Source organism: Triticum aestivum, chromosome 1A (genome assembly GCF_018294505.1).
Source record: "Triticum aestivum cultivar Chinese Spring chromosome 1A, IWGSC CS RefSeq v2.1, whole genome shotgun sequence".
NCBI classification, from domain to species: domain Eukaryota; kingdom Viridiplantae; phylum Streptophyta; class Magnoliopsida; order Poales; family Poaceae; genus Triticum; species Triticum aestivum.
Window position 1 is genome coordinate 427,871,078 of NC_057794.1, and position 144,179 is coordinate 428,015,256.

Genomic DNA, 144,179 nt, shown 5'->3' on the forward strand with positions numbered 1-144,179 from the left:
GTTGGGAGTTGGCAGACATAGCTTTCATCATTGTTGCAATTAATAGGAAGTAATAAGGAAACAGAGGTTTTCACATATAGATATATTATCATTGACATCTTTTATGATTGAGAGCACTCATTAAAATATGACATGCTAAAGAGTTGATGTTGGACAAGGAAGACAACGTGATGAGTTATGTTTTCTTATATCTGAGATAAAGTATGTTGTCATGGATCCTCTAACATGTTGAGCTTCCCTTTCCCCCTCATGCTAGCCAAATTCTCAGCACCAAGTAGAGATACTACTTGTGCTTCCAAATACCCTTAAACCAGTTTTGCCATGAGAGTCCACCATATCTACCTATGGATTGAGTAAGATCCTTCAAGTAAGTTGTCATCGGTGCAAAGCAATAAAAATTGCTCTAAATATGTATGATTGATTGGTGTGGGAGAAATAAGCTTTATACGATCTTGTGATGTGGAAGTAATAAAAGTGATGGACTGCATAATAAAGGTTCATATCACAAGGGGAAATATAAAGTGACGTTCTTTCGCATTGAGATTTTATGCATCCAACCATGAAAGCGCATGGAAACCTCTGCTTCCCTCTGCGAAGGGCCTATCTTTTATTATTATCTTCTACCTTATGCAAGTGTCAGGTGATCTTCACCTTTCCTTTTTCATTTTATCCTTTGGCAAGCCCAGCATGTTGGAAAGAACCTAATATATATATATATATATATATATATATATATATATATATAATTGGATGTAGGGGAGCATGAGTTATTATTGTTGACATTACCCTCGACGTAAAAGGTTGTGGGGCGAAACTATAAGCCCTTATCTTTCCCTGTGTCCGATTAGAACTTCGTAACCACAAGTATTTCATGAGTGTTACCAATTATGAAGGACTAGATGATAGTTGAGTATGTGGACTTGCTTTTTATCTCTGACATAGGCTCTTTCTGATGTTATGATAAATTGCAATTGCTTCAATGACTGAGGTTATAGTTTGTTGGTTCTAAATAAGGTTTCTGATTCATACTTGTGCATTGTGAATAGATCATCACTTGAACATAAGTAATCATATGACAATATCTAGATATGTTGCTGTTATGAGAATAATCATGATGCCCTCATGTCCGTATTTTATTTTTATCGACACCTCTAACTCTAAACATGGGGACATATTTATCGTTATCGGCTTTCGCTTGAGGACAAGCAAGGCCTAAGCTTGGGGGAGTTGATACGTCCATTTTGCATCATGCTTTTATATCGATATTTATTGCATTATGGGCTGTTATTTCACATTATGTTACAATACTTATGGCTATTCTCTCTTATTTTACAAGGTTTACATAAGGAGGGAGAATGCCGACAGCTGGAATTCTGGGCTGGAAAAGGAGCAAATATTAGAGACCAATTCTGCACAACTCCAAAAGTCCTGAAACTCCACGGAATATCTTATAATAAATAATAAAAAATCCTTGCCAAAGATGAAGACCAGGGGGCCCACACCCTGTCCACGAGGGTGGGGGGCGCCCCCCCTAGGGCGCGCCCCCCTACCTCGTGGGCCCCCTGGTGGCTCTCCGACGCCCATCTTCTACTATATGAAGTCTATCATCGAGAAAAAAAACCAGAAGCAACTTTTCGGGATGAAACTCCGCCGCCACGAGGCGGAACCTTGGCGGAACCAATCTAGGGCTCCGGCAGAGCTGTTCTGCCGGGGATACTTCCCTCCGGGAGGGGGAAATCATCGCCATCGTCATCAGCAATGCTCCTCTCATCGGGAGAGGGCAATCTCCATCAACATCTTCACCAGCACCATCTTATCTCAAAACCCTAGTTCATCTCTTGTATCCAATTCTTGTCTCCAAGTCCGGGATTGGTGCTAGTAGGTTGCTAGTAGTGTTGATTACTCCTTGTAGTTGATGCTAGTTGGTTTATTTGGTGGAAAATCATATGTTCAGATCCTTTATGCATATTATTACCCCTCTGATTATGAACATGAATATGCTTTGTGAGTAGTTACGTTTGTCCCTGAGGACATGGGAGAAGTCTTGCTATTAGTAGTCATGTGAATTTGGTATTCATTCGATATTTTGATGAGATGTATGTTGTATAGCCTCTAGTGGTGTTATGTGAACGTCGACTACATAACACTTCACCATTATTTGGGCCTAGAGGAAGGCATTGGGAAGTAATAAGTAGATGATGGGTTGCTAGAGTGACAGAAGCTTAAACCCTAGTTTATGCGTTGCTTCGAAAGGGGCTGATTTGGATCCATATGTTTCATGCTATGGTTAGGTTTACCTTAATACTTTTGTTGTAGTTGCGGATGCTTGCAATAGAGGTTAATCATAAGTGGGATGCTTGTTCAAGTAAGAACAGCACCCAAGCACCGGTCCACCCACATATCAAATTATCAAAGTACCGAACGTGAATCATATGAACGTGATGAAAACTAGCTTGACGATATTCCCATGTGTCCTCGGGAGCGCTTTTCCTTATATAAGAGTTTGTCCATGCTTGTCCTTTTATACAAAAAGGATTGGACCACCTTGCTGCACTTTATTTACTTTTGTTACTTGTTGCTCGTTACAAATTATCTTATCACAAAACTATCTGTTACCACTTATTTTAGTACTTGCAGAAAATACCTTGCTGAAAACCGCTTATCATTTCCTATTGCTCCTCGTTGGGTTCGACACTCTTACTTATCGAAAGGACTATGATAGATCCCTTATACTTGTGGGTCATCAGGTGCCACCGATCAAAGCTCACCAGCGCGCCATCGCAGAACAAACACCGGGAAGATTCAAACACATGACTGCAGTCAAAATTTGTCCGGAACCTGACAAAGAAATCAACCGGTGGCGGACAGACTTCAACGAGAAAGTCACTTATTTGGATGTCGTGCACAATGCCAAGAGCTTTGACAAGGTCGTCCGGCGAGACGGGAGGCCGGTTGTCGGTGTCAAAACCGGCAGATCTCGGGTAGGGGGTCATGAACTATGCATCTAGGATTGATGGTAACAGGAGTCGGGGGACACAATGTTTACCCAGGGTCGGGCCCTCTTAATGGAGGTAATACCCTACTTCCTGCTAGATTAATCTAGATGGATATGAAGGTTACAAGAGTCGATCTACCTCGAGATCGTAGTAGCTAAACCCTAGATGTCTAGATGGTATGATTATGATGATCCTCTTTGGACTAACCCCTCCGGTTTATATAGACACCGGAGGGACCTAGGGTTGTACAGATTCGGTTTACAGAGGAAGGAATCTACAGATCCGAACGCCAATCTTTCCATCCACGCAAAGGAGAGTTCCATCCGGACACGAGGGAGGGCCTTTTATCTTGTATCTTCACGGTCCATAAGTCCGGCCCACATTAGTTGATCCGGACACCCGAGGACCCCGTAATCCGGGACTCCCTCAGTAGCCCCTGAACCAGTCTTTCGAGGATGACGTGTTCGGCACGCGGATTGTCTTCGGCATCGCAAGGCGGGTTCCTCCTCCGAATACTCCAGTCTTCTAGATAAGAGAACTATATCCGACTCTGTATGACAGGTTAGCTCCTCAACCACAAAGGTATAATACTTAAAATAAGGTATGTCCTAGTGACAGCTTTTTTGGCAAAATGTCACGTTCGGACTCTTTATCATTTCGAACCGTTTTTGGAGCCTCCCGTCTCACGTTTTGAGACGCGGGCTTAATGACACATCTTGTCAAAGCAGAGATCGTGGCCCCCGATTGCGGGATCCTCATCAATACGGTTTTTGGTAATCTAACCATGCCGTTCGCACGACTCCTCGGGAAAAGGCGAGTTTTAAGGCTCGAGGGGGGAGACGCTTGATATTCGCGGTCCATATAAGTGGATAAGAATCCATATTTCCATCCCGCACCTCATTCTATCCTCTGCCCTCCCATCCTCGAGCTCCGGCACCCAACTTTGAATCTTTCCCCCCACCTCGAACTCTTCCAGCCTTGGCCGGATCTGGCTCTCAAGGCAAGTGGATGGTCTCCTCCGTCACGGAGGAGAACATTCAGGAGCTGAGGGAGGCGCGGTACCTGACCGCAAAAATCAGGCACAAGCTTCCCGACCTGGAGCATGTCATCCCCACCCCGGAGCCCGGCGATAGGGGTGGTGTTCATCCCTCACTTCCTCCGCGGACTTGGGTTCACCCTCCACCCCTTTGTTAGGGGTCTTATGTTTTACTACAGGCTAGATTTTCATGATCTGGCCCCGAATTCTTTCCTCCACATCTCGGCGTTCATCGTCGTGTGTGAAGCGTTCCTCCGCGTCCCCCCCCCCCCACACACACACTTCGGCCTATGGCTCAAGGTCTTCAATGTGAAGCCAAAGGTGGTAGACGGGCAGCACGCGGACTGCGGTGGCACCATGGTGAGCAAACTCCCCAACGTCACCTGTCCCAAGGGGGCATTTGTGGAGACTGTCAAGATTTGGTAGCAGGAGTGGTTCTACATCACTGAACCCCGCGGCTCCAATGTTAGGAAACGTAGTAATTTCAAAATTTTCCTGCGCACACGCAAGATCATGGTGATGCATAGCAACGAGAGGGGAGAGTGTTGTCCATGTACCCTCATAGACCGTAAGCGGAAGCGTTATGACAACACGATTGATGAAGTCGTATGTCTTCACGATCGACCGATCCTCAGTAACGAATGTACGACACCTCCGCGTTCAGCACACGTTCATCTCGGTGATGTTCCGCGAACTCACGATCCAGTAGAGCTTCCAGGAAGAGCTTCATCAGCACGACAGCGTGGTGACGGTGTTGATGAAGTTACCGATGCAGGGCTTCGCCTAAGCACCGCTATGATATGACCGAGGTGGATTATGGTGGAGGGGGGCACCGCACACGGCTAAGAGATCAATGATCAATTGATGTGTCTTGGGGCTCCCCTGCCCCCGTATATAAAGGAGCTAGGGGGGAGGCAGCCAGCCAAGGAGGAGGGCGCGCCAAGGGGGAGTCCTACTCCCATCGGGAGTAGGACTCCTTCTTTCCTAGTAGTAGTAGGAGAAGGAGGAAGGGAAGGAGAGAGGAGGAAGGAAAGGGGGGCATCGCCCCCCTCCTTGTCCAATTCGGACTAGAGGGGGAGGGGGGCGCGGCCTGCCCTGGCCGCCCCTCCTCTTCTCCACTAAGGCCCAAAATCCCTATTACACTCCCCGGGGGGTTCCGGTAACCCCCCGGTACTCCAGTATATGTCCGAAACCTCCCGAAACACTTCCGGTGTCCGAACATAGTCGTCCAATATATCGATCTTTACGTCTCGACCATTTCGAGACTCCTCGTCATGTCCGTGATCATATCCGGGACTCCGAACTACCTTTGGTACATCAAAACAGAAAAACTCATAATACCGATCGTCATAGAACTTTAAGCGTGCGGACCCTACGGGTTCGAGAACTATGTAGACATGACCGAGACATGTCTCCATTCAATAACCAATAGCAGAACCTAGATGCTCATATTGGTTCCTACATATTCTACGAAGATCTTTATCAGTCAATCCGCATAACAACATACGTTGTTCCCTTTGTCATCGGTATGTTACTTGCCCGAGATTCGATCGTCGGTATCTCAATACCTAGCTCAATCTCGTTATCAGAAAGTCTCTTTACTCGTTCCGTAATGGATCATCCCGCAACTAATTCATTAGTCACATTGCTTGCAAGGCTTATAGTGATGTGCACTACTGAGAGGGCCCAGAGATACCTCTCCGACAATCAGAGTGACAAATCCTAATCTCGATCTATGCCAACTCTACGAACACCATCAGAGACACCTGTAGAGCACCTTTATAATCACCCAGTTACGTTGTGATGTTTGGTAGCACACAAAGTGTTCCTCTGGTATTCGGGAGTTGCATAATCTCATAGTCATAGGAACATGTATAAGCCATGGAGAGAGCAATAGCAGTAAACTAAACGATCAAGTGCTAAGCTAACGAAATGGGTCAAGTCAATCACATCATCCTAATGATGTGACCTTGTTAATCAAATGACAACTCATGTCCATGGCTAGGAAACTTAACCATCTTTGATCAATGAGCTAGTCAAGTAGAGGCATACTAGTGACACTATGTTTACCTATGTATTCACACTTGTATTATGTTTCCGGTTAATACAATTCTAGCATGAATAATAAACATTTATCATGATATGAGGAAATAAATAATAACTTTATTATTGCCTCTAGGTCATATTTCCTTCAGTCTCCCACTTGCACTAGAGTCAATAATCTAGATTACATAGTAATTCTTCTAACACCCATGGAGTCTTGGTGTTGATCATGTTTTGCTTGTGGAAGAGGCTTAGTCAACGGGTCTGCAACATTCAGATCCGTATGTATCTTGCAAATCTCTATGTCTCCCACCTGGACTTGATCCCGGATGGAATTGAAGCATCTCTTGATGTGCTTGGTCCTCTTGTGAAATCTGTATTCCTTTGCCGAGGCAATTGCACCAGTATTGTCAGCAAAGATTTTCATTGGACCCGATGCACTAGGTATGACACCTAGATCGGCTATGTACTCCGCTTCACATGTAGATCCTGACACGACGATTTGTTTAGAACTGCACCAACTGATAGCTCCACCATTCAATAAAAACATGTATCCGGTTTGCGATTTAGAATCATCCGGATCAGAGTCAAAGCTTGCATCGACGTAACCATTTACGATGAGCTCTTTGTCACCTCCATAAACGAGAAACATATCCTTAGTCCTTTTTAGGTATTTCAGGATGTTCTTGACCACTGTCCAGTGATCCACTCCTGGATTACTTTGGTACCTCCCTGCTAAACTAATAGCAAGGCACACATCAGGTTTGGTACACAACATTGCATACATGATAGAACCTATGGCTGAAGCATAGGGAACACTTTTCATTTTCTCTCTATCTTCTGCAGTGGTCGGGCATTGAGTCTGAATCAACTTCACACCTTGTAACACAGGCAAGAACCCTTTCTTTGCTTGATCCATTTTGAACTTTTTCAAAACTTTATCAAGGTATGTGCCTTGTGAAAGTCCAATTAAGCGTCTTGATCTATCTCTATAGATCTTGATGCCTAATATATAAGCAGCTTCACCGAGGTCTTTCATTGAAAAACTTTTATCCAAGTATCCTGTTATGCTATCCAGAAATTCTATATCATTTCCAATCAACAATATGTCATCCATATATAATATTAGAAACGCTACAGAGCTCCACTCACTTTCTTGTAAATATAGGCTTCTCCAAAACTCTGTATAAAACCATATGCTTTGATCACACTATCAAAACGTTTATTCCAACTCTGAGAGGCTTGCACTAGTCCATAAATGGATCGCTGGAGCTTGCACACTTTGTTAGCACCCTTTGGATCGACAAAACCTTCTGGTTGCATCATATACAACTCTTCTTCCAGAAATCCATTCAGGAATGCAGTTTGGACATCCATTTGCCAAATTTCATAATCATAAAATGCGGCAATTGCTAACATGATTCAGACGGACTTAAGCATCGCTAGAGGTGAGAAGGTCTCATCGTAGTCAACCCCTTGAACTTGTCGAAAACCTTTCGTAACAACTCGAGCTTTATAGATAGTAACATTACTATCAGTGTCAATCTTCTTCTTGAAGATCCATTTATTCTCTATGGCTTGCCGATCATCGGGCAAGTCAACCAAAGTCCACACTTTGTTCTCATACATGGATCCCATCTCAGATTTCATGGCCTCAAGCCATTTTGTGGAATCTGGGCTCACCATCGCTTCTTCATAGTTCGTAGGTTCGCCATGGTCAAGTAACATGACATCCAGAACAGGATTACCGTACCACTCTGGTGCGGATCTTACTCTGGTTGACCTACGAGGTTCGGTAGTAACTTGATCTGAAGTTTCATGATCAATATCATTAGCTTCCTCACTAATTGGTGTAGGTGTCACAGGAACCGGTTTCTGTGATGAACTACTTTCCAATAAGGGAGTAGGTACAGTTACCTCATCAAGTTCTACTTTCCTCCCACTCACTTCTTTCGAGATAAACTCCTTCTCTAGAAAGGATCCATTCTTAGCAACTAATGTTTTGCCTTCAGATCTGTGATAGAAGGTGTACCCAACAGTTTCCTTTGGGTATCCTATGAAGACACATTTCTTCGATTTGGGTTCGAACTTATCAGGTTGAAGCTTTTTCACATAAGCATCGCAGCCCCAAACTTTATAAAATGACAACTTTGGTTTCTTTCCAAACCATAGTTCATAAGGCGTCGTCTCAACAGATTTTGATGGTTCCCTATTTAACGTGAATGCAGCCGTCTCTAAAGCATAACCCCAAAATGATAGGGGTAAATTAGTAAGAGACATCATAGATCACACCATATCTAGTAAAGTAAGATTACGATGTTCGGACACACCATTACACTTGGTGTTCCGGGTGGCGTGAGTTGCGAAAATATTCCGCATTGTTTCAGATGAAGACCAAACTCGTAACTCAATATTCTCCTCCACGAACAGATCCTAGAAACTTTATTTTCTTGTTATGATGATTTTCCACTTCACTCTGAAATTCTTTGAACTTTTCAAATGTTTCAAACTTATGTTTCATTAAGTAGATATACCCATATCTGCTCAAATCATCTATGAAGGTGAGAAAATAATGATACCCTCCACGAGCCTCAATATTCATCGGACCACATACATCAGTATGTATGATTTCCAACAAATCTGTTGCTCACTCCATTGTTCTGGAGAACGACGTTTTAGTCATCTTGCCCATGAGGCATGGTTCGCAAATACTAAGTGATTCATAATCAAGTGATTCCAAAAGTCCATCAGTATGGAGTTTCTTCATGCGCTTTACACCAATATGACCCAAACGGCAGTGCCACAAATAAGTTGCACTATCATTATCAACTCTGCATCTTTTGGCTTCAACATTATGAATATGTCTATCACTACTATCAAGATTCAACAAAAATAGACCACTCTTCAAGGGTGCATGACCATAAAAGATATTACTCATATAAATAGAACAACCATTTTTCTCAGATTTAAATGAATAACCGTCTCGCATCAAACAAGATCCAGATATAATGTTCATGCTCAATGTTGGCACCAAATAACAATTATTCAGGTCTAAAACTAATCCCGAAGGTAGATGTAGAGGTACCGTGCCGACGGCGATCACATCGATTTTGGAACCATTTCCCACGCGCATCGTCACCTCGTCCTTAGCCAATCTTCGCTCAATCTGTAGTCCCTGTTTTGCGTTGCAAATATTAGCAACAGAACCAGTATCAAATACCCAGGTGCTACTACGAGCTTTAGCAAGGTACACATCAATAACATGTATATCACATATACCTTTGTTCACCTTGCCATCCTTCTTATCCGCCAAATACTTGGGGCAGTTCCACTTCCAGTGACCAGTCTCTTTGCAGTGGAAGCACTCAGTCTCAGGCTTAGGTCCAGACTTAGGTTTCTTCTCCTGAGCAGCAACTTGTTTGTTGTTCTTCTTGAAGTTCCCCTTCTTCTTCCCTTTACCCTTTTTCTTGAAACTGGTGGTCTTGTTGACCATCAACACTTGATGCTCCTTCTTGATTTCTACCTCTGCAGCCTTTAGCATTGCGAAGAGCTCCGGAATTGTCTTATCCATCTCTTGCATATTATAGTTCATCACGAAGCTCTTGTAGCTTGGTGGCAGTGATTGAAGAATTCTGTCAATGACACTATCATCCGGAAGATTAACTCCCAATTGAATCAAGTGGTTATTATACCCAGACATTTTGAGTATATGTTCACTGACAGAACTATTCTCCTCCATCTTGCAGTTGTAGAACTTATTGGAGACTTCATATCTCTCAATTTGGCCATTTGTTTGAAATATTAACTTCAACTCCTGGAACATCTCATATGCTCCATGACGTTCAAAACGTCGTTGAAGTCCCGGTTGTAAGCCGTAAAGCATGGCACACTGAACTATCGAGTAGTCATCAGCTTTGCTCTGCCAGACGTTCTTAACGTCGTCAGTTGCATCTGCAGCAGGCCTGGCACCCAGCAGTGCTTCCAGGATGTAATTCTTCTGTGAAGCAATGAGGATAATCCTCAAGTTACGGACCCAGCCGTGTAATTGCTACCATCATCTTTCAACTTTGCTTTCTCAAGGAACGCATTAAAATTCAACGGAACAACAGCACGGGCTATCTATCTACAACAACATAGACAAGCAAAATACTATCAGGTACTAAGTTCATGAAAAATTTAAGTTCAATTCATCATATTACTTAAGAACTTCCACTTAGATAGACATCTCTCTTATCATCTAAGTGATCACGTGATCCAAATCAACTAAACCATAACCGATCATCACGTGAAATGGAGTAGTTTTCAATGGTGAACATCACTATGTTGATCATATCTACTATATGATTCACGTTCGACCTTTCGGTCTCAGTGTTCCGAGGCCATATCTGCATATGCTAGGCTCGTCAAGTTTAACCCGAGTATTTCTGCGTATGCAAAACTGGCTTGCACCCATTGTATGTGAACATAGAGCTTATCACACCTGATCATCACGTGGTGTCTCGGCATGACGAACTTTGGCAACGGTGCATACTCAAGGAGAACACTTGTACCTTGAAATTTAGTGAGAGATCATCTTATAATGCTACCGTCAATCAAAGCAGAATAAGATGCATAAAGGATAAACATCACATGCAATCAATATAAGTGATATGATATGGACATCATCATCTTGTGCCTTTGATCTCCATCTCCAAAGCACTGTCATGATCACCATCATCACTAGCGCGACACCTTGATCTCCATCGTAGCATCATTGCCGTCTCGCCAACTCTTGCTTCTATGACTATCGCTACCGCTTAGAGATAAAGTAAAGCAATTACAGGGTGATTGCATTGCATACAATAAAGCGACAACCATATGGCTCCTGCCAGTTGCCGATAACTCTATTACAAAACATGATCATCTCATACAATAAAATATAGCATCATGTCTTGACCATATTACATCACAACATGCTCTGCAAAAACAAGTTAGACGTCCTCTACTTTGTTGTTGCAAGTTTTACGTGGCTGCTACGGGCTGAGCAAGAACCGTTCTTACCTACGCATCAAAACCACAACGATAGTTTGTCAAGTTAGTGTTGTTTTAAGCTTCTCAAGAACCGGGCGTAGTCACACTCGGTTCAACTAAAGTTGGAGAAACTGACACCCGCCAGCCACCTATGTGCAAAGCACGTCGGTAGAACCAGTCTTGCGTAAGCGTACGCGTAATGCCGGTCCGGGCCGCTTCATCCAACAATACCGCCGAACCAAAGTATGGCATTTTGGTAAGCAGTATGACTTGTATCACCCACAACTCACTTGTGTTCTACTCGTGCATATAACATCTACGCATAAACCTGGCTCGGATGCCACTGTTGGGAAACGTAGTAATTTCAAAATTTTCCTACGCACATGCAAGATCATGGTGATGCATAGCAACAAGAGGGGAGAGTGGTGTCCATGTACCCCCATAGACCGTACGCGAAAGCGTTATGAAAACGCGGTTGATGTAGTCGTACGTCTTCACGATCGAACGATCTTTAGTACCAAACGTACTGCACCTCCGCGTTCAGCACACGTTCAACACGGTGACATCCCGCGAACTCACGATCCAGTAGAGCTTCCGGGAAGAGCTTCATCAGCACGATGGCGTGGTGATGGTGTTGATGAAGTTACCGACGCAGGGCTTCTCCTAAGCACCGCTACGATATAACCGAGGTGGATTATGGTGGAGGGGGCACCGCACATGGCTAAGAGATCAATGATCAATTGTTGTGTCTTAGGGTGCCCCCCTGCCCCGTATATAAAGGAGCTAGGGGGAGGCGGCCGGCCAAGGAGGAGGGCGCGTCAAGTGGGGAGTCCTACTCCCACCGGGAGTAGGACTCCTTCTTTCCTAGTAGACATGACCGAGACAAAACTCCAGTCAATAACCAATAGCGGAACCTGGATGCTCATATTGGTTCCTACATATTCTACGAAGATCTTTGTTAGTCAAACCGCATAAAAACATACATTGTTCCCTTTGTCATCGGTATGTTACTTGCCCGAGATTCGATCATCGGTATCTCAATACCTAGCTCAATCTCGTTACCGGCAAGTCTCTTTACTCGTTCCGTAATGCATCATCCCGCAACTAACTCATTAATCACATTGCTTGCAAGGCTTATAGTGATGCGCATTACCGAGAGGGCCCAGAGATACCTCTCCGACAATCGGAGTGACAAATCCTAATCTCGATCTATGCCAACTCTACGAACACCATCGGAGACACCTGTAGAGCACCTTTATAATCACCCAGTTACGTTGTGACGTTTGGTAGTACACAAAGTGTTCCTCCGGTATTCGGGAGTTGCATAATCTCATAGTCATAGGAACATGTATAAGCCATGGAGAAAGCAATAGCGGTAAACTAAACGATCAAGTGCTAAGCTAACGAAATGGGTCAAGTCAATCACATCATTCTCCTAATGATGTGACCTCGTTAATCAAATGACAACTCATGTCCATGGCTAGGAAACTTAACCATCTTTGATCAATGAGCAGTCAAGTAGAGGCATACTAGTGACAGTACGTTTGTATATGTATTCACACATGTATTATGTTTCCGGTTGATACAATTCTAGCATGAATAATAAACATTTATCATGACATGAGGAAATAAATAATAACTTTATTATTGCCTCTAGGGCATATTTCCCTCATCCAAGTGGGCGGCCGCTCCCGCTTTCAGATCCAGACCCCTGTTGAGGCTCTCATCTTAGACCAACAAGGGTCAAGATTGGGGATCGGTTGATAAGGTGTTTCTACTGCAAAAGCGCATCAAGAGCATGATAGCAAAGGAAATCACCCTAGCCGACGTGATCCAGGTGATGTTGATCCGCCGAGCTCTTCCCTGCCAGCGGTGGCCTCTCAATATGTGGGAGTTCAATTCGGAAGGGCCACGAACCCTGCAGCGGTTCTATGGCATGACACATAAAGGGATCTGGAATTTGCTCTTCAAGTCCCAGAAGTCGTGGCCAAGGACATCTGACGACACAGGTCTCGACTGCAACAACCCGGCCTCCCCAGTAAGTATCCTTGTTTCCGAACACCAATCAGTTCGTTCAATTTGAGGGGGCACTAAAAAATTATGTCCCTTTAACAGGGCTGGACCAAGAAGGTGGAGTGGATCCCGTGTCCGGCTCTGCTTCCCGAAGACCCAGCAGGCCCTCTATTAATGAGGATGTTGGTTCCGGTGCCGTACCAGGCGCTGGTAAAGAAAGACAAGAAGAAGAAGAGCAAGGAGGACGACAACGGCCTCCACCATGAAGGCACTTTGGACGCAGTGTACGGAGGAGCTGATGCCCCGTCCTCTCATGAGGAGTACGATGACGACGAGGAGGAAGAAGAAGAAGATCCTCCTCACAAGGGTAAGAAGAGGGCGGCCTCCGAAGACCTGGAGGTGGAGGCATCTAAGAGCGAGACCCAAGCGCCGCCTTCGGGCTAAGCCCTTGGCTGACTCATAAGTAATCATGGACGTTTTACACACATCCAATTTTTTATCAACTGTGGGAATAACGCCGAGTTCTGTGTTTCAGTCTGGCCCGCGATCTCCCCCAGCTGTCTTCATCATCGAGGGATTTAGCACCAGAGATGATCGGGCGGATGACATCGAGGTGTCATCCCATAGGGCCTCTCTGGGCCTTGGGGAAGCGCGGGAGGGTGACAAGATGGCGCCGAAGGGCAACACCTTGGCTGCCGAAGGATTGGGGGGAGCGGTCCCCCCGGAGGTTGGGAACGAGGGACCCGATCTATCTGGCCCCCAACCAAGTACTGCCCCGGAGACCCACACGGCTCCAGAGTTGAGTGAGCGGCCCCTTACACAGGAGGGGGAGCGTCTATTCCAATGGCGACCTCTACTAATCCGGACGCGCCGAACACCATGGTGGACACACTGCAAAGTGCATCCATCTTGGAAGAGCATCATACCCTAATGGGTATGGTGGCTCAGAGGATTCAGTCCGCCAAAAGCGGACTGAACGAAGCCTTCTCCAGCCTGCTAACAGGCTTCGAGGTACGCAATGTAATGTTTTTGGTCATTCTGTCACAAAGAATATGCCTGTGTATAGATAGTAGCCCCTGAGACTCTGTCCGGCTGATTGAAAAAGGTGAACAGAGGATCAATTACCACTTTCAGGTAGTAACATACTATTCTGTTTTGTATGAACATGCTTCTCTATTGGCGGCAACTGCCCAGGCCGCAGAGGTTTCCGAACTCTAGCAGAGACTAAAGCCGGCCGATGAGGACCTAGTCCTTGTGAACACGCAGCTCGACCAGGCGCAAGGTATAGAATACATCTCGCTTTATTCCTGTTTATGCGAATGTTGAGTTGAGACTCAAGAGTTGCTATGTGCCTGACTATACAGATAGTGCTGCTGAGGTCGAGACCCTCTGGGGTGAGCTTGCCCAAGACAAGGAATAGGCGAGGGTAAGCAAAGCGGCCGCTGATAAAGCGGTTGTGGATTTGGAGGCCGAACAGGCCGCTCGGCGCCGGTTCGAGGATCAGGTGACCGAAACGGAGCAAGAGCTCAAGGACGCCGCCAACAAGTGCGAGTCCTTAGAGGGGGAAAATAAGGCCAAGGTGGTCGAACTCGCCAAGGACCTCCAAAATGCTAAAGAAGCGCGATCCGAATCCCGAGCTGCCTGCGAGGAGGTCCGGCAGGCCGGACAAATAGCGGTCGGTAAGCCTTTTCTTCTACACGCTAGATTTGGAGGTCCACGGTATGCATTGCTTAATCTACTGTGGAGTTCTCCAGACGTCTTTGCGGATCTGTCGAAGAGCGCCACGGACGCCGCATAATTCTTCCGCGTCGAGGAGGGGCACACGACAGAGAAGCTATTCTGGTCACAGTTTGCGGGGCAGGAGCGCCCCGCACTATTAAACGACCAGATGGCGCAGTGGGTAGAGATGCAAAAGATGTCCGCATTGGCCATTAAGGATGTAATAGTCCGGTTGTGGCCAACTGAAGCCATTCCAAGCAGCTACTTTGGCATGGTGCAACGACTTGCCGATGCGCTACCCCAAATCAACGCAGTCAAGCGTTCGGCGTGCATAGAAGGTGCGCGGATGGCCTTCGCCCGTGTCAAGATGCACTGGGCGAAGTTGAAGGCCGCCGTGGTAGCAGTTGAGGGTCCGCACGCCGGAGCGCTATTTTGGGGACGTGCTGGAGGGTGCCCGCTTGATAGAAGGTCAGTGCTCAATGGATGTTATGTTCAAGTAAATGCATCCGAACTCCCCAGGCGTTTGTATTAAAAACTAAGGCTTTTGTAATATATGCATGTCCTTGTTTGGAAGCTTTTTCCTCCTGTGCGGCCGTTTTTTATTCCTGAGAGTTACCAATCATCGGCTTCGGCCCCCACGTAGATACTACCGGGGTGTTCGGGATTGCACATGACCACACTTAATCCAACGTATTGGTCCGTGAAGGAGGTGTCAGTGCGGCGAACCAGGCAATCAGACTATGCGGTTTTATCACTCTCACTTAGCCATAGGAGTTTGACGATGGGGCTATTAGCTAGCCCCTGGTGCGTATACGGTCATTAGGATGCCTTGAATGCTTGACTGGAGGAAAGCCAGTCCTTCGTATAATACGGAAGAAATCGCAATAGATTTGAAGAGTCGCCGAATTGCTGACCAGCTCACGCCTCATCATGACAGTCAGTTTTCAGCTTTCTCTACTGAGGTGCTTGACCGGACGAATCAGAAGCACAACTGCAGTAGTTCTCCCTTTACTACCTTAGCCAAAAAAAGAATGTAAGGTAGTAAGCACAGGAGCCGGGCAACCCAACTATTGACCCAACACATGATTCGAAGCTGATGCATATAATGCAGAGTTCGGGATGCCGAAGTGTGCTTACGAGAGTGTTTTGACATTTTGTTTGTGAAAAATATATGTAAATGGCTGAATAAAGCCCCTGGCGATTAAGCCGGGGTATCATTTCGATGGAAAGAAAAAAGGGAATAGAGATTATGAGGTAAATTCATGCCAAATGAAATTGGACAAACCTGTTTCCATAATGTCTTGGTTGATACGTCGAAACATGCTCTGACAGATAACGCCGTCGGTCTCAAGGCTATTTTACATGCCGAGAATTTATAGACAAAGGTAAGCTCGATACAGGTTCTAAAAATAAAAAGGTGGTGTCGTGGTTTTGTCACGGCAGATGTCCTCATGAAAGGACTTAGTCGTGGAGCCATCGCGACGGGTTAGCTTGAAGGGGTTAAAGCGGACACAGGAATGCAAGAGAGTTTATACTAGTTCGGCCCCTTCGATGAAGGTAAAAGCCTACGTCTAGTTGTGATGGAATTGATGGGGTTTCGATGACTAGGGAGCAAGCTTTGCCTAAGTCTCGAGTTGTTGTTTGTTGTCCTTGAACCGCCGCCGGGTCGTCCCCTTATATACAAAGGTGACGCCCATTGGTTTACAGAGTCCCAACACCGGCTCATAGACGTGTCTGGTTTGGTCTCTACTTATTCCTAACTTACAATACAAGTTACATACCACCGCCGGTTTACGGCTACAGGCCTTGAACCGACTATGGGCTTTGAGCCCCCCTCTGCCTTCATGGGCTTTAATATACTCAACTACTGATGAAGTTAACCTAGCCCGGATAGGCCGGTTTATGCCCAGTAGTAATATCCCCAACATTAGGCCCCAGATTGATTTGAACAGGTTCATGTCAATCCTTAGCAAAAATCTTCATCTTCAACATCTTCTTGTAGTTTGTTGAACCGCCGTGATGTCATCTTCTCTGGTCGTTGTAAACCAGCGTGACGTCACCTGTTATAAAGAAACTTTAACCATGATACCTTTTTTGTTTAATAGATCTGTGATAATCGAGGCGACAGCTCCGTTTCCAAACCCAGGGTCCCTTGATTTTCACGCCTGACACATGTCCCTTGCCTTATAAATAGGGCCGAAGGGTCATTTCTTTTCCCCCTTCATGCCCTTCTGCTTCGTCTTCCCCGCGTCGTCCAGCTTCGGAGCTCCGCCGTCGTCGACGACCTCTGCTCCAACCTTGGCCGCTGCATCACCCTGATTGTACCAGAGCATCGCGGCGACCTTCTGCTTCTTCCTTGGCTCCGGTGAGTCCTTCACTTTTTCCTCCATAGATCCGTTCTAGGGTTTCCAAGTTCTTTAGTGTTCATCGTCTGCTCCGTGCTCATATGATAGATCTTAGATGAACCTGTGAACCCTTGCTCTGTGTAGTGGTAGTTTTTAGCATCCACCTTCACTTACATGCCTCAAGACCATAGATCTACCTGTATCTCTGCCCATTGATTCGGTATTGTTCTTTTTTGAACCTTGAATATTTTTCTTCTTTCTGAACATGTTCTAGATCCAAAATTGTAGTGCAATCTTGTGAAATCTGTTTTTGCACACACAATGATCCACAATCTTGATTTTTCAATGTTTTTAGACCAGGCGGTTTAACCTTGTAGAAAAATTGATAAACCGGTATATACCATTAGTCCCCTTGTTGAACCGCCGGAATTCCTTAGCTAGGCACTACCGCTTTGCAGAACTCCGGTTTATAAATAACTGCCTCCGGTTTAGCAATGTATGCCCCAGTGTATATTTTTCCAACATATTCTTGAACCGGTACTATTGCCTTGTAGATTGCACCATGGCCAAACAAGTGTACGAGTGCAACTGGGTTCCTTCTCGCGTGACCGAGATCCAACTGAGTAATTTAGTCAAAACTGGCGCTTTAAGCAGTCAAGATGTTATTCACTGGAGGGTCCCCGATACAGAGTGCCCTCCCACGCCTCAAGAGGGAGAGGTTGTTGTTTTTGCTGATCATCTAGCCCAGGGCTTTAATCCTTCCGGTTCAAAATTCTACCGGGACGTCCTAGCCAATTTCCAACTCCGTCCACAAGACACTGGCCCAAACTCTGTAACCAATATCTGTCACTTTCAAGTGCTCTGTGAGGTGTTCTTTCAACAGGAGCCCACAGTTGAGTTATTCAGAGATTGCTTCCATCTAAACCGCCGCACTGAATTTACTGATGGTCCCAACATAGAATTAGGCGGTATGGCGATTCAAAAGAGGAAAGAGGTCACTTACCCTCACGCCAAACTGCACAGCCACCCCAAAGAGTGGAATCAAACATGGTTTTATTGCAAAGATACCTCTCCTGCTGACGAAAATCCTTTGCCGGGTTACCGCCCAGAGCGGCTAAGCAACACACATCCTTTCCTGCAAAGGCTGACTGCTAAGGAGAGAAGCAAATATGCTCCTCAATTATCCAAACTCAGGGCCTTCATGGCTAATGGGTTGAAAGGGGTCGGCCTTGCTCGTTGCTGGATATCATGGAGCATATTGCCCTTAAGCCAACGCTCCGGTTTGATGTGTGAGTACACAGGAAGTGAAAAAGACCCTCTTCGACACATTGATATCCAGCTCACAGACGACGAAGTTACAGAAGCTGTGAAAAAGATACTGAATGAACCAGAAGTTGTCTGTGCTCAAACCGGCCTAGCTCCCTTTTGTGCCATCAACAAACCGCCATCTGTAAGCCTCATACCTTATACTTTTTATTGAATCTGCATGTTTAAATTGTCAACTGTTAAAATCAACATCTTGCAAACAGGGTGATGATCCGTTTTGGAGCAAGAAACCTCCGCAAGATAAACCGGAGAAGCCGGAGCGACCAACCCGGCCAAAAACTAGAGTTGTGAAGAAATCCACGAACAGGAAGAAAACCACTGTGTCCTCTGATCCGGCAGCTGACAATGATGTGGGTAACCCGGACCTTGAGGTAGAGCTTGACTCACTTGGTTTATTTTTTACACGCCTTATTGATAATGACCATTGCCAGGATGACGCCGAAGTCAATCATGTTGATGCTGTAGAGGTAATCACTCTCTCCTCCGATTCAAACCCTTTGCCCTCATTAAAAGTCCGTCGGCAAACCGGAAAGTTAAATTTTCTCATCCTCTTGCTTATTTGGACCCGCACTTTCTTATGAAGACACAACAGCACGAAGCTCGCCGTACAACCCGACATAGCGGCCAGGTAGTTACCTCCGCCGGTTTACCTAACAGTCCGGTTCGGAAACGCCGTTCAGAGGTCTCTAACTCTCTTGTCAATGCTTGTCCTAAAGCGGGTTGTTTTCGTCAACCTCTTAATCCATCTGACTCCGATTATCAGGGCACTTCTCATTCGTCTTCTGGCGAGTCATCAGCTACTCAGCTTCCCCCACTCAAGACGGTGCTTGGGTGAGCTATATTTCTTATAATATTTCTAATGTATGAGTTTGTAACATATGTTGTACTGATCTTTCTTATTCCTTTTCAGGGCCAAGCCTAGGCCAAGCAAGAAGGCTCGCCTGGACAAAGCGGCAAAAGAAAATAGCGCTCCTGAACCGGACAGAATACCAGATCCTAAAGCGGCTATTCGTGAGGATGTGCCAAACGACCCACCACCGCAAGACGATAACTTTGTTGCTGAAGAGAAACATGTTGACACCTCAGGTCCTGTTGATCAGCCCGCAAGCCCCGTCCGGTTTGATAGATCCACTAGTCCATCAAAGCCTACTGGCAAGCCGACGGCCCCAGTGCAAACCGGTGAAGCAAAAGATGATGAAGTTGTTATTACTGGCATTGGTCGCACAGAGCCAAGCAATCCTGTCGCTTTATCCAGACATACTGCCAAAGAGGAATTTGCTGCCATTGGAAAAGGCAAATGGAATGCTGATCTGGCAACTTATGCCGCTCTGAACGCCCAAGATCTCCATTCCGGCTATCTGAACCGTCTATATACCAGCCGTGACTATGAAGCCGGTCTGGTTAACATGATGAAAGACAAATATGAGGTAACTTCCATATGCTTCTCTGTTTGTACGTTTCAATCTGTCAACTACCCTAGCCCCCAAGGGCCGGTTTAAGATCTCAACTTAAACCGGGACTTGTCAATGGAAACTTCAATGTATCTGAATTTGCTGATGTAGCCCCCAAGGGCCGGTTCAACTTAGTGTAGTTAAACCGGGACTTTAGGTAATAAAGATTGTAGCATCAGTACTGATTGAGCAAATATCCATTAGCCCCCAAGTGCCAAGTTGAATACTTGTATTGAGCTTGGGACTTTATGAACAATTGTAGGATGAAGAGCAAATATGCATTAGCCCCCAAGTACCAAGGGCATAACTTGTTATGCGGTTGGTACTTCAATTCTTGTACCGCTATCTGAATCATATTACTGTCTGTATGCAGGCTGAGCTGAACAAAAGAGAAAGCCAAATCGCCGATCTACAAGAAAATCTGAAGTCCCAACAAGCTGAAACCTCCAAGGCGAAAGAGGAATTAACCAGTGCTTTAAGCGTCATGGAATAGCTTAAGGAGGGCTTCAACAAAGAGCGGGCGGATTGGGCCACTGAGAAATCCGCTTTAACTCAGCGAGCAGAGAATGCCGAGGCTGCACTCAAACCGGTAGTGGATGAACTGACCAGCATAAAGCGGCAAGTGCATGCCATGACTGCTGCTGTCTTTAGTAAGCCTTCTTGATTTCTGGGGTAATGAGGCCTTCTCATGTAATTGCCGGTTTATTAATCATTTTAATGATACAGGGACACGAATTGGTCACTTGGGGTCAGATGTTCGGAAGAAATTGAAAGTTGCCTACACATTGATAGAGCAATTGTACACTGGCGCGCAGCAGATCATCTCTATTGCGTCCCATAACAACCGGGTGCCCACCTTGATCCAGGACACTATTGAGAGATTGTCGATGCTTCCTGCTCGGGTTGAAGAGCTGAAGAAATCTGCTGCTCGAACCGGTGCTATCAACGCCTTAATCCGGGCAAAAGCTTGGGTGCTGGATTTTGATCCTGTTGAAGCGGCTCAAGGCTATCCCAGCTTGAAGGAAGATGGGTCAGAGTTCAGTGAAGAGGATCTGCGAGCGATAAACCGGGAGGTGCGCCCTCTAGCTTGTCAATTGGTTGAAGAGGCAGATTTGTCTCACTATCAAGCCCAATATGATGACCAAAACAAATGAGTGGCTGCACCAATTCCTAAAGCGGAGAACCTTATCCCTCCAATCCATAAGCATACTTACGCTCCTGACATTGAACCGTCGTTGCTGATCAATGATGAAGCTGTCTTTCAAGCATTAACGGGAATCGACTAGACAACTATTGATTTCCAGCTACTGGGTAGAGAAGCAGAGGTTGAAGCGGCGCGAGATGACCCGCAACCATCAGGCCAGGCTGGTGACCAAGCTTGAACCGGAAGCCGGTTTAAAGTACTGCTCCTTTGTGTGACGCGGAAAAACAATGATCGTATCTGGGCACCGTGTTGCCTTGTAATAGACTAGCCGATACATTTGATTTTTGATATGCCTTCGTGCATAGTTATTGCAACTTGTGCTTCCTTTGGATGATCAATCTCCAAACTATTTTCTGCAATCAAAAAATCTTAAAGCGCCGCCGCGGTTGTACCGCCAGGCGGGTTATGATATGAAATATAATATCTTATATTTAAGAATATGATCAAACATTGTGATACATAATACCTGCCGTCATTGGGCATGAAGTTTGGCTTTGCCAATCTTGAAGCGGAGTTTTATAAACCCATACTGTTTGGAGGAGAAAAACAGCTCATGTGTATATAATGCCGGTTTACCAAGTAAACCGTTCCGGGTTATGATAAACACCGGTGTTACTCCATAATAGGATGTTAACAAAATTAGTCAAAGCGGGCAAATAATCTCCGGATTAAGAGCTAACTGTGTTTCGTCAATTGACAATCGAACCGGTTTAATAATTGTCGGTTTAAAAATGCAACAAAAGAAATCAAAAGAAAAACAAAATTTCAAGCAAAGGCAATGATAAAACAATTTGCAAAAAGAGGCTATTGAGCCGATCAAGTGGCATTACCATGGTCGGACACGACCAAGCCCCCAATAGGCGTAGCTATGGTTCAAGTCAGCCAGGTCCCCAAATGATGCAGTGGCATTATGCCGATCAAGAGGTGTAGCGATGGTTCGGGTTCGACCAAAGCCCCCAAGTGATTCGGTGGCCTTAGGCCGATCAAGAGGTGTGACTGGTTCAGACGTGAGCAAGTACCCAAGTGACCTTGTGGCTTTCGCCTATCAAAAGGTGTTGCATTGGTTCGAACAAGACCAAGCCCCCAAGTGATATAACATCAAGCTTTAAAAAGCTAACTCAAGGGGTAAACCGGAGGCCGCTTTAAGACAGAAAAAACTCCGTGTAACCACGCATGATGTAAAAAGAACAGAGACCCCGCTTTAGCTGAGGCTCCGGTTTATTGTATTGATCATAAGATATACATTGTCATAATATGTACATAAGTAGAGCCGATGGCTCAGGTATAGTAAGGCCGAAGATGAGCTATGTTCCACGGCATGTTGGTCTCCTCCTCTGATGTACGTGAGTCTTTATGCTCTCGAATATCGATCAGATAGTATGACCCGTTGTGCAGATTCTTGCTGACCACAAAAGGTCCCTCCCAAGGTGGGGATAACTTGTGCATATCAGTCTGGTCTTGGATGAGCCGAAGCACCAAATCTCCTTCTTTAAAGGTTCTGGTTCTGACTCGGCGATTGTGATAACGACGAAGATCATGTTGGTAAATCGCCGAGCGGGCAGCTGCTATGTCGCGCTCCTCGTCCAATAGGTCCAAAGCATCTTGCCGTGCTGCCTTGTTGTCTGCTTCAACATAAGCCGCTACATGAGGTGAATCATGACAGATATCACTGGGGAGAACCGCCTCCGCTCCGTAGACCATGAAGAACGGTGTGTATCCAGTCGATCTATTGGTTGTAGTATTGATGCTCCATAATACAGACGGTAACTCTTCCACCCAACAACCCGACGTTCTCTACAAAGGAACCATAAGCCGGGGTTTGATGCCTCGCAAGATCTCTTGATTAGCCCTCTCTGCTTGGCCATTGGACTGTGGGTGAGCCACTGATGAAACGTCAAGCCGGATGTGCTCACGTTCACAGAACTCCTTCATAGCACCTTTGGAAAAATTGGTAGCATTATCAGTGATGATGTTGTGTGGAAAGCCAAACTAGAAAATCACCTTTTTGATGAATTGAACCGCCATGGCTGCATCACACTTGCTAACGGGTTCTGCCTCCACCCACTTTGTAAACTTGTCAACCGCCACCAAAAGGTGGGTCTTCTTGTCCTTGGACCTTTTGAAAGGCCCAACCATATACAGCCCCCAAGTCGCAAACGGCCAAGTGATTGGAATCATCCTCAATTCTTGAGCCGGCACATGAGCACGTCTTGAGAACTTTTGGCAACCGTCACATCGTCTGACCAGATCTTCCGCATCAACATGAGCAGTCAACCAATAGAAGCCATGGCGAAACGCTTTAGCCACCAAAGACTTTGAACCGGCGTGGTGACCACAATCTCCTTCGTGGATCTCACGTAAGATTTCACAGCCTTCCTCAGGAGACACACAGCGTTGAAACGCCCCTGACACACTGCAATGATGCAACTCGCCATTGACAATAGTCATGGACTTGGATCGCCGGATTATCTGCCTGGCCAGAGTCTCATCCTCTTGTAACTCGCCCCGGTTCATGTATGCAAGATAAGGAATTGTCCAATCCAGAATGACATGAAGAGCTGCCATCAATTGAGCCTCCGGATCAGGAATAGCCAAATCCTCTTCACCAGGGAGCTTGACCGACGGGTTATGCAGCACATCCAAGAAAACATTAGGCGGGACCGGTTTGCGTTGAGAGCCCAGCCGGCTTAAAGCGTCCACCGCTTCATTCTTCCGGCGGTCCACGTGGTCCACCTGATAACCCTTGAAGTGACCTACAACAATATCCACCTCACGACGATATGCTGCCATGAGTGGGTCCTTGGAATCCCAAGTGCCAGACACCTGCTGAGCCACTAGGTCCGAGTCACCGAAGCACTTAACTCGGCTTAGATTCATCTCTTTAGCCGTCCAGAGACCATAGAGTAAGGCTTCATACTCAGCTGCATTGTTAGTACAAGGGAACATTAAGCGGAGAACATAACAAAACTTATCACCTAGTGGGGAAGTTAACACCACTCCAGCCCCCGAGCCCTCCAATTGCCTGGACCCATCAAAATGGATAGTCCAATATGTGTGATCCGGCTTCTCTTCAGGTGCTTGCAGTTCTGTGCAATCATTGATGAAATCCACAAGTGCTTGAGACTTGACTGCCGTCCGAGGCACGTACTTCAATCCGTGCGGCCCAAGCTCTATAGCCCACTTGGCAATCCGGCCGGTTGCCTCCCTGTTCTGGATTATGTCTCCCAAGGGAGCAGAACTGACCACTGTGATGGGGTGTCCCTGGAAGTACTGCTTAAGCTTCCGGCTTGCCATAAAAACTCCATATACCAGCTTCTGCCAATGCGAGTACCTTTGCTTGGACTCAATAAGCACCTCGCTGATATAGTAAACTGGATGCTGAACCGGATACTCCTTGCCTGCCTCCTTGCGCTCCACCACAATAGCCACGCTGACTGCACGAGCATTAGCTGCAACATATAGTAGCAACGGCTCCTTGTCAATTGGAGCGGCGAGAACAGGCAGATTGGCTAACTGCCGCTTTAAATCCTCAAACGCTTTATCAGCAGCAGAACTCCAGACGAATTGATTCGTCTTCTTCAACATCTGATACAAAGGGATCGCTTTCTCACCAAGGCGGCTGATAAACCGGCTCAACGCGGCAATCCGTCCTGCCAAACGCTGAATGTCATTGATACACTTCGGTTTAGCCAAGGAGGTGATAGATGTGATCTTCTCCAGATTAGCCTCAATTCCCCTGTTGGACACCAGAAAACCCAATAACTTGCCTGCCGGTACACCAAAGACACACTTGGCCGGGTTGAGCATCATCTTGTATGTCCATAGGTTATCAAAGGTTTCCTTCAAATCGTCAACCAGAGTCTCTTTCTCCCTTGACTTAACCACAATATCATCCACATAGGCATGTACATTACGGCCAATCTGTTTATGAAGGCAATTTTGTACACACCGTTGATAAGTTGCCTGGGCACTCTTGAGCCCAAAGGGCATCGACACATAGCAGAAGGCTCCAAAGGGAGTTATGAATGCCGTCTTCTCCTGGTCCTTAACTGCCATCTTGATCTGATGATAACCAGAATATGCATCCAGAAAACTCAAACGCTCGCAACCCTCCGTAGCATCAATAATTTGATCAATACGGGGGAGGGCAAAAGGATCTGCTGGACAAGCCTTGTTAAGATCTGTGTAATCCACACACATGTGCCAGGTGCCGTTTTTCTTGAGGACCAGCACCGGGTTAGCCAACCATTCAGGATGGAACACTTCAACGATAAAGCCAGCTGCTAAGAGCCTGGCTACCTCTTCTCCAATAGCTTTGTGTCTTTCTTCGTTAAACCGGCGGAGAAACTGTTTCACCGGTTTGTACTTGGGATCAACATTAAGAGTGTGCTCAGCGAGTTGCCTCGGTACTCCTGGCATGTCAGAAGGCTTCCATGCAAAGATGTCCCGATTCTCACGGATGAACTCGATGAGCGCGCTTTCCTATTTTGGATCCAAGTTTGCACTAATACTGAACTGCTTGGATGAATCACCAGGTACAAAGTCAACAAGCTTAGTCTCAGCTGCCGATTTGAACTTCAGGGCCGGATCATGCTCCGTAGTTGGGTTCTTCAACGAAGTCATGTATGCCGGATCAACATTGTCCTTATAATATTTCAGCTCCTCTGTGGCACAAACCGACTCTGCGTAGGCCGCATCACCTTCTTCACACTCCAAAGAGATCTTACGGATTCCATGAACCGTAATTGTTCCCTTGTGACCCGGCATCTTGAGCTGCAAATACACATAACAGGGTCGTGCCATAAATTTGGCGTAAGCCGGCCGCCCAAATAGGGCGTGATACGGACTCTGGATTTTCACCACCTCAAAGGTCAATGTCTCCGACCTGGAATCATGATCATCTCCAAAGGCCACTTCCAGAGCTATTTTTCCAACAGGATATGCTGACTTACCAGGTACCACACCATGGAATACCGTATTGGACGGTTTGAGATTTTTATCTGTTAGTCCCATACGGCGGAAAGTCTCATAGCACAGGATATTAATGCTGCTCCCTCCGTCCATGAGCACCTTGGTGAACTTATAACCTCCCACCTGAGGTGCCACCACTAACGCTAGCTGACCCGGATTGTCAACCCGGGGAGGATGATCCTCTCTGCTCCATACAATTGGCTGTTCTGACCAGCGTAAATAACGGGGCACGGCCGGTTCAACAGAGTTTACTGCCCGCTTATGAAGCTTCCGGTCTCGCTTGCCCAAGCTAGTGGTGAAGACATGGTATTGCCCACTATTCAACTGCTTCGGGTTGCTTTGATAACCCGACTGTTGCTGCTGCTGGTTGTAACCACCCTGGCTACCCTGATTATTTTGATTGTTATGTCCGCCCTGATTACCATTAAAGCCTGAACCAGAATTTCCTCCACCGTAACCCGGCCCGGATCTTGAGCCACCACCTGATCCGTGATCATACCGGAAAGCATTAGAATTCTTGAACTCCTGCATAATGTAGCAACCCTTCCAAAGGTGGTTGGCTGGCATCTCCTTCGTCCCCTGCTTTGGACAGGGCTGGTTTAACAGATAAGTCAGGTGGTCCGGGCTAGGATTAGGCGCTCCACTGCGATTCGGCAGTTTACCCCTGCGTGGTTGGCCCTTGTCATGCGTGTTGGTATTAGCCACAAAGTCCATGCTGCTATCCGCTTTACGCTTGCCTCCGTTTCCATGACCTGCCGGGTTATGCTGCTGCCCTTTGGAGTTGCTGTTCTTCTTTCCCTTCCCTGTCTTGTCATCATCAGACTCGGGATCCTTGGTACTATCAGAATCAGCATACTTCACTAACGCAGCCATGAGGGTCCCCATATCGTTGCAATGGCGCTTCATCCGTCCTAATTTCAACTTTTGAGGCCCAAACCGGTAGTTGCCTTCCAAGGTTATAACCATGGTATCGACGTTGATACGGTCTGATGAATGCAAAATTTGCGAGACCCGGTGCACCCAACGGGTCGTCGACTCTCCTTCCTCCTGGACACAGGCTGCTAAGTCCACTATCGACATAGGCTGTTTGCATGTATCCTTGAAATTCTGGATAAACCGGGCTCGCAATTGGGCCCATGAACTGATAGAGTTGGCCGGTAAACTTTTTAACCAAGTGCGGACCGTCCCTTCGAGCATCATGGTGAAGTACTTTGCACACGCCGCATCATCCACATCAAGCATCTCCATGGCCATCTCATAGCTTTCCACCCATGTCTCTGGAGGCTGATCAGCTGTGTAATTTGGCACTTTGCGTGGGCCCTTGAAATCCTTGGGCAGGCGCACATTGCGTAAAGCGGGGACAAGATAAGGCACCCCCAAAGAACTAGAAGTAACACCAGGCTCGACTGAGGTAGTTGGACGAACCGGCGTAAGCTGACGAGCCTCATACTGCGCTGCTAACTCGGCTTCCCTGCGCGCTCGGGCCCGGTCCACCACTTCCTAAGCATCACCAGCACCACCCGCCGGGTTGTTACCACGGGGTGCTTCACGGATTCATGCATTACTTGATACGGCCGGTTCATCCATACGCCTACTATAGCTCTGGCTTGGGCGAGGGGTGGAGTGGATGCGGTCACGGCTATACGAGTACGCTTCTTGTTGGATCAAAGCTGTCCGAAGAAGCTCCTTAACCCGGCGCGTTTCCACCGCCTGCGGCGAATCACCTTCAATTGGGATGGCCTTCAGTCGTGCAGCTGCAGCAACAAGGTTGTCCATCGGGTTGGAGTAATGACCTGGAGGTGTCGGGACAGCCTGAGGTACAATAGTGTTCTGACGAGGCGGATCCATCAAGCGAGGCTGAACCGGTGCGCCCGTCCCTGGTGCTTCCGCCCGGTTTACCATCGGTGGATTACTGGTTCCCGCTCCTGGGGTGTTAAAGAGATCTCTGGCTTCGAAAACCGGAGGCAAACAAGATCGATGCTTCCTCTTTAGGACTTCATGTGATGCGTTCTGATCCAGCATAAGCCTATAGGCCTGCGCATCCCAAGCGGCCCGCTCTGCAGTCATCCTGGCATCTTCAGCTGCTAGGTCGGCCTTGGCCTGAGTGATCTATTCCCTCACCTTTGCAATTTCTGCGTTGTGGGTGTCCTGATCCGCCGGGTTAGCCTCTGCCATAAGCGTAGCGAACATATCAAACATATCAAACAAAACTTGAGCCAGCGAGCGCACAGGGCCTCCTGCCCCGGCAGCTGTCACCGCTACTGACCCGGAGATCATGGCTGTTGCGGTCGAAGAGTGGATCATGGCCTGTGTACCGGCCATGAATATTCCAACCCGGTTGGGCAGATCAGAGGTGTCCGGAATACTGTCGCCATCGGAAAAGCCCCCAATCCGGCCGTCTTGTAACTGATACAACGATTCGGTTTCTCCGGTTGATGACTCGTCGCCGGAATAAACGATGGTCTCGCCACCAGATTCCGATCCATCCTCATAGTCTCCTCCATGGATGACTCCCACGAAGGCACGCTTCACGGCCGGTTTAACCTGGGCAGATCGCGCATGCTGAGCCATTTCGACGAGGTCGGTGCAGATGTCCAGCTCAGGGCCCGGTTCACCGATCTTGCCAATGAAGACGTGTATGCCACCAAAGCGGACCCGGTACCCGTACTCAATCGAGCCGGCCTCGGGGCCCCAGCCTGCATCGTCGATGTAGAGCTTGCCACGACGACTCTTGGTCATCCGGCCCACAGCGTAGCCCTTGAGTCCTTCGAAGTTGCCCTCCAAGAACTTGAAACCATCGTGTGATAGCCCCATGGTGGGCGCCAACTGTCATGGTTTTGTCACGACAGATGTCCTCATGAAAGGACTTGGTCATGGAGCCATCGCGACGGGTTAACTTGAAGGGTTTAAAGCGGACACAGGGACGCAAGAGAGTTTATACTAGTTCGGCCCCTTCGATGAAGGTAAAAGCCTACGTCTAGTTGTGATGGAATTGATGGGGTTTCGATGACTAGGGAGCAAACAAGCTTCACCTAAGTCTCGAGTTGTTGTTTGTTGTCCTTGAACCGCCGCCGGGTCGTCCCCTTATATACATGGGTGACGCCCGTTGGTTTACAGAGTCCCAACACCGGCTCATAGACGTGTCCGGTTTGGTCTCTACTTATTCCTAACTTACAATACAAGTTACATACCGACGCCGGTTTACGGCTACAGGCCTTGAACCGACTATGGGCTTTCAGCCCCCCTCTGCCTTCATGGGCTTTAATATACTCAACTTGTCAGGACCCCGACTCAATGTCACATCGATCTAGCCTGTAACACCTCATATCACTTTGCGGCCTCATGCACGGTATCCCCACGGGTGTCGCCTTACCTTTGCCCGGGACCGTTTGCGCCTTTTGGCTCACGTATATGATAGTGTCGCTAGCATCCATATGATAAGGAGCCCGGGCTGACATGACTAGTCGTAAACCCAAAGTGGCACAGACTTACAGGGACAGGCATCCATGACCCAGCATCGAACGTGTCGGTCATCAGCAAGTGGGTCCGGGCTGTAGCACTGGGCTAGCAGGACTCCGGTAAACCGGGCTGTAGCGGGCTAACAGGACTCCGGTACTCAACGCGTGACATTTCCCCGAAGGGACAGACACAGGAACGAAGAAGGACACATGCCGGCCAGCCTAAGTGTTCCAGAGCAGTAGCAAGCTACCATGGCTCAGTGGTAACACTAGGAGACATTTCCCGGTAAGAGAGGCTACTAAAGATAAACAACTAGATAGTCAGATCCCACACATACCAAGCATTTCAATCATACACACAATATGCTCGATATATGCAAATACAACAAGGCATCACAACATGACTCTACGACACAAGTACTTTATTTAAGGCTCAGAGAGCCATACATAACATACACATAGGTACGGGTCACACGACCCAACATTCAAGTCATGCAGTCATACAAACCAGCAGCGGAAGTAACTTGTCTGAGTACAGACAACTAGTAAAATAAAAGAGGCTTGGAAAGCCTAGCTATACTACGTGGTCCTTCACAAGCTCAGGATCACCACCTGGGCCTTAGCCTACTCATTGATATCAACGTCTACGAAGAACCCGTCAGAAGGGGTTGCAGCGTCTTCTGTAAAAATGTAAATTATAGCAACATGAGTACAAAGGTACTCAGCAAGACTTACATTAGATCCTACATACATGCACTTTATCAAGAAGGGTTGGTGGGGTTATTGCAGCAAGCCAGCTTTGACTCTTGGCTAGGCTATCCTACGAGACTCCAACTTGAAGTGGTTTTGCGCACACGAGTCCACTACTCACCACTTCAATACACTACCGAGGATCCACCTCCGTCTTCCCACGGAAGAGCCATCCTCGGCACTCACACTTATCTTGAGGCTTTTAGTAGTTTCCATTTACTTGTCTATGAACTGTATAGGCAACCAAGTAGTCCTTTACCGCGGACGCGGCTATTCGAATAGATCATGATAACCCTGCAGGGGTGTACTTCTTCATACACGCTCTCACCACTTACCGTCGTTTACACGACATGTACTCGGCAACCTTCAAGCGGAAGCCCAACGTGGGTGTCGGCCACGAACTACCTAATCACCTAAGTCTCTAATCCAGGTTTATCGCCTATCCAGGTTCCATCCGCAGGGAGTCCGGCCGAGGTTTCCCATACGGCCCCGAACGATGTGTACAGGGTTCCCAAGATACCTAATGGGTAATCGGTACACCGTGCCACGTACCTACCGCATCACAGCCCACCCCTACGGTCAGCGCTGTCCACGGCCTCCAGTAGGCTACAAACACCAGAAACTACTTGCAACTCCTGGACAGAGAACTAGGGTGAATAAGGAGCCGAGAGGGTCCATTGGTTTCGGGCCCAATGTATGGTAGTAGCTGATTCTTAAATCACACATACAGATCTCAGTGCTTAAGGTCGGCTTCAATGAAACAACCCACCATGTACTCCTACATGGCCTCTCATCGATACCTTTACCAAATCGTGTTCACCACATCACTCTCATTACCGACATGATCATTTCACTCTAGCCCATCACCCAGATGAACCAGACCTGACACGACTCTAAGCATAGCAGGCATAGCAAGGTAGGAACAACACATACATATGGCTCAATCAACTCCTACACATGCTAGTGGGTTTCATCTAGTTACTGTGGCAATGATAGGTCATGCAGAGGAAATGGGTTCAACTACCGCAGCACACGGTAGTTTGAAACGCGTTGTCTTAATGCAGTACAAGAGAGCAAGAGCGAGAACATGGGATTGTATCGATATGATCAAATGGTTGGTTGCTTGCCTGATGGTTCGATGCACTGATATGGTTCTTCGCTAGGGTAATCACGGTACTCCTCGGAGGCAGAACCTGCCGCAAAGAACACCGATACACAACCATCACCAAACAATGTGCGACAATATGATGCATGCATGAAACATGGCAATATGAGTGTGTTGGGCTAGTGCAACTAAGACCAGAAGGGTTTGAACCAATTTGAACCAAAGATTCAAATTTCAAACTCATACATGGCCCTTTAAAGTGTTTTATCTTGTTCTGCATTAAACAGCAAGTTAACTTGTTTAATCATGCATGAAAACAGTACAGATGGATAGATTGGATTTTTCTGATCATTTTTCATATATAACTTGTTTGATTTGGAGTTACAGATTAAAAGTTATGAATTTTTGAAGTTTAAACTATATTCTGGAATTTCCTATATTAGAATAAATCCAGAAATTAATTTATTGCGTCAGCCATGCGTCAGAAAGACGTCAGGGTCAACAGAGACGTCCAGGTCAAACCTGACTGTGAGTCCAGGGTGTCAGGGTAATTAGTTTAGTTAAAGTTTAATTAAAACTAAACCTATTTAGTTAACAGGGCTGGGCCCCACGTGTCATTGACTCATCGGAGTCAACCAGGGCCCACCCGCGGTCAAAGCCAGGTCGGCTGCACCGGCGTTTAGCCGCCGGCGAGCCCGACGCGGCGGCGGAAGTGGTTTTGGCCGTTCCGGCCACCAAATGGGTCGCGGAGGCCATCGGAGTGGAGCTGAGGACGAGCCGCAGCTCTTGGTGGAGTCCGTTGGGGTCGGGGTGGCCGGAGTTGGTGCCGGCGGCGACTTTGGCGGCCACCGGAGTTCGGCCGAAGGAGAACTTGAGGCTAGAGGGGTCGGTGAGGTGCGGGGAGTAGTTGGTTAGGTGCTACGTGACGTGGTGAGCACGATGGACACCAAGTGGTGGCCGGAGGGTGACCAGGAGCACGTCGGCGACGAGATCCGCGGCGGTGGGTGCGGTTGAGCTCCGGGAGGTCACTACATAGCTCGGGGGCAAGAAAAGAAGGGAGGGGAAGATGGTTAAGCTCATAGGGAGCTCGACGAAACACTTGGTGCGGCCGGGGACGTGCCGGAGCGACGACGGCGTTGAAGGGGATCTCCGGCGACGGCGGTTCGGTCGAGGTCGATGCGGTGGACTCGGGCCTTGCGAGCGCTCGGGGCTCGGCTTGCTCGAAGGAGAGGAGGGTGGCGGAGCTCCTGAACACGGTGGCGCGGCGTTAGGTTGACGGAGGGCGTGGCTACGGCGAGGGGGTGGCGGCGATGGCGTCGGCCATGGCGGGGGAACGCGAGAGAGAGGAGTTGGGGGAGAATGGAGGTGTCCTGGGGGTTCACGGCTCGACGTGGAGTTCATCCAACCAGCAACGAGGCGAGGAGGTGAAGCAGGGCGACGGCCAGCTGCGTGGCGCACGCTGCGGCCGCCGTCGGGCACCTGTCTGCCTGCCTGGCCGGCAAGCAGCTCGCTGGCGCGGCGCTGGGCTGGGCCGGCAGGTGGGCCAGGTGCTGGGCGCCAGGTAAGTCTTTTGTTATTTCCCCTTTTCTATTTTTCTGCAACTTTGTGGAGTTTTTAAAAATACTTAGATGGCTCCAAAAATCACCAAACTGCTCCTGGTCCATGGTTGGATTATTTCCAACATGAAACATTTCTGTTTGGGAATATTTGGGCATTTGCAATATTTTATATAATTTTAAATGCCCAAATTCAAATATTTATGATTTAATTCAAAGACCCTAAGATGACCTAGGAAAATGTGCACCACTTTTGGCAGAGGTTCTGAGCCAAGACAAAAATGATGGGCATTTTAGAAGGGCATTTCAGGTTCATTGAAAAAGTTTTTAGTAAACCCTAGTTGGTTTCAGAGGGGGCTGGGGGTTCTGTCATCCCCATTTCAGGTTTCTGTTGAAGAATAGACATGATGCAACACTCTAATGCATGAACTAGCTAGGGTGTGACAACTCACCCCCACTCAAAAGAATCTCGTCCCGAGATTTGGGTTCCTCCGGAAAGAAGGCGGGATACTCGAGTCGAAGACGATCCTCCCTTTCCCAAGTTGCTTCATCCTCAGAATGGTGTGACCATTGAACTTTGAGAAACTTGATATTGTGACGTCGAGTGGTACGCTCGGCCTGATCGAGGATACGAATGGGGTACTCTCGATACGTGAGATTATCTTGGAGATCAAGCGTTTCGTGGTCCACTCCACGGATAGGATCCGAGAAGCAACGCCTGAGTTGAGAAACGTGGAAGACATCGTGGACTCTGGAGAGATGCGGAGGTAGTTCCAATTGGTAGGCAACTTCTCCTCGTTTGGCGAGAATACGAAAAGGTCCAATGTAACGGGGAGCCAATTTGCCTTTGATACCGAAACGATGGGTTCCCTTCAGAGGAGTAACCCGAAGATAAGCTTTCTCGTCAACCTCAAAAGTCATAGCCTTATGTTTTCGGTCGTATTGACTCTTTTGACGAGATTGAGCTGTTTTCAACTTTTCACGAACAATGCGAACTTGCTCTTCTGCTTCCTGGATCATATCCGGGCCAAAGAATTGTCTTTCCCCGGTTTCTGACCAATTAAGGGGTGTTCGACACCGTCGTCCATAGAGAACTTCAAAAGGGGCTTTACCCAAGCTAGATTGATAGCTGTTGTTGTAAGCAAATTCGGCAAATGGAAGGCATTTCTCCCACTCCATTCCGAATGAGATAACAGAAGCTCGAAGCATGTCTTCTAGAATCTGGTTGACACGTTCTACTTGACCACTTGATTGAGGGTGAAAAGCGGTGCTAAAGGAAAGGCGGGTTCCCATAGCATTTTGGAAACTTTCCCAAAATCTAGAGGTGAAAAGACTTCCTCGATCTGAGTTAATTTCCAAAGGAACACCATGGAGAGACACTATTCGGGAGATGTACAAGTCTGCTAACTGACTAGCAGTTATACTCTCACGAACAGGTAAGAAATGGGCCACTTTGGAAAGACGATCGACAACAACGAAGATAGCATTATTCCCTCTCTTGGTCCTGGGAAAACCGGTAATGAAATCCATACCAACTTTATCCCATTTCCATTCAGGAATAGCTAGGGGTTGAAGGGTGCCAGCAGGCCATTGATGCTCTGCTTTTACACGACGGCAGACGTCGCAATTAGCAATATACTGAGCAATTTCTCTCTTCATCCTAGTCCACCAGAACCTCTGGCGTAGGTCCTGATACATCTTAGTGCTACCGGGATGAATAGTGAGAGGGGATTCATGAGCTTCCTTAAGGATCAATCGCCTCAGGTTTCGCACCTTGGGAACCACTAGCCGATTCCCGAAGTATACGACCCCTTGATCATCAATGGAGAAACAATTCGCAACTCCTTTCTTGATGTTTCTCCTGATGCGGGAAATTCCCGGATCTACCTTCTGTGCTTTGATGATCTGATCCATAAGGGTAGGTTTCGCCATCGTGGTGGAAAGGAATCCTTGAGGAACAATGTGGAGATTAAGTTTCCGAAATTCCTCATGGAGAAGTGGTTGACTTTGTTGTAACATCAGGTTGTTACAATAAGATTTACGACTTAGCGCATCAGCCATGACATTGGCTTTCCCTGGGGTATAAGTTATTCCTAAGTCGAAATCTGTAATCAACTCGACCCAACGTCTTTGCCTGAGATTCAAATCCGGTTGGGTGAAGATGTACTTCAGACTTTGGTGATCAGTGAATATTTCGCAACGATTACCGAGGAGGTAATGTCACCAGGTTTTAAGTGCATAGACTACAGCTGCAAGCTCTAGATCATGAGTAGGATAATTCTCCTCATGTGGGTGCAATTGCCGTGAAGCGTAAGCAATTACGTGTCGATCTTGCATGAGAATACAGCCTAGTCCTTGTCGCGAGGCGTCGCAGTAGATAACAAAGTCCTTAGAGAAATCTGGCGGTACCAGTATGGGAGCAGAAGTCAGGCGTCTTTTCAGTTCCTGAAAGTTGAGCTCACATTGTGGAGTCCATTCGAACTTTTTATCTTTCTTGAGGAGTTCGGTTAGAGGTTTAGCAACTTTGGAGAAGTTCTCGACAAAGCGACGACAATAGCTCGCTAGGCCAAGGAAACTCCGAACTTGCTTGACCGGTTCAGGTGGAGTCCAATTAAGGACGGCTTGAACTCGCTCAGGGTTAACAGCAATACCTTTACTAGATATTACATGACCCAGATAGGTCACTTCTGACAACCAAAATTCACATTTAGAAAATTTGGCATAAAGACGATGCTCTCGAAGTTTCTTCAACACTAGCCTTAGATGTTCGGCATGTTCTTCCTCGTTCTTGGAGTAGATGAGTATATCATCGAGGTAAACCACGACGAATTTATCCAAATACTCCATGAAGATTGAGTTCATTAACCGAGAAAAAGTGGCCGGAGCGTTGGTCAAACCGAAGGACATGACGGTGTACTCGTATTGGCCATAACGAGTAACAAAGGCCGTTTTAGGAATGTCCCCGTTCCTGATTTTGATTTGATGGTAGCCCAACCTCAAATCCATTTTGGAGAAGACTGAGGATCCAGTGAGCTGATCATACAGGTCGTTGATCCTGGGGAGCGGATATTTGTTCTTGATTGTGACCAAATTGACAGGTCGATAATCTACAACCATCCGGTCCGTACCATCCTTCTTCTTGACGAAGAGGATGGGGCAAGCCCACGGAGATGAACTAGGTCAGATGAAACCCTTTTTCAAGGACTCATCGAGTTGTTTCTTAAGCTCAGCTAGTTCTAGTGGTGCCATCTTATAGGGTCTTCTAGCAATCGGGACGGTTCCTGGAATGAGGTCTATTACGAACTCAACATCCCTGTCAGGTGGAACACCTGGCAATTCCTCTGGGAAGACATCCGGGAAGTCACGGACTACCGGAACGTCCTCAAGGTCTGGCAAAGGGCTAGCGTTAAGAGAATATAACTGTCGCTTGGCTATTCGGGTCAAGACATTGACTATCTTCCCCGAAGGATGGGTGAGTTGAACAGTCCTAGAGAAGCAATCAATTTTGGCATGATGGGCTGACATCCAGTCCATACCCAAGATGATATTAATATCCGAAGATTTGAGGGCTATCAAAGATGCGAGAAAAACAAGTCTGTCGACTTGAATTTCATTTCCATGGCTTACTCTAGAAGTTTGCCATTTGGATCCTGGAGTTTGAATTACCATAGAGGTGGGCATCTCACAGAATGTGGTGTTATGCAGACGAGCATAGCTCTCGGATATAAATGAATGAGATGCTCCTGTATCAAAAAGAACAGATGCCGGGTGGCAATTAACAAGGAGCGTACCGAGAACGACGTTGGGATCCTCTTGAGCTTCTTCGGCAGAGATACAGTTGACATGGCCACGTGCAGCGGTGGCCGGCTTGGCGTAGAACACTTTCCCTGTCGGCTTGCCACGGCCAACAGCTTTAGCAGATTGGTTGGGGTTGGTTTGGGGGCACTCGCACATATAGTGGCCCGATTCCCCACACTTGAAACAAGTCACGGAACTGGTGCGTGGAGGAGCATTGTTGGTTGGACCACCATAGGGCTTGGCTGGTGCAAACTGTTGAACGGGGCGAGGCGCCTGGAAGGATGGCCTCGGTGTGAACCTAGGTGGCAGGGCAGTGTTAGGCACCCACACGCGGCGCTTCTGAGGACCAGCACCGGATGAGGAACCCATGTCACGGCCATGCTTGCGTGTTGCGTCATAATCAGTCTGACCAGTCTCAGCACTGATGGCCTTGTTAACAAGCTTCTGAAAAGATGTGCACTCATGCAGACGGAGGTCGCGGCGAAGCTCAGGACTAAGTCCCTTACGGAACCTTGCTTGCTTCTTGGCATCAGTAGAAACTTCCTCAGTTGCATATCGTGCGAGGTTACCGAACTCCCTGCTGTAAGCATCCACAGAGAGTCGGCCTTGAGTGAAACTGCAAAATTCCTCACGTTTACGGTCCATGAGACCCTCCGGAATGTGATGTTCACGGAAAGCCTCGCTGAATTCAGCCCAAGTAGTGACATGGTCCGCTGGGCGCATAGCTCCATAATTCTCCCACCATAGACTGGCGGGGCCTTCAAGATGATATGCAGCAAAGGTGACCTTGTCAGCCTCATCTACTAGCGCAGAATGCAGTTTGTGAGAAATACTGCGAAGCCAGTCATCAGCGTCGAGAGGCTCGACGGAGTGGTGGAACGTGGGTGGATGTAACTTGATGAAATCACTGAGTGACACCAAGTTATTTCTCTGATGGTGTGTTGTGTTCTGTTCAATACGCTCCAACAAACGGTTGGTCTCCCGCTTGTTTCTCTCGGCTTCCAGCATAACTTCGGCTAGGAAAGGAGGGTGAGGCAGGTTTGCATTCCCGACTTCACTGCCTTCGGCCTGCTCTTGGGAAGCAGGGTTATTGCGCGTGTTGACCATCCTAGGTAAACAAGACAATGATTTAGTCAGAATGATAAGATTCCGACATAGAATACAGAATGTAAGGAATAACTCGGAATGAAAGATGATCATCCATATGACATGCTAGATACAGAAACTGCTTCTTTTATTCCATCGTCATACACACCATACAAGGTTTAGTACAAGACCAAACAAGGTACTATTACGGTGAAAAGAGGATTACATCTCATCAGAGGCATCCCAAGCTCCTATACATTATTTTTCTACACCTCCGGAAGGCGGTACAAACTAGGTCATATCCCACGAGTCACGCAGGACGATAGACGACACAGCTAGTACGAACTAGTGATACTACCACTAACTCAGACCGATCCATAGTAGTCCTCGTAGAAGTCACCTCCATAGCCTGGAAGCTCAACATGATCATCCGGGAACAGACGATCTCGCGGAGCTTGTGGACCATAGGGGCTAGGATGAGGTCTTGGACCAACAAACGGTGGCCTGCGGGGACCACGAGGTGGGGTGATGCCTCCTACATCACGCCAACCCATCACGTCTGGCAGAGCAGATCTCACAGGATAGAGATCGCGCATATCCGAATATCCAGCTTGCATAGCCGGTGCAAACCGAGTCAAAGTGGCCCAATGGTCAGCACGGGTATTGAAAAGCTCTAGCCTCAAGGCCCGATTTTCACGGTCCTTATCCTCGAGCAACTCAGCAGTGGTGCGAGTCCGTGAATCCTCCTGAGTGGGGTCAGCATAGATAGCCTGGAGATACCCTTGTGCTCCCGGAAGTGATGCTGGCATATACCGGAAATCAGAGTCCCAAAATAGGCCAGTCCTGACTCGCATGATGGTCATCATAGAGTAGGCGGCATCCTGCACAGCCATCTCAATAGTAACCCCGAGTCCATAGGAGCAGTGAAGGGGCTCGGTGGATCCAGGATAAGATGGAAATATCCTGACAGTGCAAAGATACTGGCTTTGATTAAAGTCTCGAAATTGCTCTTCGACCGTGTACTCAGGATACCAACGGTATCCAGCCTCAGTCATTACCCTGACCAACATGGCAGTATGGCCGGGTACATCTAGGCATCGAGTCAGGCGAACCACTTGATTGAGGTCGCGAGTGGCCATCTGAAAGCACAACCATAATGCAAAGGCATTAGAATTTCTAGCAAAATTTCGACAGCATAACGGCTGTAAATGCTCAAAAAGGATTTTGAGACATTTGACAAAGGATTTCATACACACTCAACAACATCATATCAAAGTTCTGGGTCCATCCTAGCAACATAATGTGGTAGTAGAACTGAATTAGGCTTGTATCCATCAAACCTATAAGGTACTACTGATTAGTAACACGTGAACCTGATAGAGAGAAAAGATCCTAATTCCTTAACCCCCGGTGGAAGAATAGACTGACTCAGATCAGAATGTCATAAGATAAAGGAGTAAAAAGAGCCTTACGTTCCAACCCACAAACAAATCCCCTACATATAACTAAAGAATTTCTAGACTCAACATCGACCAGTTTGGCTTGGAGAACCTACAGGCAGTCTGGCTCTGATGCCAACGCTGTCAGGACCCCGACTCAATGTCACATTGATCTAGCCTGTAACACCTCATATCACTTTGCGGCCTCATGCACGGTATCCCCACGGGTGTCGCCTTACCTTTGCCCGGGACCGTTTGCGCCTTTTGGCTCACGTATATGATAGTGTCGCTAGCATCCATATGATAAGGAGCCCGGGCTGACATGACTAGTCGTAAACCCAAAGTGGCACAGACTTACAGGGACAGGCATCCATGACCCAGCATCGAACGTGTCGGTCATCAGCAAGTGGGTCCGGGCTGTAGCACTGGGCTAGCAGGACTCCGATAAACCGGGCTGTAGCGGGCTAACAGGACTCCGGTACTCAATGCGTGACATTTCCCCGAAGGGACAGACACAGGAACGAAGAAGGACACATGCCGGCCAGCCTAAGTGTTCTAGAGTAGTAGCAAGCTACCATGGCTCAGTGGTAACACTAGGAGACATTTCCCGGTAAGAGAGGCTACTAAAGATAAACAACTAGATAGTCAGATCCCACACATACCAAGCATTTCAATCATACACACAATATGCTCGATATATGCAAATACAACAAGGCATCACAACATGACTCTACGACACAAGTACTTTATTTAAGGCTCAGAGAGCCATACATAACATACACATAGGTACGGGTCACACGACCCAGCATTCAAGTCATACAGTCATACAAACCAGCAGCGGAAGTAACTTGTCTGAGTACAGACAACTAGTAAAATAAAAGAGGCTTGGAAAGCCTAGCTATACTACGTGGTCCTTCACAAGCTCAGGATCACCACCTGGGCCTTAGCCTACTCATTGATATCAACGTCTACGAAGAACCCATCAGAAGGGGTTGCAGCGTCTTCTGTAAAAATGTAAATTATAGCAACATGAGTACAAAGGTACTCAGCAAGACTTACATTAGATCCTACATACATGCACTTTATCAAGAAGGGTTGGTGGGGTTATTGCAGCAAGCCAGCTTTGACTCTTGGCTAGGCTATCCTACGAGACTCCAACTTGAAATGGTTTTGCGCACACGAGTCCACTACTCACCACTTCAATACACTACCGAGGATCCACCTCCGTCTTCCCACGGAAGAGCCATCCTCGGCACTCACACTTATCTTGAGGCTTTTAGTAGTTTCCATTTACTTGTCTATGAACTGTATAGGCAACCAAGTAGTCCTTTACCGCGGACGCGGCTATTCGAATAGATCATGATAACCCTGCAGGGGTGTACTTCTTCATACACGCTCTCACCACTTACCGTCGTTTACACGACATGTACTCGGCAACCTTCAAGCGGAAGCCCAACGTGGGTGTCGGCCACGACCTACCTAATCACCTAAGTCTCTAATCCAGGTTTATCGCCTATCCAGGTTCCATCCGCAGGGAGTCCGGCCGAGGTTTCCCATACGGCCCCGAACGATGTGTACAGGGTTCCCGAGATACCTAACGGGTATTCGGTACACCGTGCCACGTACCTACCGCATCACAGCCCACCCCTACGGTCAGCGCTGTCCACGGCCTCCAGTAGGCTACAAACACCAGAAACTACTTGCAACTCCTGGACAGAGAACTAGGGTGAATAAGGAGCCGAGAGGGTCCATTAGTTTCGGGCCCAATGTATGGTAGTAGCTGATTCTTAAATCACACATACAGATCTTAGTGCTTAAGGTCGGCTTCAATGAAACAACCCACCATGTACTCCTACATGGCCTCTCATCGATACCTTTACCAAATCGTGTTCACCACATCACTCTCATTACCGACATGATCATTTCACTCTAGCCCATCACCCAGATGAACCAGACCTGACACGACTCTAAGCATAGCAGGCATAGCAAGGTAGGAACAACACATACATATGGCTCAATCAACTCCTACACATGCTAGTGGGTTTCATCTAGTTACTGTGGCAATGATAGGTCATGCAGAGGAAATGGGTTCAACTACCGCAGCACACAGCAGTTTGAAACGCGTTGTCTTAATGCAGTACAAGAGAGCAAGAGCGAGAACATGGGATTGTATCAATATGATCAAATGGTTGGTTGCTTGCCTGATGGTTCGATGCACTGATATGGTTCTTCGCTAGGGTAATCATGGTACTCCTCGGAGGCAGAACCTGCCGCAAAGAACACCGATACACAGCCATCACCAAAGAATGTGCGACAATATGATGCATGCATGAAACATGGCAATATGAGTGTGTTGGGCTAATGCAACTAAGACCAGAAGGGTTTGAACCAATTTGAACCAAAGATTCAAATTTCAAACTCATACATGGCCCTTTAAAGTGTTTTATCTTGTTCTGCATTAAACAGCAAGTTAACTTGTTTAATCATGCATGAAAACAGTACAGATGGATAGATTGGATTTTTCTGATCATTTTTCATATATAACTTGTTTGATTTGGAGTTACAGATTAAAAGTTATGAATTTTTGAAGTTTAAACTATATTCTGGAATTTCCTATATTAGAATAAATCCAGAAATTAATTTATTGCGTCAGCCATGCGTCAGAATGACGTCAGGGTCAACGGAGACGTCCAGGTCAAACCTGACTGTGGGTCCAGGGTGTCAGGGTAATTAGTTTAGTTAAAGTTTAATTAAAACTAAACCTATTTAGTTAACAGGGCTGGGCCCCACCTGTCATTGACTCATCGGAGTCAACCAGGGCCCACCCGCGGTCAAAGCCAGGTCGGCTGCACCGGCGTTTAGCCGCCGGTGAGCCCGACGCGGCAGCGGAAGTGGTTTTGGGCGTTCCGGCCACCAAATGGGTCGTGAAGGCCATCGGAGTGGAGCTGAGGACGAGCCGCAGCTCTTGGTGGAGTCCGTTGGGGTCGGGGTGGCCGGAGTTGGCGCCGGCGGCGACTTTGGCGGCCACCGGAGTTCGGCCGAAGGTGAACTTGAGGCTAGAGGGGTCGGTGAGGTGCGGGGAGTAGTTGGTTAGGTGCTACGTGACGTGGTGAGCACGATGGACACCAAGTGGTGGCCGGAGGGTGACCGGGAGCACGTCGACGACGAGCTCCGCGGCGGTGGGTGCGGTTGAGCTCCGGGAGGTCACTACATAGCTTAGGGGCAAGAAAAGAAGGGAGGGGAAGATGGTTAAGCTCACAGGGAGTTCGACGAAACACTTGGTGCGGCCGGGGACGGGCCGGAGCGACGACGGTGTTGAAGGGGATCTCCGGCGACGGCGGTTCGGTCGAGGTCGATGCGGTGGACTCGGGCCTTGCGAGCGCTCGGGGCTCGGCTTGCTCGAAGGAGAGGAGGGTGGCCGAGCTCCTGGACACGGTGGCGCGGCGTTGGGTTGACGGAGGGCGTGGCTACGGCGAGGGGGTGGCGGCGATGGCGTCGGCCATGGCGGGGGAACGCGAGAGAGAGGAGTTGGGGGAGAATGAAGGTGTCCTGGGGGTTCACGGCTCGACGTGGAGTTCATCCAACCAGCAACGAGGCGAGGAGGTGAAGCAGGGCGACGGCCAGCTGCGTGGCGCATGCTGCGGCCGCCGTCGGGCACCTGCCTGCCTGCCTGGCCGGCAAGCAGCTCGCTGGCGCGGCGCTGGGCTGGGCCGGCAGGTGGGCCGGGTGCTGGGCGCCAGGTAAGTCTTTTGTTATTTCCCCTTTTCTATTTTTCTGCAACTTTGTGGAGTTTTTAAAAATACTTAGATGGCTCCAAAAATCACCAAACTGCTCCTGGTCCATGGTTGGATTATTTCCAACATGAAACATTTCTGTTTGGGAATATTTGGGCATTTGCAATATTTTATATAATTTTAAATGCCCAAATTCAAATATTTATGATTTAATTCAAAGACCCTAAGATGACCTAGGAAAATGTGCACCACTTTTGGCAGAGGTTCTGAGCCAAGACAAAAATGATGGGCATTTTAGAAGGGCATTTCAGGTTCATTGAAAAAGTTTTTAGTAAACCCTAGTTGGTTTCAGAGGGGGCTGGGGGTTCTGTCATCCCCATTTCAGGTTTCTGTTGAAGAATAGACATGATGCAACACTTTAATGCATGAACTAGCTAGGGTGTGACACAACTACTGATGAAGTTAACCCGGCCCGGATAGGCCGGTTTACGCCCAGTAGTAATATCCCCAACAGGTGGTCTTTAAAGATTCGAATCCTTTGGACACCCTGTCGCACGTCTGTGTCGCTTTCACCTTTGTAAGAGAGGTTCCTTGAGGTGAACGGCCCTCGGTTGCCTATATGAGGCCCAGCTCCGAAGGAGTCCTTGTACCGCCGTGGAGTAGCCACGCCTGAACACACCTGTAGTAAGAGAAATGTAGAAGAAGATTAAGGTCGCGTAGGGTCGAGCGTACTGTGGACCTATTCGAATGGTTCCTCCGTCATAGCCCAAGGTATTTTGAGTGCGTAGTGATGTACACGCGGTACGTGAGCCGCGTATATGTGTGGCAATTGACGAAGGCAAAACTGCTAATCCAACTCTGGGCTGGTCGAGCTATTGCTATGCAGAACGGACCGAGGTCACTTATTATAGTCCTAAGGCTCAATAGCCCCTGGCGTGTGCGGCTTGACAGAGCCGCTTTGTACCTCGGCTGCTAGCTAGGCCGCGGTTGTTTCCTTGGTACGGAGTGAACGCTCCATGTTCCCATTAAATGTGATAACGCCACGGGGTCCGGGCATTTTGAGCTTTAAATAAGCATAATGCGGGACCGCATTGAAGCAGGTGAAAGCCGTCCGTCCGAGTAGGGCGTGATAGCCACTCCGGAAAGGGACTATATCAAAGATTAAGTCCTTGCTTCATAAATTGTTCGGCGAACCGAAGACCACTTCCAGTGTGATGGAGCCTGTGCAACGGGCCTCTACTCCAGGTATAACTCCTTTAAAGGTAGTATTGGTTGGCTTGATTCGTGATGGGTTGATGCCCATTTTGCGGATCGTGTCTTGATAAATCAAGTTGAGGCTGATGTCACCGTCCATAAGGACTCGGGTGAGATGGAACCCGTCGATGATTGGGTACAGGACCAGGGCTGCCGAACCTCCATGACAGACACTGGTTGGGTGATCCCTACGGTCGAAAGTGATCGGACAAGCCGACCAGGGGTTGAATTTTGGGGCGACTGGCTCTATGGCGTAGACGTCCCTTAGCACGCATTTGCGCTCCCTTTTCGGGATGTGAGTGACATATATCATATTCACTGTTTTCACGTCAGGGGGGAATTTCTTCTGACCTCCTGTGTTCGGTGGGCGAGGTTCTTCCTCGTCCTCACTTGGCGGCTCTTTTCCCTTGTGTTCGGTATTTATCTTACCGGCCTGCTTAAAGACCCAGCAACTCATGTGGGTGTGATTGGCAGGTTTGTCCGGGGTGCCATGAATCTGGCAGGGCCGATCCAGTATTTTGTCTAGGCTGGATGGACCATCCTTGTTTCCTTTGAACAGTCTCTTCTGTTGTCCGGCTCTAGGGCCACTGAATCCGGCGTTGACCGCCGTGTCTTCTGTATTTTCATTGTTGTTTCGACGCTTATGTTTATTGCGTCTTGGCTTACCGTTGCCATCTCTGGCTTCGGAGGTGCCAGGGTCGCTGTTGCTATTGCTTCTACGAGCTAGCCAGCTATCTTCTCCCACGCCAAAGCAGGCCATGAGTGCGGTAAGGGCTGCCATGGACTTCAGTTTTTCTTGGCCGAGGTGTCGGGTGAGCCACTCGTCACGGACACTGTGTTTGAAGGCCGCGAGGGCTTCGGCTCCGGACAGTCGACAATTTGGTTCTTTTTAATTAAGAACCTGGTTTAGAGCTTCCGGGCTAACTCTCCGGGTTGCTGGATTATGTGACTAAGGTCATCAGCGTCTGGAGGCCGGATGTAGGTACCTTGGAAGTTGTCTCTAAAGGCATCCTCCAAGTCTTCCCAGCTACCAATGGAGTTTTCTGGGAGGTTGTTTAACCAGTGCCGAGCTGGCCCCTTTAGCTTTAGTGGGAGGTATTTGATAGCGTGGAGATCATCCCCACGAGCCATGGGGATATGGAGAAGGAAGTCTTCAATCCATACTGCGGGATCAGTTGTTCCATCGTATGATTCGATATTCACGGTTTGAACCCCTCAGGGAACTGGTGCTCTATCATTTCATCGATGAAACATAGGGGGTGTGCGGCGCCTCTGTATCGGGCAATATCGCGCTGAAGTTCGGATGGCATCCGTATTCGGTTTTCCGCTTAGGTGAGGTTGCGATTGTCGCGCCGGGCTTGATGGCCCTTGTCTCGCGCTGGGGCACGCCCCCTTGACCCATAGATAGATCTGGTCTGGCCGGATCTATATTGTCCAGGTCCCGACGCAGGTCGTAGGTGTAGGCTGGTGCCGCTGTCTCCTTGCCTCTACGGTGAGGTGGTGCGGTCTTGTGTTCGGTGTGAGTAGTTGTTCTGTCCTGTCCATGTGGTGGTCGGCCGGGCTCATCAGCATAGTGTACTTTGGCGGTATTGGCTCAAGGGCCTCGTCGTCAAACTGCGGTAGTAGCCTACGCTTTGGGTAGCTCTTCGTTGGGCGTTCCAGTCTGTATTCTTCGGCTGCTAGAACTTGAATCCATCTGTCGTTGAGCGTATCCTGTTCGGCTTGAAGCCGTTGCTGCTTCTGTTTTAAGCTTCTTGTTGTTGCGATTAGCTGGCGCTTAAAGCGCTCCTGTTCAAAGGGCTCCTCTGGCACGATGAAGTCTTCGTCGTCGAGGCTCACCTCATCCTCGGAGATTGGCAAGTAGTTACTATCTTCTAAGTCTTCGATTTCGACCGCATCATCGCGGTTAACCTGCCCCTCCTCCTGATCATCCTGATCGGATGTAGGCTCGACGGGGGCTTCATGGTCTTCGGCGTTTTCCGGAGTGTTATTATCTTAAGTGTCGGTGTTGCTATCTTTGGGGTGACGCAATTTTGAGCGGCGGCGCGGGCGTCGACATTTTGGTGGTACATCGGCGGGTTGGTCCTCGGCCGAGTCCTTTTTGCCTTCACCATCATCGTCCTCTTTAGGTATGTCCACCATATACACATCATATGTGGAGGTGGCCGTCCAGTGTCTGGTAAGCGGTGGGTTTTGGCCCTGACTGTCTCCGGCATCGTCGCTCATACCATCGATGTGTTCGGAAGCGTAGTCCAGCATGTCAGTTAAATCCTCGACAGTGGCTATGAAGTGGGTGGTGGGTGGGATGTAAAATTCCCCGCTCTCAGCCCCTAGTCCGGGCTGGGCATAATTCGACAGTGGCTCCTCTGTAATATCGAGGGACCGCATTAATTCCAGGGCCTCGCTTAAGGGTGACGGGTGGATAGGGAGGCAAGGATCATCGGCGCCAGGAGGGGCGAGCGCCTCCTATTCGTGCTCACTTTCCATAGATTCACGGAGTTCGGCGTTAGTATCCGGAGTAGAATCAGGCTCTCCCGTAGTAGGGAGAACCCGGCTAGTGTCCGGGTCTGCCGATGACATCGTCGACTCCGGGCTCCCGATTATGAGTTTCCTGGGGGCGGAAAGTCCGGCGGGTTCTAGACTCCCGTCTTCGGCTTCAGAAGGTTGCTCTGGTTCTATGACCGGAGCGGGGATTGGAGCCGCGAACCCTTCGAAGGTCAAATCTCTGTGGATATCAACGACATAGTTTAAATTTCCGAACCATAGGAGAGAAGCCATCGATCTGCTCAAGGTGGTCCGCCGAGTTGGCACGTAGCATGAAGCCACCGAACGCGAAGAGTTGGCCGGGGAGGAAAGCTTCCTCAGAAGCGGCATTGTTGTTGATGATCGGATGAGTCATCGAACCTTCTGCGGACGACACAGTGAAACTCTCAACGAAAGCACCAATGTCGGTGTCAAAACCGGCAGATCTTGGGTAGGGGGTCCCGAACTGTGCGTCTAGGATCGATGGTAACAGGAGTCGAGGGACACAATGTTTATCCAGGTTTGGTCCCTCTTAATGGAGGTAATACCCTACTTCCTGCTTGATTGATCTAGATGGATATAAATGTTACAAGAGTCAATCTACCTCGAGATCGTAGTAGTTAAACCCTAGATGTCTAGCTGGTATGATTATGATGATCCCCTATGGACTAACCCCTCCGGTTTATATAAATACCGAAGAGACCTAGGGTTACAGAGGAAGGAATCTACAGATCCGAACGCCAATCTTGACATCCACGCAAAGGAAAGTCCCATCCGAACACGAGGGAGGACCTTTTATTTTGTATCTTCACGGCCCATCAATCCGGCCCACATTAGTTGATCTGGACACCCGAGGATCCCGTAATCCGGGACTCCCTCACCGGTCGCCGTTGATGGTTACCACCAGCACTTTGCCGGCAAACTGGTCGTCAAGCGCCGCCATGCCACTGTTAAGCGATAACATGCAACGTTCGAAGGCAGGACGGACCTCAGGATCTCCGGCTCGAAGATCCGCGTTGATCGGCGACGTGATAGTGCGCTTGTGTGTAACCGTACGTAGTGGTTTGGCCATGAGATGTTCGTTACGTCTGCATGCATGTTGCGTCCTCCGCGAACGCATGGCCGTCCGACGCGAGCGAGCGACGACCTCGACTTCCTCCGCTACCACCTGGACGCCGCCGTCTCTCACGACCAAACGACCAAGTGTCTTGCCGGCGCCACCGCTGTGCTCGAGTGGACCGTCGGCCTCCACGGCCGGGCACGCCGTCGTGCAGGTTGACGACCTCGTCGGCGAGCGCCCTGCAGGACGCCGGCCTCCACGGCCGGGTACGCCGTCGTGCAGGTGGATGACGCCGTCCGGTAGCGCGCAGGACTGGTACTGATATAGAAAAATTATGAAAAGTGGCACCAATCCGCGTCCAATACCTTAATTGTGGTACCTCTGTGCAATTAACTCTCTCTTCCCTGTCATGCTCATCCTCATCACCTCATGGATCGATCCTAGCCAGTTGTGGTAAAAGTAAAACAGCCAGTCTCTACAAGTCATCGAGCTTGTGCATGCATGGTAGCCTGCTTGTGCTTGTGGAGGACAGCATGCTCACTGAGAGCGGCGTTCCGGACAATTAACTAACTGCTCGCTTGGGAACGGCGGCGTCCACCCGCACTACACAGTGTTTCCGCGGAGGTGCGCCGGCCGTCCAGCAGGAGGACGTAGCGGCGTCGTCCATCTGCACGACGGCGTCCCCACGCAGCGGACGCCGCCGTTCCCAAGCGAGCAGTTAGTTAATTGTCCGGAACGCCGCTCTCAGTGAGCATGCTGTCCTCCACAAGCACAAGCAGGCTACCATGCATGCACAAGCTCGATGACTTGTAGAGACTGGCTGTTTTACTTTTACCACAACTGGCTAGGATCGATCCATGAGGTGATGAGGATGAGCATGACAGGGAAGAGAGAGTTAATTGCACAGAGGTACCACATTTAAGGTATTGGACGCGGATTGGTGCCACTTTTTATAATTTTTCTATATCAGTACCATATTTGAGGCAGTCTGTTATAAAATAGTCTAAACCGCGTATACCAGTGTATTGATGGTGTATCTGACAGCTGGGCCCGCCTGTCAGGTGCTGACGTGGCTTGTTCTTTTGCAAAAAAGACCTTCACTTTTTATTTAATCACACAACCATCCCTTGTTAGCCGAAAAATGGGCCTACCAAAAACAACACCGACGAAAATTTAACGTGCTCGCGCGCGGCAAGGATTCGAACCCGCGACGCTGCGTTCCAAGCGTGCGGGCACCGCCACTCCGCTACAGCAACGTTTGCTTCCTGTGGCACAGGTGCTTCCTTTTATACGTTGCTTCGTTTAGTTTTTTTTTCACATATACCTTTTTTTCGTATCTCTTTTAGCTTTTCTCATATTTTGGGTATTCTTCGGACCTTATAGCCTGGCGCTACTGCACCCTTTCCTTCATAATATGGCACACATATTGCCTTTTATACTTCGAATCATTTCGTTATTTTTTCACATATGTTTTTTTTCGCGTCTCTTTTAGTTTTTCTCATATTTTAGGTATTCTTCGGACCGTATAGTCAGGCGCTACTGCACCCTTTGCTTCATATGGCACACATATAGCCTTTTATACTTCGGATCATTTCGTTATTTTTTCATGTCTCTTTTAGCTTTTCTTAGATTTTGGGTATTTTTCGGGTTGTATAGCTCGGCGCTACTGCACCTTTTGCTTCATATGGCACATGTATAACCTTTTATACTTCGGATCTTTTTTTGTATATGTTTTCTTTCGTGTCTCTTTTAGCTTCTCGGATTTTGGGTATTCTTCGGGCCATAGGCAGTGTGCGTATCATATTTCTGGGGCGGCCCCTCCTGCTGCCGGGTGCGAGACGAGCTAGGTCATGCTACCGGGTGCGAGACGAGTGACGGACCGCAGTTGGGGGGAGGGCCAACCCTTCGAGGAAGATAGCGGCCGGACGACAAGGTGAGGGATCGAAGGTCGAAACGAGCTGACGCTGGAAAGCCAGTTGTCGCCGCAGCCCGCCCGCCGAGCTGCCGTGATGCCGACACGGCGAATGAAAGCCTCCACACCTAGAGAGCCGAGCCACCTCGCCACCGCCGCCGCCCATAGCCGGAGCAGTAGCCACACAGGGCCGTTGCGCCAACCCCCGCCGCTCGCTGGAAAATCTGAGAAAAGCTAAAAAAACACGAAAAATTAATGAAATGATCCGAAGTATAAAAGGACTATATGTGTGTCGTATGAAGCAAAGCGTGCAGTAGCACCGGGCTATACAGTCAGAAGAATACCCAAAATATGAGAAAAGCTAAAAGAGACACGAAAAAAACATATACAAAAAAATAACGAAATGATCCAAAGTATAAAAGGCTATATGTGTGCCGTATGAAGCAAAGCGTGCAATAGTGCTGGGCTATACGGTACGAAAAATACCCAAAATATGAGAAAAGCTAAAAGAGACACGAAGAAAAACATATACAAAAAAAGAACGAAATGATCCGAAGTATAAAAGGCCATATGTGTGCCATATGAAGCAAAGGCTGCAGTATCGCCGGGCTATACTGTTCGAAGAATACCCAAAATATGAGAAAAGCTAAAAGAGACACGAAAAAAAACATATACAAAAAAAAAACTAAGCACGGCAAGTTATAAAAGCAGGCACGTGTGCAATAGGAAGCAAATGGTGCGGCAGCGTGGTGGCAGCGCTCTCACGCTTGGAACTCCCCGCCGCTAGTTCGAATCATCGCCGCGCTCGCGTTCAGTAGTTTTGTCGTAATTTTTTTTCTGGCAGGCCCTTTTTCGGCTAATATGGGATGGATGCGTGGTTAAATAAAAAGTGAAAGTCTTTTTTGCAAAAGAACAAGCCACGTCAGCACCTGACAGGCGGGCCCCAACCGTCAGATACACCATCAATACACTGTTATACACGGTTTAGACTATTTTGCAACAGACTGTCCCAAACATGTAAAAATTACGAAAAATGACATCAATCCGCACCTAATGCCCCAATTATGGTATCTCTGTGCAATTAACTCGGGAAGAGAAGAGGCGAATGGCCGGAGATGTAGAAGGCGAAGAGACAGGAGGAGTGACTAAGTTATTTTACCGGTTCAGGGAGCTACCGGTTGAAAATCCACCGTTCGCAATGCTTCTAGATTCGTGCGGCTGGACCCCACAAAATTTCTTTTTCCCCACCGATTCCAGTATACGAGACCTATACAGATGCAATACAAAATGGAACCCACGTCTCGATCCCATATCCTCTCGATCCCGCACACTGGCTCGCCTCCTCTCACCCATGGCCGGCGCCGCCACGCTCGTCCTTTCCCTCACGGCCGCCGGCGCCGTTCCTCTTCGCGCCCAGCTTCTCACCTGGACGGCCCCCGACCCCGGGGCCGGCCCCGCCGTCTGGACGTCGCTGTCGGACGCCGTCATGGGCGACGACGCCGACCAGCCACCCCGCCGCTGGATCCTCCTTCCCCGGCCAATTATGGTATCTCTGTGCAATTAACTCGGGAAGAGAAGAGGCGGATGGCCGGAGATGTAGAAGGCGAAGAGACAGGAGGAGCGACTAAGTTATTTTACCGGTTCAGGGAGCTACCGGTTGAAAATCCACCGTTCGCAATGCTTCTAGATTCGTGCGGCTGGACCCCGCAAAATTTCTTTTTCCCCACCGATTCTAGTATACGAGACCTATACAGACGCAATACAAGATGGAACCCACGTCTCGATCCCATATCCTCTCGATCCCGCACACTGGCTCGCCTCCTCTCACCCATGGCCGGCGCCGCCACGCTCGTCCTCTCCCTCACGGCCGCCGGCGCCGCCACGCTCGTCCTCTCCCTCACGGCCGCCGGCGCCGTTCCTCTTCGCGCCCAGCTTCTCACCTGGACGGCCCCCGAGCCCGCGGCCGGCCCCGCCGTCTGGACGTCGCTGTCGGACGCCGTCATGGGCGACGGCGCCGACCAGCCACCCCGCCGCTGGATCCTCCTTCCCCGGCCGGCGCCGGCCATGGCGACCACCACGCGTACAAGTACAAAAGCCCTCATGCTCCAATGAGATCCAGCGAGACAGGTTCGTCCCCATCTAGCCCGGTCAGCGCTCGTACCCTGCATCGACCAGATCCACTCGACGTCGTCGTCCAGATCCGCACGATGTCGACGGCCAGTGTTGAGGAGCGCCTCTGCCACCACTCCTCTGGGATCTGGCAAGGAGGACGAAGATCAGTAAAATTTCGTAATTGCTATCCTCTTAGTCAGTTCTTGCTCGTAGTAGTTAGTATAAATAACTACTTGATGTCCTCACACAGATAAATCCCTACAGATTGTGCATATCTGTGCAAATGATATTTGCTGAAACTCATTTTGCTGATATCTATGTACCTGTGTGTGGTTGATCTGTGCAAGATCTATGAAATTTATGTTTCAATTTGTTGGTGCAAGTTGTGAAACTCATTTCTGTGTAATATATGAAATTATTCTCTGAAATATATGTAATTACTTCCCTGTAATATATTTGATTGTGGTGTTGCAAGTTGTGAAACAAATTTATGTGAAATGATTTGTGGAATATATGTGAAATTTACATTTCAATCTGGTGAAACTGGATTATTTCAGTTTGTGGAAGTATTATATATTTCTCAAAATGATTGGAATGATTTTCAGTGAGATATGAATTGAAATAGCTATGTTTAGTTGAGCTGTGCAAAATATATGAAACTGCTACTTCTCATATTTGTAACTTATTATTTCAATGAGATATGTATTGAAAAATATGAAATTACTTCCCTGAAATACATTTCAATGTGGTGTTGCAAGTTGTGAAACTAATTTCTATGAAAATATATGAAATTACTTGTCTGAAATATATGAAACTGCTATTTCTCATTTTTGTAACTTGTTATTTCAGTGAGATATGTATTGAAAAATATGAAATTACTTCCCTGAAATATATGTAATTACTTCGCTGAATTATATTTCAATGTGGTGTTGCAAATTGTTAAACTAATTTATGTGAAATGGTTTATGTGAAATTTATGTATCAATGTGGTGAAACTAGATTATTTTAGCCTGTGGAAGTGTTATATAATTCTCAAAAATGATTGCAATGTTTTTTAAAATTGCTTATGCCACTCTTTTGTAATACAAGTTTCACGCTTTAGTGAAATATGTTTTTGAAAGAATTGAAATATGTTTTTTAAGAAAACAAATCAGTTCCATGAAATTTGAAAAATAAATAGTTTTAAAATTCAAATATGTGTTTTGAAATATTTTAAATCAATTAAGTGAGAGAGGGTGATCTGTTGAAAAAATAAAGCTGACATTGCTATGTGAGTATAGCTGTCTGTGTGTGAAGTGAGACATGCCCCAGGAGTACAGTGAGGGTTGTGGTTGAAATCACGTGGGTGGGCCCAACTGATCAAATCATGTGGGTGGACTCAATCTGATGGAATACACTGACCTAAATGAAGGAAATAACGCAATACATATATACAACTTCTGACAACCTTTAAGATGGCATGCTTTCATTGGTTGGGGAACCACCGGTAGCTCCCGGCTCCGGTAAAAAGGACTTTGCGCAGGAGAAGGAGGCATCAGAAAGAGGGAGAGAAAGCACCACATGTATGCATGCTTGTCCTGGCCTGCCGCGAGTGCACTGATTAAACAGTGTAACTTCTCCCAAAGCCAAAGCATTGCAAGAAGCGTAGGCTGATTAAACCGTGTAGCCTGAAACAGTGTACTAGGACCGAAGCATTGTATTATTTAAAAAAAGAAAAAAGAAAAAAGGCCGAATCATTAGAGCATCTCTAGCGGATCCCGTAAAACGTCGACCCACAAAACTCGTTTATAGTTCGCGAAAAAACGATTTTGCGGGCCGACGCGGGCTGCGGCCGAGCAGACCCCGCATAGCCGTTGGCATAAGTAACAAAATTTGAGAGAAAATGAATTTTGTCAATAAGTGCCAAAACATTGATCTTTGGACTTTTGGGCAGGAAAGAACCCAGGTGAAGAAAGACATAGAAATATCTTCCTGGTCTGATGAGCGTCATCTTGTCCTAAGGCCAACTCTAACCAATCTGTAAAATATAGAGGAGTAAACGGCGGAATAAACTTGCATCACAAAATTTTACAGGTCACAGCCCGATATAGGGTCTATATCGGGCAGCTTTTTCATGTGAACCCGTATTTTTTCGGTTATTTTGCGGGCCAGGCATTATACGGGCCTGCTAGAAACTCACTTGTCTTTCTACGCAATCAAAGCTTTGTAAAATTTAATCAGTAAGCACCTCTTATCCATTTTCTAGCCCCATGCTCTAGAATTCTAACCTGAAATATTATAGACTACTTTATTAGGGGAATACCAAACACTATCTATAGTGCAAAACATTCACTTCTATAGTGCAAAACATGAGTGGAGTAGTTTTCAAAATTGACTTTGAAAAGGCCTATGACAAGGTCAACTGGTCTTTTCTTCAACAGGCCCTGAGAAAAGGATTCTCTGATAAGTGCCAGTGGATCCAAAATTTTGTTACTGGAGGTAGTATGGCTGTCAAAGTCAATGATGATGTATTTCAAACAAAAAAAAAGGTCTACGTCAGGGTGACTCAATGTCTCCAATGTTATTTAAAAATGTTGCTGACATGCTGGCTATCTTGATTGAACGCGCCAAGCAGGACGATCAGACTACAGGTGTAGTGCCACACCTTGTGGATGGTGGACTCTCTGTTCTGTAATAAGCTGATGATACAATTCTTTTTATGGAACATGACCTGGATAAGGCTCGAAACTTGGAACTTTTGCTTTCAGCATTTGAGCAAATGTCGGGCCTTAAAATTAACTTCCATAAAAGTGAAAATTTCTGCTTTAGGGAAGCCAGTGAGGCGGCGGCTGGTTATCTTGACCTGTTTGGTTGTGCGCAAGGCCAATTTCCAATAAAATATTTAGGAATTCCGATACATTACCTGCATCTCACCAATGCGGAGTGGAAACATATTGAGGAGCGCTTAGAGAAAAGGTTGAGCAGCTGGAAAGGCGAATCGCTCTGTGTTGGAGGACGGCTGGTCTTGAACAATTCTGTCCTCACAAATATGGTTCTTTATATATTTTCCTTTTTTCAACTCCCTAAAGGGGTCTTGCAAAGGCTGGATTATCTCAGATCCAAGTTCTTTTGTCAAGGAGAGAGTGAAAAGAAAAAGTACATGTTGGTCAAATGGAGTGTGATTTGTAGGCCAAAAGATCAAGGTGGCCTTGGTATTCATGACCTGCGAGTCAAGAATGATACCTTACTTAGTAAATGGTTATTCAAACTACTTACTGAGGATGTCGTTTGGCAAACCCTCCTGTGCAACAAGTATCTAGGTCAAAAGGCCGTGTCTCAAGCCTATTGAAAACCTGGTGACTTACACTTTTGGGCTGGTCTAATGGCGACAAAGAAACATCTTTTTTGTTTTGGATCATTCGCGATTAAAGACGGGTCAGAAATTCGTTTCTGGGAGGACATCTGGCTAGGCAATGCCAGCCTCCGAGAACAATATCCCGCATTGTACCGCATTGTTATGCTATGTTATGATAGCATATGTAATAATATTTTGATAAATTGTAGTAGCCTTTTATACTTGTGCCTTCAAGTATTGGGAACACCTCCTGTGCGGCCGTTTTAAGATATATATATATATACAAAATATGAAAGATGGCAGTAGTTGGCTTCAGCCCCCACGCACATAGTGCGGGGGTGCTCGTAGAAGACGCATTTTCACACTTAATCCAACGTCTTGGTCCTACAAAGGAGGTGATAGCGCAGCGGGCTAGGCAACCGGACTATAATGCTTTAACACTTTCACTTAGCCATAGGAGCTTGACAATGGGACTATTTAGGTAGCCCCTGGTGGCGACTGCGCTCACCCGAGTTCGGGGCGGGTATGTGCCTGGCCGGGAAACGACCCTTCGTTAAGGCGGAGGAATCCTATAGATTCCGGTAGGTCATCGAGTGGCTGACCAGTCTCACGCTACATCATGACAGTCAGTTTTCGGCTTTCTCTACTGAGGTGCTCGCCCGGCCTAACCGGGGCACAATCGCAGTAGTTCTCCTGGTGCTACCTTAGCCGATAGAGCGGAACGTAAGGTAGCCGAACACAGGAGCCGGGCAACCCAACATTTGACCAAAGACATGATTCGGAGCTGATGCATATAATGCCAAAACTCGCGACGCCGAACACTCCCTAAGGTGTTCGGTCTTTATGAGTGCAGGCGAAACAACACCCTTTATTAAAAAGCCCCTAGTGTCCAGGTACGCGCAAAAATTCTAACGTGGCCACATGCCAAGACACCAACCTCCTCCTTGGTTATATCAGAGAAAACCAGGGGATATATAGCAACAAGAGACAGTAAAAAAGGTTTACGCAGGGTCTTAATCTAAAAAGAATCCTTAGAACGGGTCCCTACTGCACATCTGCGCCTGTGTCTTCGTTGTGTCGTATCCTGGATGGGCGCAGCATGATGGTCATCTGTAAAAAGAGAGTAACTAAGTTGAAAAAAGGGTCGTGCTGAACAGAATTTATATTGAATAAACAAAGTGTAATGTAAAATATGTGAAACCGAGCTTGATTGTCTCTTAGTTTACAGGTGCGGAGCCCCTAGAACAGGGGTGTGTGGCCGTTAAGCCTGCATCAATGATAATTTTGTACCGAACTCGTCTATCCGCGTCCGTGGTCTTTAATGACCTGTTCAGATGTTTTTGGCCGGTGAAGCCATTTTATTGTGGGGCTGTCAAAGCGGCCGCACAGTCTTTCGCTTGGGGGAGGTGCACTTCAATGCTTTTCCCCTTCAAAGAGATGATGCTTCGTGGACTGGGTATCTTAAGTGTTAGAGATGCATAATGCGGTATTGTGTTAAAGCGGGCGAAAGCTTCGCGTCCCAGTAGTGCTTGATAGCGACTTGAGAATGGGACGATGTGGAAAGTTAGCTTTTCATGGCGGAAGTTATCGGGGTAGCCGAATATAACTTCAAGACGGAGAAAACCCATGCATCGGGTGTCCGGACCTGGCATTACCCCTTGAAAGGAGGCTTTGCTGTGACGAATTCGTGTTGGGTCTATCCCCATGTGGCGGATTGTGTCCTGATATATCAGGTTTAGACCGCTGCCGCTGTCCATTAGGACATTTGTAAATTGGAGTCCGCCGATTATTGGATCGAGTACCAGGGCAGTCCAGCCTGCGTTCCTGGTACTTCTGGAGTAATCCAGATGGTCGAAGATGATTGGTTTTGACAACCAGTGGCGAGACTCCTTTGGGATAGGCCGTGTGGCGCGTACCTTTATGGGCGCCGCGCGTTTTGTTATGTGAAGTAAGTTTACTGTTTTTACTTCTTGTGGGAAGTTCTTTTGTTTCCTTGTGTTCTGCTTTTGGGGTTCGTCATCGTCTTCGCTTGGTATGTCGAGCCCCTTGTGTTCGGCATTGAGTCTGCCGGATTGTTTGAAGACCCAACAATCTTTGTGGGTATGGTTGGCAGGCTTCCCGGGAGTACTGTGTATTTGACATATCCTGTCCAAGATTTTGTTTAAGTTGGATGGATCATCCCTGTTATCCTGAAGGGGCGGCTTTGTCTAATTCTATCATGAGCTTTTGAATCCGGCGTTGACTGCCGTGCTCTTCGGACTTTTTTCCTTAGTCCGGCGACGGTCCTTATTGCGTCGCGGTTTTCTGTTTCCATCCCTAGTTTTGGATGTACTTGGGTCGCTGGTGCTACATCTTGCCAACCAGCTGTCCTCTCCTGCACAAAAGCGGGTCATGAGGCTTGTTAGTGCGGCCATTGTTTTTGGCTTTTCTTGGCCGAGGTGTCTGGCGAGCCATTCGTCTCGGACATTATGCCTGAAAGCTGCTAAGGCTTCGGCGTCCGGACAGTCGACTATCTGATTCTTTTTAGTGAGAAATCTATTCCAGAATTGCCGAGCTGATTCTCCGGGCTATTGAGTTATGTGACTAAGATCGTCTGCATCCGGAGGGCGGACATAGGTCCCTTGAAAATTTGCTCGGAAAGCATCCTCGAGCTCCTCCCAACTTCCGATTGTGTTTTCAGGAAGGCTTTTAAGCCAATGCCGGGCATGCCCTTTAAGCTTGAGGGGTAAGTATTTTATGGCGTGGAGGTCATCTCCTCTAGCCATATGTATGTGGAGGATATAATCCTCGATCCAGACTCCAGGGTCTGTTGTTCCATCATATGCCTCTATGTTTACGGGTTTGAATCCCTCTAGAAATTCATAATCCAGGACCTCATCGGCGAAACATAGGGGGTGTGCGGCGCCCCTGTATTTGGGTGTGCCGGATTCTGATAATGGCTTTATTGCATTGCTTACTAGAGCTTGCTTTCTTGGCCCGTAAATGGACCTGGCTGGGCCATGATGCGAATCCTTAAGTGGGTCGCATGCCGGCTTAAGTGCGGCGCCACTTGCCGCTTTATGCTAGCCATGGGGTCGTCTATTCGACCGTGTGGCTTTCTTATTTTTTGAATGCGAGGGCTCTAAGGCCTCTTCGTCGAATTCAGGCAGCAGCTTTCTCTTCGGATAGCTTTTAGTGCGGCGACTGTCGCCGTATTTATCTACGGTATTGATAACTTTGCTCCATCTGATCTTGAGTGCATCTTCCGCCGTTTTTAGCTTCCGCTTCTGCTTTTTCAGGCTGTGTGCTGTTGCAACGAGCCTCTTGTGGAGGTTCTTCTGCTCCGTGGGTTTATCCGGCGTAAGGTCGTCCGGAGTGCCATTTTCGCCGGGGGAGGGATGTTCGGTTTCTCTATCCGTGTTGCCTTGTTCAGACGGTTGCTCTAAGGCCTGCTCGTCGTCTACCGGCTCATCCTGCTCTATGGCTGGGTCTTTATCGAGGCGGGGCTTGGGTCGGCGTTTATGCCGACACTTTGATTGTTTTTCGAGGGATCGGTCCCTCGTTCCTTCCCCTTTTTCCTCGTTGTCGCTTCCTTTAGGGGTATCCACCATGTACACATCGTGAGATGGGGTGGCTGTCCAATGCCCTATGGGCGTTGGTTCATCTGCGTCTCCTGCATCGTCGTCCATGCTGTCGATGTCTGCGGAGTCGAAGTTGAGCACGTTGTTTAAATTGTCGACGGTGGCTACCAAGTGGGTGGTGGGTGGGCTTTGAATTTCTTCATCGTCCGTATCCCATCCTTGCTGACCGCAGTCCGGCCAGGGCTCTCCTGATAAAGAGAGAGACTTTAAAGAATTCAGGATGTCGCCGAAGGGCGAGTGCTGAAAGATGTCCGCGGTGGTGAACTCCATTATCGGCGCCCAATCGGATTCGATCGGTAGGGGCGCGGGGTGCTCGGAGTTCGGAGAGGAATCCGGCTCCTCGGAGTCATGGGCCATGCGGAGCACGGGGCTGGCGTTCGGCTCGATCGCCTTTGAGATCGCAGCCCCTGAGGTGGCGTCCAACCACTCATCCTTGATTGGCGCAGTAGGCTCCGAATTAAGGGTCGAAACCGGTGCGTGTGCGGCCTCCAGGGCACTGTTTGGTGGCAGAGCTAGATCATGCCCCTCGAGACAGTGCGGCGCGCTCGGTTGTGGCTCTAATCTGTCGAAGATCAAATCCCCGTGGATGTCCGCCGTGTAGTTTAAGCTTCCAAACCTGACCTGATGGCCAAGGGCGTAGCTTTCAATCTGCTCAAGGTGGCCAAGCGAATTGGCCCGCACTGCGAAGCCACCGAAGACGAAGATCTGTCCGGGGAGAAAAGTCTCACCCTGGACTGCATCGTTGTTGATGATCGAAGGAGTCATCGGGCCCAAAAGTGACGACACAGAGGAACTCTTAATGAAAGCACCAATGTCGGTGTCAAAACCGGCGGATCTCGGGTAGGGGGTCCCGAACTGTGCGTCTAGGCCGGATGGTAACAGGAGACAAGGGACACGAAGTTTTACCTAGGTTCGGGCCCTCTTGATGGAGCTAAAACCCTACGTCCTGCTTGATTAATATTGATGATATGGGTAGTACAAGAGTAGATCTACCACGAGATCAAGGAGGCTAAACCCTAGAAGCTAGCCCATGGTATGATTGTTGTATGATAAAGTTGTCCTACAGACTAAAACCCTCCAGTTTATATAGACACCGGAGAGGGTTAGGGTTACACAAAGTCGGTTACAATGGTAGGAGATCTTGAATATCCGCATCGCCAAGCTTGCCTTCCACGCCAAGGAAAGTCCCATCCGGACACGGGACGAAGTCTTCAATCTTGTATCTTCATAGTCCTGGAGTCCGGCTGATGGTATAGTTCGGCCGTCCGGACACCCCCTAATCCAGGACTCCCTCATATGTTATGTTGTGTACCAGACCTATTGTGTACCTTGCCATGAGTTTGGCAAGGGGGTAAGAAAGTGATCTAGGAGTAGATCACTGGACAACGGTCAAAATTATCCTTAGGTACCTAAAGAGGTCTAAGCAAATATTTCTCGGTTATGGAGGTGACAAAGAGTTACGTCGATGTAAGCTTTTACACCGACCCAGATGACTCTGCGTCTCAATCTGGATACATATTGGAAGTGGGAGCAATTAGCTAGAGTAGCTCCATGCAGAGCATTGTAGACATACAAATTTGCAAAATACTTACTGATCTGAAGGAGGCAGACCCGTAGACTAAAACTTCTCTCACAAAGCAAAACATGATCGCACCTTATTACTCTTGGGTGTTTATCACATTAGCGATGTGAACTAGATTATTGACTCTAGTAAACCCTTTCAGTGTTTGTCGGCGTTCTTGGAACGGGGGTCCCCAGACTTGCCTGCCTGCGGCCCACGGCGTGGCTAAGCCAGCAGGCCATACGGCCCATCTTCATTAAGAAGGCATCCAAGACCCTCGCGAGGGTCCAAGCCTCGCGAGGCAGACGACGCAAGACCTCCTCTAGAGTGGCCTAGCCAGGCAGGCTCACAAGGAGAGGAGATATCATGGCGGGGCAAACCTCACGAGGCTCTCGTGACGTGAGCCATGACGAACGACACCAGGCGGGCGCCAGGCGGGCGCCAGCGCGCGCGGCGTCCTTATTTCCTCTTTGGTGCGAAGGAGTCCAGCGCAGGCGAAGAGTACCGAGGCATCAGGCAAAGGTTGCTATATTGGTGCAACGAGACCAAGACTAGGAGGGCGGCAAGGCGGAGGTCATCATGGAGCCCAAGACGACGTCACCACCAGAGCTTTCCGCAGGCGAAGACCACTTTTGTCAGGATAGCTTGTACTAGCCGCCCCCTTCAAATTTGCCCATCGTTGTTGGCTCCCTTCCCGCTCGATATTTGGGAAGAGGACCAGGGCCTATATAAGTAGAGCTAGCCACCATAGTAGAGGCATCTCATCTTAGCTTGATCCAACCCGATCGAGAGCCTACCCTAGCCACAAGAACACCTCAACCTCAGGAGGCTGTTCTTCCCTTGTACCGTTCATCATCAGCCCTAGAGGCAATCCACCATCACCACACTGGAGTAGGGTATTAGACCACAACAGTGTCCCGAACCAGTATAAACCCCGTGTCTCTCTGTGTTGCGAGTTCATCGAGTTCGTCCACGAGATCTTAGTGAGCTAGGGCGTAGATCGGTAGGAGGGAAAGACTTCGCGCGCACCCCAGTGTTTGAACCTTAAGGGTTTGCCAGAACCCCACTGTCACACCCTGCATATTGTAACACTTCATTTTGCATTAATAAAGCATGAAAATTTGGACCAGCAAAAAAGAACTTTTGCATTATTTAGCTTTTGTTTTGAAGTTGGTTTTCTCTGTGTGGTTTTTCAAGTGCTCTTTAAAGTCAACTACTCCACCTTCTGTAGTTCATCTCCTTGCCCCAAACTTCTGCCCAAATGATCATGCCATGTGTATAGAGCAATATAGTATTTTCTTACAAAAACAATTTGGCCAAAAAGTATTTTCAAAAATTAGTTTTCCAAAACCCCTGAATTGAGGTTTGCACTGCAAGAACTTAATTAAGGACAGTAAAAATCTTTCCAAAAAATATTTGACTCCTATTAGATATAGGACACCCAGAAACCACAAAAATATAATTTTAAAAGTTATTTTCCTATTTTATTTAAAAGATTTTTCTTAAGGCCAGAAATGGTCTTTAATAGAGAAAAATTATTTTATAGTTTCAAAAATATTTGACAAAAATCAGGGAAACTCAGTGGGCATATATTTCCCATATATAAGAGTTTCAACACATGGTCATGTTCAAAATATTGGTCAAATCCCTCAAAAACCCTTTCTGGATATTTCAAGCTTTTGAAATATTTACAAAGGAAATATTCTCCAACAATTCCAAGAAAATTCTAGCATGTCACATATGACATGTTTGATGATCTTGCCAAGTCCCATGTCATGGAGAATAGTATAACCCCATGAAATCCCCCCAAAACCCTCTCTGACCAGAATCAAATTTGATCAAGTTTGTACTACCAACTTTCTCTCCTTAACCCCAACTTTTGTGAGCATGTTCACATGACCCAATGAGGCCACTACACCAAGTAGTGCATCAAGGAGAAGTGTTATGCTCAACTAGATCTACACAAGTCTATTTCTGCTAATTTCTAGGGTTTACCAAAGTTGCATTGGCAACTTTGCCCAAATAAGCTCCAACTTGGTGGAAGGCCCTAATTATATGTGTCATTTCACCCTGTGGAGTCTTATGGCAATTGGAAATCATTTGCTTGCCAAAACCTTTAACAAACACCTTTTGCCACTTTTCAAAAATCACCATTTTGACCACTAAAACTATTCTCCTTTAGCTCCACTTTTTACCACATCTCCTCCTAGTCCCCCTCTACCTCCAGCAACTCTTCCCTAGCCTCAGCTCAATGATTGAGGGGTGAAACACCCCCATTTACCCTTCTGGACAGCAGCATTCTTCTCCTTTCTCACCTCCCTCCTCATTCCAGTGGCCATCCATGGCATCCAATGCTTCCTACCCTTTCTTTACTACTCCCTAGCACTACTGGACACAAGTGGCCACGCCCACTTCCCCTTTTTTATGCCATGGCATGCCATTTGGGCGCTCTGGAGCGCGCTACAGTGCGCTCCCGCACTGTAGCTGCCCCCTGCCAAGCACCTCCGGCTACCTCGGGCCTCCCTAGCGCGCCCGACGAGACGCCCCGGTGTCCGGGACACGGCAGCTGGTTGGCCCCCTCCTCCCTCTCTCTCTCCTGCCCCTGCTCGCACGCGCACCAACCGCCTGAGAGCTCCAGTGAGCGAGCTCACACGCGCGGTGCCTCTGGCCCCCTGCTCCCTCTCTCTCTTCTTTCCCTCGCTCTGGACCGAACCCATGAGCACCCCAGACATGTCCACGCGCGTCCCCGTGACCCACAACAACGGCAACAATCTCGCCGGCGCACGGGTCTACGGTGAGCCGTGGCTCGCCTACTTAAAGGCCTCCCCGAGCCTCTTACTCACCACCACTCGCTCCTACCTACTCCAAAAAGGCCCCCTGTGCCCTCCACTCTCCTCCAGGAGCACCCGAGCTCGAGATCGAGCTCGAGCTCCGCCGCCTCGGGTCATCGTCGATCTCGGGGTACGGGCTCCCTCCGCCCCTCCTCTCTCTCGATCTGGACCCTCCACACCTCCCTGATCATTTCCCCTCTATTTCTCCTCTCTCTTGCAGTTGGAAACGGCCAGAGCCATCAACACCCGACGCTCCTCCGCCACGAACCTCGTCGCCGGCGAACCACTGCTCCCCTCCGGCCAACTCCGGCACCACCCGAACGGCGACTCGACGAGGAGTCCAGCGGTGCCATCAGCTCACCCCGCCGTGCCCGGAAACATCGCCGGTGAGCTTGCCTCCCTCTTTGGGCCGAGGTTGAAGACGACGGCCGTGGGGCCCGTCGGTCAGCCTCACACTCTGACGGGTGGGCCCCACCCGTCAGGTTTAAACACACACACGCGCGCACCGGTTCGCTGCGTCGGCTGGAGACATATTTCCCAAATACGCCTTCGACGTGGCAGCCTTGCGCGGGCTGGATCCCTCTAGGCCTGCTGCACTGTGGCCCTTCTGGCCCAGTTGCACAGTGCTGCTTCTCCTTTTTCTTTTTTTTGGAAACTTGCAAAAATTCCACAGGATTAAATATTAATCCAAATGCAATAATTCCAACTCCCATATTTTTCTAAAAATCCCACCTATTTAATGGTGTAACTTTCATTCGTGTCCAACCAAATTTTATGTACTGTTCAAATTTAAATTCAAATTTGAGCAGTTTAATCTCTGTTTGGAAATCCATTTCCCCTCTTATATAACTCTAAATCCAAAACTAGAAATTTTCCCCTTCTTAGTTTTCAACCTAGTATTTAACAAAAATGAGTTGACATTTTTCTGAGCACTTTGGTTTTTCTGCTTTATTATTGCCTTATTTTCTCGTTATTATTTTGCGACGATAGATTGCGTTGCTGACGAAGGAGTTGGACCAGAAGACTTTGAAGACCCAGAAGACTTTGCTGAGCCAGGCAAGCAGCCCTTTGACCATGTCTATGAAACCTTTTTTATGCATGTCATATAACACTTTTATTGCTTGCATCGAAGTCATGATAAAATGGTGACCACTTGAGGTAGTTTGCCTCTGTTGCTTTTCTCATTGACACTTGCATGATGCATGACCCAACCCTTCTATGAGGGTTATGCCGGTGGGAGTAGATAGGATGCTAAAGTAGTGCTACGCAAAAAGGGACGGGAATATGCATAGTGATGGAGACCAAGTATTTTCAAAGGACTTTTCAAAAACCCCGTTGGGTGCCACTTATGCTCGAGGGAGATGATGATTTGGGTAGCCACTTGATGACGAAGTGATGTACCGAGGCAAGTGTGTGTGTTGTTTTCAAAAACGGATTGGTTTAAGTTGCGACCGTTATGCCAACCTTACATGCGCAACCACTCTACCGTTATATGGGAAAGGGCATTATTGATTACTTAGGCCGATACTAGCTTGGAGCCCGCATTACTAGTGACGGGGGAGAGTTGGTGCTCTCTCTCGGGACGGGGTCGTGCCAGGTAGGGCGACCATGACTGTCTTTACAGGGCACCGGATACACCGTTGCGTCCCCTCTTAGATGTTACGATCTCGAGTGAATCTCGTACGATGTACATCGTGAGGATACGGAACAACAAGTGGACTCCTTGTTAGTGTCATCTAGGGAAAGATAGTGATCGGGTGCTTACCCCGGGTACTTGTGTTACCACGGGGCGTGGATGACACGAAAGTTCCCCGGATCTTGTGGGTAAAGTGTGCAACCTCTGCAGAGTGTAAAACTATTTGAATAGCCGTGTCCACGGTCAAGGACAGTTGGGTAACCGCTCTTGGGCTACGTCCACATGTTTACAAACCAGTGTGTGTTTGGATAAGTGGGAAGAACTACTTGGGTCAAGTCAAAGTACTTGACATGATTAAGTTGGGTTGATACCCACTCTATTTATGTTGATATCTGTAACCTGTCCTCATGGTTAAATAAATTCTCCTGATGCATGTCTTACAAGTTGTTGAACATGTCATTGCACTCAAAACTTGCTTTCCGCAAAAATTTACCTATATCATGCATTGTTGTACCTTGAACCAAAACATGGGTTGCTTGCGAGTACATTCAAAGTACTCATTGGCTTGCCACTGGTTATTTAATTGGCCAGGCATGGAAGAACCGGAGTTCGAAGAAGAATTCTTTGGAGACGAACATGCGAACTTCCCAGTCAGAATGCCGGTAGGGTTAAGGCAGATGACATGGGTTCTACTTATCGACGAAGATTTCCGCTGCTTGTGTTTCATTTGATGTTCAGCCCTTAAGGCTTTATCAATGTAAGACTTGACCATAATGGTCATAATTTGTGTAAGACGGTATGTATAGATGTAAGACTCTTGTTATTCACCTTCTGTGTGTTCAGTGGGCATTGATCTCTGGGATCACTGTACACGTGCATTCGGTGATCTCGACTTATGAGTTGGGGTCCCCACAGAGCTGGTATCAGAGCCATCCTGACTGTAGGAAGCCTTAGTTAGCATGGACGTTAGTTAGCTTGAGACCATCTAAACTTCTCTTCTTTTCTAAAGCTTACCCAACCCAAGATATATTTCCCTTATTGACTTCTCCCATTCAACCTTTGTAGATGGCTGCCGTACCCGAAGACTTCCTGACCACCGGGTTTCCCGTGCTTCTCGAGGATAGCCTCAAGAAGTGCCAGTTCCACCGAGTCCCCATTTTCACCTACCATGAGCATTGGATCAATGACACCGAGACGGAGTATCATGTGGAAGTGATCGTGAAGGCCAATGACTCTCCAACAAGCTGGTTCTTTGAGGGACCCCAGATGGCAACACTAGTTCTTGCCGTCGAGACGGCAACCCTCAAGGCACTCACCCGCCTCTGAGACCTTCTTCCAGAGATGGCAGACGAGTTGGCAACCCGCTTCTTGCCTTATCGGAAGGAAGGTGAGGATGAGAGCAGTGTACCAGCTCCACCATTAGAAGAAGGACTTCCACTCCGATTCCAGACCTACTTCAGCCTTTGTGCCGATAGTTTGGCACAACACTTGGCCTCGGAATCAATGGAACTCCGAAAGGAACTTCATGAGACCAAGGCACTTCTTCGCCAAGCACAAGAGATGACGGATAGGATCAAGAAGGAAGGTGCTCCCCCTGGTCAGCCCGTAATCGCATACCGAGGCGGAAGACTCCCAAAGGATGAAGGACCCCCATAGCAACACCACATGAGCGCAAAGGAATACCGCAAGCTCTTCGCACCACTGGCAAAGCAACGCCATGTTGAGCTCCTCCACTCCCCCACCCCTTCAAGTGAAGAGGAAAGTCAGGCCACCGATGACGAGGAGGAAGACCCGGAAGAGCCAGACTACGCGACCGAGCATTCCACCACTTAGGCATCATTCGCAACCCGGATATGCCCGTTAGTAACCCCTACGGTAGGATAGGTCGTGTACCCCTATGCGAAGTCGAGTCCTTGTAATGGTTCATATGAAACCATGTAGTGTTGTGTTTGCTTTTGATGTGTTTGATGGACGTCGTACTTTCCTACGGGAACTTGTAAGCGACTACATCACCCATTTGGATTTTAATGAATGTGTTTGGCCTTTTGGCCCTTGCATGAAAACAATTAGTGTCATACCAACCCCCTTACTAGACATCACATCTAAATTGCTTTCCCCATCTTTCGCAATCATGAGACTTTGATCGCTCCAACGGGATGCCTATTGTAACTCGTACTGGTACCTCTACCCAGCAGCAAGAAGTCGGAGAAGGAGCCAGTCAGGACCAAACCCAAGGACAAGCTCCACCACCACCACCACCTCCAAACATGGACATGGTTCAGATTCTCCAAGCCTTCCGAGAGGAACGCCAAGCCAACACTGCAGCCCTCCAGATGATTGCTCAAGCTGTCAGCCGCCAGCCGGCGGGAAACGGCAATGGACGTTCCACGTTGGTGGAGTTCAAGAAGCATGCACCACCCACCTTCATCGAGACTGCTGAACCCCTGGATGCAGACGGCTGGGTCCGCACCATTGAGGATCTGCTGGAACTAGTCGGATGCACTGAAGACCGTGAGAAGGTGGCATATGCTACTCACTGTCTCGGGGGAACTGCTAGAGCTTGGTGGGATGGATTCAAGGCCATGCATGCTGAGTAGAACATCACTTGGAATGACTTCAAGGCAGAATTCCGCAAGGCCCACATTCCTTCTGGAATCATGGCCATCAAGAAGCGTGAGTTCCGAGTCCTGAAGCAAGGTAGTAGCACTGTCAAGGAGTACATGCAGAAGTTCAGTGTTCTCTCAAGGTATGCCCCTGAAGATGTCAGCACTGATGTTGCCAAAAGGGAGCGCTTCATGGAAGGCCTTAACCAGACTCTGCAGTACTCGCTTGTTGTGTGTGAATGCCCGACCTTTCCTGATCTAGTGAACAAGGCACTCATGCTTGAGGACAAGCGACATGCTTTGGATGATACCCGTAAGCGCAAGATGATCAGCAAATGTAGCTCCAGCAACCAGAAGCCTCGCCCGTGGCAGCCCGCCCCGGTCAAGCCAACCTATCAGCAGCCAAGAGCTCCTGCACCCCGCACCAACTATCAGCCTCAATAGTATGCCAACCCCAGGCCAGCTTTCAACAACCCCAATAACAATGCCGGCAAGAGCAGCAACCCCAACCAAGTCACTTGCTTTGGATGTGGTCAGCCAGGACACTACTCCAAGAATTGCCCCAATAAGAAGCCCGACGCCCCGCGCCCTAATGCACAGAACCTAGAGCAAGGCCGTGGAATGCCACCAAGGAACCAAGCTCCTCGCAACCCGCCCAACAACGGCAAGGGTCGTGTGAATCACGTCACTGCTGAAGAAGCCCAGGAAGACCCGGATGTCGTGTTGGGTACGTTCCTTGTCAACTCAACACCTGCAATTATCTTGTTTGATTCTGGAGCCACGCATTCATTTGTCACCCAAAGGTTTGCATTAAAAAGTGGCATGACCCCTACACCCCTGAATAACCCTATGGTGGTACAAACCCCCGGAGCAGAGATGAGAGCCAAGGTAGGATGTAAAGGAGTCGGGATTGTCATTAATGGGGTAGACTTCCTAGCAGACCTTATCATCTTAAGATCACAAGGCTTGGATGTGATCTTAGGAATGAATTGGCTCATCAAGCACCAAGGCTTGTTAGATTGTGCCAACCGGACCATCACTGTGACCAATGACCAAGGAGTCGAAGTTAAATTTGCCTCCAACCCCTCCTCTGCTCAAGCCAACCAAGTCAACTCTCTGTCAGAAGTTGGATTGGAGCAAGTGCCGGTAGTATGCGTATACCCCGATGTCTTTCCTGATGAGCTACCGGGAATTCCTCCAGACCGAGACATTGAGTTCATCATCGAGCTCATGCCCGGAGTAGGACCCATCTATAAGAAGCCTTATAGAATGGGATCGGAAGAGTTAGCAGAGTTGAAGAAGCAACTGGAAGAGCAGTTGAGGAAGGGATTTATCCGCCCTAGTGCCTCCCCTTAGGGATCACCTGTTCTATTTGTGGCAAAGAAGGACGGTACCATCCGCTTATGCATTGACTACCGCTCCCTCAATGAAGTTACAATCAAGAACAAGTATCCACTTCCCAAGATTGTAGATCTATTTGATCAACTCAATGGGGCCAAGGTGTTCTCCAAGATTGACCTCAGATCTGGGTACTGCCAGCTGAAAATCAGACCCCAAGATATTCCAAAGACAGCATTTATAACCAGATATGGCCTGTATGAGTGCACGGTCATGTCCTTTGGATTGACCAATGCCCCAGCTTACTTCATGTATCTCATGAATAAGGTCTTCATGGAATATTTGGACAAGTTTGTCGTTGTCTTCACTGATGACATTCTTGTCTTCTCGAAGACGGAAGAAGAGCACGAGAAACACTTGAGGATGGTCCTAGACAAGCTTCGAGAGCACCAACTGTATGCCAAGTTCAGCAAGTGCGAATTTTGGCTGCGTGAAGTTGGATTCTTGGGTCATGTTTTGATCGAAGAAGGATTGTCGGTCGATCCCACCAAGATTGAAGCCGTGACTGAATGGCAATCCGCAAGCAATGTGAAGGAAGTCAGAAGCTTCCTCGGACTTGCTGGATATTACCGCAAGTTCGTTGAAGGATTCTCAAGCATTGCATGGCCCATGACTCAGCTCTTGAAGAAGGACAAGAAGTTTGAATGGACGCCGAAGTGCGAAGAAAGCTTCCAGGAGCTGAAGAAGAGATTGACCACCGCCCCAGTTCTGGCCACACCAGATATACACAAGGAGTTTGTGATATATTGTGATGCGTCAAGAACCGGACTGGGTGGTGTTCTGATGCAAGAAGGCAGAGTCGTAGCTTACCTTTCAAGGCAACTACGGCCTCATGAAGAGAACTATGCTACTCATGACCTCGAGTTGGCGGCTGTAGTTCATGCCCTGAAAACATGGCGACATTACCTCCTAGGGAAGCGGTGTGAGATATACACGAATCACAAAAGTCTGAAGTATATTTTCACTCAGAAGGAATTGAACATGAGGCAGAGAAGGTGGCTAGAGTTGATCAAGGATTATGACCTCAGTGTTCAATACCACCCTGGGAAGGCTAATGTGGTAGCAGATGCATTAAGCAAGAAGGCTTGTTCCTTGAATGCTATGCTTAAGGAAAGGCTACCCGCCTTGTATGAAGAACTTGAAAGCTTCGGGTTGGAACTGGTTGCACCAGGTTTCTTAGGCAACCTTGAAGTCAAGCCTACTGTCGGTGTCAAAACCGGCGGATCTCGGGTAGGGGGTCCCGAACTATGCGTCTAGGCGGAAGGTAACAGGAGACAAGGGACACAATGTTTTACCCAGGTTCGGGCCCTCTTGATGGAGGTAAAACCCTACGCCCTGCTTGATTAATATTGATGATATGGGTAGTACAAGAGTAGATCTACCACGAGATCAAGGAGGCTAAACCCTAGAAGCTAGCCTATCGTATGATTGTTGTATGTTGGGGTTGTCCTACGGACTAAAACCCTCCGGTTTATATAGACACCGGAGAGGGTTAGGGTTACACAAAGTCGGTTACAATGGTAGGAGATCTGAATATCCGTATCGCCAAGCTTGCCTTCCACGCCAAGGAAAGTCCCATCCGGACACGGGACGAAGTCTTCAATCTTGTATCTTCATAGTCCAGGAGTCCGGCTGAAGGTATAGTCCAGCTACCCGGACACCCCCTAATCCAGGACTCCCTCAGTAGCCCCTGAACCAGGCTTCAATGACGACGAGTCCGGCGCGCAGATTTTCTTCGGCATTGCAAGGCGGGTTCCTCCTCCAAGTTCTTCATAAAAGATTGTAAACACTAAGGATAGTGTCCGGCTCTGCAAAATAAGTTTCCACATATTGCCATAGAGAGAATAATACTAACACAAATCTAATCTGCTGACATATTCCGTAGCATGACATCACATTGCGGCCAAGCCTTTATTCGAATCATTTTTACTCCCCACCTCAGCATGTTTTGCGAGGCGGTTTCCTTGGCACGTCTTGTCAAAGCAGAGATCGTGCCCCCTTTATTTACGGGATTCTCATCAATACGAACGTGGGTAACCCAATCGTGCCCGTTAGCATGTTTTCTAGATTAAAGGCGAGTCCCAAACGGTTACGGGAAGGGCTCTTGGTATTCAACCTCTTAGAAAGAGACCAAGGCCTTACTCCTTTCTTTCAATCTCAAACGAGTTCGCCCGTCGCCTCGAGTTCCAACACCCTAGGCTCTAGATTCCAGGCGCTTCGGACCTTCGACAATGTCCGGTTCTGACCTTCAAGGCCGATGGATGCCCTCCTCCGTCACGGAGGAGGACGTGCTAAAGTTGAGAGAGGCCAAGTCCTTGACCAGCGAAATTTCGCACAGGTTGCCTGCTCAAGGGCAGGCCGTTCCCAGTCCCCAGCCTGGTGAGAGCGTGGTGTTCGTATCTCACTTCCTTCGGGGTTTAGGCTTCCCAATGGATCCCTTCGTGAGGGGGCTGATGTTCTACTATGGGCTGGAATTCCACGACTTAGCTCCATAGTCCATCTTCCATATCTCCTTATTCATCATTGTGTGTGAGGCATTCCTCCGTGTTACTCCTCACTTCAGATTATCGCTCAAGACCTTTAAAGTAGAGCCGAAGATGATTGAGGGACGGCACGCAGAGTGCGGAGGCGCCGTTATAAGCAAGAACGCTGATGCTCCATGGCTTGAGGGCCTTTTTCAAGAGGAGCTCGGCTTGTGGCAATGAGAATGGTTCTATATCACCGTTCCCAGGGGCACCAAGTGGGTGGTGCCACCTGTCTTTCGGTCGGGTCCCCCACAGCAGCTAGGGTCGTGGGTCAATAAAGGCCTAGACTGGGGGCCATCCAAGGACATGCCCTTGTTGCAGGGCCGCATCAGGGATCTCGTAGAAAGAGACCTCATCTTGGTCAAAGTGACGCAAGTCATGCTGATCCGCCGAACCCTACCCGGCAAACGTCGCTCCCTTCGTTTGTGGGAGTTTAATCTGGAGGGACCGCGAGCTCTCCAGCATTTTATGGGCGCTACGCCCGCGGAGATGTATAAATTGTTCTTCGGATCACAAGCAATGTGTCCGGATTTGACGGAGGACGCAGGTCTGAACTGCAATCGCCCGGATACTCAAGTAAGTAGGCTTGTGCCCGGACTTGTTATCCGTATACTTGCCCCTAAAAGAGCTGTCCTTTTGAATAGGAGTGGATAGCGAAAGCAAAGTTGATCAGGTGTCCAGCTCCCCTCCCCGAGACTAGGCCGGATCCCGTGCTAGTCAGGATGTTGAAGATTGTGCCTTTGGAAGAAGGTGAGGGAGGGGACAAGGAAACTACGGCCTCCTCGAAGGAGGTTGTTCGGAAGGAAGGAACCGAAAATTCCTCTCCTCGGGGGAAGAAGAGGACCGCCTCTGAAAACCCGGAGACCATGGCCTCAAAGTGGGGGAAAAAATCCTCGTCAGAAGGTCCTACGCCGGGGGGCACCTCGGCCGAACTATGCTCTCAAGGGGGTCATCCCTCCAGCGAGCCGTAAGTAAATAAAGATTTTATTTTTGAGAGATGAGAGAGATCCTTGCTTTATATCTGAGAATATTAACCGAAATTTTACCTTGTAGTTCGGACCTCAGCCCTTCTCAGCAGGGCTCGTCTTCGGGGGACCTTCTTCCAGAGATGATGGAGAGCGGAACGCCTCCTCCTGCCGCACCACTTGGTGAGGTGGGCGACCCTGAGGTGTCGTCGCGGAGGGTTTCTGCGAATCTGGCAGGGGCGGAAGATGGCTATGTGGCCCCCCAAGGTTCTCCGTGTCCGTCCTTCGAAAGAGGCCAGGGGACAAGTCCGGCACCGTCTGGTGCTCGGCCGGAGGAGCTGAAGAATTTGCTGGGGCGAGCTTCTATCTTAGAGGAGCACCATGCATTCATGAGCATGGTGATTGAAAGGATTTCGTCCGCGGAAAGTGGATTGCATGAGGCCGTCAGAAGTTTACTGACGGGTTTTGAGGTACGTTAGATAATGTGCACTTTTGTCAGTTGCGCATAAATAAAATGTGCCCTGTATAGATAGTAGCCCTTGAGACTCTATGCGTTGTCAGAAGTGATGGCGCGCAGAGGATCATAATCCCAGGTCTAAAATACCGCCTTTGAATGTAGGTGGTGAAGTGTCCGGAATCCAACCGAACTAATGATTTTGCCGCGCTAAAGCGGCAACTTGACATGGCCGATGCCGACATCATGCTTGTTAACAAGCGGCTTGACGAGGCATATGTAATCCCTCCCGCGGCACTTTGTAGGAGGAGCTTATGTCAGTATCTTACAACATGTGCCTTTGATGCAGATGGTGTGGCCGCGGTGGAGAGTCTTCGGGCGAAACTTGCCCGAGCCAAGGAACAAGCCAGAAAGAGTGATGCGGCTGCCGAAAGGGCCCTTAAAGAGCTGAGAGCCGAACAGGCTGCTCACTGCCGAAGCAAGAAAGAGATGGCCGAGATGGCCGTGAAGCAAAAAAGCGTTGCTGACCGTTACAAGCTTCTTGAAAAATAAGACCGGGCGGAGCAGATGGACTTGAAGAAGGCCGTTGCCGATGCCATGGATGCTCGCTCTGCGAAGAGAGCTGCTCAGGAGGAGCTGCGTCAGGCCGGAGAAATCGCGGCTAGAAAGCCCTATATGCTGTGGAGGAAGTTTTGTGATCCTAAGCATGCTCCGTTGGACCGACTGTGGAGTACGGCGGACACCTATCTGGATTTGGCGGCGAGTGCTGCTGATGCGGCCGAACACTTTCGAGATCAAAAAGATTGCGAAGTGGAGAAACTCTTCTGGTCGCAGTTCCATAATCCAGAGCATCCACTATCAGTGGCCGATCGCCTGGCCGAGTGGGCCGAGCTGAATAGGTTGTCCGGACTCGCCATGAAGTGCGTCATGAGTCATTTGTGGCCGGGGAGATCGGAGCCGAAGAGTTATTTCAGCTTGGTGCAGCAGTTCCTTGGTGTGGTGCCGCAAATTAATGCAATTAAGAGGTCAGCATGCATAGAGGGTGCGCGGATGGCTCTTGCCCATGTCAAGACATACTGGGCGGAAATGGAGACCACAGCTGTTACATCCCAAGATTCGGACAGAAGCCGAGTACCTGCCGAGCACTATTTTCAGGAAGTTCTACAAGGTGCTCGTGTAATAGAGTCGCAGTGCTCGAAGGATGCTATCTTCGAATAGCGTACGTGATTGTAAAACAATATTTTGATAAATTATAGGAACTTTTTATACTTGTGTCCTGCAAGTATTTTAACACCTCCTGTGCGGCCGTTTATATAAAATCTGAAAGATGGCAGTCGTCGGCTTCAGCCCCCATGCACATAATGCCGGGGTGTTCGCAGAAGGCGCTTTTTCACACTTAATCCAACGTCTTGGTCCTACAAAGGAGGTGATAGCGCAGCGAACTAGGCAATCAGACTATAATGCTTTATCACTTTCACTTAGCCATAGGAGCTTGATAGTGAGGCTACTTAGATAGCCCCTGGTGGCGACTGTGCTCGCCCGAATTCGGGGCGCGTATGTGCCTGGCCGGGAAACGGCCCTTTGTTAAAGCGGAGGAATCCTATAGATTCCGGTAGGTCATCGAGTGGTTGACCAGTCTCACGCTATATCATGACAGTCAGTTTTCGGCATTCTCTACTGAGGTGCTCGCCCGGCCAAACCGGGGCACAATCGCAGTAGTTCTCCTAGTGCCGCCTTAGCCGATAGAGCGGAACGTAAGGCAGCCGAACACAGGAGCCGGGTAACCCAACATTTGACCAAAGACATGATTTGGAGCTAATGCATATAAGGCCAAACTCGCGACGCCGAACACTCCCTAAGGTATTCGGTCTTTATGAGGGCGGGCAAAACAACGCCCTTGGTTAAAAGCCCCTAGTGTCCAGGTACGCGCAAAAATTCTAACGTGGCCACATGCCAAGACGCTAGCCTCCTCCTTGGTTATACCAGAGAAAACCAGGGGATGTATATCAACAAGAGACAGTAAAAAAGGTTTACGCAGGGTCTTAATCTGAAAAGAATCCTTGGAACGGGTCCCTACTGCATGTCTGCGCCTGTGTCTTCGTTGTGCCGTATCTTGGACGGGCGCAGCACGATATTCATCTGTAAAAGAGAGGAACTAAGTTGAAAAAAGGGTCGTGCCGAACAAAAGTTATATTAAATAAACAAAGTATAAAGTAAAATATGTAAAATTGAGCTTTATTGTCTCTTATTTTATATGTGTGGAGCCCCTAGGGCAGGGGTATATGGCCACGAAGCCTTTATCAATGATACTTTTGTGCCGGACTCGTCTATTCGTGTCCGTGGTCTTAATGACCTGTTCGGATGTTCTGGCTGGTGAAGCCATTTTATTGTGGGGCTGTTAAAGCGGCCGCACAGTCCTCCGCTCGAGGGAGGTGCACTTAGTGCTTCCCCTTCAAAGAGATGATGCCTCGTGGACCGGGCATCTTAAGCGTAAGAGACACATAATGCGGTATTGCGTTAAAGCGGGCGAAAGCTTCGCGTCCCAGCAGTGCTTGATAGCGACTCGAGAATGGGACGATGTGGAAAGTCAGCTTTTCGCGGTGGAAGTTATCAGTAGAGCCGAATATAACCTCGAGCCGGAGAAAACCCATGCAATGGGTGTCTGGACTTGGCGTTACCCCTTGAAAGGAGGTTTTGCTGTGGCGAATTCTTGTTGGGTCTATCCCCATGTGGCGGATTGTGTCCTGATATATCAGGTTTAGTCCACTGCCGCCGTCCATCAAGACATTTGTAAACTGGAGTCCGTCAATTATTGGATCGAGTACCAAGCTCTGTTTTCGAGTCGTTCGACTAGTCGCGACTAGTCGACGACTAGTCGATGAGTCGCTGCTCCAGGTTCGACTCAAACTCTCGACTCGACTCCTGGCATGAGTCGAGCGACTCGAGCGACTAGTCTCGACTAGTCACGACTAGTCGCTCTTTCTGGGTCGAGCGACTCACTTAAATTGAGCCCAACTGTTATATGGGCCGGCCCATCTCCCCTGGAAACCTAGATCGATCATCCCCCACCCCCTCCCCCGATCGAACCCTCTCCAGCCGCCACCCCTGGTTGCCCCTGCTGCTGTTCTGCTCCTCCCCTCCTATGGTGTGCTCCTCCCCTCCTCCCCTGCTACTGTGCTCCTCCCCTCCCCTGGTTGTTGTTCCTGCTGTTGTGCTCCTCCCCTCCTCCCCTGGTTGATGTGGCTGCTGGTGTGCCCCTCCCCTTGTTGCTGTTGCTGCTGTTGAGCACTTGTGCTCCTCCCCTGGCTGCTGCTTAACTCAGGTCGACTCGTCGCCATGTCGACTCATCGACCATGAGTCTAGACTACTCTATACTAGTCTAGAGTCGCCCCCCCTGAGCGACTCGTCGACTCATCGACTCGAAAACATTGGTACCAAGGCAGTCCAGCCTGCGTGCCTGATACTTCTAGAATAATCCAGATGATCGAAGATGATTGGTTTTGACAACCAGTGGCGAGACTCCTTTGGGATAGGCCATGTGGCGTGTAGCTTTATGGGTGCCGCATATTTTGTTATGTGAAGTAAGTTTACTATTTTTACTTCTTGTGGGAAATTCTTTTGCTTCCTGGTGCTCTGCTTTTGGGGTTCGTCATCGTCTTCGCTTGGTGTGTCGAGCCCCTTGTGTTCGGCGTTGAGTCTGCCGGATTGTTTGAAAACCCAACAATCTCTGTGGGTATGGTTAGCAGGCTTCCCTGGAGTACTGTGTATTTGACATATCCTGTCCAAGATTTTGTTTAGGTTGGATAAATCATCTCTGTTATCTTGGAGGGGCGGCTTTTTCTGATTCTGCCGTGAGCTTTTGAATCCGGCGTTGACTGTCGTGCTCTTCGGACTGTTTTCCTTAGTCCGGCAATGATCCTTGTTGCGTCGCGGTTTTCCGTTTCCATCTCTAATTTCAGATGTACTTGGGTCACTGGTGCTACATCTTGCCAACCAGCTGTCCTCTCCTACGCAAAAGCGGGTCATGAGGCTTGTTAATATGGCCATTGTTCTTGGCTTTTCTTGGCCGAGGTGTCTGGCGAGCCATTCGTCTCGGACGTTGTGCTGGAAAGCTGCTAGGGCTTCAGCGTCCGGACAGTCGACTATCTGATTCTTCCTAGTGAGAAATCTATTCCAGAACTGCCGAGCTGACTCTCCGGGCTATTGGGTTATGTGACTGAGATCGTTTGCATCCGGAGGGCGGACATAGGTCCCTTGAAAATTTGCTTGGAAAGCGTCCTCGAGCTCTTCCCAACTTCCAATTGTGTTTTCAGGAAGGCTTTTAAGCCAATGCCGGGCTGGCCCTTTAAGCTTGAGGGGTAGATATTTTATGGCGTGGAGATCATCTCCTCTGGCCATATGTATGCGGAGGATATAATCCTCGATCCAGACTCCAGGGTCTGTTGTTTCGTCGTACGCCTCTATGTTTACAGGTTTGAATCCCGCTGGAAATTCATAATCCAGGACCTCATCGGTGAAACATAGGGGGTGTGCAGCTCCCCTGTATTTGGGTGTGCCGTGATGTTCGGATACTGGTGTTGTTGCATTGCTTACGAGAGCTTGCTTTCTTGGCCCATAAATAGATCTAGCTGGGCCATCTTTCTGATGCGAATCCTTGAGTGGGTCGTGTGACGGCTTGAGTGCGGCGCTGCTTGCTGCTTTATGCTGGCCATGGGGTCGCCTATCCGACTGGGTGGCTTTCTTACTTTTTGACTGCGGGGCTCTAGGGCCTCTTCGTCGAATTCAGGCAGCAGTTTTCGCTTCGGATAGCTTTTGGTGCGGCGACTGCCACTGTATTTGTCTGCGGTGTTTAGTACTTTGCTCCATCTGATTCTGAGTGCGTCTTCCGCAGTTTTTAACTTCCGCTTCTGCTGTTTCAGGCTGCGCGCGGTTGCAACGAGCCTTTTGTGGAGGTCCTTATGCTCCGTGGGCTTATCCGGTGTAAGGTCGTCCGGAATGCCGTTTTCGCCGAGGACGGGTTGTTTGGTTTCTTTATCCAAGTTGCCCTGTTCGGACGGTTGCTCTAAGGCATGCTCGTCGTCTGCCGGCTCATCCTACTCTATGGCTGGGTCTGTATCGAGGCGGGGCTTGGAGTGGCGTTTACGCTGCCGCTTTTGCTTTTCGAGAGATCGATCCCTCGTTGCATCCCTGTGTTCCTCGTTGTCGCTTCCTTTAGGGGTATCCACCATGTACACATCATGAGATGAGGTGGCTGTCCAATGCCCTACAGGCGTTGGTTCATATGCGTCTCCTGCATCATCGTCCATGCCGTCGATGTCTTCGGAGTCGAAGTTGAGCACATCGTTTAAATTATCGACAGTGGCTACCAAATGGGTGGTGGGTGGGCTTTGAATTTCTTCATCGTCCTTATCCCAACCTAGCTGACCGTAGTCCGGCCAGGGCTCTCCTGATAAAGAGAGAGACTTCAGTGACTTCAGAATATCGCCAAAGGGCGAGTGCTGAAAGATGTATGCAGCGGTGAACTCCATGATTGGCGCCCAATCGGATTCGATCGGCAGGGGCGCAGAGGGCTCGGAGTCTAGAGAGGAGTCCGGCCACTCGGAGTCTTGGGCCTTGCAGAGTGCGGGGCTGGTGTTTGGCTCGATCGCCTCTGAGATCGCAGCCCCTGAGGCAGCGTCCAACCACTCATCCTCGATCGGCGCAGTAGGCTCTAAATTAATGGTCGGAACCGATGCGTGTGCGGCCTCCAGGACACTGTCCGACGGCAGAGCTAGATCATGCCCATCGAGACAGTGCGGCGCGCTTGGCTGTGGCTCGAATCCGTCGAAGATCAAGTCCCCGCGGATGTCAGCCGTGTAATTTAAACTTCCAAATCTGACCTGATGGCCAGGGGCGTAGCTTTCGATCTGCTCAAGGTGGCCAAGCGAATTGGCCCGCACTGCGAAGCCGCCGAAGACGAGATCTGTCCGGGGAGAAAAGTCTCACCCTGGACTGCATTGTTGTTGATGATCGAAGGAGCCATCGGGCCTAAAAGCGACGACACAAAGGAACTCTCAATGAAAGCACCAATGTCGGTGTCAAAACCGGCGGATCTCGGGTAGGGGGTCCCGAACTGTGCGTCTAGGCGGATGGTAACAGGAGACAAGGGACACAATGTTTTACCCAGGTTCGGGCCCTCTTGATGGAGGTAAAACCCTACGTCCTGCTTGATTAATATTGATGATATGGGTAGTACAAGAGTAGATCTACCACGAGATCAAGGAGGCTAAACCCTAGAAGCTAGCCTATGGTATGATTGTTGTATGTTGGGGTTGTCCTACGGACTAAAACCCTCCGGTTTACATAGACACCGGAGAGTGTTAGAGTTACACAAAGTCGGTTACAATGGTAGGAGATCTGAATATCCGTATCGCCAAGCTTGCCTTCCACGCCAAGGAAAGTCCCATCCGGACACGGGACAAAGTCTTCAATCTTGTATCTTCATAGTCCAGGAGTCCGGCTGAAGGTATAGTCCGGCTACCCGGACACCCCCTAATCCAGGACTCCCTCACCTACCCTGATGGATGACATTAAGGAAGCTCAGAAGGGACACGAAAGTATTAAAGGCATCAAGAGAAAGATCAAGGCAGGCAAGGGCCCAGGATTCTCAGAGGATGAGCAAGGAATCGTGTGGTTTGGGAATCGCATTTGCGTACCCAACAAGATTGAGCTCAAGAATTTGATCTTGCAAGAAGCTCATGGCACCCCATATTCCATCCACCCCGTAGGAACCAAGATGTATCAAGACCTAAAGGAAAGATTTTGGTGGCATGGCATGAAGAGAGAGATAGCCACTTTCGTCACTAAGCGGGACATATGCCAAAGGGTCAAGGCTGAACATCAGCGACCCGCTGGATTGTTACAGCCTCTCAAGGTGCCTGAATGGAAATGGGATAAAGTCGGAATGGACTTCATCACTGGATTACCCAGGTCAAATAAGGGACATGACTCCATCTGGGTCATAGTCGACCATTTGACCAAAGTAGCCCATTTCATTCCTGTCAAAACAACTTACAAGGGAAACCAGCTAGCCAGCCTCTACATCAACAGAATCGTAAGCCTTCATGGTGTTCCCAAGGAGATTGTGTCAGATCCAGGAACCCAGTTTACCTCAAGGTTTTGGAAGAAGTTCCAAGAGGCCATGGGGACCAAGTTGTCCTTCAGCACTGCTTTCCACCCACAGACCGGAGGTCAGACAGAACGAGTGAATCAGATACTCGAAGACATGCACCGAGCCTGTGTCTTAGCATATGGAGCTAGGTGGGAAGATTGCCTCCCTTTTGCCGAGTTCTCCTACAACAACAGTTATCAGTCAAGCCTCCAGATAGCACCATTTGAGGTGTTGTATGGATGCAAGTGTCGCACACCCCTCAATTGGTCAGAGACCGGAGAAGGACTAGTCCTTGGGCCCGATATCCTCTGTGAAGCAGAAGAGCAAGTCCAGCTTGTCAGAGAGCGTTTGAAAACTGCCAAGTCAAGGCAGAAGAGCTACGTTGACTCACGTCGGAGAGACATGACCTTCCGAGTTGGAGACCATGTCTATCTCCGGGTCACACCTCTCAAGGGAACCCAGCGCTTCCATGTCAAAGGAAAGCTCGCCCCAAGATACATCGGCCCCTTCAAGATCACTGACCAACGAGGAGAGGTGGCTTACCAGTTGGAACTGCCACCTGAACTATCCGATGTGCACAACGTATTCCACATGTCACAACTACGGAAGTGTATCCAAGTCCCAGACAAGCCTGATCTTTACAAGGACGTCGATCACCAAGCCATTGACCTTCAGCCTGTTTTGACTTACCGTGAGAGGCCCATCTGCATTTTGGATGAGGCTGAGCGACGCACCTGAAGCCGCACGATCAAGTACTTCAAGGTCCAGTGGAGCAACCACACTAAAGCAGAAGCAACCTGGGAACGTGAAGACTACCTTAGATCCGAGTTTCCGTATCTCTTTAAAGCCTAGTTTAGGAATCTCGGGGACGAGATTCTTGTAAGGGGGGTAGGTCTGTCACACCCTGCATATTTTAACACTTAATTTTGCATTAATAAAGCATGAAAATTTGGACCAGCAAAAAAAACTTTTGCATTATTTGGCTTTTATTTTGAAGTTGGTTTTCTCTGTGTGGTTTTTCAAGTGCTCTTTAAAGTCAACTACTCCACCTTCTGTACTTCATCTCCTTGCCCCAAACTTCAGCCCAAATGATCATGCCATGTGTATAGAGCAATATAGTATTTTCTTACAAAAACAATTTGGCCAAAAAGTATTTTCAAAAATTAGTTTTCCAAAAACCCCTGAATTGAGGTTTGCACTGCAAGAACTTAATTAAGGGCAGTAAAAATCTTTCCAAAAATATATTTGACTCCTATTAGATATAGGACACCCAGAAACCACAAAAATATAATTTTAAAAGTTATTTTCCTATTATTTTATTGTTTCAAAAATATTTGACAAAAATCAGGAAAACTCAGTGGGCATATATTTCCCATATATAAGAGTTTCAACACATGGTCATGTTCAAAATATTGGTCAAATCCCTCAAAAACCCTTTCTAGATATTTCAAGCTTTTGAAATATTTACAAAGGAAATATTCTCCAATAGTTCCAAGAAAATTCTAGCATGTCACATATGACATGTTTGATGATCTTGCCAAGTCCCATGTCATGGAGAATAGTATAACCCCATGAAATCTGCCCAAAACCCTCTCTGACCAGAATCAAATTTGATCAAGTTTGTACTACCAACTTTCTCTCCTTGACCCCAACTTTTGTGAGCATGTTCACATGACCCAATGAGGCCACTACACCAAGTAGTGCACCAAGGAGAAGTGTTATGCTCAACTAGATCTACACAAGTCTATTTCTGCTAATTTCTAGGGTTTACCAAAGTTGCATTGGCAACTTTTCCCAAATAAGCTCCAACTTGGTGGAAGGACCTAATTATATGTGTCATTTCACCCTGTGGAGTCTTATGGCAATTGGAAATCATTTGCTTGCCAAAACCTTTAACAAACACCTTCTGCCACTTTTCAAAAATCACCATTTTGACCACTAAAACTATTCTCCTTGAGCTCCACTTTTTCCCACATCTCCTCCTAGTCCCCCTCTACCTCCAGTAACTCTTTCCTGGCCTCAGCTCAATGATTGAGGGGTCAAACACCCCCATTTACCCTTCTGGACAGCAGCATTCTTCTCCTTTCTCACCTCCTCCTCATTCCAGTGGCCCTCCATGGCATCCAATGCTTCCTCCCCTTTCTTTACTATTCCCTAGCACTACTGGACACAAGTGGCCACACCCACTTCCCCTTTTTTATGCCATGGCATGCCATTTGGGCACTCTGGAGCGTGCTACAGTGCGCTCCCGCACTTTAGCCCCCCTGCCAAGCACCTCCGGCTACCTCGGGCCTCCCTAGCGCGCCCGACGAGACGCCTCGGCATCCGGGACATGGCAGCTGGTCGGCCCCCTCCTCCCTCTCTCTCTCTCCTGCCCCTGCTCGCACGCGCACCAACCGCCCGAGAGCTCCAGTGAGCGAGCTCACACGCGCGGTGCCTCTAGCCCCTGCTCCCTCTCTCTCTTCTTTCCCTCGCTCTGAACTGAACCCATGAGCACCACAGACATGTCCATGTGCGCCCCCGTGACCCACAGCAACCGCAACAACCTCTCCGGCGCACGGGTCTACGGTGAGCCGTGGCTCGCCTACTTAAAGGCCTCCCCGAGCCTCTCACTCACCACCACTCGCTCCTACCTACTCCAAAAGGCCCCCTGTGCCCTCCACTCTCCTCCAGGAGCACCCGAGCTCGATATCGAGCTCGAGCTCCGCCGCCTCGGGTCGTCGTCGATCTCGGGGTACGGGCTCCCTCCGCCCCTCCTCTCTCTCGATCTGGACCCTCCACACCTCCATGATCATTTCCCCTCTGTTTCCCCTCTCTCTTGCAGTCGGAAACGGCTAGAGCCATGAACGCCCGACGCTCCTCCGCCGTGAACCTCGTCGCCGGCGAACCACTGCTCCCCTCCGGCCAACTCGGCACCACCTGAGCGGTGACTCAATGAGGAGTCCAGCGGTGCCATCAGCTCACCCCGCCGTGCCCGGAAACATCGCCGGTGAGCTCGCCTCCCTCTCTGGGCCGAGGTTGAAGACGACGGCCGTGGGGCCCGTTGGTCAGCCTCACACTCTGACGGGTGGGCCCCACCCGTCAGGTTTAAACACGCACGCGCGCGCACCGGTTCACTGCGTCGGCTGGAGACGTATTTCCCAAATACGCCTTCGACGTGGCAGCCTTGCGCGGGCTGGATCCCTCTGGGCCTGCTGCACTGTGGCCCTTCTGGCCCAGTTGCACAGTGCTGCTTCTCCTTTTTCTTTTTCTGGAAACTTGCAAAAATTCCACAGGATTAAATATTAGTCCAAATGTAATAATTCCAACTCCCATATTTTTCCAAAAATCCCACCTATTTAATGGTGTAACTTTCATTCGTGTCCAACCAACTTTTATGTACTGTTCAAATTTAAATTCAAATTTGAGCAGTTTAATCTCTGTTTGGAAATCCATTTCCCCTCTTATATAAGTCTAAATCCAAAACTAGGAATTTTCCCCTTCTTAGTTTTCAACCTAGTATTTAACAAAAATGAGTTCACATTTTTCTGAGCACTTTGGTTTTTCTGTTTTATTATTGCCTTATTTTCCTGTTATTATTTTGCGATGATAGATTGCGTTGCTGACGAAGGAGTTGGACCAGAAGACTTTGAAGACCCAGAAGACTTTGCTGAGCCAGGCAAGCAGCCCTTTGACCATGTGTATGAAACCTTTTTTTATGCATGTCATATAAAACTTTTATTGCTTGCATCGAAGTCATGATAAAATGGTGACCCCTTGAGGTGGTTTGCCTCCGTTGCTTTTCTCGTTGACACTTGCATGATGCATGACCCAGGTAGGGCGACCATGACTGTCTTTACAGGGCACCAGATACACCGTTGCGTCCCCTCTCGGATGCTACGATCTCGAGTGAATCTCGTACGATGTACATCGTGAGGATACGGAACAACAAGTGGACTCCTTGTTATTGTCGTCTAGGGAAATATAGTGATCGGGTGCTTACCCCGGGTACTTGTGGTACCACGGGGCGTGGATGACACGAAAGTTCCCCGGATCTTGTGGGTAAAGTGTGCAACCTCTGCAGAGTGTAAAACTATTTGAATAGCCGTGTCCACGGTCAAGGACAGTTGGGTAACCGCTCTTGGGCTACGTCCACATGTTTACAAACCAGTGTGTGTGTTTGGATAAGTGGGAAGAACTACTTGGGTCAAGTCAAAGTACTTGACATGATTAAGTTGGGTTGATACCCACTCTATTTATGTTGATATCTATAACCTGTCCTCATGGTTAAATAAATTCTCCTGATGCATGTCTTACAAGTTGTTGAACATGTCATTGCACTCAAAACTTGCTTTCTGCAAAAATTTACCTATATCATGCATTACTGTACCTTGAACCAAAACATGGGTTGCTTGCGAGTACATTCAAAGTACTCATTGGCTTGCCACTGGTTATTTAATTGGCCAGGCATGGAAGAACCGGAGTTCGAAGAAGAATTCTTTGGAGACGAACATGCGAACTAGGACGCTTCCCAGTCAGAATGCCAGTAGGGTTAAGGCAGATGGCATGGGTTCTACTTATCGACGAAGATTTCCGCTGCTTGTGTTTCATTTGATGTTCAGCCCTTAAGGCTTTATCAATGTAAGACTTGACCATAATGGTCATAATTTGTGTAAGATGGTATGTATGGATGTAAGACTCTTGTTATTCAGCTTCTGTGTGTTCAGTGAGCATTGATCTCTGGGATCACTGTACACGTGCATTCGGTGATCTCGACTTATGAGTCGGGGTCCCCACACCCACATCCGACATTTGGCGCGCCAGGTAGGGGTGCGCCGTAGCTTCCCTTCCATCAGTTCATCGCTCCGTCGCTCCGTCGTCTCCATGGCGGACGCCCGCCGTGCTCGGGCTGAGCGTTGGGCTGCCCACACCGCTCGCGTCGCTCAGACGGCTCCCGTCGGTGGGCCAACTTGTGGTTCTCCATCTCCCGCCGCCAACGCTGCAACCCGCCCGATGGGGAACGAGCAGCAGGCGTCCTCGCTGCATCCTTCGGTGCGGCAGGATGGCCGCACCACCACTGAATCGCTGACCCCTGCCGGTTCTTCGTCTCACGCGCGCCGTGCTACCATGGAGGCGCGGGCCGCGCTCCTCGCGGTGAACAAACTCCTGCGCCACCGCCCCGTCGACGACCTCTATGAGGAGTGGCACGACCGCGTCGCCGAGCTCGTCAGCAGCGCAGGGGGCTCTCCGACGCCGTCCCTCTCTCTGCCTCTTTCTCAACCAGCCATGGGCGACGAGGCTCATGGCGTGCCTCCACCACCTCTGCCCCAAGACGACGCCTTGGCACCAAGGCGCGTGGCTCTGTGGCGTGATCCGCCGCGCCCGGTGCCCGCGCGCAAAGAGAGAAGCTGCCAAGAAATCCCTCGGCCGCGAGAAGCCACACCTGCGCTTCCCGCGCCGCCTCATCAAGACTGCGCACCGCCCGCAGCGGCGCAGCGCAGGCCTCGTCAAGACCAAGCTCCACCTCTGAAGCGGGCCCCGGCAACCATAGCCGGCTGCCCGGGCAACCTCCGTAGCGTCGCTTGGCCAGGCAAGTTCAAGCCAGATCTGCATCCTCGCTACGACGGCACCGCCGAACCCACGGAGTTCCTGTAGCTTTACGATCTGAGCATCGAAGCAGCCAACGGCGATGAAAAAGTCATGGCGAACTGGTTTCCCATGGCTCTCAAGGATGGAGCTCGCTCCTGGCTCCTGAACCTGCAGCATGGCTCAATCTCCTCCTGGGACGAGATGCGCGACCGCTTCATTGCCAACTTCCAGGGCACTCACGACCGCCCGCCAGCCGCGGGTGACCTGCGCCGCATCAAGCAACAACCGGGAGAGACCCTCCAGAAGTATATCCAGTGCTTCAACAACACCCAACTCAAGATCCCCAAGGTCACGGACGAAGCCATCATCTCCGCGTTCTCAGACGGCATCCGCGACGTCAAGATGAAGGAAGGGCTCGCCATCCACGAGGAGCTCTGCACCTCTCAGGAGTTGTTCAACCTAGCGACCAAGTGTGCAAGAGCTGAGGAGGGGCGCCTCTCTCTCCCTGAGCTGCCAGCCATGGGCGCAGAGGAGAAGAAAACCAAGGCCAAGGACGTGAAGCGCAAGGAGGCAGTTGTGCTCGCAGCAGAGCCTGACACCAAGCGGGGCAGAGATCAGCCCGAGTCTTCCAAGAACAGCCGACCGTTCTGCACCTTCCACAACCTGAACACCCACAAAAGCGACTGTCAAGAGCTCAGAGCCATACGAGAAGGACGCTTCGGTCGACGCCTCGAGCGCAGCGACTGGGGATACGGCCGCGGTGGAGGACGAGGAGGCGGACGGTGGGACGACTGTGGCCCGCGCCAGGAATGGCGCGACAGGCCTCTCGAGGACCGCTGGCAGGACCAACCTCGCGAGGGCGCCTGGAGGGATCAGCCTCGTGAGGATCGTCCCCAAGGCAACGCCAGTCTTCCCCCGCTGCCGCCACTAAGAAGGAACAACGACCACCATCAGGACGAGGGGGCTGGGGGCTTTGATAATCCCCAAGTGCAGCGAATCATCGTAGCAATTTCCAAAGGTGTAAGTGATAAGTATGGAGTGTTGAACCCACAAGGAGCTAAAGGTAAGATCAATATTCTCTCAAGCCCTATCTGCCACTGATACGACTCTACGTACACCGAATGTTTGCTTCCAACTAGAAACGAGAAATAAAACTATGTTGTGGGTATGAAGAGGATAACTTTGTATGATATTGGAGAGCTAAAATATGAAAGTAGGTGTTGTTATCATAAAGTTAGAATATATTACTAAATATTATAAATAGCGAGTGTGGAATAATGGTGGATCGGTGTGTGGAATTGTCCTAGGCAACCGTTGACAAGACCGGTGATCACTATTGCAGTTTCATATGAGGGAGAGGCATAAGCTAACATACTTTCTCTACTTGGATCATATGCACTTATGATTGGAACTCTAGCAAGCATCCGCAACTACTAAAGATCATTAAGGTAAAACCCAACCATAGCATTAAAGCATCAAGTCTTCTTTATTCCCATACGCAACAATCCCTCTTACTCGGGTTTGTGTTTCATTCACTCACCAACCCACTATAAGCGAATCATGAACGTATTGCAACACCCTACAGCGGGAGTCCCTCAAGCTTGCGCGACATGGAGGGCACCATAGGACATCATCAAAGTAAAACATACAACTCATACCAATCTAGATCACCAATCAACCCAAAGACAAAAGATATCTACTCAAAACATCAAAGGATGGCAACACATCATTGGATCATAATATGTGGCATAAAGCACCATGTTGAAGTAGGGATTACAGCAGGGTGCGGGAGAGTGGACCGCATAAAAGAGATGAGGATGGTGATGTTGATGAAGACGATCACCGTGGCGATGATTCCCCTCCCGATGGCACTCCGGCGCCACCGAAAGAGAGGAGGAGAGGTTCTCCCCCTTGTGCTTCCTCCTCCATGGCCTCCACCCTCTGGACCTTGGCCTTCATGATGATGATGATGGCCCCTCCGGGATACTCCTCCATGGCCACCAGTGATGATGGCCCCCTCCGGCAGGGTGCCGGAGAGGGCCTAGATTGACTTCTTGTGGCTACAGAGGCTTGCGGCTGCGGAACTTCCGATCTAGGTTTCTTTCTGGAAGTTTGGGTATATATAGAAGAGTTTTGCGTTGATTTCACGTCAGGGGGGTCTCCGGGCTGTCCACTAGGTAGGGGGCGCGCCCCCCACCCTCGTGGGCAGCCCGGGACTCTTCTGGCCTGCTTCTGGTACTCTGTGGGCTTCTTCTGGTTCAAAAATGATCTCCGTCAAGTGGCACGTCAATTGGACTCCGTTTAGTTTTCCTTTTCTTTGATACTCTAAAACAAGAAGAAAACAGAAACTGGCACTGGGCTCTAGGTTAATAGGTTAGTCCAAAAAATCATATAAAATATAATATAAATGCATATAAAACATCCTAGAAGGATAGTATAATAGCATGAATACTTCATAAATTATAGATACGTTGGAGACGTATCGGCATCCCCAAGCTTAATTCCTGCTCGTCCTCGAGTAGGTAAATGATAAAAGAAATAATTTATGAAGTGTGAATGCTAGCAAGTGCTTAAGTTTGATCAATGATAATTCCAATCACTTTTTCTAGCATTATTACATGTCATAATAGTAGCTCATCTCATAAAACTTCTCATGATAAAGTAACAAGCTAATCACATGTTAAAGTATAGATCATAAACTTTCCTGAAAACTAACAAACAATATTCTCAGTCATCAAACAATTGCAATTCATCTTATTTTCAGGAAGAGTCTATGTCAGAGCTTTGATTTAGCAAACTCCACATACTCAACTATCATTTAGTCTTTCACAATTGCTAACACTCACGCAATACTTGTGGTTATGGAGTTTTAATCGGACACAGAGAAAGATAGGGGCTTATAGTTTCGCCTCCCAACCTTTTACCTCAAGGGTAATGTCAACAATAATAGCTCATGCTAACTTACATCCAATTAGATATATATATATATATATATATATATATATATATATATATATATATCAGGATCTTTCCAACACCCTGTGCTTGCCAAAGGATAAAATGTAAAAAGGTAAGGTGAAGATCACCATGACTCTTGCATAAGGTAGAAGATAATAATAAAAGATAGGCCCTTCGCAGAGGGAAGCAGAGGTTGCCATGCGCTTTTAGGGTTCGATGTACAAAATCTTAATGTAAAAGAACGTCACTTTATATTGCCCCTTGTGATATGAACCTTTATTATGCAGTCCGTCGCTTTTATTTCTTCGACATCACAAGATCGTATAAAGCTTATTTCCTCCACACCAATCAATCATACATATTTAGAGAGCAATTTTTATTGCTTGCACCGATGACAACTTACTTGAAGGATCTTACTCAATCCATAGGTAGGTATGGTGGACTCTCATGGCAAAACTTGGTTTAAGGATATTTGGAAGCACAAGTAGTATCTCTACTTGGTGCAAAGAATTTGGCTAGCATGAGGGGGAAAGGCAAGCTCAACATGTTGGATGATCCATGACAATATACTTTATTTCAGATATAACAAAACATAACCCATTACGTTGTCTTCCTTGTCCAACATCAACTTTTTAGCATGTCATATTTTAATGAGTGCTCCCAATCATAAAAGATGTCCAAGATAGTATATTTATATGTGAAACCTCTCTTCCTTCAATATTCTTTCATGAATTGTTCAAGTGACCAATTCTATGTTTGCTAACTTTCAATAAGTTTACTACCTATACTTACTATGTGTGAAGTCATTACTCCCCATGTTATAAGCATATGAAACATATATAAATTTAGGTTTATGACATTCAATTTATTCAACCATTTACTCATAGGATATACGTGAAGCACATGAGTAAATGACAAACTACTCCAAAAGATATGAGTGAAGAACACTAAGTAGTCAAATAATTAACTAGCCATGGGAGGATTCTTTTTCATTCAATATTTCAGATCCAATGATTTTATTCAAACACCAAGTAAAATTGAAAATACTCTCCAAGCAAAACACATATCATGTGATGAATAAAAATATAGCTCCGAGTAAGGTATACCGATAGTTTTGAAGATGAAAGAGGGGATGCCTTCCGGGGCATCCCCAAGCTTAGGCGCTTGAGTCTTCCTTGAATATTGCCTTGGGGTGCCTTGGGCATCCCCAAGCTTAGGGTCTTTCCACTCCTTATTCTCCTCATATCGATATCTCACCCAAAACTTGAAAACTTCAATCACACAAAACTTAACCAAACTTCGTGAGATAGGTTAGTATGATAAAGAGCAAACCATTCACTTTGGTAATGTCAAATACAAGGTTCATAATTGTTCTCACACAATTCCTACTGTACCATATCATTTCTACAATTTATATTGAGGAATATAAGTCATAGAAATTAGAAAACAAGCAAACTATGCAATGAAAACAGAATCTGTCAGAAACAGAACAGTCTGTAATTATCTGAACAATAACCATACTTATGCTACTCCAAAAATTATGAAATAAATTGATGGACGTGAGGAATTTGTCTATTAATCTTCTTCAAAAAGAATCAACTCAAAAGCATTCTTCTGTAAAAAATTACGTCTATTCTCGTGAGCGCAAAGTTTCTGTTTTTTACAGCAAGATCACATTAGCTTTCACCCAAGTCTTCCCAAAGGTCTTACTTGGCACTTTATTGAAACAAAAGCTATAAAACATGATTACTACAGTAGCTTAATCATGTAAACACGCAAAAACAGTAAGGGTAAATATTGGGTTGTCTCCCAACAAGCGCTTTTCTTTAATGCCTTTTAGCTAGGCATGATGATTTCAATGATGCTCTCATAAAAGATAGGAATTGAAGCACAAGAAGAGCATATTGAAGAATATGACTAGCACATTTAAATCTAACCCACTTCCTATGCCTAGGGATTTTGTGAGCACACAACTTATGGGAACAAGAATCAACTAGCATAGGAAGGCAAAACAAGTATAACTTCAAAATTTTAAGCACATAGAGAGGGAACTTGATATTATTGCAACTCCTACAAGAATGTATTCCTCCCTCGTAATAATTTTCAGTAGCATCATGGATAGTAACTTTGTTCTCATACTTAATTGGGACCTCTTCCGAAATAGTGGAATCATTACTAGCTAAAGTTGACACTCTTCCAAATCCACTTTCATAAATATCACACTAAGATTCAACACTTCCAAAATAGTGGGATCACTAATTCCTAAAGTTGACACTCTTCCAAACCCACTTTAAATGATAGTATTATTCATACTCCAAAAGATATAAGTGAAGTTCATGGAGCATTCTACAACTAACCAATATCCAAGATCAAAAATGTATAAGTTAAGCACATCAAGCATTCTATAAAACCATACTCAAAAGATTTAAGTGAAGCACAAAGAGCAATTCTATAAGATCATACTTAAAAGATTTAAGTGAAGCACAAAGAGCAATTCTGTAAGATCATACTTAAAAGATTTAATTGAAGCACATGAAGTATTCTATAAATTTATGAAGGTACATCTCATACTAGCATGGTTCTTAAAGGGAAAACAAAAACACAAAGGACACAAATCATGTGAACAAAAAAAAACCAAGGTATACCGATAATTGTTGAAGAAGAAAGATGGGATGCCAACTGGGGTATCCCCAAGCTTAGATGCTTGAGTATCCTTTGAAATATTTACTTGGGGTGCCTTGGTCATCCCCAAGCTTTAACTCTTGCTTCTTTTTATTCTTCTCACATCGGTAACTCCTCATTCTTTGAACACTTCGTCCACAAAAACTTAACAAAAACTTTGTGAGATCCGTTAGTATAACAAAGCAAATCACTACTATAAGTACTGTTGCAAACCAATTCACATTTTGTTTTTGCATTATAGCTACTGTAATATGACTTTTCCATGGCTTAATCCACTGATAGAGACCGTTAGTTTTGTCAAAACAAGCAAGCAATGCATCAAAAACAGAATCTGTCTTAAACAGGACAGTCTGTAGTAATCTGGAAGTTTAGCAAACTTATGTAACTCCTAAAATTATGAAATAAATATGAAAATTTGAAAAATTTGTACAGAATTAATGTGAAAAAAGTTTCAGACCCATTTGACTTTCCAGTAAAAAATGTAAATTCACGCACTACAGACAAAGTTTCTGTTTTTGTTCTGCACATAGTAAACAAGCAATCTAATCATCCTAAAACCAAAGTTTGGCTCATTATTTTTATAATACAATGAATATATACAAGAGGATAATTATTTACAGAGAAACTTCCATGAAAAATTCTACATTGTTTCCATGAGCATGAACACAAGTGCTCAAGGACGACCCTCACTTCTTCAATGCATAACTTTCCAATCACTTCTCTTTTTGAAAAACTTTTTAGGCATGAAAGGCAAGTAAATTTTTTGTATTTTAATTTTTAATTTTTTTTGTATGTTTCACCCACAACTAAACAGAAACAAAAAGGAAAAAAAATCTACTTAGTGAAGAAAGCAAACAAGCACACATGAGAATATCAACCCCACGCTATTTCTCCCCGGCAACGGCGCCAGAAAAGAGCTTGATAATCCCCAAGTGCAGTGAATCATCGTAGCAATTTCCAAAGGTGGAAGTGACAAGTATGGAGTGTCGAACCCACAAGGAGCTAAAGGTAAGATCAATATTCTCTCAAGCCCTATCTGCCACTAATACGACTCTACGTACACCGAATGTTTGCTTCCAACTAGAAATGACAAATAAAACTACGTTGTGGGTATCAAGAGGATAACTTTGTATGATATCGGAGAGCTAAAATATGAAAGTAGGTGTTGTTATCATAAATTTAGAATATATTACTAAATATTATAAATAGCGAGTGTGGAATAATGGTGGATTGGTGTGTGGAATTGTCCTAGGCAACCATTGACAAGACCGGTGATCACTATTGCAGTTTCATATGAGGGAGAGGCATAAGCTAACATACTTTCTCTACTTGGATCATATGCACTTATGATAGGAACTCTAGCAAGCATCCGAAACTACTAAAGATCATTAAGGTAAAACCCAACCATAGCATTAAAGCATCAAGTCCTCTTTATTCCCATACGCAACAATCCCTCTTACTCGGGTTTGTGTTTCAGTCACTCACCAACCCACTATAAGCGAATCATGAACGTATTGCAATACCCTACAGCAGGAGTCCCTCAAGTTTGCGCGACACGGAGGGCACCATAGGACAACATCAAAGTAAAACATAAAACTCATACCAATCTAGATCATCAATCAACCCAAAGACAAAAGATATCTACTCAAAACATCAAAGGATGGCAACACATCATTGGATCATAATATGTGGCATAAAGCACCATGTTCAAGTAGGGATTACAACGGGGTGCGAGAGAGTGGACCGCATAAAAGAGATGAGGATGGTGATGTTGATGAAGACGATCACCATGGCGATGATTCCCCTCCCGATGGCACTCTGGCGCCACCAGAAGAGAGGAGGAGAGGTTCTCCCCCTTGTGCTTGCTCCTCCATGGCCTCCACCCTCTGGTCCTTGGCCTTGACGATGATGATGGCCCCTCCGGGATACTCCTCCATGGCCACTGGTGATGATGGCCCCCTCCGGCAGGGTGCTGGAGAGGGCCTAGATTGACTTCTTGTGGCTACAGAGGCTTGCGGCGGCGGAACTTCCGATCTAGGTTTCTTTCTGGAAGTTTGGGTATATATAGAAGAGTTTTGCGTTGATTTCACATCAGGGAGGTCTCCGGGCTGTCCACGAGGTAGGGGGGCGTGCCCCCCACCCTCGTGGGCAGCTCGGGACTCTTCTGGCCTGCTTCTACTACTCTGTGGGCTTCTTCTGGTCCAAAAATGATCTCCGTCAAGTGGCACGTCAATTGGACTCCGTTTAGTTTTCCTTTTCTGTGATACTCTAAAACAAGAAGAAAACAGAAACTGGCACTGGGCTCTAGGTTAATAGGTTAGTCCCAAAAATCATATAAAATATCATATAAATGCATATAAAACATCCTAGAAGGATAGTATAATAGCATGAATACTCCATAAATTATAGATACGTTGGAGACGTATCAGGCTTCCAGGAGCCGCGCGCAATCGCCTGCATCTTGGGTGGTGCCCTGGCCCCAGCCTCTCAGTGCATCTTCAAACAGTTCGCTCGCGAGGTGAACACGATGCTCCCCAAGCTCGAGGCCACGCGCCCGCTTAAATTGCCCCAATGCGCCATCACATTCAACTCGGCAGATCAGCTCAAGTGCGCAGCCACCACTGGCGCCCTCCCTATGTTGTGTTCCCCAGTCATCAGCAATGTGCAGGTCACCAAGACCCTCATCAACGGTGGCGCAGGGCTCAACGTCCTGTCCGTCGACACGTTCGACAACCTCCAAGTGCCATACGAATAGCTCCAGCCCACCAAGCCTTTCTCAGGAGTGACCGACGGTTCCACCACACCGATAGGGCAGGTCCGCCTGCCTGTCACCTTCGGGGAGCGTAAGAACTACCGCACCGAGATTATCGACTTCGACATCGCGCACATCCTCCTGCCCTACAATGCCATCCTCGGGTATCCAGCCCTGTCCAAGTTCATGGCGGTCACCCATCACGGCTACAACGTCCTCAAGATGCCAGGAAGCGGAGGAATCATCACGGTCCCATGTGAATAGAGGGATGCGGTGTGCTCCCTCAAGTGTGCCTTCCAAGCTGCAGCAATCGATGACCCCGATAGCAGAAGTGAAGGCCCTCCAGCGTCCATCCCAGGGGAGCCTCCCTCCATCGCATAGGAAGGCGCGCCCGACGCCCTCCTCAGGCAGGGATCGGGGGCTCTCTTCTAGAGGGCCTCTGACCTTGCCAACCTCACAAGGCAGGTGCATGGGCACCACCTGGAAGCGTGCTTTGCGACACATGTTCCTCGGGAGAGCACAGGGCAGGGAGTGCCCACCACTCAGGAGTTCATCACCAAGACCACCCAGGAACTGCAAGACGCAAGAGCCATGCGCGGCGACCGCCGTTCACGAGGCACAGTTCCCCATCCCGGCGAGGATGATGGGCTGCGTGTCTGCATCAACATCCCAGGGCTCAACAGGGCCGCATCTCAAGAGTGCTTCTGGCCTTCACGTGTGGGCCGCTGCGAGGGCCCACCACACAGCTACGTTCGCATGCCCTTCGGCTTGCAGAGCGTGGCGTCAGCCTATCAGCGCGACATACGGCGTGTCCTGGCGGCTCAGGAGGCCGGGTACCACGTCGTCCTAGAGGAGATGGAGACGGTCTTCAGGGAATCTCTCGAGCCCCCAGAGCCTCCCGAGGCTCAGGGCCCCGGTGGCTCATGAGGGGTCATTTCTTCGACGCACGCCTTCAGCTGCACCAACTCTACTTCGTCTACAGAACCAGGTGACATCTCCCAAGCTCGTTTAGCTGGGAGCGCCCCTCGGGCTGCATTATTCCCAGGCCACATGGGTCCGTCCCTATGGCATGTATCCCTTTTGCTTATGTCTTCAGCTTACCTTCCTAGGGTCGCCCCTCGGGCTACATCATCCCCAAGCAGCTCGGGCCGGACCCGATGGCATGTATCTTCCTGCATTTACCAAAGCTGATCTGCTCTCCATGCTTAACCTGCCAACTGCTACCACCTGCTCGATCATCGCCTTTCCCAGGGCCTCCACACAGGCACGGCGCTGGTGCATGGGTCCGTCCCTGTCACGTCAAAAAACCTGAGCGGTCGAGCTCTGGCTCGCGGGATGCCCCACGCACGTCACCTCACCAGGCCCTCAGTGCCTTCACCTCTTCCAGAGCAACCAGCGGCAGGCTGACAGCTGTAACGGCAAACCATGTTTCTTCTTGCGACGGTTCACAGGGATCCCGTGGGAAGGATAGCAGGTGGCACCGCGAGTCTCCTTTTCTCTCATACAATTCGCTTGTGCGTTAAAAGGGGGCTCCTGTGCATCGCGACTCAGGAGCTCTTACTGGCTCTCCAGCCCTCACCCCCTGGCCTTGACCACTGCATTGCGACCTGTCATACCAGCGGCGGCTGAGCTCGCTCGAGGGCCGAGACCTGAGGATGTAGAGCACTAAGGAGAGCATGAGGGGAGGGAAACTCGTATGGGCTGGCCCAGCTATGCCACACAAGTAGGCGCGCAGCCCTAGCGCAACGTCAGGAGCCGCCATGAAGTCAACAAGATAAGTCCCGCCCTCGGATCAGCTAAATGTTTGGGCTTAATGGTCCCTGATGCCTCACCGCAACCCCGTTGCGGCCACGTTATATCCCTTTCTCGCCTTACCATGGCTGCTTGAGCGCTAAGGGGGACCTCCCGAGCATCGCGCCTCAGGGGCTCTTACTGAACCTCGGGTCGCACACCTCCTGGCCTTGACCACGGCACATGACCTGGCATACCAGCGACGGCTGTAGCCTGCCTGGGGACGGGGACCTGTCAGTGTAGAGCAACAAGCCATCGCGAGGAAAGAGAGGGGGGACCAAGCCTTAACGGGACATGCACTCGCCAAGTTTTCATAACAAGGAAAATAAGCACCAAAGACATTACAGACCCTTACATGCCCCCACGGGGTGATTCATGATCCTTCGCAGGAAACAAAAGCTGCTACTAAGGGGAATCCTATCTACACCCTTCCGCGGCGAACGCCATCATCAACAGTGGGCCATGTGGGGCCGGCACCAACACCATCCAGATCAGCGGCGACGGCAACGGGGTGACGCAGCTCTGCTTCGAGCGCGGCGAGAGCTCGGGGGCACGTAGCTGTCATCACTCGTCTCTGGAGTCTCGTAAAGCTCAGGAGAGCTGCTGGACTCCCAAGGGCTGCTGCTGCTGGAGTAGCCGCGAGCGGAGCGCGCGTTAGTTTGGCGCTCATCTCCGGAGCAGCACTCCAGGCGGCGGCCCTCGGCGTCGAAGACCTTGAAGAAGAGAGTGGAAGCGTCGTCATACTCGAAGTGGATCGCGAGGGCGCCCCTCGCACGGCAGACCCATGAGATCACCCCCCAGCCGCGGGTCATGAAGATCTTGCCGGCGGGAACTGCTTCGATCTCCGCTCCAGGCGCCGGAGCGCTGCAGTCGACATGCTGCAACCAGAGCTTGAGAGGCCCCCTCGGTGACATCACGTCGGAGAAGAACCGCGGGAAGAGGATCTAGGAGCTCGGAGGCATCGGCGCCCACAACACCAACTCGCACAAGGAGTCCGCGGCATGGATCCCTGGGGCGACGGCACGCGTCGCCATGGTGCGGCGACCCCGGACACGGCGTGGGCGGCGCTGCTCGTCACTCCGTCCTCCCGAGCCCTTGGCTCGGGCGTACAAGGGTAGCGGGTACCCCAGAGGAGGCCGCTTGCACCAAGGCCTTGACACCACCTGCATCGCCGCTTCATCACGGCGATGGATCGACCTCTTCTTCGGCGAAAGTGGCCCCGGATCATCACGGGGAGCCTTTCCTTTCTCTTCGGCAGAAAACCTTCTGATAGGTGCCATTGTTGTCAGCAGTGGAGCGGGGAGGAAGAAGCAAACAAGCAAGGAAGAGGTGGGCGATGGAGGCTCCGCCCCCTCCCCATTTATAGCAAGAGAAGGCCAACCGGCGCCTCCCACGATCGCAGGTAATGATGGTTTTCCTTGCATGTCGCAGGGACTTGTCAAGTCGTGCAGTTGCCGAGGCAACGTAGGGAAGCAGAGATGCCCACGTCCAATAAACCGCCACGCATCAACCAAGGCCGCAGGCTTTTGGGGCCTGCGGTGCTCCGAACTTGACCCTTGGCTTCGCCGCGAAGCCAAGCCCAAGCACACCTTGGGCCCGGGGGCTACTGTCAGCGTTCTGGGAACGAGGGTCCCCAGACTTGCCTGCCTGTGGCCCACGGCGTGGCTAAGCCAGCAGGCCGTATGGCCCATCTTCATCAACAAGGCATCCAAGACCCTCGCGAGGGTTCAAGCCTCATGAGGCGGACGATGCAAGACCTCCTCTGGAGTGACCTAGCCAGGTAGGCTCATGAGGAGCGGAGATATCAAGGCGGGGCAAACCACACAAGGCTCTCATGACGTGAGCCATGATGAACGACACCAGGCGGGCGCCAGGCGGGCGCCAGCGCGCGCAACGTCCTTATTTCCTCTTTGGTGCTAAGGAGTCCAGCGCAAGTGAAGAATACTGAGGCATCAGGCAAAGGTTTCTATATTGGTGCAACGATACCAAGACCAGGAGGACGGCAAGGCGGAGGCCATCATGGAGCCCAACACGGCATCACCACCAGAGCTTTCCGCAGGCGAAGACCACTTTTGTCAGGATAGCTTGTACTAGATGTCCCCCTTCAAATTTGCCCGCCGTTGTTGGCTCCCTTCTCGCTCGATATTTGGGAAGAGGACCAGGGCCTATATAAGTAGAGCTAGCCACCATAGTAGAGGCATCTCATCTTAGCTTGATCCAACCTAATCAAGAGCCTACCCTAGCCACAAGAACACTTCAACCTCAGGAGGCTGTTCTTCCCTTTTACTATTCATCATCAGCCCTAGAGGCAATCCACCACCACCACAGTGGAGTAGGGTATTACACCACAACGGTGGCCCGAACTAGTATAAACCCCGTGTCTCTCTGTGTTGCGAGTTCGTCGAGTTCGTCCGCGAGATATTAGCGAGCTAGGGCATAGATCGGTAGGAGGGAAAGACTTCACGTGCACCCCAGTTTTCGAACCTTAAGGGTTTCCGGAACCCCACATTCGACAGTGGTGGTCACATGGCGATCTGAACTATGGGTGTTAATCACATGAAGATGTGAACTATTTGTGTTAAAACACATGACGATGTGAACTAGATTATTGACTCTAGTGCAAGTGGAAGACTGAAGGAAATATGCCCTAGAGGCAATAATAAAGTTATTATTTATTTCCTTATTTCATGATAAATGTTTATTATTCATGCTAGAATTGTATTAACCGGAAACTTAGTATATGTGTGAATACATAGACAAAGGAAAGAGTCCCTAGTATGCCTCTACTTGACTAGCTCGTTTATCAAAGATGGTTATGTTTCCTAACCATAGACATGTGTTGTCATCTGATGAACGGGATCACATCATTAGGAGAATGATGTTATGGACAAGACCCATTCGTTAGCTTAGCATTATGATCGTTACAGTTTCATTCGTTGGCTTAGTATTACTTTCTTCATGACTTATACATGTTCCTCTCACTATGAGATTATGCAACTCCCGAGTACCGGAGGAACACCTTGTGTGCTATCAAATGTCACAACATAACTGGGTGATTATAAAGATGCTCTACAGGTGTCTCCGAAGGTGTTTGTTGGGTTGGCATAGATCAAGATTAGGATTTGTCACTCTGGGTTTCAGAGAGGTATCTCTGGGCCCTCTCGGTAATGCTCATCACTATAAGCCTTGCAAGCAATGTGACTAATGAGTTAGTTGCAGGATAATGCATTACGGAATGAGTAAAGAGACTTGCCGGTAACGAGATTGAACTAGGTATGAGGATACCGACGATCGAATCTCGAGCAAGTAACATACCGATGACAAAGGGAACAACGTTTGTTGTTATGCGGTTTGACCGATAAAGATCTTTGAAGAATATGTAGGAGCCAATATGAGCATTCAGGTTCCGCTATTGGTTATTGACCGGAGAGGTGTCTCGGTCATGTCTACATAGTTCTCGAACCCGTATGGTCCGCACGCTTAATGTTCGATGACGATTTGTATTATGAGTTATGTGATTTTATGTTCGAAGATTGTTCGGAGTCCTGGATGAGATCACGTACATGACGAGGAGTCTCGAAATGGTCGAGACGTAAAGATCGATATATTGTAAGGCTATATTCGGACATCAGAGAGCTTCTGAGTGGTTCGGGTATTTCTCGGAGTACCGAAGAGTTACAGGAATTCGCTAGTTGGCCTTAATGGGCCATACAGGAAAGGAGAGAAGGGCCTCAAGGGTTGCCCCCCCCATGGCACGTCCGAATTGGACTAGGGAGGGGGCGGCGCCCCCCTCTCTTTCCTTCTCCCTCTCCTACTCCTTCCATCTCTCCCCTCTTGGAAAAGGAAGGGGACTCCAACTAGTATTGGGAATCCTAGTTGGACTCCCCCTATAGGCGCGCCCCTCCTAGGCCGGCCTCCTCCTCCCTCCTTTATATACGTGGCCAAGGGGGCACCCCAAAACACACCAAGCCTTTTCTTATCCGTGTGCGGAGCCCCCTCCACAGTTACAAAATTCGGTCATATCGTCGTAGTGCTTAGGCAAAGCCCTGCGCAGGTAACTTCATCATCACTGTTGCCACGCCGTCGTGCTGACGAAACTCACCCTTGACCTCAATTGGATCAAGAGCACAAGGGACGTCATCGAGCTGAACGTGTGCTGAATGCGGAGGTGTCGTACGTTCAGTACTTGATCTGTTGGATCCCGAAGAAGTTCGACTACATCAACCGCGTTACTAAACGCTTCCGCTTTCAGTCTACGAGGGTACGTGGACACACTCTTCCCTCTCGTTGCTGTGCATCTCCTAGTTAGATCTTGCGTGACTGTAGGATTTTTTTGAAAATACTACGTTCCCCAACAGTGGCATCCGAGCCAGGTCTATGTGTAGATGTTATATGCACGAGTAGAACACAAAGAGTTGTGGGCGATAATAGTCATACTGCTTACTAGCAACATCTTACTTTGATTCGACGGTATTGTTGGATGAAGCTGCCCGGACTGACATTACATGACCGCGTTTGAGGGAGTCCTAGATTAGGGGGTGTCCGGATAGCCGGACTATACCTTTGGCCGAACTCCTGGACTATGAAGATACAAGATTGAAGACTTCGTCCCGTGTCTGGAAGGGACTTTACTTGGCGTGGAAGGCAAGCTTGGCGATACGGATATGTAGATCTCCTACCATTGTAACCGACTCTGTGTAACCCTAACCCTCTCCGGTGTCTATATAAACTGGAGGGTTTTAGTCCATAGGACAAACAACAATCATACCATAGGCTAGCTTCTAGGGTTTAGCCTCCTTGATCTCGTGGTAGATCTACTCTTGTACTACCCATATTATCAATATTAATCAAGTAGGAGTAGGGTTTTACCTCCATCGAGAGGGCCCGAACCTGGGTAAAAACATCATGTCCCTTGTCTCCTGTTACCATCCGCCTAGACGCACAGTTCGGGACCCCTACCCGAGATCCGCCGGTTTTGACACCGACATTGGTGCTTCCATTGAGAGTTCCTCTGTGTCGTCGATTTTAGGCCCGATGGCTCCTCCGATCATCAACAACGACGCTGTCCAGGGTGAGACTTTTCTCCCCGGACAGATCTTCGTATTCGGCGGCTTCGCACTGCGGGCCAATTCTCTTGGCCATCTGGAGCAGATCGAAAGCTACGCCCCTGGTCATCAGGTCAGATTTGGAAGTCTAAACTACACGCCCGACATCCACGGAGACTTGATCTTCGACGGACTCGAGCCACAGCCGAGCGCGCCCCACTGTCACGATGGGCATGATCTAGCTCTGCCGCCAAACAGTGCCCTGGAGGCCGCACCTGTATCTGCTCCGACCCTTAGCTCGGAGCCGACCACACCAATCGAGGACGGGTGGTTAGACACCACCTCGGGGGCTGCAATCTCTACGGCGATCAAGCCGAACACCAGCCTTTTCCTCTGCGAAGCCCGTGACTCCAAGGTGCCGGACTCCTCTCCGGACTCCGAGCCCTCCGTGCCCCTACCAATCGAATCCGATTGGGCACCGATCATGGAATTCGCCGCCACAGACATCTTTCAGCACCCGCCCTTCGGCGATATTCTGAATTCACTCAGGTCTCTCTCTTTGTCAGGAGATTCCTGGCCGGACTATGACCGGCAGGATTGGGATGCGGACGACAAAGAAATTCGATGCCCACCCACCACCCACTTCATAGCCACTGTCGATAATCTAAATGACGTGCTCGACTTCGACTCCAAAGACATCGACGGTATGGACGACGATGTAGGAGACGAACATGAACCAACGCCTATAGGGCACTGGACAACCACCTCATCTCATGGTGGACACACCTAAAAGAAGCGACGGCGAGGAACACAGGGACGCAACGAGGGATCGTTCACTCGAAAAGCAATCAAAGCGGCGACGTAAGCGCCGCTCCAAGCCCCGCCTCGACAGAGACAACAGCCATACAGATCCAGCCATAGAGCAGGACGAGCCGGTGGACGACGAACATGCCTTCGAGCAAACGTCCGAACAGGGCAACTTGGATAAACAAACCGAACAACCCGTCCCCGGCGAAAACAGCATTACGGACGACCTTACGCCGGACAAGCTCATGGAGCAGAAGAACCTCCACAAAAGGCTCGTTGCCAATGCGCGTAGCCTGAAAAAGCAGAAGCGGAAGCTCAAATCTGCGGAATATGCACTCAGAATCAGATGGAGCAAAGTACTCAAAACCGTAGACAAATACGGCGGCAGTCGCCACACCAAAAGCTATCCAGAGCGAAAGCTACAGCCTGAATTTGACGAAGAGGCCTTAGAGCCCCCGCAATCAAAAAATAAGAAAGCCACCCGGTCGGATAGACGACCCCATGGCCAGCATAGAGCGGCAAGCGGCACCGCACACAAGAGGATTCGCATCAAAAAGATGGCCCAGCCAGATCTATCTATGGGCCAAGAAAGAAAGATCTCTTAAGCAATGCAACACAACCAATATCCAAACATCATGGCACACCTAAATACAGGGGTGCCGCACACCCCCTATGTTTCACCGATGAGGTTCTGGACCATGAATTTCTAGCGGGATTCAAGCCCATAAACATAGAGGCGTACGACGGAACAACAGACCCTGCAGTCTAGATTGAGGATTATATCCTCCACATACACATGGCCAGAGGAGATGACCTCCACGCCATAAAATACTTACCCCTCAAGCTTAAAGGGCCAGCTCGGCAGTGGCTCAAAAGCCTTCCCAAAAACACTATTGGAAGTTGGGAAGAGCTCGAGGATGCTTTCCGGGCAAATTTTCAAGGGACCTATGTTCGCCCTCCGGATGCAGATGATCTAAGTCATATAAATCAACAGCCCGGAGAGTCAGCCCGGAAATTCTGGAACAGATTCCTTACTAAAAAGAATCAGATAGTCGACTGACCGGATGCCGAAGCCCTAGCAGCTTTTAAGCATAACATTCGAGATGAATGGCTCGCCAGACACCTCGGCCAATAAAAGCCAAGAACAGTGGATGCATTAACAAGCCTCATGACCCGCTTTTGCGCAGTAGAGGACAGCTGGTTGGCAAGATGTAGCACCAGCGACCCAAGTACATCTGAAGTTAGAGATGGAAACAGAAAACTTCGACGCGGCAAGGACCAGCGCTGGAATAAGGGAAGTAGCCCAAAGAGCACGGCAGTCAATGCCGGATTCAAAAGCTCACGGCAGAGTTAGAGAAAGCCACCCCTCAAGGACAACAAGGATGAGCTGTCCAACCTAAACAAAATCCTGGACAGGATATGTCAAATACACAGTACTCCCGGGAAGCCTGCGAATCATACCCACATAGATTGTTGGGTCTTCAAGCAAGCCGGCAAACTCAACGCCAAACACAAGGGGCTCGACACACCAAGTGAGGACGATGACGAACCCCACAAGCAGAGCACCAGGAAACAAAAGAATTTCCCACAAGAAGTCAAAACACTAAACTTACTTCACGTGACTAGATGAGCGGCACCCATAGAGATACGCGTCATACGACCTATCCCAAAGGAGTCCCGCCGATGGTTGTTAAAACCAATCACCTTCGACCATCAGGATTACTCCAGAAGTATCCGGAACGCAGGCTGGACTGCCTTGGTATTAGATCCACTAATCGTCGGACTCCACTTTACAAATGTCCTGATGGATGGCGGCAGTGATCTAAACCTGTTATACCAGGACACAATCCGCAACATGGGGATAGACCCAACAAAAATTCGCCATAGCAAAACCTCCTTTCAAGGGGTAACGCCAGGCCCGGATGCCCATTGCATGGGTTCTCTCCGGCTAGAGGTTATGTTCGGCTCCCCCGATAACTTCCGTCACGGAAAGCTAACTTTTCACAACGTCCCATTCTCAAGTAGCTATAAAGCACTGCTAGGACGCGAAGCTTTCGCCCGCTTTAACGCAATACCGCATTATGCATCTCTTACACTTAAGATGCCCAGTCCACGAGGCATCATCTCATTAAAGGGGAAACATTGAGCGCGCCCCCTGCGCGGAAGACTGTGCGGCTGCCTTAACAGCCCCACAATAAAATGGCTTCACCAGCCAAAACACCTAAACAGGTCGTTAAGACCACGGACACGGCTAGACGAGTCCGGCATTTGATAAAGGCTTAATAGCCGTATACCCCTATACTAGGGGCTCCGCGCATATAAAACAAGAGACAATAAAGCTCAATTTTAACCATTTCAATTTATACTTTGTTTATTTAGTATAACATACGTTTTCGCACGACCTTTTTCAACTAAGTTCCTCTCTTTTACAGATGAACACCGTGCTACGCCCGTCCAGGATATGGCACAACGGAGACACAGGCGCAGACGTGCAGTAGGGACCCGTTCCAAGGATTCTTTTCAGGTTAAGACCCTGCGTAAACCTTTTTTACTGTCTCTTGTTGATACACATCCCCTGGTTTCTTGGTATAACCAAGGAGGAGGCTGGCATTTTGGCATGTGGCCACGTCACAATTTTGTGCGTACCTGGACACTAGGGGCTTATTACTAAGGGCGTTGTCCCGCCCGCCCTCATAAAGACCGAATACCTTAGGGAGTGTTCGGCGTCGTGAGTTTTGCCTTATATGCATCAGCTCCGAATCACGTCTTTGGTCAAATGTTGGGTTGCCCGGCTCTTGTGTTTTGCTGCCCTATGTTCCGCTCTATCGGCTAAGGCGGCACCAGGAGAACTACTGCGATTGTACCCCAGTTCGGCCAGGCGAGCACCTCAGTAGAGAAAGCCGAAAACTGACTGTCATGATATAGCGTGAGACTGGTCAACCACTCGATGACTTATCGGAATCTTTAGGATTCCTCTGCATTAACGAAGGGCCGTTTCCTGGCCAGGCACATACGCGCCCCAAGTTCGGGCGAGCGCTGGCGCCACCAGGGGCTATATAAGTAGCCTCATTGCAAACTCATATGGCTAAGTGAAAGTGATAAAGCATTATAGTCCAATTGCCTAGTTCGCTGCGCTATCACCTCCTTTGTAGGACCAAGACGTTGGATCAAGTGTGAAAATGCGCCTTCTGCGAACACCCCCGCATTATTTTGCATGGGGGCTGAAGCCGACGACTGCCATCTTTCAGGGTACACACACACACACACACACACACACATATATATATATATATATATATATATATTAAACGGCCGCACAGGAGGTATTATAATACTTGCAGGAACAAGTATAAAAAGCTTCTACAATTTATCAAAATATTGTTTTACAATGACATATGCTATTCGAACATAGTATCCTTCGAGCACTGAGTCTCTATTACACGAGCGCCTTGCAGAACTTCCTGAAAATAGTGCTCGGCAGGTACTCGGCTTTCGTTCGAATCTCGGGATGCAACATCGGTGGTCTCCATCTCCGCCCAGTATGTCTTGACACGGGCAAGAGCCATCCGCGCACCCTCTATGCATGCTGGCCTCTTCATCGCATTAATATGCGGCACCGCACCAAGGAACTGCTGCACCAAGTTGAAATAACTTTTCGGCTTTGGCCTCTCCGGCCACAGATGACTCATGACACACTCCATGGCGAGTCCGGACAACCTATTCAGCTCGGCCCATTCGGCCAAACGATCGGCTAATGACAGTGGCCGCTCTGGATTATGGAACTGCGACCAGAAGAGCTTTTCCACTTCGCGATCTTCTTGATCTCGGAAGTGTTCGGCCGCATCTACGGCACTCGCCGCCAAATCCAGATAGGTGTCCGCCGTACTCCACATCCGGTCTAACGGAGCATGTTTAGGATCACAGAACTTCCTCTGTAGCATAAAGTGCTTCCCAGCCGTGATCTCTCCGGCCTGACATAGCTCCTCCTTCATAGCTCTCATTGCAGAGCGAGCATCCTTGGCATCTGCAACGGCCTTCTCTAGGTCCGTCCATTCCGCCCGGTCTTCTTTCTCAAGAAGCTTGCAACGGTCAGCGGCGCTCTTCAGCTTCACGACCATCTCGGCCATCTCCTTCTTGCTTCGGCAGTGAGCAGCCTGTTCGGCTTTCTACTCTTTAATTGCCTTTCCGGCAGCTGCATCACTTTTTCTGGCTTGCTCCTTGGCTCGGGCAAATTCCACCCGAAGATTCTCCATGGCAGCGACACCATCTGCATCAAGCGCACACATTGTAAGATACTAGCATAAAGCTCCTCTTACCAGGTGCCGCCGGAAGAATTAAATACCTTGTGCCTCGTCAAGCTGCTTGTTGACAAGCGCGATGTCGGCATCTGCCACGTCAAGTTGCCGCTTTAGCTCGGCAAATTCATCAGTCCGGCTGGCCGCCGGACACTTCGCCACCTACATATGAAGGCGGCATATTAGACCTGGGATTATGATCCTCTGCGCGCCGTCAACTTTGACAACGCACAGAGTCTCAGGGGCTACTATCTACACATGGCGCATCTTATTTATGCGCAACTGTCACAAAAGTGTACATTATTTCACGTACCTCAAAACCTGTCAGTAAACTCCTGACGGCCTCGTGCAATCCGCTCTCCGTGGATGAAATCCTTTCAATCACCGTGCCCATCAATGCATGGTGCTCCTCTGAGATAGATGCTCGCCCTAGCAGATCCTTCAGTTCCCCCGACCGTGCACCGGACGGTGAAGGACTCGTCCTATGGCCCTTTTCGAAGGCCGAATGCGGAGGGCTTTGGGGGGCATATAACTAACTTCCTGTTGGGGAACGTAGCAGAAATTCAAAATTTTCCTACGCGTCACCAAGATCTATCTATGGAGAAACCAGCTACGAGTAGAAGGAGAGTGCATCTACATACCCTTGTAGATCGCTAAGCGGAAGCGTTCAAGTGAACGGGGTTGATGGAGTCGTACTCGTCGTGATCCAAATCATCGATGATCAAGTGCCGAACGCACGGCACCTCCGCGTTCAACACACGTACAGCCCGGTGACGTCTCCCACGCCTGGATCTAGCAAGGAGAGAGGGAGAGGTTGAGGAAGACTCCATCCAACAGCAGCACAACGGTGTGGTGGTGATGGAGGAGCATGGCAATCCAGCAGGGCTTCGCCAAGCACCACGGGAGAGGAGGAGCACTTGGGAGAGGGAGGGCTGCGCCAGGGGCAAGCGTGAAGCTCCCATGCGCCTCCCCACTATATATAGGGGTGGAGGGGGCTGGTTTCTGGCCCTCCAAGTCCATTGGGGCGTTGGCAAAGGTGGGAGGAAAGAAATCCCATTATTTCCTTCCCCACCGATTGTTATCCCCCCTTTTTAGGGATCTTGATCTTATCCCTTCGGGATATGATCTTATTCCTTCTAAGGGGGGATCTTGGTGCGCCTTGACCAGGGGTGTGGGGCCTTGCCCCCACTACCCACGTCCATGTGGGTCCCCCCATGCAGGTGGGCCCCACTCCGGAACCTTCTAGAACCTTCCCGGTACAATACCGAAAAATCCCGAACATTTTCCGGTGGCCAAAATAGGACTTCCCATATATAAATCTTTACCTCCGGACCATTCCGGAACTCCTCGTGACGTCCGGGATCTCATCCGGGACTCCGAACAACATTCGGTAACCACATACAAACTTCCTTTATAACCCTAGCGTCATCGAACCTTAAGTGTGTAGACCCTACGGGTTTGGGAGACATGTAGACATGACCGAGACATTCTCCGGTCAATAACCAACAGCGGGATCTGGATACCCATGATGGCTCCCACATGTTCCACGATGATCTCATCGGATGAACCACGATGTCAAGGACTTAATCAATCCCGTATTCAATTCCCTTTGTCTATCGGTATGTTACTTGCCCGAGATTCGATCGTCGGTATCCAATACCTTGTTCAATCTCGTTACCGGCAAGTCACTTTACTCGTTCCGTAACACATCATCCCGTGATCAACTCCTTGGTCACATTGCGCATATGATGATGTCCTACCGAGTGGGCCCAGAGATACCTCTCCGTTTACACGGAGTGACAAATCCCAGTCTCGATCCGCATAAAACAATAGATACTTTCGGAGATACCTGTAGTGCACCTTTATAGTCACCCAGTTACGTTGTGACGTTTGATACCCCCAAAGCACTCCTACGGTATCCAGGAGTTACACGCTCTCATGGTCGAAGGAAGAGATACTTGACATTGGCAAAGCTCTAGCAAATGAACTACACGATCTTTTGTGCTAGTCTTAGGATTGGGTCTTGTCCATCACATCATTCTCCTAATGATGTGATCCCGTTATCAACGACATCCAATGTCCATAGCCAGGAAACCATGACTATCTGTTGATCACAATGAGCTAGTCAACTAGAGGCTCACTAGGGACATATTGTGGTCTATGTATTCACACGTGTATTACGATTTCCGGATAATACAGTTATAGCATGAATAAAAGACAATTATCATGAACAAGGAAATATAATAATAATACTTTTATTATTGCCTCTAGGGCATATTTCCAACAAACACTTCTTGAAATTTTGTAAGGGATCATCTTATTTACTACCGTCGTCCTAAGTAAACAAGATGCATAATCATAATAAACATCACATGCAATCAAATAGTGACATGATATGGCCAATATCATTTTGCTCCTTTTGATCTTCATCTTCGGGGCTCCATGATCATCATCGTCACCGGCATGACACCATGATCTCCATCATCATGATCTCCATCATCGTGTCTTCATGAAGTTGTCACGCCAACGACTACTTCTACTTCTATGGCTAACGCGTTTAGCAATAAAGTAAAGTAAGTTACATGGCGTTCTTCAATGACACGCAGGTCATACAATAAATTAAGACAACTCCTATGGCTCCTGCCGGTTGTCATACTCATCGACATGCAAGTCGTGAATCCTATTACAAGAACATGATCAATCTCATACATCACATATATCATTCATCACATCCTTTTGGCCATATCACATCACATAGCATACCCTGCAAAAACAAGTTAGACGTCCTCTAATTGTTGTTTGCATGTTTTATGTGGCTGCTATGGGTTTCTAGCAAGAACGTTTCTTACCTACGCAAAACCACAACGTGATATGCCAATTGCTATTTACCCTTCATAAGGACCCTTTTCATCGAATCCGTTCCGACTAAAGTGGGAGAGACTGGCACCCGCTAGCCACCTTATGCACCAAGTGCATGTCAATCGGTGGAACCTGTCTCACGTAAGAGTACGTGTAAGGTCGGTCCAGGCCGCTTCATCCCACAATACCGTCGAAACAAGATTGGACTAGTAACGGTAAGCATATTGAACAAAATCAACGCCCACAACTACTTTGTGTTCTACTCGTGCAAAGAATCTACGCAATAGACCTAGCTCATGATGCCACTGTTGGGGAACGTAGCAGAAATTCAAAATTTTCCTACGTGTCACCAAGATCTATCTATGGAGAAACCAGCAACGAGGGGAAGGAGAGTGCATCTACATACCCTTGTAGATCACTAAGCGGAAGCGTTCAAGAGAACGGGGTTGAAGGAGTCGTACTCGTCGTGATCCAAATCACCGGAGATCCTAGTGCCGAACGGACGGCACCTCCGCGTTCAACACACGTACAGCCCGGTGACGTCTCCCATGCCTTGATCCAGCAAGGAGAGAGGGAGAGGTTGAGGAAGACTCCGTCCAGCAGCAGCACAACAGCGTGGTGGTGGTGGAGGAGCGTGGCAATCCTGCAGGGCTTCGCCAAGCACCGCGAGAGAGGAGGAGCACTTGGGAGAGGGAGGGCTGCGCCAGGGGCAAGGGTGAAGCTCCCATGCGCCTCCCCACTATATATAGGGGTGGAGGGGGCTGGTTTCTTGCCCTCCAAGTCCATTGGGGCGTTGGCAAAGGTGGGAGGAAAGAAATCTCATTATTTCCTTCCCCACCGATTGTTATCCCCCCTTTTTAGGGATCTTGATCTTATCCCTTCGGGATATGATCTTATTCCTTCTAAGGGGGGATCTTGGTGCGCCTTGACCAGGGGTGTGGGGCCTTGCCCCCACTACCCACGTCCATGTGGGTCCCCCCATGCAGGTGGGCCCCACTCCGTAACCTTCTAGAACCTTCCCGGTACAATACCGAAAAATCCCGAACATTTTCCGGTGGCCAAAATAGGACTTCCCATATATAAATCTTTACCTCCGGACCATTCCGGAACTCCTCGTGACGTCCGGGATCTCATCCGGGACTCCGAACAACATTCGGTAACCACATACAAACTTCCTTTATAACCCTAGCGTCATCGAACCTTAAGTGTGTAGACCCTACGGGTTCGGGAGACATGTAGACATGACCGAGACGTTCTCCGGTCAATAACCAACAGCGGGATCTGGATACCCATGATGGCTCCCACATGTTCCACGATGATCTCATCGGATGAACCACGATGTCAAGGACTTAATCAATCCCGTATTCAATTCCCTTTGTCTATCGGTATGTTACTTGCCCGAGATTCGATCGTCGGTATCCAATACCTTGTTCAATCTCGTTACCGGCAAGTCACTTTACTCGTTCCGTAACACATCATCCCGTGATCAACTCCTTGGTCACATTGCGCATATGATGATGTCCTACCGAGTGGGCCCAGAGATAGCTCTCCGTTTACACGGAGTGACAAATCCCAGTCTCGATCCGCATAAAACAATAGATACTTTCGAAGATACCTGTAGTGCACCTTTATAGTCACCCAGTTACGTTGTGACGTTTGATACACCCAAAGCACTCCTACGGTATCCAGGAGTTACACGCTCTCATGGTCGAAGGAAGAGATACTTGACATTGGCAAAGCTCTAGCAAATGAACTACACGATCTTTTGTGCTAGTCTTAGGATTGGGTCTTGTCCATCACATCATTCTCCTAATGATGTGATCCCGTTATCAACGACATCCAATGTCCATAGCCAGGAAACCATGACTATCTGTTGATCACAACGAGCTAGTCAACTAGAGGCTCACTAGGGACATATTGTGGTCTATGTATTCACACGTGTATTACAATTTCCGGATAATACAGTTATAGCATGAATAAAAGACAATTATCATGAACAAGGAAATATAATAATAATACTTTTATTATTGCCTCTAGGGCATATTTCCAACAGTCTCCCACTTGCACTAGAGTCAATAATCTAGTTCACATCGCCATGTGATTAACACTCATAGGTCACATCGCCATGTGACTAATACCCAAGAGTTTACTAGAGTCAGTAGTCTAGTTCACATCACTATGTGATTAACACTCAATGAGTTTTATGTTTGATCATGTTGCTTGTGAGAGAGGTTTTAGTCAATGGGTCTGAACCTTTCAGATCCGTGTGTGCTTTACAAATCTCTATGTCATCTCCTAGATGCAGCTACCACGCTCTATTTGGAGCTATTCCAAACAACTGTTCTACTTGGAGCTATTCTAAATTATTGCTCCATTATATGTATCCGGTCTCTCTACTCAGAGCTATCCGGATAGGTGTCAAGCTTGCATCGTCGTAACCTTTACGACAAACTCTTTTACCACCTCCATAATCGAGAAAATTCCTTAGTCCACTAGTTACTAAGGATAACTTTGACCGCTGTCCTGTGAGCCATTCTTGGATCAGTCTTGTACCCCTTGACTGACTCATGGCAAGGCACACTTCAGGTGCGGTACACAGCATAGCATACTGAAGAGCCTACGTCTTAAGCATAGGGGACGACCTTCGTCCTTTCTCTCTATTCTGCCGTGGTCGAGCTTTAAGTCTTAACTTCGTACCTTACAACTCAGGCAAGAACTCCTTCTTTGACTGGTCCATCTTGAACACCTTCAAGATCATGTCAAGGTATGTGCTCATTTGAAAGTATTATTAAGCATTTTGATCTATCCTTATAGATCTTGATGCTCAATGTTCAAGTAGCTTAATCCAGGCTTTCCATTGAAAAACACTTCCAAAATAACCCTATATGCTTTCCAGAAATTCTACGTCATTTCTGATCAACAATATGTCAACAACATATACTCATCAGAAATTCTATAGTGCTCCCACTCACTTCTTTGGAAATACAAGTTTCTCATAAACTTTGTACAAACCCAAAATTTTTGATCATCATCAAAGCATACATTCCAACTCCGAGATGCTCACTCCAGTCCTTAGAAGGATTGCTGGAGCTTTGCATACTTATTAGCATCTTTCGGGATTCACAAAACCTTCCGGTTGTATCACATACAACCTTTCCTCATTAAAATCGTCGAGGAAACAATGTTTTGACATCCTATCTGCAAGATTTCATAAATAATGCAGTAATCGCTAATATAATTCCAACAGACTCTTAGCATCGCTACGAGTGAGAAAATCTCATCGTAGTCAACTCCTTGAACTTGTCGGAAAACATCTTAACGACAAGTCGAGCTTTCTTAATGGTGACATTTACCATCATTGTCCGTCTTCCTTTTGAAATCCATCTGTACTCATTAGCCTTACGACCATCGAGCCGTTCTGCCAAAGTCTACACTTTGTTTTCATACATGGATCCTCTCTCGGATTTTATGGCCTCAAGCCATTTATCGGAACCCGGGCCCACCATCGCTTCTCCATAGCTCGTAGGTTCATTGTTGTCTAGCAACATGACCTTCAAGATAGGATTACGTACCACTCTGAAGTAGTACGCATCCTTGTCATCCTACGAGGTTTGGGAGTGACTTGATCCGAAGTTTCATGATCAATATCATAAGCTTCCACTTCAATTGGTGTAGGTGCCACATGAACAACTCCCTGTGCCCTGTCACACACTAGTTGAAGAGACGGTTCAATAACCTCATCAAGTCTCCACCATCCTCCCACTCAATTCTTTCGAGAGAAACTTTTCCTCGAGAAAGGACCCGATTCTAGAAACAATCCATATTGCTTTCGGATCTGAATTAGGAGGTATACCCAACTGTTTTGGGTTTCCTATGAAGATGCATTTTATCCGCTTTGGGTTCGAGCTTATCAACCTGAAACTTTTTCATATAAGCGTCGCAGCCCCAAACTTTTAAGAAACGACAACTTAGGTTTCTCTAAACCATAATTCATACAGTGTCATCTCATCGGAATTACGTGGTGCCCTATTTAAAGTGAATGTGGTTGTCTCTAATGCCTAACCCATGAACGATAGTGGTAATTCGATAAGAGACATCATGGTACGCACCATATCCAATAGGGTGCAACTATGATGTTCGGACACACCATCACATTATGGTGTTCCAGGCGGTATTAATTGCGAAACAATTTCCACAATGTCTTAATTGTGCGCCAAAACTCGTAACTCAGATATTCATCTCTATGATCATATCATAGACATTTTATCCTCTTGTCACAATGATCTGCTACTTCACTCTGAAATTACTTGAACCATTCAATAATTCAGACTTGTGTTTCATCAAGTAAATATACTCAACATTTACTCGAATCATCTGTGAAGTAAGAACATAATGATATTCACTGCATGCCTCAGCACTCATTCGACTGCACACATCAAAATGTGTTACTTCCAACAAGTTGCTATCTTGTTCCATCTTACTAAAAATGAGGCTTTTCAGTCATCTTGCCCATGTGGTATGATTTGCATATCTCAAGTGATTCAAAATCAAGTGAGTCCGAACGATCCATTTGCATGGAGTTTCTTCATGCATATACACCAATAGACATGGTTCGCATGTCTCAAACTTTTCAAAAACGAGTGAGTTCAAAGATCCATCAACATGGAGCTTCTTCATGCGTTTTATACCATTGTGACTTACATGGCAGTGCCACAAGTAAGTGGTACTATCATTACTATCTTATATCTTTTGGCATGAAAATGTGTATCACTACGACCGAGATTCAATAAACCATTCCTTTAGGTGCAAGACCATTGAAGGTATTATTCAAAAATAGAGTAACCATTATTCTCCTTAAATGAATAACCGTATTGTGATAGACATAATCCAATCATGTCTATGCTCAACGCAAACACCAATCTCGGTGGTAGAGGGAGCGTGCGATGCTTGATCATATCAACCTTGGAAACACTTCCAACATATATCGTCAGCTCACCTTTAGCTAGTCTCCGTTTATTCCGTAGCTTTTATTTCGAGTTACTAACACTTAGCAACCGAACCGGTATCCAATACCCTGGTGCTACTAGGAGTACTAGTAAAGTACACATTAACATAATGTATATCCAATATACTTCTATCGACCTTGCCAGCCTTCTCATCTACCAACTATCTAGGGTAATGCTGCTCCAGTGGTTGTTCCCCTTATTACAGAAGCACTTAGTCTCGGGTTTGGGTTCAACCTTGGGTTTCTTCACTAGAGCAGCAGCTGAATTGCCGTTTCATGAAGTATCCCTTTGTTCCCTTGCCCTTCTTGAAACTAGTGGTTTCACCAACCATCAACAATTGATGCTCCTTCTTGATTTCTACTTTCGCGGTGTCAAACATCATGAATATTTCAAGGATCATCATATCTATCCCTGATATGTTACAGTTAATCACGAAGCTCTAGCAGCTTGGTGGCAATGACTTTGGGGAAACATCACTATCTCATCTGGAGGATCAACTCCCACTCGATTCAAGTGATTGTTGTGCTCAGACAATCTGAGCACAAGCTCAACGATTGAGCTTTTATCCCTTAGTTTGCAGGCTAAGAAAATCGTCGGAGGTCTTATACCTCTTGACGTGGGCACGAGCCTGAAATCCCAATTTCAGCCCTCGAAACATCTCATATGTTCCACGACGTTTCGAAAACGTCTTTGGTGCCTCTACTTAAACCATTTAATTGAACTATCACGTAGTTATCAAAACGTGTATGTCCGATGTTCGCAACATCAACAAACGACATTGGGGTTCAGCACACTGAGCGGTGCATTAAGGACATAAGCTTTCTACTGATCGCATAATCGCTACTATCAACTTTCAACTATATTTTCTCTAGGAACATATCTAAACAGTGGAACTAAAGCGCGAGCTTACGACATAATTTGCAAAAGGTCTTTTGAATATGTTCAGGATAATTAAGTTCATCTTATGAACTCCCACTTAGATAGACATCCCTCTGGTCATCTAAGTGATCACATGATCCGAGTCAACTAGGCCGTGTTCGATCATCACGTGAGACGGACTAGTCATCATCGGTGAACATCTTCATGTTGATCGTATCTACCATACTACTCATGCTCGACCTTTCGGTCTCCGTGTTCCGAGGCCATGTCTGCACATGCTAGGCTCGTCAAGTTAACCCTAAGTGTTTTCGCTGTGTAAAACTGTCTTACACCCGTTGTATGTGAACGTAAGAATCCATCACACCCGATCATCACGTGGTGCTTAGAAGCGACGAACTGTAGCAACGGTGCACAGTTAGGGGAGAACACTTCTTGAAATTTTGTAAGGGATCATCTTATTTACTACCGTCGTCCTAAGCAAACAAGATGCATAAACATGATAAACATCACATGCAATCAAATAGTGACATGATATGGCCAATATCATTTTGCTCCTTTTGATCTTCATCTTCGGGGCTCCATGATCATCATCGTCACCGGCACGACACCATGATCTCCATCATCATGATCTCCATCATCGTGTCTTCATGAAGTTGTCACGCCAACGACTACTTCTACTTCTATGACTAACGCGTTTAGCAATAAAGTAAAGTAGTTTACATGGCGTTCTTCAATGACACGCAGGTCATACAATAAATAAAGACAACTCCTATGGCTCCTGCCGGTTGTCATACTCATCGACATGCAAGTCGTGAATCCTATTACAAGAACATGATCAATCTCATACATCACATATCATTCATCGCATTCTTCTTGGCCATATCACATCACATAGCATACCCTGCAAAAACAAGTTAGACGTCCTCTAATTGTTGTTGCATGTTTTACGTGGCTGCTATGGGTTTCTAGCAAGAATGTTTCTTACCTACGCAAGACCACAACGTGATATGCCAATTGCTATTTACCCTTCATAAGGACCCTTTTCATCGAATCCGTTCTGACTAAAGTGGGAGAGACTGGCACCCGCTAGCCACCTTATGCACCAAGTGCATGTCAATCGGTGGAACCTGTCTCACGTAAGAGTATGTGTAAGGTCGGTCCGGGCCGCTTCATCCCACAATACCGTCGAAACAAGATTGGACTAGTAACGGTAAGCATATTGAACAACATCAACGCCCACAACTACTTTGTGTTCTACTCGTGCAAAGAATCTACGCAATAGACCTAGCTCATGATGCCACTGTTGGGGAACGTAGCAGAAATTCAAAATTTTCCTACGCGTCACCAAGATCTATCTATGGAGAAACCAGCTACGAGTAGAAGGAGAGTGCATCTACATACCCTTGTAGATCGCTAAGCGGAAGCGTTCAAGTGAACGGGGTTGATGGAGTCATACTCGTCATGATCCAAATCATCGATGATCAAGTGCCGAACGCACGGCACCTCCGCGTTCAACACATGTACAGCCCGGTGACGTCTCCCACGCCTTGATCCAGCAAGGAGAGAGGGAGAGGTTGAGGAAGACTCCATCCAACAGCAGCACAACGGCGTGGTGGTGATGGAGGAGCGTGGCAATCCAGCAGGGCTTCGCCAAGCACCACGGGAGAGGAGGAGCACTTGGGAGAGGGAGGGTTGCGCCAGGGGCAAGCGTGAAGCTCCCATGCGCCTCCCCACTATATATAGGGGTGGAGGGGGCTGGTTTCTTGCCCTCCAAGTCCATTGGGGCATTGGCAAAGGTGGGAGGAAAGAAATCCCATTATTTCCTTCCCCACCGATTGTTATCCCCCCTTTTTAGGGATCTTGATCTTATCCCTTCGGGATATGATCTTATTCCTTCTAAGGGGGGATCTTGGTGCGCCTTGACCAGGGGTGTGGGGCCTTGCCCCCACTACCCACGTCCATGTGGGTCCCCCCATGCAGGTGGCCCCACTCCGGAACCTTCTAGAACCTTCCCGGTACAATACCGAAAAATCCCGAACATTTTCCGGTGGCCAAAATAGGACTTCCCATATATAAATCTTTACCTCCGGACCATTCCGGAACTCCTCGTGACGTCCGGGATCTCATCCAGGACTCCGAACAACATTCGGTAACCACATACAAACTTCCTTTATAACCCTAGCGTCATCGAACCTTAAGTGTGTAGACCCTACGGGTTCGGGAGACATGTAGACATGACCGAGACGTTCTCCGGTCAATAACCAACAGCGGGATCTGGATACCCATGATGGCTCCCACATGTTCCACGATGATCTCATCGGATGAACCACGATGTCAAGGACTTAATCAATCCCGTATTCAATTCCCTTTGTCTATCGGTATGTTACTTGCCCGAGATTCGATCGTCGGTATCCAATACCTTGTTCAATCTCGTTACCGGCAAGTCACTTTACTCGTTCCGTAACACATCATCCTGTGATCAACTCCTTGGTCACATTGCGCATATGATGATGTCCTACCGAGTGGGCCCAGAGATACCTCTCCGTTTACACGGAGTGACAAATCCCAGTCTCGATCCGCATAAAACAATAGATACTTTCGAAGATACCTGTAGTGCACCTTTATAGTCACCCAGTTACGTTGTGACGTTTGATACACCCAAAGCACTCCTACGGTATCCAGGAGTTACACGCTCTCATGGTCGAAGGAAGAGATACTTGACATTGGCAAAGCTCTAGCAAATGAACTACACGATCTTTTGTGCTAGTCTTAGGATTGGGTCTTGTCCATCACATCATTCTCCTAATGATGTGATCCCGTTATCAACGACATCCAATGTCCATAGCCAGGAAACCATGACTATCTGTTGATCACAACGAGCTAGTCAACTAGAGGCTCACTAGGGACATATTGTGGTCTATGTATTCACACGTGTATTACGATTTCCGGATAATACAGTTATAGCATGAATAAAAGACAATTATCATGAACAAGGAAATATAATAATAATACTTTTATTATTGCCTCTAGGGCATATTTCCAACACTTCCGGCCCTGCTGGATCCGGAGAAACCCTCCGCGACGATACCTCAGGGTCGCCCGCCTCGCAAGGCGGTACGGCAGGGGAGGCGTTCCGCTCTCCATCATCTCCGAAAGAATATCCCCCGAAGACGAGCTCTGCTGAGAAGGGCTGAGGTCCGAGCTACAAGGTAAATTTTCGGTTGCTCATCTCAGATACAAAGCGAGGATTCCCCTCATTTCTTAAAAGGAAAACTTCTCTCTACCTACGGCTCGGTGGAGGGCTGATCCCCTTGAGGGCATAATTCGGTCAAAGTATTCCCCGGTGCAGGACCCTCTGACGAAGATTTCTTCCCCCGCTTTGAGGCCATGGTCTCCGGGTCATTAGAGGCGGTCCTCTTCTTCCCCTGAGGAGAGGAATTTTCGAGTCCTCCCATCCAGACAACCTCCTTCTTCAACCGCTGTCTGTTTCTCGGCGTTTTACGTGGCCCTCTGTCGGTGTCAAAACCGGCGGATCTCGGGTAGGGGGTCCCGAACTGTGCGTCTAGCCGGATGGTAACAGGAGACAAGGGACACGATGTTTTTACCCAGGTTCAGGCTCTCTCGATGGAGGTAAAACCCTATTCCTGCTTGATTAATATTGATGGTATGGGTAGTACAAGAGTAGATCTACCATGAGATCAAGGAGGCTAAACCATAGAAGCTAGCCTATGGTATGATTGTTGTTCTTTGTTGTCCTACAGACTAAAACCCTCCAGTTTATATAGACACCGGAGAGGGTTAGGGTTACACAGAGTCGGTTACAATGGTAGGAGATCTACATATCCGTATCGCCAAGCTTGCCTTCCACGCCAAGGAAAGTCCCTTCCGGACACGGGACAAAGTCTTGAATCTTGTATCTCCATAGTCCAGGAGTCCGGCCGAAGGTATAGTCCGGCTATCCGGACACCCCCTAATCTAGCTTTGCCTCCCGCTATAAGAGGTGCCTCCCGCTATAAGGGTTAGGGTTACACAAAGACTATGACGTAGGCACTTGACGACATGGAATTTGCAAGCTGTCGCCCCGAAGTTCAACCCATGGTCCTCCTACCCGATCACTTTTGATCGAAGGGACCACCCCACTAGCATCCATCATGGCGGATTCGCCGCATTGGTTCTAGACCCAATTATTGACGGATTTCACCTCACTAGATTCCTTATGGACGGCGGCAGTAGCCTGAACCTGCTTTATCAGGATACAGTGCGGAAAATGGGCATAGATCCCTCGAGGATTAAGCCCACTAAAACGACCTTTAAAGGCGTCATACCAGGTGTAGAGGCCAACTGTACAGGCTCAGTCACACTTGAAGTGGTCTTCGGATCTCCGGATAATTTCCGAAGCGAGGAGTTAATCTTCGACATAGTCCCGTTCCACAGCGGGTATCACGCACTCCTCGGACGAACTGCATTCACAAAGTTCAATGCGGTGCCGCACTACGCATACCTCAAACTCAAGATGCCAGGCCCTCGAGGCATCATTACGGTCGATTTAAACACTGAGTGCTCTCTCCGAACGGAGGAGCATACGGCGGCTCTCGCAGCAGAAGTGCAAAGCAGCCTTTCAAGGCAATTCTCCAGTCCGGCTACTAAATGTCTGGACACCTTCAAGCGCGCCCGGAGTAACCTACAACAAGACCGTCTGGCACGTTCCTAGCAAGCGTAGCAATGCGGCCCCAACCCCAGCCCTCGCGAAATTGCGAAACCAGTGCTTCGCGTACATAACTACGCTCTGGAAATACCATGGGCACAGGGGGAGGGACACCATCACGGCACGCCCAAAACACAGCTTAAACCGCACTAGGGGCTGCCGATTTCTTCATTTTCTCTTACTTTCAGCACTCCATACTTCGGAAGGCCTATTCGGCAGTACAATTGCTGCACAAACGATGCAAGAACCAGGGAAGCAGAAAGCTACGCCGCATTATGGAACTCCTAGGTGGTCTCTATCACGAGCAGTATACCTGTTTCGCATACCATTCCGCAGCCTGCCCCTGGAAAGGACATGTTAAATAGTCCCACATTTTGCTTATCGCACTATTTGTATCGTTCTGCTTTCATCGTAGCTTTTTCAAATAAACAATGCATAGCTTTTATCTATTATTGCATTACTCTTTTTTATGAATATATGTTCATTTATGACATGTTGCACCCGTACACTTTGGTACGGCCAATACGCCAGGGGCTTAAGTACCCCACAATATGGTGTGAGAAGTCCGAACACTTTCACAAGTGCGGCACCCCGGACATATAGCATTATATGCATTGGCTCCGAATCATGTCTTCGGTCAATAGTTGGGTTTGCCCAGCTCCTATATTTTGGTGCCTTACATTCCGCTATATCGGCTAAGGTAGCACTGGGAAAACTACTGCGGTTGTGCCCCAGTTGAGCTGGGCTAAGCACCTCAGTAGAGAAAGCTAAAACTGACCGTCATGATGAGGCGAGAGCTGGTCGCTGTTCAAGAGGTTTTCGAGTCCCTAAAGACTTATGCCGCTTAGAGCGAGGAGTCGGCTTTGTCTGGCCTAGGCGTGGATAGCGCCCCGAACCCGGTCTTCCGAATACTAGGGGCTTCGCCAAAATTTAAAATTATAGAATTCTATGGCTAAGTGAGAGTGTTCAAGCATTATAGTCCAATTGCCTTGTTCGTTGTGCTGAGCGCCTCCCTTGAAGGACCAAAAAATGGGAAAAAGAGCGCTCAGGTTTATCCCGAACACCCCAGCACTAGTGGCATGGGGGCAGAAGCCGACGACTCGCCATCTCTCGTATTTGATAAACGGCCGCACAGAAGGTAATATTTTAAATTCAAAAGCGTTGCTTAGCGCATATGAACAAGTTTTCAGCGTACAGGATCACAAATGCAAGTTTACTCAAAAATTACATCTTTGGAGCATTCGTCCGCTATAAGGCGGGCACCCTTCAGGACGCCCTCATAATACGCTTTCGGGATGCGATGCTCCTTGCCCGGCGGCGGCCCATCCTTCACCAGCTTCTCCGCATCCATCTTGCCCCAGTGCACCTTAGCACGGGCAAGCACCCTACGGGCACCTTCGATGCAGACGGAGCGTTTGATTACTTCAAGCTGTGGACAGGCATTCACCAGCCGCCTCACCAGCCCGAAGTAGCTCCCAGGTAGAGCCTCTCCAGGCCAAAGCCGAACTATGAGGCCCTTCATGGCCTGTTCGGACACCTTGTGGAGCTCGACCATTTGCTTCAGCTGGTCGCTCAAGGGCACCGGGTGTCCGGCCTCAGCACACTGAGGCCAGAACACCTTCTCCGTCGAGCTCCCCTCCTCGGCTCGGTAGTAGGCGGCGTCATCAGACCCATTGTGGGGCAAATCTGCGAATGCTCCTGGAGATCTTCGGACTCGGGTAAGTAACAAGTAATTCACTTTCACGTGCTTGCTTTGCATAATTAATGCCTTACCCGCCGCTATCTTCTTCATTGCATCAATTTCTTGGAGGGCTTTTTGGGCTTCGGCCTTGGCAGGCTTTGCGCTTTTGTGGGCTGCCGCAAGCTTGGACGCTTGCGTCTTTGAGTCAAGCTCCAAACTCTCGTGTTTTTTCACAGAGCCTGGAGCTCTTTCTGCAATACCCTACAGCGGGAGTCCCTCACGCTTGCGCGACATGGAGGGTACCATAGGACAGCATCAAAGTAAAACATACAACTCATACCAATCTAGATCATCAATCAACCCAAAGACAAAAGATATCTACTCAAAACATCAAAGGATGGCAACACATCATTGGATCATAATATGTGGCATAAAGCACCATGTTCAAGTAGGGATTACAGCAGGGTGCGGGAGAGTGGACCGCGTAAAAGAGATGAGGATGGTGATGTTGATGAAGACGATCACCATGGCGATGATTCCCCTCCCGATGGCACTCCGGCGCCACCGGAAGAGAGGAGGAGAGGTTCTCCCCCTTGTACTTGCTCCTCCATGGCCTCCACCCTCTGGTCCTTGGCTTTCATGATGATGATGGCCCCTCCGGGATACTCCTCCATGGCCACCGGTGATGATGGCCCCCTCCGGCAGGGTGCCGGAGAGGGCCTAGATTGACTTCTTGTGGCTACAGAGGCTTGCGGCGGCGGAACTTCCGATCTAGGTTTCTTTCTGGAAGTTTGGGTATATATAGAAGAGTTTTGCATTGATTTCACGTCAGGGAGGTCTCCGGGCTGTCCACGAGGTAGGGGGCGCGCCCCCCACCCTTGTGGGCAGCTCGGCACTCTTCTGGCCTGCTTCTGGTACTCTGTGGGCTTCTTCTGGTCCAAAAATGATCTCCGTCAAGTGGCACGTCAATTGGACTCCGTTTAGTTTTCCTTTTCTGTGATACTCTAAAACAAGAAGAAAACAGAAACTGGCACTGGGCTCTAGGTTAATAGGTTAGTCCCAAAAATCATATAAAATATCATATAAATGCATATAAAACATCCTAGAAGGATAGTATAATAGCATGAATACTTCATAAATTATAGATACGTTGGAGACGTATGAGGCTTCCAGGAGCCGCGCGCAATCGCCTGCATCTTGGGCGGTGCCCTGGCCCCAGCCTCTCAGCGCATCTTCAAACAGTTTGCTCGCGAGGTGAACATGGTGCTCCCCAAGCTCGAGGCCACGCGCCCGCTCAAATGGCCCCAATGCGCCATCACATTCAACTCGGCAGATCAGCTCAAGTGCGCAGCCACCACTGGCGCCCTCCCTATGTTGTGTTCCCCAGTCATCAGCAATGTGCAGGTCACCAAGACCCTCATCGACGGCGGCGCAGGGCTCAACGTCATGTCCGTCAACACGTTCGACAACCTCCAAGTGCCATATGAACAGCTCTAGCCCACCAAGCCTTTCTTAGGAGTGACCGACGGTTCCACCACACCGATAGGGCAGGTCCGCCTGCCTGTCACCTTCGGGGAGCGTAAGAACTACCGCACCGAGCTTATCGACTTTGACGTCGCGCACATCTGCCTGCCCTACAATGCCATCCTCGGGTATCGAGCCCTATCCAAGTTTAGGGCGGTCACCCATCATGGCTACAACGTCCTCAAGATGCCAGGAAGCGGAGGAATCATCACGGTCCCATGTGAATAGAGGGATGCGGTGTGCTCCCTCAAGCGCGCCTTCCAAGCTACAGCAATCGATGACCCCGATAGCAGAAGTGAAGGCCCTCCAGAGGCCATCCCCAAGAAAAAGAAGCCGCGCCACGCAGGACCTCAGGAGGATGGCCTCGCGGCAGGGGCCTCATTAGGATCGGCGTCCATCCCAAGGGGGCCTCCCTCCATCGCATAGGAAGGCGCGCCCGGCGCCCTCCTCAGGCAGGGCTCAGGGGCTCTCTTCTGGAGGGCCTCTGACCTTGCCAACCTCACGAGGCAGGCACATGGGCACCACCTGGAAGCGTGCTTTGCGACACATGTTCCTCAGGAGAGCACAGGGCAGGGAGTGCCCACCACTCAGGAGTTCATCACCAAGACCACCCAGGAACTGCAAGACGCAGGAGCCATGCGCGACGACCGCCGTTCATGAGGCACAGCTCCCCATCCTGGCGAGGATGATGGGCTGCGTGTCTGCATCGATGTCCCAGGGCACAAGAGGGTCGCATCTCAAGAGTGCTTCTGGCCTTCACGTGTGGGTCGCTGTGAGGGCCCACCACACAGCTACGTTCGCATGCCCTTCGGCTTGCCGAGCGTGGCGCCAGCCTATCAGCGCGACATGCGGCGTGTCCTGGCTGCTCAGGAGGCCAGGTACCACACCGTCCTGGAGGAGATGGATACGGTCTTCAGGGAATCTCCCGAGCCCCCAGAGCCTCCCGAGGCTCAGGGCCCCGGTGGCTCATGAGGGGTCATTTCTTCGACGCACGCCTTCAGCTGCACCAACTCTACTTCGTCTACAGAACCAGGTGACATCTCCCAAGCTCGTTTAGCTGGGAGCGCCCCTCGGGCTGCATTATTCCCAGGCCACATGGGTCCGTCCCAGTGGCATGTATCCCTTTTGCTTATGTCTTTAGCTTACCTTGCTGGGGGCGCCCCTCGGGCTGCATCATCCCCAAGCAGCTCGGGCCGGACCCGATGGCATGTATCTTCCTGCATTTACCTAAGATGATCTGCTCTCCATGCTTAACCTGCCAACTGCTACCACCTGCCTGATCATCGCCTCTCCCGGGGCCTCCACACAGGCACGGTGCTGGTGCATGGGTCCGTCCCTGTCACGTCGACAAACTTGAGCGGTCGAGCTCTGGCTCGCGGGACGCCCCATGCACGTCACCTCACCAGGCCCTCAGTGCCTTCACCTCATCTAGAGCAACCAGCGGCAGGCTGACAGCTGTAACGGCAAACCGTGTTTCTTCTTGCGCCGGTTCACAGGGATCCCGTGGGAAGGATAGCAGGTGGCACCACGAGTCTCCTTTTCTCTCGTACAATTCGCTTGCGCGTTAAAAGGGGGCTCCTGAGCATCGCGACTCAGGAGCTCTTACTGGCTCTCCAGCCCTCATCCCCTGGCCTTGACCACTGCATCGCGACCTGGCATACCAGCGGCGGCTGAGCTCACTCGAGGGCCGGGACCTGAGTACGTAGAGTACTAAGGAGAGCATGAGGGGAGGGAAACTCATATGGGCCGGCCCAGCTATGCTACACGAGTAGGCGCGCAGCCCTAGCGCAACGTCAGGAGCCGCCATGAAGTCAACAAGATAAGTCCCGCCCTCGGATCAGCTAAATGTTTGGGCTTAATGGTCCCTCATGCCTCGCCGCAACCCTGTTGCGGCCACGTTAACTCCCTTTCTCGCCTTACCATGGCTGCTTGAGCGCTAAGGGGGACCTCCCGAGCATCGCGCCTCAGGGGCTCTTACTGGACCTCGGGCCGCACACCTCCTGGCCTTGACCACGGCACATGACCTGGCATACCAGCGACGGCTGTAGCCTGCCTGGGGACGGGGACCTGTCAGCATAGAGCAACAAGCCATCGCGAGGAAAGAGAGGGGGGAACAAGCCTTAACGGGACATGCACTCGCCAAGTTTTCATAACAAGGAAGATAAGCACCAAAGACATTACAGACCCTTACATGCCCCCACGGGGTGATTCATGATCCTTCGCAGGAAACAAAAGCTGCTACTAAGGGGAATCCTATCTACACCCTTCCGGCGAACGCCATCATCAACAGTGGGCCACGGGGGGCCGGCACCAACACCATCCAGATCAACGGCGATGCAGCTCTGCTCCGAGCGTGGCGAGAGCTGGGGCACGTAGCTGTCATCACTCGTCTCCGGAGTCTCGTAAAGCTTAGGAGAGCTGCTGGACTCCCAAGGGCTGCTGCTGCTGGAGTAGCCGTGAGCGGAGCGCATGTTAGTTTGGCTCTCCTCTCCGGAGCAGCACTGCAGGCGGCGGCCCTCGGCGTCGAAGACCTTGAAGAAGAGCGTGGAAGCGCCGTCATACTCGAAGTGGATCGCGAGGGCACCCCTCGCACGGCAGACCCATGAGATCACCCCCCAGCTGCGGGTCATGAAAATCTTGCCGGTGGGAACCGCTTTGATCTCCGCTCCAGGCGCCGGAGCGCTGCAGTCGACGTGCTACAACCAGAGCTCGAGAGGCCCCCTCGGCGACATCACGTTGGAGAAGAACCGCGGGAAGTGGATCCAGGAGCTCGGAGGCATCGGCGCCCACAGCACCAACTCGCACGAGGAGTCCGCGGCGTGGATCCCTGGGGCGACGGCATGCGTCGCCGTGGTGCGGCGTCCCCGGACACGGCATGGGCGGCACTGCTCGTCGCTCCGTCCTCCCGAGCCCTCGGCTCGGGCGTACAAGGGTAGCGGGTACCCCGGAGGAGGCCGCTTGCACCAAGGCCTCGACACCACCTACATCGCCGCTTCATCACGGTGATGGATCGACCTCTTCTACGGCGGAAGTGGCCCCGGATCATCACGGGGAGCCTTTCCTTTCTCTTCGGTAGAAAACCTTCTGATAGGCGCCATTGTTGTCAGCAGTGGAGAGGGGAGGAAGAAGCAAACAAGCATGGAAGAGATGGGCGATGGAGGCTCCGCCCCCCTCCCCATTTATAGCAAGAGAAGGCCAGCCGGCGCCTCCCACGATCGCAGGTAATGATGGTTTTCCTTGCATGTCGCAGGGACTTGTCAAATCGTGAAGTTGCCGAGGCAGCGTAGGGAAGCAGAGACGCCAACGTCCAATCAACCGCCACGCATCAACCAAAGCCGCAGGCTTTTGGGGCCCGCGGTGATCCAAACTTGACCCTTGGCTTCGCCGGGAAGCCAAGCCCAAGCGCACCTTGGGCCCGGGGGCTACTGTCAGCATTCTGGGAACGGGGGTCCCCAGACTTGCCTGCATGTGGCCCATGGCGTGGCTAAGCCAGCAGGCCGTACGACCCATCTTCATCAACAAGGCATCCAAGATCCTCGCGAGGGTTCAAGCCTCGCGAGGCGAACAATGCAAGACCTCCTCTGGAGTGGCCTAGCCAGGTAGGCTCACGAGGAGCGGAGATATCAAGGCGGGGCAAACCACACGAGGCTCTCATGACGTGAGCCATGATGAACGACACCAGGCGGGCGCCAGCGCGCGCATCGTCCTTATTTCCTCTTTGGTGCTAAGGAGTCCAGCGCGGGTGAAGAATACCGAGGCATCAGGCAAAGGTTGCTATATTGGTGCAACGAGACCAAGACCAGGAGGACGGCAAGGCGGAGGCCATCGTGGAGCCCAACACGACGTCACCACCAGAGCTTTCCGCAGGCGAAGACCACTTTTGTCAGGATAGCTTGTACTAGATGTCCCCCTTCAAATTTTCCCGCCGTTGTTGGCTCCCTTCTCGCTCGATATTTGGGAAGAGGACCAGGGCCTATATAAGTAGAGCTAGCCACCATAGTAGAGGCATCTCATCTTAGCTTGATCCAACCTGATCAAGAGCCTACCCTAGCCACAAGAACACTTCAACCTCAGGAGGCTGTTCTTCCCTTGTACTGTTCATCATCAGCCCTAGAGGCAATCCACCACCACCACACTAGAGTAGGGTATTACACCACAACGGTGGCCCGAACCAGTATAAACCCCATGTCTCTCTGTGTTGCGAGTTCGTCGAGTTCGTCCGCGAGATCTTAGCGAGCTAGGGCATAGATCAGTAGGAGGGAAAGACTTCACGCGCACCCCAGTGTTCGAACCTTAAGGGTTTCCGGAACCCCACATTCGACAGTGGTGGTCACATGGCGATGTGAACTATGGGTGTTAATCACATGAAGATGTGAACTATTTATGTTAAATCACATGACGATGTGAACTAGATTATTGACTCTAGTGCAACTGAAAGACTTAAGGAAATATGCCCTAGAGGCAATAATAAAGTTATTATTTATTTCCTTATTTCATGATAAATGTTTATTATTCATGCTTGAATTGTATTAACCGGAAACTTAGTATATGTGTGAATACATAGACAAAGGAAAGAGTCCCTAGTATGCCTATACTTGACTAGCTCGTTTATCAAAGATGGTTATGTTTCCTAACCATAGATATGTGTTGTCATCTGATGAATGGGATCACATCATTAGGAGAATGATGTTATGGACAAGACCCATTCTTTAGCTTAGCATTATGATCGTTACAGTTTCATTCGTTGGCTTAGTATTACTTTCTTCATGACTTATACATGTTCCTCTGACTATGAGATTATGCAACTCCCGAATACCGGAGGAACACCTTTTGTGCTATCAAATGTCACAACATAACTGGGTGATTATAAAGATGCTCTACAGGTGTCTCCGAAGGTGTTTGTTGGGTTGGCATAGATCGAGATTAGGATTTGTCACTCTGAGTTTCGGAGAGGTATCTCTGGGCCCTCTCGGTAATGCTCATCACTATAAGCCTTGCAAGCAATGTGACTAATGAGTTAGTTGCAGGATAATGCATTACGGAGCGAGTAAAGAGACTTGCCGGTAACGAGATTGAACTAGGTATGAGGATACCGACGATCGAATCTCGGGCAAGTAACATACCGATGACAAAGGGAACAACGTATGTTGTTATGCGGTTTGACCGATAAAGATCTTTGAAGAATATGTAGGAGCCAATATGAGCATTCAGGTTCCGCTATTGGTTATTGACCGGAGAGGTGTCTTGGTCATGTCTACATAGTTCTCAGACCCGTATGGTCCGCACGCTTAATGTTCGATGACAATTTGTGTTATGATTTATGTGATTTGATGTTCGAAGATTGTTCGGAGTCCTGGATAAGATCACGTACATGACGAGGAGTCTCGAAATGGTCGAGACGTAAAGATCGATATATTGTAAGGATATATTCGGACATCAGAGAGATTCTGAGTGGTTCGGGTATTTCTCGGAGTACCGAAGAGTTACAGGAATTCGCTGGGGGGAAGTAGTTGGCCTTAATGGGCCATACTGGAAAGGAGAGAAGGGCCTCAAGGGTTGCCCCCCATGGCACGTCCCAATTGGACTAGGGAGGGGGCGGCGCCCCCCTCTCTTTCCTTCTCCCTCTCCTACTCCTTCCATCTCTACCCTCTTGGAAAAGGAAGGGGACTCCAACTAGGATTGGGAATCCTAGTTGGACTCCCCCTATAGGCGCACCCCTCCTAGGCCGGCGTCCTCCTCCTCCCTCCTTTTTATACGTGGCCAAGGGGGCACCCCAAAACACACCAAGCCTTCTCTTATCCGTGTGCGGAGCCCCCTCCACAGTTAAAAAATTCGGTCATATCGTCGTAGTGCTTAGGCAAAGCCCTGCGCAAGTAACTTCATCATCACTGTTGCCACGCCGTCGTGCTGACGAAACTCACCCTTGACCTCAATTGGATCAAGAGCACAAGGGACGTCATCGAGCTGAACGTGTGCTGAATGCGGAGGTGTCGTACGTTTAGTACTTGATCTGTTGGATCCCGAAGAAGTTCGACTACATCAACCGCGTTACTAAACGCTTCCGCTTTCAGTCTACGAGGGTACGTGGACACACTCTTCCCTCTCGTTGCTGTGCATCTCCTAGTTAGATCTTGCGTGACTGTAGGATTTTTTTGAAAATACTACGTTCCCCAACAGTGGCATCCGAGCCAGGTCTATGTGTAGATGTTATATGCACGAGTAGAACACAAAGAGTTGTGGGCGATAATAGTCATACTGCTTACTAGCAACATCTTACTTTGATTCGGCGGTATTGTTGGATGAAGCTGCCCGGACTGACATTACATGACCGCGTTTGAGGGAGTCCTAGATTAGGGGGTGTCCGGATAGCCGGACTATACCTTTGGCCGAACTCCTGGACTATGAAGATACAAGATTGAAGACTTCGTCCCGTGTCCGGAAGGGACTTTACTTGGCGTGGAAGGCAAGCTTGGCGATACGGATATGTAGATCTCCTACCATTGTAACCGACTCTGTGTAACCCTAACCCTCTCCGGTGTCTATATAAACCGGAGGGTTTTAGTCCATAGGACAAACAACAATCATACCATAGGCTAGCTTCTAGGGTTTAGCCTCCTTGATCTCGTGGTAGATCTACTCTTGTACTACCCATATTATCAATATTAATCAAGTAGGAGTAGGGTTTTACCTCCATCGAGAGGGCCCGAACCTGGGTAAAAACATCATGTCCCTTGTCTCCTGTTACCATCCGCCTAGACGCACAGTTCGGGACCCCTACCCGAGATCTGCCGGTTTTGACACCGACATTGGTGCTTCCATTGAGAGTTCCTCTGTGTCGTCGATTTTAGGCCCGATGGCTCCTCCGATCATCAACAACGACGCTGTCCAGGGTGAGACTTTTCTCCCCGGACAGATCTTCGTATTCGGCGGCTTCGCACTGCGGGCCAATTCTCTTGGCCATCTGGAGCAGATCGAAAGCTACGCCCCTGGTCATCAGGTCAGATTTGGAAGTTTAAACTACACGCCCGACATCCGCGGAGACTTGATCTTCGACGGACTCGAGCCACAGCCGAGCGCGCCCCACTGTCACGATGGGCATGATCTAGCTCTGCCGCCAAACAGTGCCCTGGAGGCCGCACCTGTGTTCGCTCCGACCCTTAGCTCGGTGCCGACCACACCAATCGAGGACGGGTGGTTAGACACCGCCTCGGGGGCTGCAATCTCTACGGCGATCAAGCCGAACACCAGCCTTTTCCTCTGCGAAGCTCGTGACTCCAAGGTGCCGGACTCCTCTCCGGACTCCGAGCCCTCCGCGCCCCTACCAATCGAATCCGATTGGGCGCCGATCATGGAATTCACCGCCGCAGACATCTTTCAGCACCCTCCCTTCGGCGATATTCTGAATTCACTTAGGTCTCTCTCTTTGTCAGGAGATTCCTGGCCGGACTATGAACGGCAGGATTGGGATGCGGACGACGAAGAAATTCGATGCCCACCCACCACCCACTTCGTAGCCACTGTTGATAATCTAAACGACGTGCTCGACTTCGACTCCGAAGACATCAACGGTATGGACGACGATGTAGGAGATGAGCATGAACCAACGCCTATAGGGCACTGGACAGCCACCTCATCTCATGATGTATACATGGTGGACACACCTAAAGGAAGCGATGACGAGGAACACAGGGACGCAACAAGGGATCGTTCACTCGAAAAGCAATCAAAACGGCGACGTAAGCGCCGCTCCAAGCCCCGCCTCGACAAAGATAGCAGCCATACAGACCCAGCCGTAGAGCAGGACGAGTCGGCGGACAACGAACATGCCTTCGAGCAAACGTCCGAACAAGGCAACTTGGATAAACAAACCGAACAACCCATCCCCGGCGATAACAGCATTCCGGACGACCTTACGCCGGACAAGCTCATGGAGCAGAAGAACCTCCACAAAAGGCTCGTTGCCACTGCGCGTAGCCTGAAAAAGCAGAAGCGGAAGCTCAAAACTGCAGAATATGCACTCAGAATCAGATGGAGCAAAGTACTCAACACCGCAGACAAATACGGTGGCAGTCGCCACACCAAAAGCTATCCGAAGCGAAAGCTACAGCCTGAATTTGACGAAGAGGCCTTAGAGCCCCCGCAATCAAAAAATAAGAAAGCCACCCGGTCGGATAGACGACCCCATGGCCAGCATAGAGCGGCAAGCGGCGCCGCACACAAGCCAGCATGCGATCCACTCAAGGATTCGCATCAAAAAGATGGCCCAGCCAGATCTATCTATGGGCCAAGAAAGAAAGCTCTCTTAAGCAATGCAACACAACCAATATCCGAACATCACGGCACACCTAAATACAGGGGTGCCGCACACCCCCTATGTTTCACCGATGAGGTTCTGGACCATGAATTTCCAGCGGGATTCAAGCCCGTAAACATAGAGGCGTATGACGGAACAACAGACCCTGGAGTCTGGATTGAGGATTATATCCTCCACATACACATGGCCAGAGGAGATGACCTCCACGCCATAAAATACTTACCCCTCAAGCTTAAAGGGCCAGCTCGGCAGTGGCTCAAAAGCCTTCCCGAAAACACCATTGGAAGTTGGGAAGAGCTCGAGGATGCTTTCCGGGCAAATTTTCAAGGGACCTATGTCCGCCCTCCGGATGCAGATGATCTAAGTCATATAAATCAACAGCCCACAGAGTCAGCCCAGAAATTCTAGAACAGATTCCTTACTAAAAAGAATCAGATAGTCGACTGACCGGACGCCGAAGCCCTAGCAGCTTTTAAGCATAACGTTCGAGACGAATGGCTCGCCAGACACCTCGTCCAATAAAAGCCAAGAACAATGGACGCATTAACAAGCCTCATGACCCGCTTTTGCGCAGGAGAGGACAGCTGGTTGGCAAGATGTAGCACCAGCGACCCAAGTACATCCGAAGTTAGAGATGGAAACAGAAAACCCCGACGCAGCAAGGACCAGCACCGGAATAAGGGAAGCAGCCCAAAGAGCACGGTACTCAATGCCGGATTCAAAAGCTCGCGGCAGAGTCAGAGAAAGCCACCCCTCAAGGACAACAAGGACGAGCTGTCCAACCTAAACAAAATCCTGGACAGGATATGTCAAATACACAGTACTCCTGGGAAGCCTGCGAATCATACCCACATAGATTGTTGGGTCTTCAAGCAATCCGGCAAACTCAACGCCAAACACAAGGGGCTTGACACACCAAGTGAGGACGATGACGAACCCCACAAGCAGAGCACCAGGAAACAAAAGAATTTCCCACAAGAAGTCAAAATAGTAAACTTACTTCACGTGACAAGACGAGCGGCGCCCATAGAGATACGCGCCGTACGGCCTATCCCAAAGGAGACTCGCCGATGGTTGTTAAAACCGATCACCTTCGACCATCAGGATTACTCCAGAAGTATCCGGAACGCAGGCTGGACTGCCTTGGTATTAGATCCACTAATCGGCGGACTCCACTTTACAAATGTCCTGATGGACGGTGGCAGTGATCTAAACCTGTTATACCAGGACACAATCCGCAACATGGGGATAGACCCAACAAAAATTCGCCATAGCAAAACCTCCTTTCAAGGGGTAACGCCAGGCCCGGATGCCCATTGCATGGGTTCTCTCCGGCTAGAAGTTATGTTCGGCTCCCCCGATAACTTCCGTCGCGAAAAGCTAACTTTTCACATCGTCCCATTCTCAAGTAGCTATCAAGCACTGCTGGGACGCGAAGCTTTCGCCCGCTTTAATGAAATACCGCATTATGCATCTCTTACACTTAAGATGCCCGGTCCACGAGGCATCATCTCATTAAAGGGGAAACATTGAGCGCGCCCCCTGAGCGGAAGACTGTGCGGCTGCCTTGACAGCCCCACAATAAAATGGCTTCACCAGCCAAAACACCTAAACAGGTCGTTAAGACCACGGACACGGCTAGACAAGTCCGGCATTTGATAAAGGCTTAATAGCCGTATACCCCTGTACTAGGGGCTCCGCGCATATAAAACAAGAGACAATAAAGCTCAATTTTAACCATTTCAATTTATACTTTGTTTATTTAGTATAACATACGTTTTCGCACGACCTTTTTCAACTAAGTTCCTCTCTTTTACAGATGAACACCGTGCTACGCCCGTCCAGGATATGGCACAACGGAGACACAGGCGCAGACGTGCAGTAGGGACCCATTCCAAGGATTCTTTTCAGATTAAGACCCTACGTAAACCTTTTTTACTATCTCTTGTTGATACACATCCCCTGGTTTCTTGGTATAACCAAGGAGGAGGCTGGCGTTTTGGCATGTGGCCACGTCAGAATTTTGCGCGTACCTGGACACTAGGGGCTTATAACTAAGGGCGTTGTCCCGCCCGCCTTCATAAAGACCGAATACCTTAGGGAGTGTTCGGCGTCGTGAGTTTGGCCTTATATGCATCAGCTCCGAATCACGTCTTTGGTCAAATGTTGGGTTGCTCGGCTCCTGTGTTTTGCTGCCTTACGTTCCGCTCTATCGGCTAAGGCGGCACCAGGAGAACTACTGCGATTGTACTCCGGTTCGTCCAGGCGAGCACCTCAGTAGAGAAAGCCGAAAACTGACTGTCATGATATAGCGTGAGACTGGTCAACCACTCGATGACTTATCGGAATCTTTAGGATTCCTCCGCATTAACGAAGGGCCGTTTCCCGGCCAGGCACATATGCGCCCCGAGTTCGGGCGAGCGCAGGCGCCACCAGGGGCTATATAAGTAGCCTCATTGTCAAACTCCTATGGCTAAGTGAAAGTGATAAAGCATTATAGTCCGATTGCCTAGTTCGCTGCGCTATCACCTCCTTTGTAGGACCAAGACGTTGGATCAAGTGTGAAAATGCGCCTTCTGTGAACACCCCCGCACTATTTTGCGTGGGGGCTGAAGCCGACGACTGCCATCTTTCAGGGTACACACACACACACACACACACACACACACACACATATATATATATATATATATATATTAAACAGCCGCACAGGAGGTATTATAATACTTGCAGGCACAAGTATAAAAAGCTTCTACAATTTATCAAAATATTGTTTTACAATGACATATGCTATTCGAACATAGTATCCTTCGAGCACTGAGTCTCTATTACACGAGCGCCTTGCAAAACTTCCTGAAAATAGTGCTCGGCAGGTACTCGGCTTTCGTCCGAATCTCGGGATGCAACAGCGGTGGTCTCCATCTCCGCCCAGTATGTCTTGACACGGGCAAGAGCCATCCGCGCACCCTCTATGCATGCTGACCTCTTCATCACATTAATATGCGGCACCGCACCAAGGAACTGCTGCACCAAGTTGAAATAACTTTTCGGCTCTGGCCTCTCCGGCCACAGATGACTCATGACACACTCCATGGCGAGTTCGGACAACCTATTCAGCTCGGCCCATTCGGCCAAACGATCGGCTAATGACAGTGGCCGCTCTGGATTATGGAACTGCTACCAGAAGAGCTTTTCCACTTCGCGATCTTCTTGGTCTCGGAAGTGTTCGGCCGCATCTGCGGCACTCGCCGCCAAATCCAGATAGGTGTCCGCCGTACTCCACATCCGGTCTAACGGAGCTTGTTTAGGATCACAGAACTTCCTCTGTAGCATAAAGGGCTTCCCAGCTATGATCTCTCCGGCCTGACGTAGCTCCTCCTTCATAGCTCTCATTGCAGAGCGAGCATCCTTGGCATCTGCAACGACCTTCTCCAGGTCCGTCCATTCTGCCCGGTCTTCTTTCTCAAGAAGCTTGCAACGGTCAACGGCGCTCTTCAGCTTCACGGCCATCTCAGCCATCTCCTTCTTACTTCGGCAGTGAGCAGCCTGTTCGGCTTTCTACTCTTCAATTGTCTTTCCGGCAGCCGCATCACTTTTTCTGGCTTGCTCCTTGGCTCGGGCAAGTTCCACCCGAAGATTCTCCATGGCAGTGACACCATCTGCATCAAGCGCACACATTGTAAGATACTAGCATAAAGCTCCTCTTACCAGGTGCCGCCGAAGGAATTAAATACCTTGTGCCTCGTCAAGCTGTTTGTTGACAAGCGCGATGTCGGCATCTGCCATGTCAAGTTGTCGCTTTAGCTCGGCAAATTCATCAGTCCGGCTGGACACCAGACACTTTGCCACCTACATATGAAGGCGACATATTAGACCTGGGATTATGATCCTCTGCGCGCCGTCACTTTTGACAACGCACAGAGTCTCAGGGGCTACTATCTACACATGGCGCATCTTATTTATGCGCAACTGTCACAAAAGTGTACATTATTTCATGTACCTCAAAACCTGTCAGTAAACTTCTGACGGCCTCGTGCAATCTGCTCTCCGCGGATGAAATCCTTTCAATCACCGTGCCTATCAATGCACGGTGCTCCTCTGAGATAGATGCTCGCCCTAGCAGATCCTTTAGTTCCCCCGCCCGTGCACCGGACGGTGCCGCACTCATCCTATGGCCTTTTTCGAAGGCCGGATGCAGAGGGCTTTGGGGGGCCATATGACTAACTTCCGGCCCTGCTGGATTCGGAGAAACCCTCCGCGATGATACCTCAGGGTCGCCCGCCTCGCAAGGCGGTACGGCAGGGGAGGTGTTCCGCTCTCCATCATCTCCGGAAGAAGATCCCCCGAAGACGAGCTCTGCTGAGAAGGGCTGAGGTCCGAGCTACAAGGTAAATTTTCGGTTGCTCATCTCAGATACAAAGCGAGGATTCCCCTCATTTCTTAAAAAGAAAACTTCTCTCTACTTATGGCTCGGTGGAGGGCTGATCCCCTTGAGGGCATAATTCGGCTGAAGTATTCCCCGGCGCAGGACCCTCTGACGAAGATTTCTTCCCCTGCTTTGAGGGCATGGTCTCCGGGTCGTCAAAGGCGGTCCTCTTCTTCCCCTGAGGAGAGGAATTTTCGAGTCCTCCCTTCCGGACAGCCTCCTTCTTCAACCGCTGTCTATTTCTTGGCGTTTTACGTGGCCCTCTGTCGGTGTCAAAACCGGCGGATCTCGGGTAGGGGGTCCCGAACTATGCGTCTAGCCGGATGGTAACAGGAGACAAGGGACACGATGTTTTTACCCAGGTTCAGGCCCTCTCGATGGAGGTAAAACCCTACTCCTGCTTGATTAATATTGATGGTATGGGTAGTCCAAGAGTAGATCTACCACGAGATCAAGGAGGCTAAACCATAGAAGCTAGCCTATGGTATGATTGTTGTTCTTTGTTGTCCTACGGACTAAAACCCTCCGGTTTATATAGACACCGGAGAGGGTTAGGGTTACACAGAGTCGGTTACAATGGTAGGAGATCTACATATCCGTATCGCCAAGCTTGCCTTCCACGCCAAGGAAAGTCCCTTATGGACACGGGACGAAGTCTTCAATCTTGTATCTTCATAGTCCAGGAGTCCGGCTGAAGGTATAGTCCGGCTATCCGGACACCCCCTAATCCAGCTTTGCCTCCCTCTATAAGAGGTGCCTCCCGCTATAAGGGTTAGGGTTACACAAAGACTATGACGTAGGCACTCGACGACACGGAATTTGCAAGCTGTCGCCCCGAAGTTCAACCCATGGTCCTCCTTCCCGATCACTTTTGATCGAAGGGACCACCCCACTAGCATCCGTCATGGCAGATTCGCCGCATTGGTTCTAAACCCAATTATTGACAGATTTCACCTCACTAGAGTCCTTATGGACGGCGGCAGCAGCCTGAACCTGCTTTATCAGGATATAGTACGGAAAATGGGCATAGATCCCTTGAGGATTAAGCCCACTAAAACGACCTTTAAAGGCATCATACCAGGTGTAGAGGCCAATTGTACAGGCTCAGTCACACTTGAAGTGGTCTTCGGATCTCCGGATAATTTCCGAAGCGAGGAGTTAATCTTCGACATAGTCCCGTTCCGCCGCGGCTATCATGCACTCCTCGGATGAACCGCATTCGCAAAGTTCAATGCGGTGCCGCACTACGCATACCTCAAACTCAAGATGCCAGGCCCTCGAGGCGTCATTACGGTCAATGGAAACACCGAACGCTCTCTCCGAACGGAGGAGCATACGGCGGCTCTCGCAGCAGAAGTGCAAAGCAACCTTTCAAGGCAATTCTCCAGTCCGGCTACTAAACGTCCGGACACCTTCAAGCGCGCCCGGAGTAACCTACAACAAGACCGTCTGGCATGTTCCTAGCAAGCGTAGCAATGCGGCCCCAACCCCAGCCCTCGCGAAATTGCGAAACCAGTGCTTCGCGTACATAACTATGCTCTGGAAATACCATGGGCACAGGGGGAGGGACACCATCACGGCATGCCCGAAACACTGCTTAAACCGCACTAGGGGCTGCCGATTTCTTCATTTTCTCTTACTTTCAGGATTCCATACTTTGGAAGGCCTGTCCGGCAGTACAATTACCGCACAAACGATGCAAGAACCAGGGAAGCAGAAAGCTACGCCGCATTATGGAACTCCTAGGTGGTCTCTATCACGAGCAGTATACCTGTTTCGCATACCATTCCGCAGCCTGCCCCTGGAAAGGACATGTTAAATAGTCCCACCTTTTGCTTATCGCACTATTTGTATCGTTCTGCTTTCATCGCAGCTTTTTCAAATAAACAATGCATAGCTTTTATCTATTATTGCATTACTCTTTTTTATGAATATATGTTCATTTATGACATGTTGCACCCGTACACTTTGGTACGGCCAATACGCCAGGGGCTTAAGTACCCCACAATATGGTGTGAGAAGTCCGAACACTTTCACAAGTGCGGCACCCCGGACTTATAGCATTATATGCATCGGCTCCGAATCATGTCTTGGGTCAATAGTTGGGTTTGCCCGGCTCCTATGTTTTGGTGCCTTACGTTCCGCTATATTGGCTAAGGTAGCACTAGAGAACTACTGCGATTGTGCCCCAGTTGAGCTGGGCTAAGCACCTCAGTAGAGAAAGCTAAAAATGACCGTCATGATGAGGCGAGAGCTGGTCGCTGTTCGAGAGGTTTTCGAGTCCCTAAAGACTTATGTCGCTTAGAGCGAGGAGTCGGCTTTGTCCGGCCTAGGCGTGGATAGCGCCCCGAACTCGGTCTTCCGAATACTAGGGGCTTCACCGAAATTTAAAATTATAGAATTCTATGGCTAAGTGAGAGTGTTCAAGCATTATAGTCTGATTGCCTTGTTTGTTGTGCTGAGCGCCTCCCTTGAAGGACCCAAAAATGGGAAAAAGAGCGCTCAGGTCTATCCCGAACACCCCAGCACTAGTGGCATGGGGGCAGAAGCCGACGACTCGCCATCTCTCAAATTTGATAAACAGCCGCACAGAAGGTAATATTTTAAATTCAAAAGCGTTGCTTAGCGCATATGAACAAGTTTTCAGCGTACAGGATCACAAATGCAAGTTTACTCAAAAATTACATCTTTGGAGCATTCGTCCGCTATAAGGCGGGCACCCTTCAGGACGCCCTCATAATACGCTTCCGGGACACGATGCTCCTTGCCCGGCGGCGGCCCGTCCTTCTCCAGCTTCTCCGCATCCATCTTGCCCCAGTGCACCTTAGCACGGGCAAGCGCCCTACGGGCACCTTCGATGCAGACAGAGCATTTGATTACTTCAAGCTGTGGACATGCATTCACCAGCGGCCTCACCAGCCCGAAGTAGCTCTCAGGTAGAGCCTCTCCAGGCCAAAGCCGAACTATGAGGCCCTTCATGGCCTGTTCGGCCACCTTGTGGAGCTCGACCATTTGCTTCAGCTGGTCGCTCAAGGGCACCGGGTGTCCGGCCTCAGCACACTGAGGCCAGAACACCTTCTCCATCGAGCTCCCCTCCTCGGCTCGGTAGTAGGCGGCGGCATCAGACCCACTGCGGGGCAAATCTGCGAATGCTCCTGGAGAGCTCCGGACTCGGGTAAGTAACAAGTAATTCACTTTCACGTGCTTGCTTTGCATAATGAATGCCTTACCCGCCGCTATCTTCTTCGGCCTTGGCAGACTTTGCATCAATTTCTTGGAGGGCTTTTTGGGCTTCGGCCTTGGCAAACTTTGCACTTTCGAGGGCTGCCGCAAGCTCGGACGCTTGCGTCTTTGAGTCAAGCTCCAAACTCTCGTGTTTTTTCACGAGAGCCTGGAGCTCTTTCTGCACCTCCTCCACCCGCGCCTCCTGCTTTCCTCTCTCTGTGCGCTCCGTGGCCGCTCTGTTCTCGGCCTCGGACAGTGCCTCCTTAAGGGTCGCCACCTTAGTCGTGCCCCTACAATAGCCACGTTGGTCCTGTCATTTTTTGCAACCATATATTTTCTATATATTTAAAAAACAAGGTATTTCTTGCCGTTATTATCCTCGAGCTGCTCCTTGGCAAGTCCGAGCTCTTGTTCGGACCGCTCGAGGTTCTGCTTCAGCGTGCCCACCTTCGCAGTCAGTGCGGCGGACGCTAGCAGCGAAGCCTGCATACGCATATTGACTTATTTTTGTTAGACTCCTGCGAATGTTATTAAATCCTCTATTCGGCTTTTCTTTCTGAACGCCAAACAGAGCATCAGGGGCTACTGTCTATGCGGTAATATTTTTTACATATTCTGTACTTACCTCAAAGCCTGTTAAAAGGCTGGCATAGGCTTCAGTCAGTCCGCTCTGTGCGGATTGAACCTTCTGGATCACCATACTCATCACAGTACGGTGCTCCTCGTCGATGGAGGCGCCGTTAAGCACCTCCAGTAGATTGTCCGGTGCCTCTGGTTGGACGGGGGCCACCGGCTCAGTAGGCTTGCTCCTCTTGGAAGGAGGTCGCCTGCCGCAGTCCGGAACCGTTGAAGATTCCGGCGCGGTGTCCAGCTCAAGGCCGGACTTGGAGCCCTGGGGGTTCTATCCCCTTTACTCCTGGAGTCTGGGAGGTCGCCTTGCGGCGCCTCCAGGACCACCTCCTCCTGGCTTGGAACCTGTTGGGACAACACTTCGGCATCGTCCGTACGGCGGGGGGAGGTAGCCGTCGGAAGCGAATTCACATCCGACGAGTCCAGTGAACCGCTCGACGACGCGTCGAGCCGGTCTTTGGGTGGGCTGCATAATCATATTCGACATAAGGAAAAGCTGTGCAATAAAGGAATACTATGAAGCAGACTAAGGCATAGCCTAGTGGTGGGAAGGGGCTGATGCCTTCCCACCCACCCTGGTTCAAGGCATGGTACTTGCAATTTGGGTTTGTTGCACCAATTATACTGTAGGGGGTTCCCTTATAGTCTTTTAATAAAAAAGGAATACTATGAATTACTCCGGTATCCGGATACTTACGATTTCGCCAGGGGCTTGGCCCTGAGTGGCCACTCCTCTCCGCCGTCGTCAGCGCTGGTGGAGTAGTCCGGAGGAAGGGTTTTCCCCTTCTTGGACCCTTCGGCCTCCCCAGTTGGGGTGGCCTTCATTTTCTTTCCTCCCCCCGCTGGAGGGGGAGAGGTCTCTTCTTCCTCCTCCTCGTCCTCACGGGACGAGTGCGTCTCGGATTCGTCGGATGATGAATCCTACACCACCAGGCGCCGGGCACTCTTTCGAGTCCCTATGGCCTTCTTCGTGGCCTTCTTCTCCGGCACCACATAGGGTGCCAAAACCAGCAGCTTCGCCAAGCGAGCATCGGCTGGGTCTTCGGACAGAGGGGCCAGACAGTTAATCTGTTCGGCCTTCTTCAGCCAATCCTGTCAAAGGTAAGGGAGCTTAGATCCTGCATAGAGTCAAACTATGAAAAACTAATACCCAGTTAAAGGTAGAAACAGCTTACTGCACTAGCGTGACGCTGCATGCTGAATCTGCGATCCTCGGTAGCGGATGCGGGAGCCTCGGCGCCCTTGAAAAGCGCCTTTGAGGCATCTTCGTATGTCATGTCGAAGAGCCTGCTCAGAATTCGGTGCTGCACCGGGTTGAATTCCCACAGGTTGAAAGCCCGTTGTTGACACGGGAGGATCCGGCAGATGAGCATAACCTGGACTACGTTGACAAGTTTGAGCTTCTTGTCCACCAGGGTGTGGATGCATGTTTGCAGTCCGGTCACCTCTCCTTTTTCACCCCACGACAGGCCCGTCTCTTTCCAGGAGGTGAGCCACGTAGGGGGTCCGGATCGGAACTCGGGGGCTGCGACCCATTCAGGGTCGCGCGGCTCGGTGATGTAAAACCACCCCGATTGCCACCCCTTTAGGGTCTCCACGAAGGAGCCCTCGAGCCATAAAACGTTGGGCATCTTGCCCACCATGGCGCCTCCGTACTCCGCCTGGTTGCCACACACCACCTTTCGCTTGACATTAAAGGTCTTGAGCCATAGGCTGAAATGGGGGCGAATGCAGAGGAAGGCCTCACACACGACGATAAACACCGAGATGTTGAGGACGATGTTCGGGGCCAGATCGTGGAAATCCAGGCCGTAGTAGAACATGAGCCCCCGGACAAATGGGTGAAGAGGGAAGCCCAGTCTGCGGAGGAAATGGGGGAGGAACACCACCCTCTCATGGGGCCTGGGGGTGGGGATGAGCTGCCCCTCTTCGGGAAGCCGGTGCGTGATGTCGTTGGACAAGTATCCGACCTTCCTTAGCTTTTTGATGTGTCCCTCCGTGACGGAGGAGACCATCCACTTGCCTCCCCCTCCGGACATGGCTGGAGAAGGTTGAGGTGGGAAGTGTGGACTTGGGCGCTGGAGCTCGAGTGCACGGAAATGGATGAGCAAAGGAGGAAGAAGGCGTGGATGAAAAAGGTGGATCCTTATCCCCTTATATGGGCTGACGCAACTATGCGTCCCCACCAGCCTGGTAAAACTTGCTTATCTCCCAAGCGCCATAATCAATGGCGCGGTTGGGTTACCCACACCCGTATTGATGAGAATCCCCGAATAAGGGGGCACGATCTCTGCTTCGACAAGACGTGCCAAGGAAACCGCCTCGCTAAAAGCGCTGAGGTGGGATGATAAAACGATTCGAATAAAGGCTTGGCCGTGGTGTGATGTCACGCTACGGAATACGTCAGCAGATTAGATTTGTGTAAATATTATTCTCTCTATGGCAATATGTGGAAACTTATTTTGCAGAGCCGGACACTATCCTTGTGTTCGAAATCTTCTATGAAGTACTTGGAGGAGGAACCCACCTTGCAATGCCGAAGACAATCTGCGCGCCGGACTCGTCATCATTGAAGCCTGGTTCAGGGGCTACTGAGGGAGTCCTGGATTAGGGGGTGTCCGGATAGCCGGACTATAATCTTTGGCCGGACTCCTGGACTATGAAGATACAAGATTGAAGACTTCGTCCCGTGTCTGGAAGGGACTTTCCTTGGCGTGGAAGGAAAGCTTGGCGATACGGATATGTAGATCTCCTACCATTGTAACCGACTCTGTGTAACCCTGACCCTCTCCAATGTCTATATAAACCGAAGGGTTTTAGTCCGTAGGACAACAAAGAACAACAATCATACCATAGGCTAGCTTCTAGGGTTTAGCCTCCTTGATCTCGTGGTAGATCTACTCTTGTACTGCCCATATCATCAATATTAATCAAGCAGGAGTAGGGTTTTACCTCCATCGAGAGGGAATGAACCTGGGTAAAAACATCGTGTCCCTTGTCTCCTGTTACCATCCGCCTAGACGCACAGTTCGGGACCCCCTACCCGAGATCCGCCGGTTTTGACACCGACAGAGGAATTAGGGGGGGGGACCGCGTTCATGAGACTGGTTCCACCGACGTGCTTTGCACATAGGTGGCTAGCGGGTGTCTGTTTCTCCAACTTTAGATGAATCAAGTTTGACTACGCCCGGTGCTTGTTGAAGGTTAAAACAGCAAACTTGACGAAAAATCATTGTGGTTTTGATGTGTAGGTAAGATTGGTTCTTGCTAGAAGCCCGTAGCAGCCACGTAAAACTTGCAACAACAAAGTAGAGGACGTCTAACTTGTTTTTGCAGGGCTTTTTGTGATGTGATATGGTCAAAACGTGATGAGTTATAAGTTGTTGTATCAGATGATCATGTTTTGTAAAGTTATCAACAACTGGCAGGAGCCTTATGGTTCTCGCTTTATTATATGAATTGCAATCGCCAGGTAATTGCTTCTAGCGACCAGACCTCAAACAGTCTGATCTCTGTGCATCAGTGTCATCCCTGGATCGGTAATGCTGACACGCACAGTACTTGAAGGATTTATAACAGAGTAGCAATCACACACTTATTACATCGAATGTCTCAAAAGAGAACTTATTACAATAAATATGGCTTAAAGCAATCTAATACGATAACAGCGGAAGGCTTGGAAGATAAAGTGAGTCCATCAACTCCAACGGCATCACTGAGTGAAAGACCACGACCTAAGGCTCCTTACTCGTCGTCTGAAAAGTCTGCAACATGATACGTTGCAGCCCGAAAACGGGTCAGCATATGGAATATGCTGGCAATGTAACACAAGAGAGTAATGAACAGAATAAAGCTATCACTATATGCATATATGGCTGGTGGAGGCTGTATGGTTAATATGTTTTGCGAAAAGCCAATTTTTTCCTACAACAAAGGAATTTATTTTACTTAACTACAAAGTTGGTTGAAAACATTGAGAATGGTAAACCCCATCTCAATCTCAATTAAAGTAATTAATAACCCAATCAAAATTAGTCTTGTAATAGAGTGATGAGATCCACATGATAGTCCAAGAACTAGATACTCAAGACGTCCATAACCGGGGACACGGTTAACCATGATTAGTTTGTACACTCTGCAGAGGTTTGCGCACTTTTCCCCACAAGACTCGATCTCCTCCTTTTGATTTCTCGCACTACATGATGTTTGAGAAACGGATGACCGAGACACAGTCTTTCCGAAGAGGTCCCCTTAACCGATAGATAGGCCTGTACACCTACAATCCCCTACATCTGCTAGCCCATCATGGAAAGGTTTCCCACAACTTACTCAACTACGCCAGAGCCCATATTGGCATGTGGCTGCACACGGAAGTTTCTAGCATGAATAATCTTATGATCCCTTTGAGCCTGGGTGGCAGTCCATAGGAGAATCACACGGTACCCCGGGATTTCCAAAAATACAGGCAACACTGGATTCCCAGGTGCCTCAATCCACCCAGATGTGTATTAAAGTTGCCACCTTAAGTTAACCATTAATTAACAATACTCACAACTGTCATGAATACACTCAAACCCAATCCAGGTCTACGAGCATAGCATAGCAATATAAACAACGTAGAAGTAACTCCCAAGATTTGATAATAAACAGGTGAATAGGTACTACCTCATCTACTTCCCAAACCCACAATTTAAATCAGATCCTAACCATGCAATTGTTTGAGGATTGATCTAATGCAATAAAACTGGGTAGTAAATGTAACGCCCCGGATTCGATGCGCCAGGTGTCTGCCAGTTATTCCCGTCGTTGCCACGTCATTTGCTTGCGTTTTGCATTTTGCCATGTCATCATCTGCATTTCATCAGCATGTTTTTCAAAACTTGCATCCGTTTAGGTTCCCCTGGTTCTCTCCGTTGTCCGTTCTGAGCCCCGACACTCTGACACGCGCCCACGGTACCTCCGAAATATTATTTTATAAGTGGCATAAAAATGTTCTCGGAATGGGATGAAAGTTGGCGTGTGGTCTTATTATAGTGTAGACAGAGCGCCTGTCA